This window comes from Schistocerca cancellata, chromosome 11 (genome assembly GCF_023864275.1).
Source record: "Schistocerca cancellata isolate TAMUIC-IGC-003103 chromosome 11, iqSchCanc2.1, whole genome shotgun sequence".
Classification (NCBI taxonomy): Eukaryota; Metazoa; Arthropoda; class Insecta; order Orthoptera; family Acrididae; genus Schistocerca; species Schistocerca cancellata.
Genome location: NC_064636.1, coordinates 16,907,262 through 17,029,157, shown reverse-complemented (window position 1 = coordinate 17,029,157; position 121,896 = coordinate 16,907,262). Strand labels below are relative to the sequence as shown.

Genomic DNA, 121,896 nt, shown 5'->3' with positions numbered 1-121,896 from the left:
AATTTTGCATCTCGTATTAACTTACTTGTTTTGGCCTCAGTTGCAAGTACAATTTGAAGTTCTGCTTTGAACGTCTCTGTTTAACCGGCACAAACCTCGTCAAATCTTTAACCACCGAACACCGTCTTTCTCCCACGGAAACAGCACCGCCGGCTCGACCCCGAACGGCCCGTCGAAGTCTGAGGTCGATGGCACCGACCGGGCTGCCGCAGACTCGTCCCCCCTAGGCGGCAGCCACTGCGAGTACGACACTGCGGCTTTGGACGTGATGAAGTCGATGGGCGACGCCGGTACTCTGACCTCCGCGTCCTGTGGCATTTCGGACAGTGGCAGCGGCAAAACTTACACTGACAGCGGGAGAACTGGCACGGGCAGAGCTGCCGGCGAGGGAGGCGAGAAGCGGCACCTCCGTGGCACTGACTCTAGCAGTCCTGCCACCACTAAGCCACAGCTCACCCACAAGGCACTCATTGCTGGTGCCATAGCACAGTCACCGTACAGGTTGGTATCACTGCTGCAAGATGATTCTTCTCTCGATTCGAATACTGTACACCGTCCTTAATATTTGCCACCGTAGTTCAGCACTACCAGTGGTATCTTAATTGTATAGTAGGAATAAATTACTGTTGTTTTGGTCAATGACTGTAAGTGTGGTTGATGTATTTCTCCATTTGTCTCACTTGCAACAAAATCGGTGTAACTACTCAGCCTAACATTATCTAGAATAATTAATATTGATTTTTTTCCCCATCGGATTTCCGACTACTCCTGCACAGATCTCTTCACTTAGACGAGCACCTTCGACAGATATCTTCAATTATTTATCTGAAGTATTCCAATCTTACTGTCCAGTTTTTATCCTCTGCAGCTCCGTGCTGAATTATGCAAGTTATTAACACTTAACATCCTGTCCCTTCTTTGTATCAGTGTTTATGTAATGTTTCTTTCTTCTTCAGTTGTGCAGAGAAATCCCGTTACTTATTGTATCACTCTATGTAATTTTCAAAATCCATCTGTAGCGTCATATCTTGAATGCATCCAGGTTTATCTTCCGTTACAGTTTCCCCACAGTTTGTGGTTCACTTCCGTGCTTGCTTTGGTCCAAATCTACTTCCCCACAGTCCACAGTTCAATTCCGTGCTTGATTTGGTCATAATCTACATTCTCAGAAATTACTACCCCAGATGAAAGTGTATTTTAGATAGTACCAGACTTCTTTTGGCCAGGAATGCCGTTTTTGCCTATGCTATTCTGTGTTTTAAGACCTCTTTGCTTTGTATTTCATGAGCTGTTTTGTTTCATCCACATTTACACCTACACAGATACTCCGCAAGCCACCGTGCGGTGTATTGCGGAGGGTACTCTGTGCCATTACTAGTCATTTCCTTTCCTGTTCGACTCTACATAATAATGGAAGAATGACTGTCTGTATGCCTATGTATGTGCCCTAATTTCTCAAATCTTATGTTTGTGGTCCTTACACGCAATGTATTTTGGCAGCAGTAGAATCTTTCAACAGTCAGCTTCAAATGCCAGTTCTCTAAATTTTCTCAGTAGTGTTTCTCAAAAAGAACGTCGCCTTCCCTCCAGGGATTCCCATTTGAGTTCCCGAAGCATCTCCGTAACACTTACGTTGTGTTCAGACCTTCCGGTAACAAATCTAGCAGCCCGCCCCTGAATTGCTTCAATGTCTTTCTTCAGCCCGACCTGGTACCGGTTCCAAACACGTGAGCAGTACTCGAGAACAGTTCACACCGGCATCCTATATGTGGCCTCCTTTACAGCAGGACCACTGTTTCCTAAAATTCTCCCAAAAAACTGAAGTCAACTGTTCAGCTTGGCCTACCGCAGTTCTCACGTGTTCTTTCCATTTCATTTCACTTTGCAACATTACACTATAGTAATACTGTAACTTAACATTACAGGCTTGTTCTTCCTACTCATCTGCATTAACTTACATTTTTCCACATGTAGAGCTAGCTGCTATTCGTCAAACCAACTGGAAATTTTGTCTATGTCATCTTGTATCTTCCTACTGTTACTCAACTTTGACATCTTAGTGTACACCACAGCATCATCAGCAAAGAATCGCAGATTGCTTCCCGTGCTTTTCACCAAATCATTCGTGTGTAAAGAGAACAACAGCAGTGCTATCCTACTTTCCTGGAGCACTCCTGATAATACTCTCAGCTCTGACGAACATTTGCTGTCCGGGGAAACGTACGGGGTTCTATTATTTAAGAAGTCTTCCGGCCACTCGCATATCTGTAAACTTATTCCATGTGCTTGTACCTTCATTAATAGCCTGCAGTGGGGCACCATGTCAAATGCTTTCCAGAAATCCATAAATATGGAATCTGCCTGTTGCCATTCATCCATAGTTCTCAGTACATCATGTTAGAAAAAGGCAAGCTGAGTTTTGCACGAGCGATGCTTTCTGAAACTGTGCTGATTCGTGGACATAAACTTCTCAGTCTCAAGAAAGTTTATTGTATTCGAACTGAGAATATGTTCAAGGATTCTGCAACATACAGAAGTTAGGGATATTGGTCTGTAACTCTGCAGGTCCATTCTGTAACATTATATGGGTATGTCCTATATAGTTGGATCTACTTTGCGTCACGTGAGTGTAGGGGAGTCAAAACCAGTAGTGACCCGTGACGTCGTATCAACTTGAGATTTTTTTTTATACATGTCATTCATTTCTAAATTTTATTGATTATTTACAGAGTAAAGAATTTAATTATGTACAACATTTAATAGGTAATGCATTTTAATGAGACAGATATAAATATGTTTTGACATAGCAAATAACCTTTGTGCATTATGCACGACATGCTTTCTATTTGTAAGAACAAAAACTTCTGTGTTGCTCGTGTGCGCGATCGAGTAGTCGTCGAGTGCGGATCTGCTGTAACTTTCACGAATGGGGATAGAATTGTTCATTTACAACCTGCAGTTGATTTAAAAATTATTCTAGGGAACCACGGCCCGACTTCGGTGCAAACAAATCGCGCGGGAATTCTCAAATATCGGCGCGGAGTTCGAGATACGCGGCTGCATATCGGGCGTTATTGTCGCGTGTGTGATTCAGTGACATTAACGGCAATTTACGGACATTACCTTGATAATAACTATCAAAGACTTATATAAGCGGCATAGTAATTGTCTTGATGCTTAAAGCAAGTGAGAAGCGATATACTGTCGGGATAGGACAAATATTAATCATTGCATAGTCAGCTTGTTGATACGTTGCTTAGCAACTGATAAACTGACAGTGATAGAATTATTGCAACGATCTTTTAAGTGTTATTGACCATTACACACACATCAAAAACTAACTACTCTAACTGTGAGTGACTTCTGGATTGGATGAGTGATTTTTTCCCATCCCCCCCTCCCGCTAACTGGTATTGATAAACTTCTTTCGAGGTTGAAACTTCATCAATGGTGTAGCACTCATTCAGTTTCGTAGAACAATAGATAGTATTAGCCATGCTACTATTTATAGTTTTAAAGGAAAAGGGAGCACATACCTGTTTTTCTTTCGAGAAATGTTCGTATTTCTCAAATCTCAGAGATTTTGCATTCTTATCCTGAGAGTTGCCTTATTTTCAGTTTTTTATTTGCACCATTTATAAAATGCTTTGATTCTCTTCTTTCGTGATTTTCTCACAGTCTGTGGCTCACAACCATACAGTGCTGTGCTCCAAACATACATTCTCAGAAATTTCTTTTTCCAGTTAAGTTCAGACGGTAGGAGCCTTCCCCTTGTTCGGAATGTCACTGCTGCCTGTGCTGTTCTGTGTTTTGTGTCTGTGTTGTGTCCGTCAAATGTTACTTAGCTTCCAAGTTAGCAGACTCTCATAACTTCACGGTCCCTAATGTTACAAATAAATAAAATCAGACGACACAATATCGAGATCAGTGTTTTTCGGCAACTTGACGGGAGGGAAATCTTTAAAATGAGGGTGTATTTCTCCAATTGCACAGTGTCAGGACGGGTACGGGGACTTGTCGGACACACATTAAAGGTGCTCGAACGTGCCCTCTTCCCCGAGTTCTGAACCGAGGTATCCTTTGGGCGATTCGGATCGTAACGTACGTTTTTGTTTGTCCGGCAGGAAACTGACGCTGTCGGAGATCTACGATGACATCGCGAGCCGCTTCCCCTACTTCAGACGCAACAGGAAGATCTGGCTGCACGCGATAAGCTGCTGCCTGTGGTATAACAAGTGCTTCGTCAAAGTGCCGCAGGAGGGCGGCGACGACAAAGCGAAATGCTGCAACTACTGGACACTCGGTGAGTTCCGTGGCCGGGCCTGTCGCCGCCCCACCTACTCCTTTCCTATTCTCGTCACAAAAGAATGCTTTCGGGGTCCCAGCTGCGTCGAGTTGTTGAAAACGGCACGCTCTTTTAACCGAGCACTTGTCGGCCGTTGTCGAGTGGAACGAGTGCCGGTGGAACGCCGTTATTACGTAGCCCGGCTGTCGTCAGTGGTGTCGCTTGTGGCCGCTGTAGTGCCGTACGTGGGTGTGAGTTGACTCCACATTCGATGTGCCTGAAATGCCTGGGCTTGCAGGACAGAGCGGATTAGATTGTTGGAAAGGGGCCAAAATAAGGTGCACTCAGTTGCACTCGACATACAAACTTTATTTATCAACACACAATATTACAACGAGGATGCAAAACACTCAAAACTTCAATCGATCTTCTTTGATTAACTTTAGATCGGCTGTAGGCCACACTCAAAATCCAAAAGCAAGAAATTGAAATACGCGGTTCTTCTGGTGGTTCCACCCAAAACTATTTTCTAAATCTTCAATCTGAACAGGCTGAAGGCCTTAGCAATTTAATTTTAATCGAACTTGGCTGGAGGCCGCATGTTAAACAGTAAGAAGAGTTTCGATCAAAGGCAGAAGGCCTTATCTTAAAACATTTCGTGCAAAATTTGGCTGAAGGCCCCATACAAAAGCTTTAAAAATCTTATGCCTTAAGGGCAAGACAAGAACATTAATTTAAGAGATATTAAAACTCGGCTGAAGGCCACACGTCAGCAAATAATTTAACGGTTTAAGCCCTAGAAAGAAGAGTTTCAATTTTAAAAGGCAGAAGGCCGTATCTTAAAACATTTCATATAAAATTCGGCTGAAGGCTTCTATAAAGAATAACAATCTCGTGCCTTAAGGGCAAGACTAGAACATTAATTTAAGAGATATTAAAACTCGACTGAAGGCCACACATCGACCAAATAACTAAAGCCCAGACAGGGATATATTACTGTGTAACACACAAGGAACGGTGCTCAGAAGTTTCCGAGGGTCGGCCTGGGATTGTAACACTAACACCCATTTAGGTGAGACAGGCAGCCTGTCCAGCGACTTCTTAATCTGAAGGCAACCCGACCCACAGACAGCTGACCCACCAATCGACCAAATCAGTTCCGCTCCACGCAACCGGCAAAACGACCGCAAGATTTCAGTATGACGACACAGAATATTGCCGCCCACAACGACCGACAACACCTCAGCTGCCGAATTACACGCCATGCTGGACGACATCGACATGACGAGAAAATACACTGCCAAAAATTACATCGACGACCGGGACAGGTAAACGGAACGTCGACGGCCACGAGGCAGAAGATACCACTGGTCAACTTCCATAACGAGGAATAAATTAAGTTTAACTCCACAGGAAGACGGCTGGAATCTTGGCCAACTTGAATACACACATGTCGTTTCTCGCGGGAATGTCCCAAAAGCGACAACCAGGATGAAACGAAGAAATGTTAATAGTTGAGGCTCGATAGTAGGTTACGTGAGGACTCAACTTTCATCTGCAAGATCGGTGGGCGCCGAACTTTGTAGCAGTCGCAAGCAGCTCCTCACGCTCTAACCACACGTGCACACCGCCAGCGGCTCCGGCCAGACGGAGACTTCCTCGCTGCTCCACGCCAACCGACCGACTGGTCACACTCCGCCCAGCCGGAAACTATATCCGCCACACCAAAGATAGTACAGCAGTACTAGTATCGATACACACTGTGGCTGCCACTCACGGGGAGGACAGCAACATTATCGCGATAACCGTAGGAGAAATAAAAGCACAGAACTGCAACCGATGTTCAACCCGAGACGAGCGTGACTCGGGCCAGCCACGGCTCAGTGCCGACTTCAGCTTGTTTAGCTGTTGTTCTATGGCCATAGTTTAAGCACAAACCTTCAATCGCCTTCAAACTATTCTCCAAATGGACTAACACACTTGTCTAATCTTTTATTCCATTTTCAAAAAAAAATGTTTAAATTCATCTTTTGTGATGCTTGACAGCAGTTCCATCGTTTTTTTCTTCACCTCAGCAACATCGGCAAAATGCTTTCTGTTGCTGTTTATTTTAATTCTAGGAAATACTAGCAGACTGGCCTTTCAGTATATGTTTATTAAGTGTGAATAAGGAAGAAATTTCATTTTCAGTGCAGCTACAAGCCATTGCTAGTAGTTAATGGCTGTTGGGACTGTAATGTTACTGGAACTCTCAGTTGGAGATGGCAACACATCGTGCCAACAGGACGTGTACACAGATCTTACGGGAATTTTTAGACTTTGAGGAAAGGCAACTAATTGGCATGCGGTACATGTGAGCATCGTACTGACAGATCACACGGACAGCTGGCAGTAGTCGAGTGACTGCGGAATAAGTGCCGACGAGATGTGCCGGGGACGACAGTGCGGCAGCAAGAGTAGGCACGGGCGGCTCCTTCAGCAGGACTGCACTGTCAGAAGTTATAGGATCGGTAAACTGCCACTGATGAATAAGCAGGTGACAACTCGTGAAATCTGGGCAGAGGTTGCAGGCAGTGTGTCACCATAAACCGTTAGCAGCTATTTACTTCAGATGGCTTTAAGCACTGTGGGACTTAAGATCTGAGGTCATCAGTCCCCTACACTTAGAACTACTTAAACCTTACTAACCTAAGTACATCACACACATCCGTGCCCGAGGCAGGATTCGAACCTGCGAGCGTAGCAGCGGCGCGGTTCTGGACCGAAGCGCCTTGAACCGCTGGCCACAGTGGCCAGCCAACTACTTACTGGAAGCTGCTGTGAAATCTCGAGTTGCCACCTTTATTTATTGCCGACTCCGTACTGCAGACGACAGGGACTCGCACAGTGTTGATCCAGATTCTTGCAGAGCAGAGATGTAGATTACATTAAACAGATACCTAGTGAGGTTGGTGCCGACCAGTTTACTAGCTTACGACTTTATTATTTCTGCGTCGTGTCAATCAATTCCATCGGTTTGACAATGAGATGAGCTCACTGTACAGAATATCAGACACTTATCTCGTGAAGGTGCACGGAGGCTTTCAGACAGTCGTTCTTCCCGCGAACCATACGCGACTGGAACAGAAAAGGGAGGTAATGACAGTGGCACGGAAAGTGCCCTCCGCCACACACCGTTGGGTGGCTTGCGGAGTATAAATGTAGATGGTTCTTCACTCACTTTGCAGTGCCGTAGTCAGTGTAGGACTGGTACTACGTGGTCACGTGGCTTTCCACTGTCGACTTAGTTCACGGCAGTGAAGTAGTGTACCTGTGACGGTCAGTCATACGGAATCGGCACAGTGAGGCGGATCGACGTGGAGACGTGACACGACGTGCAGTGACCGAGACCACACGTGAACGGAGGTGCCAGATTTGTCGGCGGACCGACAGACTCTTCACAGTATCTGCGACGAACTCGCCACCGTGTAATGTGGCGTAAGAACGGCAGTCGGCGAAAGGTGCTAACTGACAGAGACTGACGAGACGTGTCGCGTCTTATCGATGACAGTCAGTTGCAAAACTGACAGCGGCTGTCGTCAGTGAGTGCGACGCGACCCCTTTGGGATAGCCGTGTGCGATCAGGCGCCACTTCCGAGAGTTGGTTGTGCACCGCCCCCAGAGTGGGAGTGTGCCGGGCCTCGATGTAGTTTTTATACCGTTTCCCACCTCCCACTAGGTGAATATTGGGCTGGTACCCAGACCCCCCTCAGTTATGTTATTTGCAAACATATAGGAAAGCTTTTCCCAACTTTCACACGAATAACAATATACGCACATAGTTGGGGTACACGTATTCCATCCGGAGGGGGGGGGGGGGGGGGGGGGGGGGCGACGGGTAGGGCATCCTGCCATCCATTTGATAAACCGTGCCAAATCTGTTAATAACAAAACTGACCCTCCCCGGACAAGGGACAGTGGTATGAGAAACAGAAGATGGAGGAGGAGGAGCGAATGCAAAAAGAGACAGAAACACCACAGTGCCTGACTGCAGGCACTTAGTACGATCTGAGAAATCACAATTTTGCCTCTTTTTGAGACACGGGACGTGTCAAATAAACGGACGGTCCGATGAGACATTGGACGCACAGTGTGTGGAGGGGTGTAGTTCAGAACACAGGTGGTTCTGTAATGTTTTGTGATTTTAGATGTTTGGAGAGAACTACTGGTGAAAATTCAGTCACGCCTGGATGGTTTCTTAGTGACAAAGTGTTCTACATGTTGGTGACAAGTATGCTGCGGACACTACCACCAGTGGATATTACAAAAACTGTGTCCACAAGGCTACTCAAATACATTCTCGGTTTGACAGACATTGATGCACCTTTTTTTCCATCTAACACATGGTGCTCAAATTGAATGCATAAAAATTTGATCTTTTCACTTTTCAGGAACATTGGAATTATGTTTCTATCTTCTACAGTTTGGAAGCAATAAATGTATCAAATTTGTTCCTTCTTTTTGAATAGCCGTGGACATATAATTAAATTTGTAAGTTTTTGGAATATTTGAATGCAACAACATATTTTTTTGCTATTACACAATCTTAAGATAATATTAATGTTTATAGACATTCCCAGCAAAACCTTAAGAAATGGCTCTAATTGGACACTGCACCAAGGGAGGAGCGATATCTTAAAATTCTGGATGGTAAAGACACAACAGCTAACCTGTACTGCTGGGAAAGTTTAGCCGAAACTGTTTTCCTTCGGCAAAAGGAGAAACAAAATGAATCTTACGTAGCTCAGCGGCAGAGTAAGAATTAGACAGGGCACAGCAAAACAGTGTAACAAGGTAGGATCTACCAGCAGCTGCCTTCCGATATGAATTCACTACGCTGATTGGCACAATCAGACAACCGCTGTCGTGCCTCCTTGGCAGTGAAAACAAATGTCAATTGCCACTCACAGTGCTCAAATGCTAATCAGCTCTGAGTGTTCTTCTTGAACGGGTTTGTTCTACAGAAATAGTGTAAACGTAATAATACTACACACTAATTCACCTGTCAACATTAGTGAAAACCACGATCCAGAAAATCAGAATCACTCATTGTCACTTTGGCAGGAAATTGCACGAAGGATCACTGATTCGCAGTAATGTGAGAAATTAAAATGTGAAAATATACGGAGGGTTTAAGATCTCACCATGCTACTTTAAATAATTGAAGAAGATCTGGTGCTCAGGGTAACAAACACAGTCTTCAACAGTGTGCAGACCATTAATATATATCTCTTGTGTAGTGAACAACCTGAGAGTCCTGCACTTAAATCTTCATACATGATTTCATTGCAGCTTATGCGCAGTTACATTAAGGACTGGACATTGTACTAAATAAAAAAAAAGATATTTCTGTTCACTGAAAAAATGTCTTAAATTAGCTCATGGGATAACAGTTGTTCCAAACATGACATTTTGAAATACTTAGGAATGCATAGTGATGGATACATTTACATCTCGCATTTAAATCAAAGTTATGTTATAAATGAATAACCACGACTAGCAGTTCATTACTGTATTAAAAGAGTTTAATGCAAAGCAGTTCTATTTCCATCAAACTCCTCTGTAAATCAAACAACGGAAAATCCAGAATGGAATGTAACAATATTACATAGAATGAAAGTTGCGATTCACCGTGTGGCGGAGATGCCGAGTCGCAGATAGGCACGACAAAAAGACTCTCGCAATTAAAGATGTCGGCCGTCGGCCTTCGACAACAGTAAACAAACGACGCACACACGACACACTCGCGCAAACGCAACTCGCACCCACAACAGCAGTGTCAGATAACTGAAACCACACTGCCTCTGTATATCACTTCGTTAAAACTATACAAATAGTTATACGTACAGATAAATTAGTTATAATTGAGACAAATGAAATTAAAAAGGTTGAAATGGACCAAATTGTGCTTTGTACGGTTATATGCCAGCACAACATTTAGCATTGGTCCTGTAAGTGGGTATCTGTAAGAAATGATTACATAAGTGGTGAGCTCTTCAGACCATAATTATCACATAGATATTTGTTTATTATTCTCGTAACAGTGAACATTAATAAAACAGACAAACTGCAGGAATGGATTCCTGACTGAAAATGGAGAAAAAAAGGTTCAAGAATGTGTGTTTGGAGATGCACCATTGCCACAGAAAACGGCACTGACGAATGAAAATTCCTCTGACCACATGCTGTGTGTTCCTTGTGTGTGATTGATGCAGCATACTTCATTTAGGGAAGAAGCTGACGTGGTGTGTGTGTGTGTGTGTGTGTGTGTGACGAGTACTCTCACAGATACTGACTGCACGACATTTCGGACCCTTTTTGGGCTGCTGTGTGACCCCGGGTCCCTTCGGACAGGCGAAGGTGCAGGGAGGCAGCAGACTGGGTGTACGCGAGATCTGGGGGGCCGGGTCCTACGGGATTCCGAGACGAACCCTAGTGCGAACTCCAGGCGAGTGGTCCGCAAACACGGTGTAAGCCAAAGTACGATTACGTGTATCGTGCACGACAACTGCTACTATCCCTATTGCCTGCGACTAGTGTGAGGATTAACGGCAGTGGATTTCACTGCACGGGAAGGATTTTGTCGATAGCTTTTGCACCACACCGTCACAATTATGGAATTTCTGTCATCGGTCTTCTTTGCCGAGGAAACACCTTTACCGGAACTGGCATCGTCAGTCTGTTAGCTCACCATCTGTGGGCTACAGACACAGCGTGTGGTCAGAGGAACTTTCATTCGTCAGCACCGTCTATCGTGACAACGTTGCATTTCTGGACACGTGTTCGTAGGACCTTTTTCCTCTATTCCCAATCGTGAAACTGACCGTGCAGTTTGTCAGTTTTATTGATGTTCACTCTTTATCTGGTACTACGCAGTAATCATTATAGAATGGCCTCATTGAAACCGAGTAAAACACCAACAACCTGGAAAGTTTCTTCGTGTGTTCGTAGTACAAAACTAACAATGTGTCTACAATCTGAGGAAAATGACTAAAATGATTCTGCATAGGAACACTAGTTGCTATCGATCGAGTACAGTGGAATAACATTATCTTCAATACACGTACTTTGGTACAATTCTTAAGTTGCTTCATGTGTGTCACTGCAGACATTATAAACTACGTGAAGTGTAGCAACTACTGAAGTGATAGATAGTCACTAATGAAATACCTCCATTAGTTAATAACAAGCGTGTAAATGCTAGCCTTTCTTCATGTGATGTTGGTCATCAGTAATTAGTGTTTTGCTTTTAAATTTCCTCCTCTGTTGTAATATACAGCCCTCGAAAGGTGTCCACCGACGTGTGGAAAGTTTTGGATTAATGCTAAGGAAGCTGACATTGTGTTAATTGTACTATTTTCGTGCTTTTCACATCTACATACATATTAAGACACCTAAATTCTTCTTTTCCTAAATCATTTTGTCTTCTTCAGGAAAATCAATGGATTTGCCGTGCAAAATAATCCTCTGTGGATATCAAAACTGTCTCTAATTGTATAGTGCTGTATCCCGTGTGACAGTTACAAGCAGTGAAAAACCATTAACGCAGCTTTCGTAGGCCGTGTTGTTCGTCTTGTGTTCTCTTCTATTTCTTCTACTGTAAACACTCCGTCACAGATACAAACGAATGCTAGTGAACCCTGATGAATTGTCTGCTAATGGTTATTTGTATACGGTCACTTCCATTAAGCCATTGTAAACGAGGCTTAAGAGGAATATAGTGGCAGAATGTAGCATTAATGCAAGGTTTGCTTTTGAACAGATAGAGGTGCTGTGAAAGATTTATTGGTTTTGGGATGTGGCTACAAAAGAGGCAGTGGAAATGTGAGTATAGTCCGGTGTGGTGATTTGTAACTGAGGTGTGTGTAGGACGTGCTATTACCAAAAATATGTCAGAAACTCTGACTAGAAACTGGCAGAGGCAGCGGGCAGAATAGGCGGGAAACGACGGACTGACACCCCACCAGGGAGCTTCGCACCGTCAGCTGTGAAATTTCTTCCAGAGCTGTGCATCGGCCCGTCCGCCAGGCTGTCGACGGAGGAGTCTGTGGTCCAGCAGTTGCAAAGAAATGAACTGGACGTGAACCAGACACAGATGACGAATAGGTAATTCGTCGAAACGGTGCAATAATACGATGCCGTGGTTTGGGTGATAACCTGACATGATTTCGTGTTGTAACCTCCTAACAGGTAAATTACATAATAACCTCCCAACACTATAAAATATAGGTATAGTATTCACATTCACATTTAGTGTAACTACCCAACAGAAAAAATAAGTATATTGCATTCACTTTCTAGTGTAACTTCCCAACAGTAAAAAATATAATTATATAATTCACATTTAGTGTAACTGCCCAACAGATAAATTCTGTAACCTACCAATAATAAAAATGTGACTAACCTCTCAATAAAATTGTGGCTCACTTATAACCTTTCAATAATTGACTGTGAATTTAAACTGGTAAATTGGACTTCAGCAATGCTGTGTCATGGGCCCGAAAGATCATTCTGAATAAATTGAAATTCTTACCTCGATAAGGTCGCCAGATAACGCATATATATCTGCTCCTATAAGAATTTTTTCTGGTATGGCCCAGTGCAATGCTGTCCAATAGATTTGTCATGTATAAAAAGAAACAACTGCTTTTTCTTTACAATAATCGGGATGACCACGGATTGGAGAAATTAGTAAATTCTTTAAATTGAGATTAATGATTGTCAAACTTAATTTTTATGAGAAAGATTATTATTAAGAGATTTTTTAAAAAAACATCTACATGGGACTCGACATAACAATAGTACAGATGCGCGAGGCTGCTTGTACCTTATACTAGAACGCTCAGGCACCGCCATCGCTCCACACGACTGGCCCAGCCAACTCCGTACAACAGACCGCTAGCTACTACTACACTACTACTACAACTGCTACACAGTTGCTACTCCGTACGACACTGCTCTCTGGCCTGAGATTCTCTTACAGCTTACATATCGCAGGCAGTGCGTGAGCTATCAGTCGAAATTACACCTGCTCGAGTGCGCTAGCAACAAATTCCTCAATCGTGGACCTCGTACGGTGTAGATGTAGACCTACACGATTTTGTGTTCGATAAAGGTGAATTCCTCATTTGTGCTTACTACCGAACAATTGCCGCACCTGTCGGTTGCAGACCCACGGTACGAGGACGTGTCGGAGAACGACAGATCCCGCGACGGGCGCACGAAGCGGCCACGACGCGGGGGCTCGGCAGCGGCGGTGCCGGCGCGCCGAGCGTCCTCGCTCCACGGCCGACACCGACACGTCGACGACGACCCCCGTCGGCAGCGACACCGCTCCGGCCCGTCCGAACACCTCCGGCTGCCGGAGAACGCGGCCGGGTCACTGTCGGAGCCCTCGGCGCGCAGTGCCGACCCTGCCGGCGGTGGAGGTAGTGGCGTAGGAAGCGGCGCAGTCGGAGGCGTCACCGAGTCGGTCTCCGCCTACCCCCACTACTCCAGGTAAAGGACCAGCTCACTACTTTACAGTCGTATCGCTATCGATCTGAGATTCGTTAACATTCCTTATACCCTCTCGGTCCAAAAATTTGTAGTTAAGATTGTGATTTCAGTACTTCGGGAGTTCCAAATAGTCCCCACATTTTGAGTACAGTGCACAGATCGTTCATACGATCATTTGAAAATGACAGAAAAGTCCTTCTTTTGGGTGTCGTTCAACTCGTATGTCACATTGGCTCGAATGTCGTGTAGCGGGACTTTGAATTTCGCCCCGCTACACTCGTTCCCTCAGATATAAATTACACTGTTGCAGCGGTATGAGCGCTCGACGGCAGAGAAAATACTAAAATTGTAACTTTTTTTTTTTTTTATTTTCTATCTGTCTGTTGTCTCTCGAGAGCGGAAGCTGAATGCAGACGTAAAAAACTTATTAGCTAGTCTTGATCTGATTAAGACAAAAAAAACTTATTAATGTGTAGACATATTTTGGAAGTTGTTATGAAATTCGGAGGATGGAAGTAGCAACGTAAAATAAATTGCATTCGGGGTCAAGATGATTTTGATTTGTATCAATTAGTGATTCCTGGACGATTGCAAGATTTCGGAGCAGACTTTTCACGCAGAAATGAAGTAGGACATTTTTGAAGACCTGGACGCCGCACGAAAGAAGACATGTTAACACGATAAAATATGAACTCTTATCTATGCCATTTCCCCTTGTCAGTTACATTTTGTTATTCTGTGTCTTTTTTCAAATAATTTTTGTACTGGAAATTGGTTTGACTTTTGCTCAGAAACGCCACAAGGACCACCCCGACAATAGCTTTTCCGAATCATGAAGTCTGATAACTTTTCTGTAATACGAAGTCCAATTTGCATTTTATTCACCATTTCTTCCCACATTTTCAACCTTTTCTTTTCTTCTCTTCTCCTTTTTCTTTTTTATTAACCACTACAGTCAGTTATGTCATCAAAACATTGACGCTTCATGTGAATTTTTGCACTTTGTATAAGTTTGTACTGATATCACGATCGTGTCACGTGTGAGGATTTTTCAGAAAAGAATTAACCACCTTTTTGCATTTTAACCGAGTCACGGCAGGCTTTCGTATGTCACTGTTTTTGTTTAAGAGCCAAGGTGTGCGGGAAAAACTTCGAAACTTTCAGGAGAATATCGTCAATAATCAATTCATTATGTCGCTTCTTTGCAGTGTGTAACATGATTACAGTGACGTGCTACAACCACGCGTCCACTTCTCGACACTGCGTGCTCGCAACTGTCTGTGCGTCGAGGCAGTTTATTTGTGTAATAAAGTTGGTAAATACTCCCCTCATTGCCACATGGATATTACAAAACCAGAATGTAACAAAATACTTACCACCAATCTGTGCAGTTTCAGTTGGTTAGTAAAATGCTTGCCAACTGATAATTCTTCAGTTTTATTACTACAGACACTTTTCCTGTTTAAAATGCTTCATTGCACCTTAATGTAATTTGTCTGATGTAATGATGCTTCGACAGTGGTTATATTTCAGTTTTTTCGTAAACAATTTAAATTTCAAATAATCTTGTCTGTGGCTTAAATAGACGTGTGTATTGGATGATAGATGGCATTTCTAACTAGTGATGTAACTTTGTTGTGACACATTTTTGCTTTAAAAGTTTTCAATATATTCACAGAATAAGCTAATACAGATTGATCGTCACAAAAAGGTGCCAATAACTATGAATTAAACTCCTCTAGTGTGGTTTTTGCCACTTCACATTTATATATTTTACAGGGTAAGCTACTGCCTCTGTAGAAAACTTAAAACCTGGTGTCATTCGTATTTACATGTTAACAGTGACAAGTATAATTTATAATCAAGTTAATACATAAAAATTTTGGCTGTGTAATAGAAAAACTAGTTAAACGTGGAATGTGACGTGAATGAGAATGGAAATACTAATAAACGTGTGAAATAATGTCGTTGACGGTATTCGTAGTGAGCGAGTGGTGTTCGCCGTGTTGGTATCTGACGATTTGTTTGGTGTCGTCACATTTTGCCACGTAACATACACACCTGTCCACTGCGAAATTTATGCACAAGACTCGTGAGGGTAAGGTGGAGTAGAACAGGAAGTGCATTACAAAGCTGTAAATAACAATATGTTTTTTGTTATACAATACATACAAATATTTAGCAATGTAACATATTAATTTGTGAATGTTGTACTCTAAGTAATGTAATTTCATAGAGAATTTTTGTGACATAATAGCTTTGATGTAATAAATACAGCTTATGCTATGCTTCAGAGGTTAGTAATATTTGACAACATATTTTTTCCTTTTCATTTGAGACCTCATTGCCACAATCCCACAGTTGTGTCCATTGTGCGTATTCAGAGAGTGTCAGCACAGTGTGTCCCATATTTCATTATCGTGCTCTAGCAATTCAAGGTTCACACCATAAAGATACAGCTGAAATTACAAATGACCATAATTAAAAAATTATCCAGATTACATGTATATATAATCTGAAATAAATGTTTGCTATACAGTCAGTGCTCTGGTGCAAAATGTCAAATATCCACAGTCAAAGATAGGGTTAATCTAGCTTCCATAATTCTGATCGTGCATACGGCCTGTGTCATATAATAATGTTTAATTCAGATATGTTTTTCCTCGGCAATATTGGAAAAGGATAGCTTGCTACTCACTGTAAAGCTGACATGTTGAGTTGCAGGCAAGTACGACAAAAAGACTGTTTCACATTTAGATTTCAGCCAGTGCCTTCTTTAGAAAACAGAACACGCACGCGCGCGCACACACACACACACACACACACACACACACACACACACAAGGAAACACACTTCACACACACACTTGACTGCCATCTCCGGTAGCTCGGACAGCAGTGGTAGTAACAGTTCGGTCATAAACTCTCACACTCAAAAAATGCGAGCAAAGCCATGCTTCCGTTTCTTGTAAAACTTCACCCAATTTCTCTACTTTTTTGGCACTGTCCGATCGTCGCGTCTCCCGCACTCTGCGTCGTAAGTCGGGTCGACGACCACTGTACTCCAGTGATAGGAAGTTGTGCCGACTTTATCAAAAGCGATCAGCTGCCCTACCGTCCGGCCACACTCTGTTCTTTTATGAGCAGCAGACACCTCCCCTTTTTCCACGAAGAAGTCAGTCTGCTTCGCCAACGTGGCAGTCCGGTACGCAGTCGTCAGAGGAGTGGGGAAGCTACCCCGTGCCAGTGGTCGACTGCCAGAGATCGAGGAAATCTGTCCCCGGAGGCTTTCGCCCTCCAGCTGATAACAGGGTGCCCTCTGCTGTGGTCGCCCACTGAGACACTGCTAATTTACCGGCCTAGTACGACATGCAGACCCCATACACAGTTACCGGTAACTGGAATTTTTCTTAGAGGGGTGTGATGACTTTTGCAATCGTCCCTGTCCCTCTTGAAGTTAAAATCTTGTGTCACTTGTGCAAAGAAATAAAAAATTAATTGTTGCACGATTGAAGAATGAAAAATAGCAGTAATAATAAAATTACAGACTGGCTCCATCCTGACACCTTTCGACCTTCTGTGGGCACTGTAAGGCTTTATGGTCAGAATACACTTAAGTTATGCGAGTGAAAAGAAAAATCTAAATTTGGTGAAGTCCCACACAATGCTTAGTGCTTTAACATACAGTACTCCACATTTAACAGCTAATATATTCTTGTCACCTGTGGCAAACGTGAATGTCTAAAATAAATGAACAGTTTACAGTCAAATAGCAGAAATTTCTTTCAAACAATTGTTTATGGCTGTGATCTCCGATGAAGGGAAGATTATTAGAGACAACTCTTGTGGGACAAATGCAGTTGACATACGAAGTCTAGTCACGTTTTCCCTTTCATCTCTACATACTTGCCATGTGAACAGCACCCCTTACTAGTCTCGTGCAGTAGTAGGGAATGCCGTACACTGCTGTCACAATAATGGATGAAAACCTCTTCTCTGTTAGCCTACACCTGATTACTAGTGTCTAAAATATGTTGAACAGTAACATTACCCACGTTTACATTTATTTTGGAATACTTAATTTGAATTATTTCTTCACTTTCTTCAAGGAATATTTCGCAAGTGTCATTGAAACGTGCCTACAAAACACCCAGACCTCCATGTTTCTCTTCACTGTCGCTCTTGTGATGCACACTGTATTCCACTAGTCATTGACACGGATTTTCAATCTCTCGCACATTACACTCTTTATTGCAAGGATCAGCCAACTGAATTGCCACAATGCATTAGTGAGGTCCATTGTTCATGGGCAGTGCATTTTTGTTAAACTGATGTCGGTCATTGTAGTTGGCCTGTGGATTCCGCGAACTATGTTTACTGTTCTGATGTTTATTCCAATTTGTTGTGATTCAGCCACTAACTTCTCTGTCCGTGATTGTCCCTATTATGGCAGATCTGTATCCCATTTGTCTCTCAGGGTATTGGTTTCCCGTCTTCCTCTACTGATCCAGTTGTCATCATAAAATTTGAAAAGAGACATCATCTTGTATGCTGTGTCTGACTACAACAGCCTCCCTTCAGAACTGATTTGACAGTTTAGGCACACAAATTAGAAACAATCTTACGTATCTCAACATCCAAAACAGATTACGTAACAAATATCGTAGGTGCCCAGAAATCGTAGAACAAAGAATTTTGGAAGATTAACAAAATTCAAAAATAAAATATCTTGGAGAAATCAGTCGTAATAAAGGAGTGACCTAAGAAGCGGTATCTGAGAAGATGGGGTGGCATATCAACTCTTCAAGGACACAGTATCAAAAATATGAATTTCCGTGATTTTGGAAATTAGACACTGTGAAATAGCTTTAAACCTGCCAGTGCTCTATGCAGCATAGTGCATTACCGCACTTAAAGTAGGAGAAATAAAAAATTGAGAAGAAAATGGTGAGAACCCATCGAAAAATACTGGGATCACTGTGAATGAAAAGTACAAATAGGGAAGCAAAAAATAAGTCTATAAGAAAGTATCCTAAATATTTGACATAATCCACAAAAGATAGGTCAGTTTCTTTGGACACATGTCGTGAAAAGAATGGAGGATAGTAGGATAACTAAAAGAATCATCTAATATTTAAGTAACAATAAGTCAGTGGATAAAAAAAAAAAATTGGTGGGAAAAGAAGAATATATTATATGTATGGACATGTGAAGAGTACATTGAAAACAGCAAAAAATTCGTAACATATATAACATGGGTTTTCAAGAAACCCGCGCAGGGTAGCCGAGCGATCTGAGGCACCTTGTCATGGTCCGCGCGGCTCCCCCCCTTGGAGGTTCGAGTCCTCCCTCGGGCACGGGTGTGTGTGTTGTCTATAGCGTAAGTTAGATTAAGTAGTATGTAAGCTTAGGGACCGTTACCTAAGCAGTTTGGTCCCAGGTTGGTTTTTCAAGAAAAATGGAGAACATGTGGAAGAATCTTCACTCGTGAACAAAAACAGCAGCAGATTGGGAGAACGAAAAAGTGCTGGGAAAATAGGATGAAGAATCTCATTTGAAAGAACAATTCCCCTGGTAATTGTTTTACAAGTTCCACAGTTGGCTAGATTTGATGCAAGAAAGAAAATGAGAAATTGTGCAGCTGTGGACATTCCAAAACAAATATATCAATCAGATGTTACGTTAGAAAGTAATGGAGAAAATCACAAATCTTTAAGATTTGTTTGTTTATTTATTCATTCTTCACAGTTACATCCCATTATCTGGGCCGTCAACTCATATTTTCGCGTGTAATTAAATGTTTATACCTGGTACTTACAGACATTATGATAAAAGAAAAATCCAGATATTACAACAATATCATGAAGAATCTGTTATTATAAACAAAGGCACAAAAAAGGATAAAAGAAAGAAAAATCAAACAATGGACGATCCAGGATGGAATGTAACAATAGTACGAGAAGGGAGGTTGCCGCTCACCGTATAGCGGAGGTGCTGGTTCTTAGATAGGCCGTGTAGTGCTGGAATGGGAACAGGACAGTGACTGAGGAAGGTTGAGGCCAGGAGAATTATAGGATATATTGCAGGGAAAGTTCCCACCTGCGCAGTTCGGAAAATCTGATGACGGTGGGAAGAATCTGTACAACACAGGCTGTGAAGCAGTCATCGAAATGAAGGATGTCACGTTTGTCAGCGTTCTCAGCGACAGGGTGGTCCACGTATTTTTCGGCCGCAGTTTGTTGGTGGCCATTGGTGCGGACGTACAGCTTGTCGGTTGTCGTGCCCACACAGAATGTGGCACAGTGGTTGCAGTGAAGTTTTTAGATCACATGACCGGTTCCACAGGTAGCCCTGCCTTTAAAGGGGTAGGTGGTGTTAGTGACCGGACTGGAGTAGATGGTGGTAGGAGGACGTATGGGACAGGTACATTTAGTTTTAAACTGGTCAAGGTACAGGATGTTACTAATATACTGAGGAAAATGAAGAACAGTTTTAGTAATGACGTTTATGGTTTAAGTTCAGCCATGTTAAAGTGCGATTCAGTTCAACTGCTAGAATTGATAACACATGTAGTAAATACATGTATTTTGGAGGCTCAGTTCCCAAAGGCACTAAAGTTTGTTAAAGTCACTCCAATACACAAAAAAGGCAGCCTCTCAAGTTGTGATAATTTTAGGCCTGTTTCAATTGTACAAATCTTGTCTAAAGTGATAGAAGCTATATTAAATAATCAAATAGTAAAATACTTTGAAGAAAGCAAAATCTTAACTGATAGTCAATTTGGCTCCAGATCAGGGTTAGGAACTGTTAAATCTGCCTTATCACTTTTAACACAGTGTGTGAAGCAACTAGAAAGCAAGCTAGTGGTTCAGAATAAACTCTGATTTATCAAAAGCTTTCGACACTGTGTCTCGTGAAGTTTTACTGAACAAACTGCAATTCTATGGCTTTACAGGAAGTGCTCTGGAATTGATAAAATCTTACCTAAGTAATAGAGTGCAGAAGGTGGTTTTTAATGGTGCAGAATCAGATTACTTAGCTGTGGGCATGGGTGTCCCACAAGGTTCTGTACTTGGCCCAATTCTATTTATTATTTATATAAATGACTTACCATGTAACATAGCTGGGCCATCAACTAGGACTTATTTATTTGCAGATGATCTTGCAGTCTGTATAACTGCAGAAACAGCACAGAAGGTGAAATATGAAGCAGACCAGTGCACTGTCAAAGTTGAAAATTTGTGTAAAGCTAATTCCCTTTGTGTCAACCGAAAAAAAATACAAGACCTGTATGTATCGTGGAATAATAACACTGAACTTGAGCAGAGCTCAAATACTGTTAATTTCCTTGGAATCTCAATTGATTCAAAATTATCCTGGGGTAGCCATATAGAATGAAGTGGGAAGCAGCATTAGCAAAGGAATATTTGCTCTAAGGAAGCTGCGTCTTTTTCTAAACGTGACAGTACTTAAAGTGGTTTATTTTGCTTTAATTCACAGTCACATTTCCTATGGTACAATACTGTGGGGACATCAAAGCAAGGCAGCTCTAATGTCTTCAAACTACAAAAGAAGGCAATAAGACTGATATGTAGCTTGGCACCCAGTGCTCACTGTAGGCCAAGCTTTAAAAAGTTACAGATGATGACCCTGCCGTCAATATTTATACTACAGTGTGTAATGCATATTAAGGAAAACTATCCAAGTGAACAACAGGATGACATGCGACATAATTATAACACAAGAAACAAGCAGGACCTAGTTTCTTTCCGATGCAACTATAAAAAAAAACACAAAAGTGCTTCTTATACAAGTCCATAAAAATTTTTAATGCCATACCCCAACATATCAGGGATTTTCCAGTTCAACAATTCAAAAAAAAAGTAAAAGAATTTCTTCTTGAGCTCAGCATTTATGAAACTGATAAATTTTTAAGGGAGGCAAAGAATATGGTATGACTACACTTTGTGATCAGTTTTTATATGCTTCTATATATGAGTAAGTCTGTAATTGGCTAAATTTACTATGCAATATCAATTTGTACCAGAAGTTTCTCTGTTTTGTTTTTGTGTCAAGGTACCATAATTATTTGTGTAATATTTATATTGTGTAATATTTCTCTTGTTTTTGTAATTATTTGTGTAACATTTATACTATGTAATATTGACTTTTGTAATGCCTCAGATGATCTTTGAGGTCTCTACAACAATAAACAATCAATAAATCAATCATCTAGGTCTATTACAGGGGTGTGAGCTGTGAGGTAAGGGATTGGGAGCATCCCTACACAACCTCTGCTACATTCTATCCCCAATTTTCCACTGTTTAAACAATATAGAACTTCTCGAATGTTTAACGATAAAACACTGTCTCCGTCACCTCGAAACAGCACCGCCGTCCCGACCTCGGCCGGCCTCTCGGTCTCCGAGGACGACGACGCCGTCCGGCCCGCCTACGAGCCGCCCCTCCCTGGCGAAAGTGGCTACTGCGAGGACGGTATCCCGGGACCGATTGCGGTGACGTCGACGGGAGGTGCCGCTACTCTGACCTCCCCGTCCGGTGGCACCGGTAACGGGTGCACCGACGGCACCGGTGACGGCGGGCGGGGAACCGCTGCGGGCAGCCCTGGCGGTGCGGCGGGCGAGGAGCGGACCTCTGGTGCCACAGCGTCGGCCAGTACAGCCAGCGCGAAACCGCCATTCTCCTACGAGGAGCTAATTGCTATGGCCATTATGAAGTCGCCGCACAGGTTGGTGGCACTGCTGCAGAGTATTGAATTCCTTCGTGAAAATACATTACATTGTCCTTAAAACACTCCGTCGTAGTTTGGCGCTACTACTGGTATATTACGTATACGGTACACATACTAAATTGGCATTGTTTTGGTCATCGGCCATAAGTTTGGTTTGAGGTATTTCTCCTCTGTTTCACTCGTCAGTTATCCTTGTCATACCGGTATAATTGCTCCATCCGACACCGTCCACAGTTGCCGGGCTATCAAATATATGTCTTTCCCTACAGTTCTCACCTCCTACAAATCCCTTCAGTGCTGTACAAGTTATTACCTGACGTCTTAACACTTTTCTTATCATTCTCTCCTTCCTTTTCAACGATTACACCGTACTTCTCCCCTCACCAATTGTGTGGAGAAACTTCTCATTTCTCATCCTGTCAGTCTACCTAATTATCAAAATCCTTCTTTAGCTCCACATTTCAAATGCCTCCACTCTCTTCTTCTATTCCAGTTTCTCCACAGTCCAGGATCCACTTCCGTGCCTGCCCTGCTCCAGATGTACATTCTCAAAAATTTTGACCTCAAATCGAAGTGTACATTTGATACTACTAGACTACTTCTGTCGAGGAACGCCCTCTTTGCCTGAGGTAGATTGGTTTTTTACGTTCTCTTTCGTGTGTCTCTCCAGGTAGCAGAACTGCTTCATTTCGTCTACTTTGTGGTGCCCAACTTTGATGTTAAATTTATCGTTGTTTTCGTGTCTGCTGCTACCCATTACTTTCTGTCTGCCTTACATTCTCATATCTAAGTGTATCCGTGTTATTCTTTTCTTCTACCAGCCGTAGCTGCAGTTTTCACCTGTGACTCGTGCCGTGGTATGTGTCCGGTCATTCCACCTTTACATTTCTTTCTTTTTTTTTGTAGACACTCTTACTGAGCAATTTATTAATTTATTGCTGCTTTATGTCAGCACGTGTTTCCCGTTGTAGAACATCGCTTTTTGCAAATCGTGCTAGAAAGTGTTGCAGTTTCAAAATTTTTGTTTAAGTATTAAGAGAGAGCAGCATAACCCACCATTGTCCGAACTATAGTTTAGCTTTAGGGATCGACTTGAGGCACTAGTGGGGCTTTAACGGTAGGCTACGTAGAGCACCGATTCCGTACTTTAACTCGGCTCCTCTCAGTCGCCGGAAGTCTGCCGAATTCGTGCCGCTCCAGATTGTTTCTGCTCGTTTCTGACCTTAACTGTGCAACAGCATTGTGCACTGTAACAGTAAGCAGCCATTGTGAATATAATGTCGATACATGTGCGCACTGTTGTCTGTAGTGATTGTTAATATTATTTGCAAAAATGGGCAAAGATGGTGTAGCCGGTCCTCCTAGCGACTCGCCATAAACTTTGGTGTCACTTGTGCGGCACATTAATCTGTTAGACGTTTGTTTCTTTTATATATTATATATATTATAAGAATAATAATTTTATATATTATAAGAATAGGTATTAAAATTCATGGAGAAGAAGTAAAAACTTTGAGGTTCGCCGATGACATTGTAATTCTGTCAGAGACAGCAAAGGATTTGGAAGAGCAGTTGAACGGAATGGACAGTGTCTTGAAAGGAGGATATAAGATGAACATCAACAAAAGCAAAACGAGGATAATGGAATGTAGTCAAATTAAGTCGGGTGATGCTGAGGGAATTAGATTAGGAAATGAGACACTTAAAGTAGTAAAGGAGTTTTGCTATTTAGGGAGTAAAATAACCGATGATGGTCGAAGTAGAGAGGATATAAAATGTAGACTGGCAATGGCAAGGAAAGCGTTTCTCAAGAAGAGGACTTTGTTAACATCGAGTATAGATTTAAGTGTCAGGAAGTCGTTTCTGAAAGTATTTGTATGGAGTGTAGCCATGTATGGAAGTGAAACATGGACGATAACTAGTTTGGACAAGAAGAGAATAGACGCTTTCGAAATGTGGTGCTACAGAAGAATGCTGAAGATAAGGTGGGTAGATCACGTAACTAATGAGGAGGTATTGAATAGGATTGGGGAGAAGAGAAGTTTGTGGCACAACTTGACTAGAAGAAGGGATCGGTTGGTAGGACATGTTTTGAGGCATCAAGGGATCACAAATTTAGCTTTGGAGGGCAGTGTGGAGGGTAAAAATCGTAGAGGGAGACCAAGAGATGAATACACTAAGCAGATTCAGAAGCATGTAGGTTGCAGTAGATACTGGGAGATGAAGAAGCTTGCACAGGATAGAGTAGCATGGAGAGCTGCATCAAACCAGTCTCAGGACTGAAGACCACAACAACAACAACAACAAGTTGCCCTGGGAAAAGGAGCAGGGCTTTTCTCACTGGCCATTGAGGTAGGAGCCGATCACAGGCTTTTGCTCGCAGCATCGGCCGTTCAGGGGCCGAGTAAAAGTGTGCAATCGGTACAAGCCAGTGAGAACTGAGCCTCTGACAATCAAAGGGACCTTTTTTTTGGCAAAGATTTCGGGACTTCATGTATCACTGATCACGCTCTAATTTGTCTCTTGTTGTAGTAATGTGTTGAAATGAATTTGTGTATTCCGAATCCCACCAGCTGTGAGCTGAGAAGTGTAATCTGGTTTCTTTTTGCAAAGGTAAACCCACCGTTCCAGATATTTATTGAAATCAGAACAGTTTGTGGGGACGGTGTTCTGAACCATAGATATGTGTATAAGTGGTGTCGTGAGTTTAAAGCTGGCAGAATGACTGTTCATGACGAGGAAAGGATTGGATATTCTTCAGTCGTGACTGATGAAATGGTGGATGAGATTGAAGAAATGATTTGTGGTGATAATCGGTTTCAGTGAGATGAACTCTATGTTTCCAGACATCTCCACATCTCTTCTGCACGTAATGAATACTCGTAAACTTAGCTTTCAAAAATTATGTGAGAGATGGATACCAAAACAGTTCACAGACCAATAGAAAGTCAACAGTACCACATCTTCATTTGAATTTGTCTGGCTAACTGGAAAGTGAACAATTTCTTCACTCTGTAGCGACTGCCACTGAAACGAGGGTGTTGCACTACAGCACCGACACGAAAATACAGCCAGTGATGAGATGATATTCCTCATCAGCATCGGTGAAAAAAATTGGAAACTGTTATTTCGGCCCAAAAAAAGTTGCTTCTGACTTTTGGGACCATGTAGGGATTATCCTCATTGAACTTTTGCCCAAAGGCTAAATTGTGCTATGTGGTATTGGGAAACTCTAATTAAACTGCAGAGCAGAACAAAAGAAGATAATGTAATTGGATAGATTAAAAAATCTACTGACAAAGTTGTGACAGGACAGCACACATTAAAAATAAAAAAAAAGTTTTACTTATGCAAGCTATCAGAGTCAGTGGCTCCTTTCTTCTGGCAGAAGGGATGAAGGTATGAAAGGGAAGGAAAAGGAACTGGAGACATTTAGGAAAAAGGGTAGAGTTTGGAAAGCTACCCAGACCCCGGGTCAGGGGAGACTTAAGAGTTGGGATGAGAAGGAAAGACTGATTGTTAGGGACTGCACCAGATGAGATTTGAAAACCTGAGAGCTTAAAGGTGCAAGACAGGGTACCACGCAAGACAGAGATACCGTATTTACTCGAATCTAAGCCGCACTTTTTTTCCGGTTTTTGTAATCCAAAAAACCGCCTGCGGCTTAGAATCGAGTGCAAAGTAAGCGGAAGTTCTGAAAAATGTTGATAGGTGCCGCCACAACTAACTTCTGCCGTCGAATATATGTAGCGCTACACAGGCATCCTTTGTAGACACAAAGATAAATACTGGCGCCAAAACCTCTGCGTCAGTAAATAATATTAAAAAAAAATTGGAAGACGAGCATTTTTCTCCGCCCGAGTTTCGACCATTGCATTTTCATACATTATCCAACGAAGTAAATACAAATTCCGTATTGTTCATCTTCGAATTTCAATGTACTACGAAAATCCGACTGGTAATACTGGTATTTTTGTCAATATGGCCAACTCTACGTTCTGAATTTTTTCCTACCTGTGAGAAGAGATGGTTGCTAATAGGAACCTGATGAAATGTGAATCACATGCAGTATTCTCTTCACCACAAGAATAATACGAATATAAACATTTTGCCATGTATTCTTTCGTGTTTGCTTCTATCTCATTTAAATCCTGTCTGCCAAATAAACTAAGAAACTAGAGTGAGACAACAGCAAACGCGGAAGAATATACGTATCGTGTCATGTTTATATTCGTATTACTCTTATGCCTAATAGTGATACAGTCAGAAATGAAGCAGGGCAACTGACTAGATTTTTAAATCTAAGATGACTAATTTCTGTGCAGAATTTGATGTACTAAAGAAGCGGCCGCAAAGATTTTCAAACGGAGAAAAATTTTCGCCAAACTCTCATTCAGAACATGTTATATCATACGCAGTCTATTATTTGGTTCTTGTTGATCATTATCAAAGAAAGCAGCAGTGTAAGTAACAACAAATAGCAGTCTCTTGCCATCGTTTCGCTAATTTGATGATTCCTCTCTTTTTTTAATTGTAGGCGGCGGTAGCGCGCACAAAAGCAAGCCATGCCGCGAGTAGCGACAGGCCGGCCGTAAACACACACTATCAGAATGCGACAAACAATGCATGATACAGTATAGTAATGCATTTTCAGCTTAGAGTGACAGACATTGAAAACGGCACTTATCAGATCAAAGCAAAATAAGCAATTGATTCAAACCAGACGAGCACATGAAAAAGGAAGGGTATCCGTATAAATACGGACGGAGTGCCTGACGCATAGCAATGGCTACCTGGTAAAGCTTAACTGCTAAGCTTTCGACTCGAACCAAACTACTGTAGCTGTATCATCATTCATTCAACCTAAATTGTGTCTCATATTACAATGGACCAACTTTGTTTCGATTTGGCGGTGCGGCCTAAAACTTTTCTCTCCCCTTGAATTTCGAGTCTCAAATCTCAGGTGCGGCTTAGATTTGGGAATTTTTTTTTTCCGTTATTTCGAGTCTCATATTTCAGGTGCGGCTTAGATTCGAGTGCGGCTTAGATTTGAGTAAATACGGTAACTACTAAAACATCCTGCCTGAGTTAATAAGAGTGAAAAGCTAAATACATTCTATGTAACAGAGGTTGGAGGGGAATGGTGAAAAATAGGCATGTCAGAAAATAAAAACAAAAACACAGTGAAGAATAGAGTGGTTACAGTGAAAAAATGCCGAGGAGGAAGAAATTAATATAAATTAAGGCCAGACGGGTGACGAGAACCGAGGACATCTTGTAGAGCTAGTTCCCACCTGCAGAGTTCTGAGAAACTTGTATCTGGGGGAAGAATCCAGGCACCGAGGTCGCAGTAACTACTCCTTTCTTCACTCCATTTTACTTTTCATTTTCTGACCTGTCTGTTTTCCCCGTCCCCCACCCACCTCTGTTACGTAGAATGCACTTAGCTTTTCTCTCTTATTAACTCGTAAATGCTGTTTTAGCAGCAATCTCTGTCTTGCATTTTACCCTGCATTCCACCTTTTCACACTCTGTTCCTTTTCCTAAATCTCTCCAGTTTGTTTCCCTGCGTCCTTCTTCCTTCCCCTTCAACCTTTCTGCGAGAAGAAGGAGCCACTGCCTCAAAAAACTTGCATAAGGAAAATCTTTTAAAAATTTTTTTAAAAATGTTTTTTATCCTGCTGCTACTTGGTGAATAGATTTTTTATTCATCCAGTTACATTATACAGGGTGAAAAGTATTTAAACTGACAAACTCTGGGAGGTTGTAGGGGACATCAAAACAAATATTTTTCCCTAATGTCATTTTTTCCTTTGAGTAGTATTTAATCCGATAGAGGAAGATTTCTCTGGCGGCAAATTAATTAAATCGACAAACACTTTTCCATTTTTATGACCAAGAGACAACACATTAACACAACCCAATTTCAATTACAGTAGATTTTCAAAAATGCCTCCATTGACCTCCATCGACGCACACGATGACTGAAATGTACCGGCGCCCCGTCATGTTGGAACCACATGCGTTGTCTTGTAGGGAGCGGGACGTCTTCCAGGAATTCTGGCAATGCTCTGGTGAGGAATTGTAATATTGCCTGCCATTTAATGGCCTAGGTAGCAGATATGACCCAGTTAAACAGTCCCCAACAACACCGACCCACACGTTAATGAAGAACCGCATTTGATGAGCACTAGTAACTGTGGCGTGTGGGTTATCCTCACTCGGAACATGCAAATTGTGGATGTTGAAGACTCCATCACGCCAGAATGTTGCTTCATTGGTAAAAAACACGGAGGAGGGGAATGTAGGATGCATTTCACACTGTTCCAGGTACCACTGCGAAAACTGTGCTCCGGGTGGATAATCGACTGGTTCCAGGTTGTGGACACGCTGTAAGTGAAATGGACGTAAGAATTGGTCTCGAAGGAATGTTCTTACATTCGTCTGATTTGTCCCTATGTTACGTACATTGCACGAGTGCTGATTGAAGGATCCTGCTCCACGTGCTGCAAATCAGCTTCCTCGAATTGCAGCGTTCTTACTGTGCGACGGCGTCCCTGTCCAGGTAATCCGCTAAATGACCCGGACTCAAGCAGACGTCGGTACACAGCAGCAAAGGTCGTACGATGCAGGATATGGCGATTAGGATATTGTTGTTGATAAACCAGCTGTGCAGCTCGTCCGTTGTGGTGTGCTACGTAGTACGCACCAACCACATCAGTGTACTCACACCAGGTGTATCGCTTCATTAGTAAACAGAGACAATGCACTGCTACACTGGTGGACAGCAGTTGCCTACAACTGAAGAGCGTAGTACGGCCTCTAACAACTGAAGAGCGTAATACGGCGTCCACCAGTTTAAATAATCCTCATAGGAAAAAATGATGTTAGGGAAAAATATTTGTTTTGATGTCCCCTACAACCTCCCAGAGTTTGTTGGTTTAAATTCTTTACACCCTGTAGAACAAAAGCAGAGAGATATTATCAATGAGAGTTTGCATGTCACGTGACAGTGTGCTCAGAGATCACAAAGCAACTCTTTAATTCATTTCTATGGAACATCTCAAATATTCCACTCTCAGCTCTTATCCGGTGCCTTCAGATTTCCATCTTTTCATCTCTCTGAAGTTGTTCGTGTGTGGAAAAGGGGTTTTTACCGACAGTGAACCGCAGAGCTCCATCGAACAATGGGCCAAAGAGAGGGTGGGAGGGTTTCCTGATGAACGTATCGGCAGGCTTATCCCTCAGCTCACAAAGTGCATTGAGAATGGAGGTGACCAAGTCGAGAAACGACATTTGCGAAATTTTAAATCTTCATAAATGTATTGTCTTTTTGATTTTTAAAGAATTAAGCACTCCGAATTTCTGGACAGGCCCCACATTATTTCCTTGATTTAACAAAAGTATGATTGTGTAGCCCATGTAATACTTGACTAAAGGATTAGAGAGTGAAGCGCAGCAGTGGCTCACTTCATATACGGAGTGTACAAAGCAAAAAGTTCTCCCTCAGTCGACAAGTAGTGATGAGGTTAGAATCTGACTGGGGTCTTGTAAAGTGGGGGTGCCACATGGATGTGTTGTAGATGCGTTGCTTTTCTTGGTGTATATCTATGATCTGCCACTAAACGTGTGAAACGAATCAAAAACACATATTTCGGACAACACAACAACACATATAAGTCACTGAGTAAGTTGACCTGTGTACAAGTCGGCATTCGATTAAACACTGAGTCTCCGTCTAGCGGCCGCTGCTCGGCTGGCCGCTTAGGTGGCGCAGCTGCTGCATGGCTGGCAGACAGCGCCGCACGTAGAGGACGTGCGTACTTGCGCGGCGGCACTTTGAATAATCGGCGAGTCACAACAAGGTCCGGAGAGTACGGTGGATGGGGCACAGCGGGAATGTGGTGTTTTGCTATGCTAGATAGCTGCAGACGTGGAGCGATGCGAGCTGGCGCACTGTCGTGGTGAGACATCCGGCTCTGGTTTTCCCACAGTTCGGGCCCCTTCCTGCGCACGGCATCCCTCGTGCACACTGGGACACTTTTTTGTTTACCACCTGACTGTCTGGCACAAATTCGTGACAGATAATGCCTTTGTAGTTAAAAAAAACACGACCGTCACAACCTCGATCTTTGACTGATTCGTGCTGGTTTTTTTGGACGAGGTGAACCTTTGCCCACCCGCTGTGATGACTGCGTCTTTGTTTCAGCGTCATAGCCATACACCCACATCTCATCATCTGTTATGATGATCTTAAGAAAGTTTTCACTGCCATTAACAGTGGCAAGCAGTTACTCGCACACAGGGTTATTTCTGATCTTCAGTCAGCAGACACAGTACGAATTTTGCACTGACACGATGCATCTCAAGTTTTTCACTCAAAATTTGATGGCACGATCTTTCACTGGTGCCCACCTCCTCAGCAACTTCCCGAACAGTTAAATGACAATTTCCGTTGAGTCGTGCACAAACGCTATCCACGTGGCCATCATCTGTCGATGTGGAAGGATGTCCAGACTTCGAATCGTCTCTCTCTCTCTCTCTCTCTCTCTCTCTCTCTCACACACACACACATACACACACACACACACACACACACACACACACACACACACACACACATACATATTCTTCTTCAAGATCCCTCATTGCACTCATCCGACGAGCAGGCTGTACACATACTTACTTCTGCAGCTGTGGTCTGCTTGTTAATTGTCCGAGCGACGCGAGGCAAATGGCAGTTTGTCTTCGAAACCTGCCACTAGGTGCACTCAGTAGCAGTAACGCACTCTCTTTACTGGTTGGTGCACTATTTCGAAAGTTCAGTTTCTTTTTCAACTCACCTCGTATTCTCAACTCGGAAAAGGGTGGTCGCAGACATGCGCAGTGTCAGTTTACGAACTTTGTGTAGACTGTCGTTGAAATATCTCGGAATTTTAGCAGTACATAAAGGGTGATTCTGTGATAAGGTTACAAACTTACAGGCGTGATCGAGAAGGGTAAATCTATAAATTTGAGGTAAGCGATCCGGGTCCAGAAACAACTGAGTCGAAAGTTGTAGGTGAAACTAATTCCGGTACCACTGATACTTGAATACAGGATGTCGCAGAAGGAATGGTCATTCAGGTATATGACAAGAAAGATAATTCACAACAAAGAAGTCGAGTAAATGTGGGCTCTAAATTGCATACCTTAAGAGCTGTGAGCACTTTTCATCTTCAGTGTTTTGAAACAGATCTCTTCTACAACGAGCTCTTTGCTTTCCTTAATTTTGGAGGTGGTAGTATGGACCAAAACAAGAAAAAAATGTCCAGTAAACATTTGCCCCAAAGTGCATACCATAAGAGCTATGAGCAGAAGAAGAACACATCTTCAGTACTGTGAAACACATATCTTTTAAAGAAACAATTGCTCACAGCTCTTAAAGTATGCTTTTTAGAGTCCATGTGCCTTTTGTGGGCTGTTTGTGAAATATTCCTGAGTATTGACCACTCCTCATGTGACAACCTGTATGAGGGGGTGCAAAAATAAAAACTACTTACATGTTTGGGGTAAACCTTTTTTATTTTTCGACATAGTCTCCTGTTAAACTTTTACCTTCATCCGACACTGTTCTAATTTTTTGATCCCTTCCGAATAATAGGAATTGTCCAAGTCTGCAAAATAGCTATTAGTTGCTGCAATCACCTCCTTGTTTGAATAAAATCTTTGTCCCGCCAGCCATTTCTTCAAACTGGGGAACAAATAGTAGTCCGAGGGAGCCACGTCTGGAGAATAGGGGGATGTGAATCGAGTTGGAATCCTATTTGCAATAATTTTGCTACCGCAGCTGCTGAGGTGTGTTTTGGTGCATTGTCGTGATGGAAAAGCACTTTTTTGGGGCCCAATCGCCGGTGTTTTTCTTGCAGCTCGGTTTTCAAACTGTCCATTAACAATGAATAATATGCACCTGTAATAGTTTTACCCTTTTCCAGATAGTCGATGAGGATTATCCCTTGCAAATCCCTAAAGACATTCGCCATAACCTTTCCACCCGAAAGAATGATCTTCACCTTTTTTGGTGCAGATTCTCCCTTATGGGTTTGGTAACCCATTGTTCAGATTGTTCTTTGGTCTCAGGAGTATAGTAATGTATCAATGTTTCATCTATAGTCACGAAATGACGCTTAAAGCCCTGCGGATTCTTCCCGAACAGCTGCAAACTATCTTTGTAACACTTCATACGATTGTGTTTTTGGTCAAGCGTGAGCAATCTCGGAACCCATTTTGCGGATAGCTTTCTCGTGTCCAAATGTTTACGCAAAATATTATGTACCAATTCATTCGACATGGCCACAGCACTAGCAATCTCATGCACCTTAATCTTCTGTCATCCACCACCATATCATGGATTTTATCAATGATTTTTGGAGCCGTAACCTCCACAGGGCATCCAGAACAATCACCATCACTTGTGCCTATACGGCCACTCCAAAAATTTTGAAACCACTTATAAACTGTTCTAATCGGAGGTGCAGAGTCACCGTAATGTTTATCGAGCTTCTCTTCAGTCTCCTGAGGCGTTTTGCCTTTCATAAAGTAATGATTAATCACCAGACAAAATTATTATTCATCCATTTTTTGACACTCAATCGACTTCCTCGATTCACACGGATGCCAAACACAAAGCAATAGAACACTGTGGCTGAAACTCGGTGTGCGTTTTTTCCAAAGATGCTACTAACTAAACGTGACCTCGATATGCGCCGGTGGTGCCATCTCTCGGACTTTGCACAGACTTTTAAGACGCCCCTCGTATTCCAAAAAGATTTTCACTTATAACTTTAGATTCAGTTGTTTCTGGATCTGTGTCCCTTACCTCGAATCAATTGACTTACCCTTCTCCATCGTGCCTGGAAGTTTACGACAGCATCATGGGATCATATACTCTGTGCTCCATCACGGGGTTTGTTACTGACAATATTTACTCATTGAGAACAAACTGCAACATTCATTGAGTTGAAAGGTTTCATTTCTCATAGACATCCAGCAGATCTGAAAGTGTTGCGTGATAAGCCCAAAGTGCACTAATTGAGGTAACAAAGCTTCCTTGTGGCACACTCATATTCTGTACAGGAGTTCCTCACAGAAGCGGAGAACTTTCCTCTGTAATCCTCCTTTGTGAATCATTAGTTTCATGAAGGGCGTAAAGTAGCTACCCGGAGTCATCTCCTGTGCCAACTGCTTCATCTCAGACTAGAACTTACACCCAACATCCTGAATTGTTTGTCGGATGCATTCCAATATCAGTCTTGTTCTACAATTTTTACCCTCTACAGCTTCCTCTTGTACCCTGACGTCTTAACACGTACTCTATCATCCTGTCACTTCTCTTGTCAGTCCTCGCATACGTTCTGTTCTTCATCAGTTCTATGCAATACCACTTCTTCCTATCTTATCTTAAGAGTAGACTTAATTTTCAATATCCTTCTATTGCACCACATCTCAAATGCCTCGATTCTCTATTTTCGCACTGTCCGTGATCCTCCACCGTACAGTTGTGTGTTCTAAAGGACATTCTTAAAAAGTTCTTCTTCAGGTTACACTACTGTCTGATGCTAGCCGACTTCTTTTGTCTGGGAATGCCCCCCGTGCCTGTGCCAATCTGCTTTTCACGTCCTCCTTGCATTGTCAGTCGTGTCTTATTTTTTTCAAGGTAGCAAAATGCTATCATTTTGTGGTTCCTAATCTTATACATAAATAAAATAATATAATGATAATATTTACAACAGTGCTTTTCCTCACAAGGGAACCTCCCCATCGCATCCCCCTCAGATTTAGTTATAAGTTGGCACAGTGCATAGGCCTTGACAAACTGAACACAGATCAATCGAGAAAACAGGAAGAACTTGTCTGGAACTATGAAAAAATAAGCAAAATGTACAAACTGAGTAGTTCATGTGCAAGATAGGCAACATCAAGTATAATTTGAATGTGGGAGCGCGGTGGTCCTGTGGTTAGCTTGAGCAGCTGTGGAACGAGAGGTACTTGGTTCAAGTCTTCCCACGAGTGATAAATTTAATTTTTTATTTTCAGACTATTATTACCTGTCCGTCCGTCCGTCCGGTGCGATCACTTTTTTTTGAGTGATTATCACATCCACAAGAAAACCTAAATCAGGCAAGGTAGAAGAATCTTTTTACCCATTCGCCAAGTGTACAAGTTAGGTGGGTCGACAACATATTCCTGTGTCATGTGACACACGTGCCGTCAACAGTGTCGTATAGAATATATCAGACGTATTTTCCTGTGGAGCAATTGGTTGACCTGTGACCCTGCGATGAAATGTTTTCGGTTCCCATTGGAGAGGCACGTCCTTTCGTCTACTAATCACACGGTTTTGCAGTGCGGTCGCAAAACACAGACACTAAACTTATTACAGTGAACAGAGACGTCAATGAACCAACAGACAGATCATAACTTTGCGAAAATAATGAAAGAAAACTTTTCACTCGAGGGAAGACTTGAACCGAGGACCTCTTGTTCCGCAGCTGCTCATGCTAACCACGGGGCCGCGGCGCTCCTGAGGTCACTCTGTCCTTTATGTTGCCTATGTTCCTATGGACTATTCAGTTTGTATATTTTGCTTATTTTTTCATAGTTCCACACAAGTTCTTCCTGTTTTCTCGATTGATCTGCCTTCAGTTTTTCGAGGCCTATCCACTGTGCCACCTTATAACTAAATCTGATGGGGGGGGGGGGGGGGGGTGCGATGGGGGAGGTTCCCTTGTCAGTCTCAAGGCAGGGAAACGTATAAAATAACTATTTATTTCTCTGTTATACAAATTTAAGAGAGGACTTGTTGGACATGGGGTAAAGGTGCCAAAGTATGCTCTCTGCCTCTAGTTCCAACTCGTGATCAGCATGCGGATTCACCTGTTTTCTTTTGTTTTTCTGGCAGGAGGGCAAGGTTGACGGAGATCAATACCTACATCGCGAGCCGCTTCCCGTACTTCGAGCGTGACGAGAAGAGCTGGCAGCACTCGATACACTGCAAGCTGTACTTCAGCAAGTACTTCGTCAAAGTGCCTCTGAGGAGCAGCAAGTACAAGGGCAAATTCTACAACTACTGGATGCTCGGTGAGTGCGACGTCTAGTGGTGGGACGGCTGTTTGTAATGTCACCACCTTCCCTTCCCCTGTACTCGGTGCCAATAAAAGATAAATAAAACCTCATTAGGCTTAAAGCTATGCCGAGTGGTTAAAATTCCGTGAGCTTTTCACCTAACTCCTGTGGCCATTTTCGGTCGACCGACTGCCGGTATACCTTTACGTACTCTAGCTGCCGACTGTAGTGCCATTTGTGACTGCTCTAGTGTAATATGGGCATAAGCTAACTCCGCATTTGGTGCACCCGCCTCAACCTCACTCATTGGCTGTTGTTTTATGGCCAGAGTTCCACGATGGTGTGTTTCTTATCTACCGTTTCTAACCTCCCCGCGATAACTACTCTATTGACCGTTAAAATTGCTACACCGAGAAGAAATGGAGATGATCAACAGGTATTCATTGGACAAATATATTATACTAGAACTCACATGAAATTACATTTTCACGCAATTTGGGTGCATAGATCCTGAGATATCAGTACCCAGAACAACCACCTCTGGCTGTAATAACGGCCTCGATACGCCTGGGCATTGAGTCATACAGAGCTCGGATGGCGTGTACAGGTACAGCTGCCCGTGCAGCTTCAACACGATACCACAGTTCATCAAGAGTAGTGACTGGCGTATTCTGACGAGCCAGTTGCTCGGCCACCATTAACCAGACGTTTTCAGTTGGTGAGAGATCTGGAGAATGTGCTGGCCAAGGCAGCAGTCGAACATTTACTGTATCCAGAATGGCCCATACAGGACCTGCAACATGCGGTCATGCATTATCCTGCTAAAACGTAGGGTTTTGCAGGGATCGAATGAAGCATAGAGCCACGATCGTAACGCATCTGAAATGTAATGTACACTGTTGAAAGTGCCGTCAATGCGAACAAGAGGTGACCGAGACGTGTAACCGATGGCACCCCATACCATCACGCCGGGTGATACACCAGTATGGCGATGACGAATACACGCTTCCAGTGTGCGTTCACTGCGATGTTGCCAAACACGGATGCGACTATCATGTTGCTGTAAACAGAACCTGGATTCATCTGAAAAAATGACATTTTGCAATTCGTGCACCCGGGTTCGTCGTCGAGTACACCATCGCAGGCGCTCCTGTCTGTGATGCGGCGTCGAGCGTAACTGCAGCCACGGTCTCCAAGCCGATAGTCCGTGCTGCTGCAAACGTCGTCGAACTGTTCGTGCAGATGGTTGTCTTCTTGCAAACATCCCCATCTGCTGATTCTGGGATCGAGATGTGGCTGCACTATCCGTTACAGCCGTGCGCATAAGATGCCTGTCATCTCGACTGCTAGTGATATGAGGCCGTTGGGATCCAGCACGGCGTTCCGTATTACCCTCCTGAACCCACCAATTCCTTATTCTGCTAACAGTCATCAGATCTCGACCGACGTGAGCAGCAATGTTGCGATACAATAAACCACAATCGCGATAGGCTACAATCTGACCTTTATCAAAGTTGGAAACTTGATGGTATGCATTTCTCCTCCTTACACGAGGCATCACAACAACGTTTCACCAGGCAACACCGGTCAACTGCTGTTTGTGTATGAGCCATCGGTTGGAAACTTTCCTCATGTCAGCACATTGTAGGTGTCGCCACCGGCGCCAACCTTGTGTAAATGCTCTTAAAAGGTAATCATTTGCATATCACAGCATCTTCTTCCTGTTAGTTAAATTTCGCGTCTGTAGCACATCATCTTCGTGGTGTAGCAATTTTAATGGCCAGTAGTGTACAATTCATAAGAAATATTTGTTATTATCGTAGACATAGTAATTTGTATAGTTACTTGTATTTGCCCGATTATATGTCTCACTAACAGCTGGTTTCGAGGACATGTTGAATCTAAAATAAATTTTGCAATAAGAGTGATGAATTAGACCAGTGAGTTAACTTATAAATTTTGATGTCTTCTCTGTTGTTGCTCAGTATCCGTCAAGATTGATTCCACACGTACTGGAGGAATGGTTTCCATTTTTGAGATATGCAATATGAAATGACTGTTTGCAGGTGTTTGATCTTCAAAAAATATAAACTTTTATTCTTTCACTTTTTGTCTCAAATTAAATCATCTCAAATAAAGCTCATCACACCATTAATGACACTGTACTCTTTCTGTGTACCGACACCCTCCAACTACTACTGTTTGGCAAATCGAATACGAAGATAAAATAAGTCACAGTTCAGCAATGTTAATTATTTTTTTTTTTTTTTTTTTTTTTTTTTTTTTTTTATTTTCCGTCAAAAAACTTTCGTATTATTACATATTTTGTGTGAAATTTTTTTTCAAGATAAGTTATGCAATAAATTTAAATTATAATTTCAAATTAAACTGATAATAAATCTTATGTCAGTTTTATATTTTAGTAAAAAATATAAGAATGAATTATGTTACTAGATTTACAGTTTTGATTGCATCGGACGACGTTGCAATTTTAACGTGAATGTCACATTCTGAAAGATACGACAGAGGTAGGACCACTGCCTACTTCCGTCACAGGCTATCTGGTAATTTTTGCTCAAATCGATATTCCCAAATCTCCTCTAATCTCATTATGTACACTGATACAAAAAGAGACTGTTACACCATAAACACTATGAGACTGACTCTCCAGTATTTCTGTGCCTGTACTATATGTCGATTGAATGTTCATCCTTACGCACTCTTATTTTCACTACAGAAAAATGCTTTCCTGCACACGAAGAACGGTGTAAGTACCGGACGGCGTGTAACGTTGCCGAAATTCTGCAGGTCGAGAGAACGACAGAGCGTGCAAAAAGGATATGCGTGTAATGTTTATCACCGTCTTTCAGAGTTTGAGAAAAGGAGAATCATTTGACACGAGGGACGAGGGAGCCACTCGCAGACAGCTGGCTGTAGCGCAGTGACTGCAGAAGGGGTGCCGGTGAGATGCACTCCGGACAACGGTGTGGCAACGAGAGTAGCCACAGTCCCTTCCAGAACGACTACACCACCATAAGATTGTAGGATTGTTTGACTGGGTCTCACAAATAGACAGCCAAAATCAAAACAGAGCATACGGGCAGAGAGTCGGCACGAACGGTCGAGATCAGTCGACCGGAAGCCGAGCTCAGATCTCAAATTGCCATTAGGCGTCTATTGTCGACGCCGTACAGCAGACGACGGGGACTCGCACGGTATAGAAACTGGGGCACTGAGTGGCATTCTGCGGTGTCCGGCAAAGGGCCACACTTCTGCCTGTGGCAGTGGGACGGTCACCGACGTGTTTGTAGATGACCTGGCCATACGTCACTGGTAGGGCAATTCTTGAGACCTACACCTCTTCAACTCTTAGAATCACTGTGTGTGGACCTATTGTAAAAGTTAACAGGGCCGATTTGGTAATTGCCAAATGGAAGCTCACGATCGGCAGTACGTGGCTAGAATGGTAATAAACACTGTTGTTCTATCCTTTATGACCAGGGAACAAATGGTATTTTCTTGCAGGATAACCACACTTAAGTTCATACGAGGAACATCTTGAGGAATGTATGGCTTCTTGACTGACCCACTAACCCGCCAACCCCTGCCCCCTCCCTGCCTCAGGTCCTCTGATTTGTTGCACCTCACTTGTATTGAGGTTGATGATGACCTAGATTCAGTTTAATCATATGATTGCCTTTATTGATAAATGTCTCCAGAAAGTTTGATAAATACACTTTGTGATCAAAAGTATCCAGACACCTGGCTGAAAATGACTTACATGACAAGTTCATGGTGCCCCCCATAGGTAATGCTGGAATTCAGTATGGTGTTGGCCCACCCTTAGCCTCGATGACAGCTTCCACTCTCGCAGGCATACATTCAGTCAGGTGCTGGAAGGTTTCTCGGGGAATGGCAGCCCATTCTTCACGGAGTGCTGCACTGGGGAGAGGTATCGATGTCGGTCGGTGAGATCTGGCACGAAGTCGGCATTCCAAAACATCCCAAAGGTGTTCTGTAGGATTCAGGTCAGGACTCTGTGCAGGTCAGTCCGTTACAGGGATGTTGTTGTTGTGTAACCACTCCGCCACAGGCTGTGCGTTATGAACAAGTGCTCGATCGTGTTGAAAGATGCAGTCGCCATCCCTGAATTGTTCTTCAACAGTGGGAAGCGAGAAGGTGCTTAAAACATCAGTGTAGGCCTGTGCTGTGAATGTGCCATGCAAAACAACAAGGGGTGCAAGCCGCCTCCATGGAAAACAGGACCACACCGTAACACCACTGCCTCCAAATTTTACTGTCGGCACTACACACGCTGGCAGATGACGTTCACCGGGTATTCGCCACACCCACACCCTGCCATCAGATCGCCAAATTGTGTACCATAATTCGTCACTCCACACTACATTTTTCCTCTGTTCAGTCGCCCAGTGTTAATGCGGAGGCGTCGTTTGGCATTTACCGGCGTGAAGTGTGGCTTATGAGCAGCCGCTCGACCATGAAATCCGTGTTTTCTCATCTCCTGCCTAACTGTCATAGTACTTGCAGTGGATCCTGATGCAGTTTGGAATTCCTGTGTGACTGTCTGGATAGATGTCCTCCCATTAGACATTACGACCCTCTTCAACTGTCAGCGGTGTCAGTCAGTCAACAGAAAAGGTCGGCCTGTACACTTTTGTGCCGTACATTGTCGCTTCATGTTTCCACTTCACTAGCACATCAGAAACAGTGGACCTAGGGATGTTTAGGAGTGTGGAAATCTCGCGTACAGACGTATGACAGAAGTGACACCCAGTCACCTGACCACGTTCGAAGTCCATGAGTTTTGCGGAGCTCCCCATTCTGCTCTGTCATGATGTCTGATGACTACTGAGGTCGCTGACATGGGGTACCTGGCAGTAGGTGGCAGCACAATGCACCTAATATGAAAAATGTATGTTTTTGTGGGTGTCTGGGTACTTTTGATGACATAATGTATTCAGCTGGTGTATCATGGTATCACATATTGCGTTTGTATCTGTGTAATAGTTCCTATTAAATAGTATTTTGATTCAACTACTCTCTTATGCTTTTTGTCATTAGATTGAAGACTTCCAGCGAACAGAAAACAGCGTGTCATTCTTAATGGATGGAAATTTTCAGATATGAAGAACTTTTGCATACCGCAAGGTAGTATTAAAGCATCGTTGCTTTTCACAGTACGTATAAATGACCCAGTGCATTATGTTGGAAGCTGCACTGCTCTTGGCCAATCATTGGAAAGTGCATTTCCACAGCCCCCCCCCTCCCCCTCCCCCAAAAAAAGGGGGGGTAGCTTACAAAGTCTTCTTTTCACCTATACTTGGATGTTGCTCTTTGGACTGAGACCCTTACACAGTAGGATTGATATTGGAAATTTAGAAGATCGAAACAAGTGCATTGTATTTTATCACACATTTGTTCAGAAAGCACGGAAGCGTCACCGAGGTGCTCGGCTTCCTCCGGCAGCAGACGCAGTGAGAGAGGTGTTCTGCATTGTGAGGTGCTTTACTGCTCATTTCCTACAAGAAACAAACAACATATTGCTTCCTATTATGTACAGGAAGTTTCAGAAATACTTTTACCAACTTTGGATACAGGTTCCCTACTCCAAAACTAAGAAAAAAATTTCTTATAAATGTATGTCTGAATTCAAGTTAGTAATGGAAGTTGATGATTAGCACTTTTCCACATACAACCCAACAACTTCACTTATTTGTAAACCTGTTTGTCTCATTGTATCCTGGATGCCATTGTGGTGTCAGAGAGATTTGTTCACATTGGTCATTTGTCTGTCTTCAGTTTGCCCAATGTGTACAAATACTACAGATAGTGTATTAACTGAAAGTACTTCTTTCAGACAGAGCTGGGTATTCATACTGTGAGCAGACAAAGATTACGATTATGTACGGCTGTGTGAATGGTAATAAATGTGAGGCTGCACTGTTGTATCGGATGGCATTTCCAGACCAAAGCCATCCGAGACATCCTAACCGTCGGTGCTGCGTATTGTCACGGTGCCGTGTCGGGATTCGTAACACCGGAGACCGTCGATCGAGCTAGACCACGTGCTTTCTGTATGCTTTGTCGGGAAGAGCACATGTTATGGGCTGTCAAACGAGAACCAGGTATCAGTGCGAGACAAATGGCCCTGGTGTGTGTGATACGTGTATCTGAAAGTTCAGCGTGGAGGATACTCCACAAGCAACTCGTGAATCCCAGTGTACAGTGCCTTATGCCTGCCGATCACTTACCGTGAGGAACTTATGCTGGTGGTTTGTTACCCAACCTTCTAATCCATTGTTTGTCTTTTCAGTTTTGTTCACAGATGAGGAAACATTTGGAAGAGATGAAATAACAAATTTCCACAACCTGGTTGTAACGACTGATCACAATCCTCGTGCTACATTTCAGACTAGGCATCAGAATCAGTTAAAGATTAATGTGCAGGCTGCGATTGTAGGTGACTGTCTGGTAGGGCCGTACTTTCTCCCAGTATGTCTTACAGGTGCTGTCTGCAGGGACTCTTAGGACCTACTAGAAGATGTGCCCCTGCAGATAAGAAAAAACATACGGTTTATGCACGACAGAGCTCTAGCACATTTGAATCTCTGTTTGAGATGCAATGGCTGGCATCAACGTGACAGTGGGTTAGGCAGATAAAAAACAGTTCTGTGGCTCGCACGTTTGCTAAATCTCAGACCTTCGAATTATCATCTCTTGCGCCACCTTAAACAGTTGGTCTATGCAGCTGATCACCTGGATGCAGGAACTCTTCAACAACATACTGTGAAAGTGTGCAGTACTATTTGAAAACCATCACGCATCATTTGAAAGGGTGCAATAGTTCCTTATACAGTGAGTGCATCTCTGTTTCAAAGCTAGAAGAGGATTATATTTATATGAACCTTTTTTATTCTTTTGGTGTAAAGGACCCGTTCCCAATGTTTGAAAAGTATCTTTTAAGCAGCCCCTATATCACACGAAAAGTTCATCAAAATAAAATCAGAGATTCACTCTCACACGGAGGCTTACCAACAGTGAATCTTCCCGTGAACCACTCGCATTGGGATTTGGAAATGAGGTAGTTGCCAACAGCATATTAAGTACCCTCTGCCACACGTTATAAAGTGGCTTACAGAGTAATGGTGTAGATGCACACTGCGAAGTTGACACCGAGCAATTTATTAGCTGCTGATTTTTTTAAATTTTGTGTTATGTCAATCGATTCTGTTGGTTTGACAAAGAGAGAAACTCACTGGACAAGATATTAATCAGTCTCTTTAAAACAGTTCTCTGGCTGCTTTGTAGCACTGTAGATGGTGTAGGTCTGCTACCAAGCAGTCATGTGATCCTCTACCACTGATGTAATTAACAGCAGTGGTGTGTGTGTGTGTGTGTGTGTGTGTGTGTGTGTGTGTGTGTGTGTGTGTGTGTGTGTGTGTGTGTGTGTGTGCAGAGAGAGCCTGTTATTTGTTTGCAGGTTTGTTGATGTACCAATGTATTGCTTAAAATGCCTACCAGGAATGGTGTACTGCTCATAGTTGTGTTACTTGGCCTAGGAACAGTGCTCAAAAAAGCTTTGTAACTCACTGGGACTGGAGAGATGTCTTACACCTAGTTAATAACAATTAACTGCAGACCCGTTGGTAATTGTTGCCGACAGCTATTGCTGGTCCATCTCGACCAGTTTCCGAGAGAACATTACAAACGGGAAATTTATGCAGTGACATTCGGGGTCAGGTACTTCGCAGCAGACCTTTTCTCTCGGAGACGCGTAAAGCTGTACGTCTCCAGTGGACCGAGTGACACGGAAACCAGACTGTTTCTGACCGGAGGTGTGTGGTGTGGTCCGACAAGTTGTGATTTAATTGCGTGAGGTGTCGAGAACCCCAGTGGCCCGGTGAGGCATTTGAATCACAGTGTGATGAGGGATGTAGTGAAAAACACTAGTGGTTGTGTGATATTTTTGGGGTGGTCATCATAGCATTACTTCTGGCCACATATTTAGATTACTGTGGTCACGAACAACATATTGCATTGGTTATTGCTACACATATTGTGTCAATGATTTTCTCAGTCATTTTAGGGGTAGTGCGATTTTGGACAGTAAGACAGCAGTATTGTCAAAAATAATCTGAGCGTTGCTCTCGAGTCGTACCTAGTTAGCATCTCGGCGACAAAGTGCTCTACACATTCGCACGGTTACGTGGGTACATTCTCGGTTTGACAAACATCGATGCTCCTTATCACGAGCAAGTGGCATATCAAATTGACCTGCTGGAAATGCTGGATCTTTGTGTGCCACTGGCTGAAATATTGCATTCAGCATCCCTACAATTTAAATAGGTGGTTGCAGCTGGATCCAGTGTAAGTGAAGAAACTTTTGACGCTCTCCGTCATCGTACTGAGGCCATTACGAATACTGGAGGCAGTGTTACACAGTATTGGTGTCGTGTCTCGTAGGGGTGATTCACAGCTGTGAATATGTATCTATTGTGCTGATTAAAATTAAAAATATTCAGAAGAGATGATAGTTTCACACCAGAGTATCTGTATTACATTGTTGTGGTCAGTGTCACGTTAGTGAATTGTGATAAATACAATTATTTTGCCTGGCATCACACTCTCTGCCCTTTAACGAAATATACAGCAGTTTTATCAAGTAGCCTATGTAACAAGTTGTATGTACAGTTCAGATTTCAGTTATCAGATTTTATTGGCATTATCTTTCGTATATGTGCTTTAATAAAATTCTTAAAATGTTTTTCCATGTATCAGAAACTATATGATGTACAGTAGCTACTGAAATGGAAAAACAGTCACAAATGTAAATGTTGCCAGTTGTTGATAACGAGAGTGTAAATGCTAGCCTTTATTCAGATAATGCGGTTCATTGCTAATTAGTGTTTTGCATTTAAATTTCCTTCTCAGTTGTAGTGTGCAGCCTATGAAAAGTATCAGCGTAGAAGGTTTTGAAATAATGCTATGGAAAGCTGATACTGCAGTTAGTGTTACATGCTGTTCATACATGCATTTCATATTTACGTACAAATTTGAACAACTAAATTCTCCTTTGCCATTTTGCTTACTTGATCAAAAACAGTGCACTCACCATGCAAAATAATCCCCTCTGGATATCAGTGTTTTGTCCTGCATCTGTAATTGTACAGTGCTGTATCCTGAGTGCCACTTATTAGCAGAGGTGGGAATAATGCAGTGTTCATAGCCTATGCTGGTAATGTCATGTTGTCTTTTGTTTTTCCTGTAGTGTAAACACACGTTCACAGGTATAAACAAATGGTAGTGAACACTGACGAACTGTCTGCAAATGCTCATTTACTTGTGTTTGCCTCCATTCATTCCAGTGTAAACCAGGCTTAAGAAGAAACTGAAGAGGAATATAATGCCATGTAACAACTTCTTACTTGTCATTTTTAGGTGAAGTTCTGGGTTTATGTCCAGTTTGTTCCTTTATTGTCACTGGATGGCAGACTCCTGCGCTGAGGTCCCTGTGGGTGAACCATTCGTGTTCCTGTGGAGGAAATGTCACGGAGAGTATGGTGGGGGTTCGAGAACCGGTGCTGCCTATCTGTTCCACTGATTGTCTCTGCAGTTTTCACACCAGAGTCTTCCTGACACGTATTAGCTGATGCCACAACCCACGTAGAGATTACTTGGAAACGACTGTCCCGGTTGACACGATAGTCGTGTACGCGTGTTTCCGATGCCTATCTGATGAGTGAATCCCAAAACTCGTTGACACAGTGCCTCTGGCTGTTCAGAAACACCATATTAATGAAGGCCACAAGTTTGAAACTTCCTGGCAGATTAAAACTGTGTGCTGGACCGAGACACGAACTGGGGACCTTTGCCTTTCACAGGCAAGTGCTGTACCAGTAGCACGACTCGCGGCCTGTGAGGTCAGGTTGTGAGTCGTGCTCGGATCGCTCTGCCAGTAGAGCACTTGCCCTCGAAGGGCAAAGGTCTCGAGTTCGAGTCTCGGCCCAACATACAGTTTTGATTTGCCAGCAAGTTTCTCCACCGCAGAGTGAAAGTTTCATTTAAGGCACAAATTTGTTTTTGAACAGAAAAAGGTGCTGTGTACATGACTTCTGGGTAATGATGTTGTCAACTGGACAGTGGTTGCCAATTGAGGTCCACGCAGGATCTACATCTACATCTACATCCATACTCCATACTCCACAAGCCACCTGACGGTGTGTGGCGGAGGGTACCTTGAGTACCTCTATTGGTTCTCCCTTCTATTCCAGTCTCGTATTGTTCGTGGAAACAAGGATTGTCGGTATGCCTCTGTGTGGGCTCTAATCTCTTTGATTTTATCCTCAGGGTCTCTTCGCGAGATACACGTAGGAGGGAGCAATTTACTGCTCGACTCCTCGGTGAAGGTATGTTCTCGAAACTTCAACAAAAGCCCGTAGCGAGCTACTGAGTGTGTCTCCTGCAAAGTATTCCACTGGAGTTTATCTGTCATCTCCGTAACGCTTTCGCGATTACTAAATGATCCTGTAACGAAGCGCGCTGTTCTCTGTCGGATCTTCTCTCTCTCTCTTCTATCAACCCTATCTGGTACGGATCCCACACTGCTGAGCAGTATTCGAGCAGTGGGCGAACAAGTGTGCTGTAACCTACTTCCTTTGTTTTCGGATTGCATTTCCTTACGATTGTTCCAATGAATCTGTCTGGCATCTGCTTTACCAACGATCAACTTTATATGATCATTCCATTTTAAATCACTCCCAGATAATTTATGGAATTAACTGCTTCCAGTTGCTGACCTGCTATATTGTAGCTAAATGATAAAGGATCTTTCTTTCTGTGTATTCACAGCACATTACACTTGTCTGCATTGAGATTCAATTGCGATTCCCTGCACCATGCGTCGATTCGTTGCAGATCCTCCTGCATTTCAGTACAATTTTCCATTGTTACAACCTCTCGATATACCACAGCATCATCCGCAAAAAGCCTCAGTGAACTTCCAATGTTATCCACAAGGTCATTTATATAATTGTGAATAGCAACGGTCCTACAACACTCCCCTGCGACACACCTGAAATGACTCTTACTTCGGGAGACTTCTCTCCATTGAGAATGACATGTTGCTTTCTGTTGTCTAGGAACTCTTCAATCCAATCACGCAATTGGTCTGATAGTGCATGTGCTCTTACTTTGTCCATTAAACGACTGTGGGGAACTGTATCGAATGCTTTGCAGAAGTCGAGGATGTATCTGTAGCAAATATACATTAGTAACACTTTGGTGTGAAAGTGGTGAAAGAGGAGGCAGGTGGAACAGACATGCAACACCAGGATTTGATCGTTATACCCCTCTACCCTAATGGTTCCCTACCAACCACTGGTAGCAAAATCTCTGTGAGAGGTATGCAATTGGTTTGCAGCTATAAAGGAACAAATTGGATGCGAATGTAACATTTTGCCTTAAGATTATGAGTAAGAAACTTGGTTAAACACGGACTGAGCTGATAACCTGTGAAGATATCATTAACCCACAAGATTTTATGTTCCCCGATGGTGACGGTCCCGGTTTGTGCTTCGACGACCTGCCCACAAAACAATTACCGTGTTCATCATTTGCAGACCCACAATACGAGGACGTGTTCGAGAACGGCAACTTCCAGCGACAACAGCACACGAAGCGGCCCTTCTCCTGGAGCCGGGGTATCGGGAGCAGAGGCGGAGGTGGTGGAGTTCACGCTGTGCCGTCCTCCGCCACCCTGCACTCTACCAGATATGAGCGCAGGTCAGTATCCTCAGCTGTCACCTCATATCTTTATTAATCTAAGAATGATTGAAATTCATTATACACTGTCAGCGCAAAGATAATTGAGACTGGCTTAATAAAAAATATGGAGAAAAGTTAAGACGGTGGTTCTAATACTTCACATGTTCTAAATTGCACCCTGCTCTTGAGTACCATGTATATAACATTTATACAGCCGTGTAAAGCTGTTGGAAATGCCGTTTGCCATTTTGTTCAGCTCGTGTGCCACATTGGCCTGGATGCTGGTTTGGTCATTGTGTATGTGAATTTCTGCACTTGTCGTCTTGTGATAGGTTTGTATTGATGAAAAAAAGTCTCGGTGCACAGTATGATTTTTTTCCAGAAAAGAATTACCCATGTTATACAGGCATTGGTGTTGTTCACATGCCTATGTGTGTAAGACAAACTTTGTAAACACTTTTCTTTTCTTCAAAACGTTCTAGAGAATATCATGAACACTCGGTTTATGACATTGCTCCTTTACGATATGTTGTACAATGACTCTGTTTAAAACTGTCCCCTCACCACTGACTGTGCAACAGGGCAGCTTATATGTCTAATAAGGTTGATATAACAGTTCACTCATTGTCACATGGATGTTAGTAATGGACTTGTAAGAAAATACTTACCACCGATGTCTGCAGTTGCAATTGCTTGGTAGAATGCTTGACCATTGGTAATTCCTCAGTTTTATCAATACAGGAGCTTCTCCGATGTAAAGAGCTTCCTTGCATCCTACTTAACTTGTGTGATGTAATTCTGCATTGGCAGAGGGTATATATCTGCTTTTGTACAACAAATTTAAATTTCCAATAGTCTTACCTGCAGCTTAAACAAACACGTGAATCGGACGATAAGTGTCCTTTCTAACTACTGAAATAAATTTGTCGACTCATTTCTGGTTTAAAAGTTCCCAATTAATTAACAAAATGAGCCAATACACATTGTATGTCACAAAAAGTCAAGAACTGGCTAAGAACTATCTGTCATCTGAACTAAACTCGGCTGGTGTGAACATCAGGGCTCCACATATATAGTATCGTTGTAACGACTTACATAAGGTTTCATTGTTATAAATATGTTTTTGCTAATATTACAATTAAAATTTTATGAATTTCTTGTTGCATAATAAATTACAGGATTACATAAACAGTTTCTTCAGCTAGTAATCTCATAAACTGTACAAATGAATCACATGGAATTATTCCATACATTAATACTTTTAGGCAATTTTTGAATTCCTGCCCTGTCACGTCCGAACTCTCCACAAATACGAACCCTGTACGACTGACCTAGTGGAGGCTCACAATGAGGCCCCTTTGAAACTCTGTCAGTTGCCGATATCGCTGTCTCACACAAGTACACGCCGACTTCTTTTCCTTCGCAGTGATCACTCGATGTCTGACTCTGTGCCCTTGTTTTCCCTTCCAGACCTAGTAACAGTACTCAACTCGAATAATACCAGTTTTCTCTGGTGGTCCTCGTATCACAGAGAATTGAAACTAATATATATATATATATATATATATATATATATATATATATATATATGTCTGCTTGTGTCTGTATATGTGTGGATGGATATGTGTGTGTGTGCGCGAGTGTGTACCCGTCCTTTTTTCCCCCTAAGGTAAGTCTTTCCGCTCCCGGGACTGGAATGACTCCTTACCCTCTCCCTTAAAACCCACATCCTTTCGTCTTTCCCTCTCCTTCCCTCTTTCCTGATGAGGCAACAGTTTGTTGCGAAAGCTTGAATTTTGTGTGTATGTTTGTGTTCGTTTGTGTGTCTGTCGACCTGCCAGCACGTTCATTTGGTAAGTCACATAATCTTTGTTATATATATATATATATATATATATATATATATATATATATAGGTCTTTAAATATGTCTGCTTGTGTCTGTATATGTGTGGATGGATATGTGTGTGTGCGCGAGTGTATACCCGTCTTTTTTCCCCCTAAGGTAAGTCTTTCCGCTCCCGGGACTGGAATGACTCCTTACCCTCTCCCTTAAAACCCACATCCTTTCGTCTTTCCCTCTCCTTCCCTCTTTCCTGATGAGGCAACAGTTTGTTGCGAAAGCTTGAAATTTGTGTGTATGTTTGTGTTCGTTTGTGTGTCTGTCGACCTGCCAGCACTTTCATTTGGTAAGTCACATCATCTTTGTTTTTTTATATATATATATATATATATATATATATATATATATATATATATATATATATATATATATAAAAGAAAGATGATGAGACTTACCAAACAAAAGCGCTGGCAGGTCGATAGACACACAAACATACACACAAAATTCTAGCTTTCGCAACCAACGGTTGCCTCATCAGGAAAGAGGGAAGGAGAAGGAAAGACAAAAGGATATGGGTTTTAAGGGAGAGGGTAAGGAGTCATTCCAATCCCGGGAGCGGAAAGACTTACCTTAGGGGGAAAAAAGGACAGGTATACACTTGCACACACACACACATATCCATCCACACATACATGTGGATGGATATGTGTGTGTGTGCAAGTGTATACCTGTCCTTTTTTCCCCACATACATGTGGATGGATATGTGTGTGTGTGCAAGTGTATACCTGTCCTTTTTTCCCCCTAAGGTAAGTCTTTCCGCTCCCGGGATTGGAATGACTCCTTACCCTCTCCCTTAAAACCCATATCCTTTTGTCTTTCCTTCTCCTTCCCTCTTTCCTGACGAGGCAACCGTTGGTTGCGAAAGCTAGAATTTTGTGTGTATGTTTGTGTTTGTGTGTCTATCGACCTGCCAGCGCTTTTGTTTGGTAAGTCTCATCATCTTTCTTTTTAAATATATTTTTCCCACGTGGAATGTTCCCCTCTATTATATATATATATATATATATATATATATATATATATATATGTCTGCTTGTGTCTGTATATGTGTGGATGGATATGTGTGTGTGCGCGAGTGTATACCCGTCCTTTTTTCCCCCTAAGGTAAGTCTTTCCGCTCCCGGGACTGGAATGACTCCTTACCCTCTCCCTTAAAACCCACATCCTTTCGTCTTTCCCTCTCCTTCCCTCTTTCCTGATGAGGCAACAGTTTGTTGCGAAAGCTTGAATTTTGTGTGTATGTTTGTGTTCGTTTGTGTGTCTGTCGACCTGCCAGCACTTTCATTTGGTAAGTCACATCATCTTTGTTTTTAAGTCTGCTTGTGTCTGTATATGTGTGGATGGATATGTGTGTGTGTGCGAGTGTGTATATATATATATATATATATATATATATATATATATATATATATAAAAAGAAAGATGATGAGACTTACCCAACAAAAGTGCTGGCAGGTCGATAGACACACAAATAAACACAAACATACACACAAAACTCTAGCTTTCGCAACCAACGGTTGCCTCGTCAGGAAAGAGGGAAGGAGAAGGAAAGACAAAAGGATATGGGTTTTAAGGGAGAGGGTAAGGAGTCATTCCAATCCCGGGAGCGGAAAGACTTACCTTAGGGGGAAAAAAGGACAGGTTTACACTCGCGCACACACACACACATATCCATCCACACATACACAGACACAAGCAGACATTTGTAAAGGCAAAGAGTTTGGTCAGAGATGTCAGTCGGGACGGAAGTACAGAGGCAAAGATGATGTTGAAAGACAGGTGAGGTATGAGCGGCGGCAGATTGAAATTAGCGGAGATTGAGGCCTGGCGGATAGCGAGAAGAGAGGATATGCTGAAGGGCAAGTTCCCATCTCCGGAGTTCTGACAGGTTGGTGTTAGTGGGAAGTATCCAGATAACCCGGATGGTGTAACACTGTGCCAAGATGTGCTGGCCGTGCACCAAGGCATGTTTAGCCACAGGGTGATCCTCATTACCAACAAACACTGTCTGCCTGTGTTGCCAAGCATTCATGCGAATGGACAGTTTGTTGCTGGTCATTCCCACATATATTTTTCCCACGTGGAATGTTTCCCTCTATTATATATATATATATATATATATATATATATATATATATATATATATATATAGTTATAATGGAAGGAAACATTCCACGAAGGAAAAATATATTTAAAAACAAAGATGATGTGACTTACCAAATATATATATATATATATATATATAGTTATAATGGAAGGAAACATTCCACGAAGGAAAAATATATTTAAAAACAAAGATGATGTGACTTACCAAATGAAAGTGCTGGCAGGTCGACCTGCCAGCACTTTCATTTGGTAAGTCACATCATCTGTCGACCTGCCAGCAGACCTGTCGACCTGCCAGCACTTTCATTTGGTAAGTCACATCATCTTTGTTTTTAAATATATATATATCTGTCAATGGTTTGTTCGTATACAAATTTTCTCTGACATCTGACTGTTCCCTTCTTGGTGGTTAACTTGTACTAACACTAGTGGTGGTACTTCAGATTAACTTCTGTTTAAGTTAATGTATTAGGATAAATCTAAACAATAGAGAGTTTTCTCCACAATTGGACCTGTTTTGTCTAGCACAGGGATCTTAAGAGTGTCGATGTGTGGTTGAATTTCTTGTGAAGTCCTCGACTTTCTCGGATACTGTGGCTGCAGTACAGTCCAAAACATGTCAGTTTGACTCGTTCCTCTGCAGACCCAGCTTCTGCAGTGTCTGGAGGCCGTTACCCACTGCGTATCTGTGGAGAACACCGTACGGTGACAAGTGCTCTTGACTGCCCACACTACCCTGTGCATAACTGACATTCATCTGTCATCCGATTTTATACAGATACGGATTATATCGTCTGTGATCGGTCAGATAAATGTATCACACTGCTAGGTGGATGAAAAAGTTTCGTTTTCAGTCTCTCGATGATCATAGGCAGATCTTCTTATCTTCTCTTTCATCTACTGAAGTTTTCTGTTCATTTTGCCACGTTGTGTTAACATTTTTGGTTTGGCCTCAATTCCAAGTATCCTTTGGACTTCATTTTGAATGCTGTTCCTTAATCGATATAGAGTTCCACAAATCTTTGATCACTGAACTCTGTCTGTGTCACACTGAAACGACAATGTCGTCCCGACCTCAATACGCCTGTCGGTCTCTGACGTTTGCAGTACCGGCCGAGCTACCTGCGACCCGTCCCGACCCGGCACCGGCCGCCACGAGGACGATGTCCCGACATCGGACGCGACCATGTCCGCGGTCAGTGCCCCTACTCCGGCCGTAACATTCGAGGGTACCGCCGACACTGTCGGCAGCGGTACTGTTGCCGACAGCGGGACGGCCGTCGGGGATGGTGCCGCCGGTGCGGCAGGCGACACTGGCTCGCCCTCTACTGCCGACGTGAAGCCGCCGTTCAGCTACACGGAGCTGAATGCTATGGCCATAATGCATTCTCCACACAGGTTGGTAGCACTGCTGCAGAGTGAAAAACTGTTACATGAAAATGCACTGTGCCTTTCTCAATACATTCCCTCATAGTTTGGCACTTCCCATGTTATCTTACACACATGCTAGACATAAGTGGGTGTAGTTTCAGTCAGCAGCATTAAGATATTTTGATGTATTTCACCATCTGTTTCACTTATCAGTTATCATCATAACAGCTCCTTCTCTCATCGGTCTTCCAATTGATTTGATTTGGCCCCAGTGACTTCCTCTTCTGTACCAGTTTCTTCACTTCAGAAGGACACCTTCACACAACATTCTCAATTATTTGTCGGATGTATTCCAGTCTCTGTCTTCCGCTACAGATTTTACCACCTACAGTTCCCCCTAATACCGTGCACATCTATTCCCTGATGCCTTAACATGTGTCGTATCATCCTGTCCCTTCTTATTGATATTTTGCCCATATTTCTCTCCTCTCTGATTCTGCTAACCTCCTCATTCCTTATCTAATCGGTCCGTCTCCTTTTAAATGGCATTTTCTAGCACCACATCTAAAATGCTTCAGTTCTCTTCTTTTTAGATTTTTACCACATGCCACAATCACTTCCCTATTATGCTGTTTCGAAAAGTACATTCTCAGAAATATCTTCCTCAAATTAATGCCTGTGTTTGATACGAGTAGGCTTCTTTTGGCAAGGAATACCCTTTTTGTCTGTCAAGTGTTGTTTTGCTTCCACGGTACCAGAATTTCATAATTTCACAGTCCCCAGCCTTACGAATAAATAAAATAAGGCAGTACAATATTGACGACAGTGCTTCTTGTTAGTCTCAAAGCAGGGAAACCTATAAAAGAATTATTTATTTATCCAATTGTACAATGTCAAGAGGGGTACAGTGTAGCGGGACTTTGAATTTCGCCGTGTTGCACTCGTTTCCTCAGATATAAATTATACTGTCACAGCGGTATGAGCGCTCAACGGCAGAGAAAATATATAAGAAAATGAAGGTACGAAAATTATAACTCTATTTGTTTTCTATCCGGCTTTTGTCTCTTGAGAGCGGAAGCTTAACTTTTACTTATTAGCTAGTCTCGGTCGGATGAATCTGAAAAAACTTATTGATATGCCGGCGAATTGTGGAAGTTTATATGAAATTTGGAGGATGGAAGCAGCAATGTAAAATACATTGCATTTAATATCAAGACAGTTTTTGTATACATCAGTAATTCCTGGACAATGAAATTTATTGCAAAATTTTGGAGCAGCTACGACTTTTCACGCAGAAATGAAGCAGATTGTTGGAGAACAAGACCTGGATGCCGCACGCGAGAAGACATGTTAATACGGTAAAGGATGAACTCTTATCTACGCCATTTCCCCCTGTTAATCACATTTTGTTATTCTCTGTTCTCTTTCAATAATTTTTGTAGTGGAAATTGGTTTCACTTTTGCTCAGAAACGCCACAAGGACCACCCACACTGTAGCTTTTCCGAATCGCGAAGTCCGATAACTTTTCTGTAATACAAAGTCCGATTTGCATTTCATTCTTTCCTTTTCTCACAGTCATTAACGATTTTAAAACCCCCTTTTTATTCACCATTTCTTCCCACATTTTCAACCTTTTCTTTTCTTCTCTTTTTCTTGTTTTTATTAACCACTACAACAGTAAATTGTTGCCAAAATGTGCCCTCCACTCCTAGTTCCAACCCGGCATCTTTTCTGGACAATGTGGACCGAGCTGCGTATTTTTGTCTGTCCGGCAGGAGGGCGACGCTGTCTGAAATTTACACCTACGTCACGAGCCGCTTCCCCTACTGTAAGCGCAACAAGAAGTTCTGGCAGAGAGCGCTGAGCAACAACCTGTCTCGTAACGAGTGCTTCGTCTACGCCCCACAGGAGGGTGCCGAGCAGAAGGGCAGCGGCTGGAAGCTCGGTGAGTCCAGCGGCCGGCGGCAGGGCGGACATGTGCGGCATCACGTCGTCCTCTTTTCCTACACTCGTCGCTAATAAAAACGGTAACACGGGCTCGGGCCTTTTCGGTCACGTCCAGTGGTTAAAACGCCACGAGCTTCTGACCGGTCGCTCCCCGACCGTTGTCAGATGGAATATGTTTGTATGCCTGTACAGAATCCAGATGTTATCTGTGGCCATGACTTAGGCCTGCTCTAGCTCATTGTATGAACAAACATTAACACCACATTCAGTGTGCCCACTTTACCGTTGCCGATTCCCTGACATTCTAGGGCGACATTTTTCTGACTTACGGTTATTGGGAAATGTACACTCGAACTGACATTGCTCAAACTAGTATCCCTGACCCTGTTCTGATGTCATTACATTCACCGATACGAATGGAAATTGTTATCTCTCGAACAACTGTACCGAACAGTATCAGACTGATACTCGAGTACTGTATTTCTATGTCTGTGCTTTTCTGTTGATTAAATTTTCATCCTTACTCATGTTCATACTGCGTGAAGAGTTTGACAGAGCACAGAAAGACCTAAGTCGAAACGAGGCCCCGGGAGTAGACAACATTCCGTTAGAACTGCTGACACCTCGGGAGAGCTAGTCCTGACAAAACTCTACCATCTGGTTAGCAAGATGTACGACAGGCGAAATATCCTCAGACTGTCAACTGCGGCAACTCGGGCCGGAATACGACTGTCACCTGTGACGGCAGCAGCAGCCTGCAGGGGGCAGGGAAAGGGATAGCATTGTACGGGTGGGGGAAAAGAGGGACTCTGTCTGTCAGAGCGTGCAGGGACTAGAAGGCCGGTAAGCGTAGTGTCGGTGGTTGTGGGCGAGGAGGTGGGGAAAACAGGAGCAAAAAGGGGAGGACTGGGGAAAGGTATGTGGGTGCGTCGGCATAGCGTGGCAAACGGAGGGGTCGAGAGACGAGAATGGGCGAATACGGTAGGACGGAGGGAGTGGAAACTGTTCGGTGGAGGGTAGGTCGAGCCCAGGATAATTACAGAAGCGTAGAATGTGATGTGAGGATAACTCCTGTCTGTGCAGTTCGGAAATGCTGGTGGTGGAGGGAAGGATCCAGATAGCTCGGGTAGTGAAGCACCTGTCGAAATCGAGCACGTTACGTTCGGCCACACGTCGTGCCACGGGACGGTCTACTTTGCCCTTTTGGCTGTGGCCGTCCGTTCCGGTAGGCAGCCGACTGTAGTCGTACCGATATAAAAAGCTGTACAGTGGTTGCTGCAGAGCTGGTGAATCACACGACTGCTTTCCTAGATAGCCCAGCCCGTGGTGGGATAGGATAAACCTGCGACAGGACTGGAATAGCAAGTGCCGGGTGGGTTCGATTGGGCAGGTCCTGCACCTCGGGCTTCCACAGTGACACGATCCTTGTGGCGAGGGGTGTCACAGGGAGGATTAGGGTGTTGTGGAGGTTGCGTGGGTGACAGAACTCCATTTTAGGAGGGGTGCGAGGGACCTCGGGTAGGGTGTCCCTTGTTTCAGGGCACGACAGTAGGTAATCGATTCTGGCCCGAGCTGCTGGAGTCGGCAGTTGTGTGTGTGTGTGTGAGGTGTGTTTGTTTGTGTGTGTGAACGGTGTGTGTTTCTCTGTTTCTCTTTCGCTGACGGAGGCTGTGGCTGAAAGTTGTGTGCGAGCGTCTTTTAATTGTCTCTTTCTCCGACTTAACGGTAAGTAGCAGTCTGTCTTTTCTTACATTGTCGATGTTCCTACAGGGATTTTCCATTGTTTCAGCTTTGTATTTCATTTTACTGAAAGGGAAAGCACAATAAATTTCTTTGAAAGTAAGCAACTGTGAATATGTATCTATTATGCTGATTAAAATTAAAAATATTTTTAAATACCTAGCCCTTCTCATTGCTTAATCTTTTGAAAGACCTGACCATTCTCATTGCTTAATCCCACAATATCTGTAATTACGTATCTGACATGTCACTGTTATGTTAGAGATTTTTGAGGATAAATAAAAATGGTTTTTGCACAATCACTGTATGTGCCTTCATTAACAAGCTGTATGTCGGATTTTATCGACTGTTGTGGGTTGGCAGGAGAGCCAACACCGGGTACTAGTGGAAGCCGAAAGGCACGCGTTTTAGCTCACGCAGGCTGGCGTGAGGTGTGGAACGGGACAAGGAAATGAGACTTTAGAAAAACTGACGTAGCTTGTGGAATACTTAACTTTAATCCATTAATGATGAGCGTCGCTCTTGACGGTACATGATTACAGTATCAATAGTAACTGGTAATGGTGCCTTGCTAGGTCGTAGCAAATGATGTAGCTGAAGGCTATGCTAACTATCGTCTCGGCAAATGAGAGCGTATTTTGTCAGTGAACCATCGCTAGCAAAGTCGGCTGTACAACTGGGCAAGTGCTAGGAAGTCTCTCTAGACCTGCCGTGTGGCGGCGCTCGGTCTGCAATCACTGACAGTGGCGACACGCGGGTCCGACGTATACTAACGGACCGCGGCCGATTTAAAGGCTACCACCTAGCAAGTGTGGTGTCTGGCGGTGACACCACATCGACCATCCTATGTGACAGGTTGTGTACGTATTTCATATTTCATTAATCATATTTAATTGGCATTATTGTCCTTTTATTTGCTATGATAAAATTCTTTAAGTGCTTTCCACATGTCTCTGCATACATCAGAAACTTATATATAGCAGCTATTGAAGTGAAATGAGAGTCAGTCACCGACGTAAATGTCTCCACTTGCTAATAACCAGAGTGTAGACGCAGCCCTTATTCGGTCATTGGTAGTTAGTGTTCTGCTTCTAAATTTTCTCTTCAGTTGTAATGAGAATCCAACAAAAAGCCTCACACAACATATAAAAAAAGTTTTGAAGTAAAGCTTAGGAAAGCTGGCGCTGCAGTTTACTGTTAAGCACACTGCCTCGATACATTTCGTGCTCGATCCCTTTCACTTACTTTGTCGACAACTGTGCATTCGCAATGCAAAATAATCCTCTCTGGATATCACAGTTTTGGCTCGTATCTATAATTGTACAGTGCCGTATCATGCGTGACGATTATTAGCACTGAAAAACAATAATGCAGTTTGCGTACGCTGTGCCAGTTATCTTTTGTCATCTTCCTTTTCCTCTAGTGTAAACGGTTATCTCGGAGAGACAACAGCGACCACTAATGCACTGTCTGTGAACACTCATTGGCTCGTGGTCTCGCAGTCGCGTTCCCGCTTCCCGAGCACGGGGTCCCGGGTTCGATTCCCGGCAGGGTCAGGGATTTACACCTGCCTCGTGATGACTGGGTGTTTGTGTTGTCCTCATTGTTTCATCCTCATTCCTGAACGTGGCAAGATTGGACTGAGCAAAGGTTGAGAATTTGTACAGGCGCTGATAAGTGTGCAGCTGAGCACCCCACAAACCAATCATCATCATCATCATCATTTGCTTGTGTTCATTCAGTCCAATGTAAAATGTGCTTACAAAGAAACTAGAGAGCGTAATGTGGCCCAACAAGTTACAAGATGTGAATGCAGATGATCTCAGCGAATTTCATTGACGAAATCTTCTCCGGTCACCAGTCGAGTTCTGACGTCGTGCTGTCCCAAACTTTCTGCGAGTTTCCTACTAGTCATCTTTGATCGAAGTATTGACCTCCTGTCCAGTTTGCTATTTTGTAGTGGCTAGGCTGCAGGTCCTGTGTCTGAAGAGGCACTGTGGCCGTGGCGGGAGGGTGGGGAGGGGGGTGGTGGGGGTTCCAGGCTTCAAGTGCTGGTGTTACTTATGTATTACACCTCCTGACTCCACCACTTTCAAATCAAAGTGCACACGACTTATTTTTGCTGGAGCCACATACGATGCGGAACTCAGTCGGAGACAGTTGTCACGGTTTGTTCTCGTCATTTGTGCTCACCTTTCCACTGCCTCCTCGACGACCGAATCCCGGAACGACATTGACGTAACGCGTCACTTTTGACCGTGCGAGTCTGTAGTGGCTGGGCGTGTCGTCAACAGAGGCCACATTTTTGTTTTCAAACTGCCACAGGTGCCGTGACAGACCTACAGTTTCCGGGATTTGATCGTCAGAGAGGCAGTGGAAATAATAGTGTAGTACCGTCTCGTCAACTGGCACGGCAGTTTGTGACCGATGTCTGCACTGGGTGGGGCATTACCAAAAATGTGTCGCGAACACACTGACGAGAAAGTGGCAGAGGCAGCAGGTGCAGCAGAAAAGCAGGATCGGGACTCAGTTCCCGGAACCTCTCCTAGTGTGGGCTGTGAAACCTCTCGGATAGGCACGCGGTTGTCCCACCCGTAGGCTCTTCGGCAGAGGAGTCGACAGTTTAGTGGCGTAACGGAACGGACGGGACACGAACCCCACAGTTCACCCGAAGACGATAAGTGAGAAACTCGTCGAAACATCGTGACGACATGACCCGACGATTCGGCCGATAACCGGAGAAGATTTCGTCGACCTATAAGGTTTTACAGGGAATTTCCTGCTACGTGCTCGGATGACCTGATCACAAACAATTACTGCGTTTGCCCCTTTACAGTCCCGCAATACGAGGACGTGTTCGAGAACGGCAAGTTCCGCCACTGGCAGCAGCGGCACCGTGCCGGCCTGTCGGTACGGGGTGGAGGCGCCGGGAGCGGAGCAGTCGGCATCGGAAGCGGCGCCGTTCCGCACGCCGGCTACGCGCAGTGTGCCAGGTATGAGAGCAAAGATCAGTATCTTGTAAGGTGACCGTATCCTCGGAGACCTCACATATCCTCTACAAATTGTTAAATTTCCTTACACCATGTCAGTTCAAAAAGTTTGAGGCTGAATTTTAAAAATATGGATAAAAGTTAAGATTGTGGTTTTACTGCTTAACATTTTCTAAATACAGAAAATCTGTGCAACAGTGTGAAACTGTCAGAATTGTCTTTCTTTAGGATTCTCTTCGACCGACACGTCACTTTGGCTCGAATGTCGGTTTGCGATATAGCACGGTTGTTCTACCCCGTCTGTTATGTTTTTGACTTCTGCTAATAACTAATGTTTTTCCTTTCTCTATTTTACTGCTACAGGGCAGGATGATTCAAAAGTCACACAATATAGCACAAGTGCGTTATTTATGCAGATACCAAAAATGCAGCAAATGTTGCAAATATGTGGTTTTAAATTGTGAGCTTAATTGTTGTGACATGAGGTTCACCCCTCAGGTTGATTGTACAAAGCAACATGTAGTGGTTAATAAAAAAGAGAAGAGAAGAGAAGAAAAGGTTGAAAATGTGGGAAGAAATGGTGAATAAAAAGGGGGGTTTTAAAATCGTCAATGTCCGTGAAAAAGGGAAAGAATGAAATGCAAATCGGACTTCGTATTACAGAAAAGTTTTTGGACTTCGTGATTCGGAAAAGCTATTGGTGGGGTGGTCCTTGTGGCGTTACTGAGCAAAAGTCAAACCAATTTCCACTACAAAAATTATTTGAAAGAGAACAGAGAATAACAAAATGTGATTAACAGGGGGAAATGGCGTAGATAAGAGTTCATTCTTTATTGTGTTAACACGTCTTCTCTCATGCGGCGTCCAGCTCTTGTTCTCCAAAAATCTCCTGCTTTATTTCTGCGTGAAAGGCGTAGCTGCTCCGAAATTTTGCAGTAAATTTCATTATCCAGGAACTACTAATGTATACAAATCCAAACCATCTCGATACTGAATGCAATGTATTTTACATTGCTGCTTCCATCCACCGAATTTCATACAAACTTCCACAATACGTCTGCAGATCAGTAAGTTTTTTCGTCTTCATCTGACCGAGACTAGCTAATAAGTAAGTTAAGCTTCCGCTCTCAAGAGACAAAAGCGGGTAGAAAACAAAAAGAGTTACAATTTTTGTACCTTCATTTTCTTATATATTTTCTCTGCCGTCGAGCGCTCGTACAGCTGCAACGGTATAATTTATATCTGAGGGAACAAGTGTAGTGGGGCGAAATTCAAAGTCCCGCTACAAACATCATATTTTTACACCATTTACGACTTAATGACCACCACCCATCCAAATACGGTTCACATAATTCTTGCACACTTTATGTAAAACTGTTGTTTTTATTTCTGAACTGCCTCTTCTAATGTTTTCCTGCAGCTCCTGCAATGTTGGAGGCATATTTTTGTACCCTACAGGTGCGACTTCTCCCCAGAGCAAAAGTTTATGTGGTGTCAAATCTGGCGACCTAAGTGGCTATTGTTAAGAAGTACTGAATTGATGAGAACATCTCCACATTTAACCTCGGGTCAGTCTGATGACCGGCAACAGCAACATACAGGTGTTCGGTCGGTCATAAACAGCGTTACGTCTAGTCGCTGTTGCGTTCAGATAGAAACGGGCCTCATCGTCGAAAAGAATATCAGCTTCGAGGTGCGGCTAGTGTGTTCTCTTTCTGAATGACAGAGCTGCACCTGTGTATATTCGTCATCTCCGTGAAATTCCTGGACAAAATGGACACGGTACGGATGAATACGATTTCTGGATAATATGCTGGAGGTGGATGCTTGACAGATGCCACATTCTTGAGCTACTTGTCTTGTTGACTGTGTTGAGCTGACTGCCAGCTTAGCCTTTAGTGTGCTAGCTGAGGGTTGCACAGTCTGCGGCTGTATGTGGCCACCCAGACTTCCACTTGTCACGGACACTCCCTGTTGCCTCGAACTAATCCAGTAAACGACTGACGGTTGCTCGATGTGAGGGTGGTCGATCTCGATGCTGTCTGTGATATTCCTCCACAGCTTCCCGAAGAATCGTGCCTGCAGCATCGATGAGAACTGTTTCCACACTATCCTAGATTGTGTACTGGGCATTGTAGTTGATTATTGGAGAAAACAGAAAAATTGAACAGTAAGGTCATGATTTAAAATATAATTTCCAACAATTTTATTGTTTATTACTGACAAAAATTTTAAAAATACAAATTCAACATCAAGGTCATGATGTGAAATGCATGTCCAACAGTTTTGCCCTGTACGGTTTTTACGATATCTGCACAAATAATGAAGTTTCTTTATATATCTAAAAACAAAGATGATGTGACTTACCAAACGAAAGTGCTGGCAGGTCGATAGACGCACAAACAAACACAAACATACACGAAAAATTCAAGGTTTCGCAACCAACGGTTGCTTCGTCAGGAAAGAGGGAAGGAGAGGGAAAGACGAAAGGATGTGGGTTTTAAGGGAGAGAGTAAGGAGTCATTCCAATCCCGCGAGTGGAAAGACTTACCTTAGGGGGAAAAAAAGGACAGGTATACACTCAAGCGCGCGCACACACACACACACACACACACACACACACACACACACACACACACACACACACACACATATCCATCCGCACATACACTGACACAAGCAGACATTTGTAAAGGCAAAGAGTTTGAAATAAAATATGAAAATAAATGTAAAAATATATGGGGAGAGATAAAGGTGAACTAGAAAGCAAATGGAGATCTGGTGTGAAAAAGGCGAAAAAGGGTTGGTTAGAGCTGAGCTATGTTGATCCTGTGATGTACTTGTGTAGGTAGATAATGATGTGCGTAAAGGTTAGGTGGTTGTGTTGCCGCCAAAACACATTAAAGGGTGGAGAAATTCGAGAAAATTTCGAAAAAACTACGTGAGGTTTGCGGATGGCTATGAGGTTTGCGGAGGTATATGCGGATGGATATGTGTGTGTGTGCGAGTGTATACCTGTCCTTTTTTTCCCCCTAAGGTAAGTCTTTCCGCTCCCGGGATTGGAATGACTCCTTACCCTCTCCCTTAAAACCCACATCCTTCCGTCTTTCCCTCTCCTTCCCTCTTTCCTGATGAGGCAACCGTTGGTTGCGAAAGCTTGAATTTTGTGTGTATGTTTGTGTTTGTTTGTGTGTCTATCGACCTGCCAGTGCCTTTGTTTGGTAAGTCTCATCATCTTTCTTTTTAGATATATTTTTTCCACGTGTAATGTTTCCCTATACACATATATATATTAAAAAAAATTGTGTAACGGAAATTTTAACCCTGGATAGCTGATGCCGGTAGGAACCAAAATTACTAACGTTGTGTAGATCGACAATGCACAATTTTGAAACTATGCAAACTTGACGCCACACGCTCAGATTGGCTGCGGGATTGCCCTGCTGCCTAATGCTCTGGACAATGCGTGACTGCGTATGCTTTACCTGCCGGAAATTGCGTGTATCAGTGGCGGCCCGCACGCTCAGTGGTAGCCCGCCAGCCTCCCTATCTGGGGGTCCGGGGATGAATCCACCGTGGTCCCAACATATCCATTGTAGTTTCACGATAAGCCGTACCAGGAACAAACCCGTCAACAGCTGTTAGTTTGTGTACAGAAAATCTTTTGCAAATGTTGTCGGCCCTGAAAAGGGCCTTTTTTTGTAGCTAAGACATTGTTTACTTAAAGCAGGTGCTCAAACTGACGACCATCCGATGTGACAGAGCTCGATAACGTCGAACGGTGTTTTGCCAAATTCTTTCAAAGATTCCTGGCATAGCTCTGATGCGATTGGCAGCACGTCGAATGTGACCCATTAATTCTTCTTCGTTTCTAGGTGGGTTGCATGTGGGTGGGTGAACCAGAACGTTTAAGAATCTCCACAGGAAAAAGTCCGGTGGTGTGAGGTCTGCCTCTGATGTGAGGTGGAGACGAACAGCAAACCTATTCGACACATGTGCAGATCACGTCGGGGCAGTGACGGGACGAGGGATGTCTGTACGTGCGAACCGACAAACCGTCGACCGACGAACGGCAACGGGGCAATGCCACAGCCAATCGGAGCACTGCCAAGTTTCCTACTGGCACCAGCTATCCAGCGTTAAAATTTCGTGACACAATTTTCTCCACCCCATGTATTCACTACAACTCTCAAAAGTCTTTTGTTTCCCGTAGGGAACTCGTGCGTCCATCTGCGGAAGCCACGTTAGCGAAGCCTCCCTACTGCAGTTTGCATCCTTCGAGGGCAGATGTGGATAGAGAAATTTTGAGGTTTGGCTTTGTTGAGCTATATGTGGTGTATACACCTAGTGCAAATGATGTATTGTAGCTCTGCCCGTGATTGTCCTGCCGTCTCGTGCGTTGCCGGAAGAGATCCGTTAGAATTGCCGTTTCTATAATTCTGCCCACTCCCACTTCTGTGTTACCAGAGTAAAATCAGTTTCTCACAAACCGAAACATTTCCCACACCAAATTTGTGGACTGAAACCTCACACCTCTCGAGTGGGGGGAGCGCAGAACGCTTGCCACGGGAAGAAGTGGATGCGAGAGGAAGAAGTGGATGCGAGAGGGACCGCATTCCACCTCTACGTGCAGTAAGCGAGCAGTGGAAGAAACGCAAACTGGTGCTGTGAATTTCCACAAAAGCAGCTGTGTGCACGGTGGATGAAACTGTCAGTTAATCGTCAGGTGACGAAAAGGTCACGAATCTGATCCCCTGAAAATCCGAAGCCACCCAGAACCGCGATATACTTTTGTAGGTGCATTTAGTGGCGTATGTCGATTCTGTCTGCAGAGTGTATTGAAGATACAGTTAGTAGCACAGAAGTAATACATTTAAACATCCTGCACAATGTGGCAGTTTTTCATGAATCTCATTGTTTGTGACATCGTCTCTCCCGAACTATGTCAGACAGATGGTTCTTACCCCAACAGCAATTGTTGCCTGGCAGTAAGAGGTGTGTGCACCAAGTTCGGTTGAAATAGCTACAGTGGTCTAGGAGGAGATGTGGAACACACATGCGCGCGCGCACACACAGACACACACACACACACACACACACACACACACACACACACACACACACACATTTGTAATATCTATGGAGGTACGTTTGATGGAATGAAGCAGTGCCTCACGAGGTCCACCTCGTGGTGAGGCCGACAGTTGTGGCCCGTATGAACTCAGTTTTCTCGTGTGCGTCGTTCAGATAGAAGGAGAGAAAAGAAAGTAAACTTTTTATGTTAAGGCACTGTCCACAGTCATATATTACCCCGTCTCAGGTACCTCGTGGAACTTGACGCCTAGTGTACGTTAATGTCATCTTCACTGTCTAATATCGTACTGTTACGACAAAGAGTTTGTAACGTGCCGGGCTGTATCCTTGTATTAGTGCCACTTAAAGTTCACGTCACAGCCGGGTGTATTTAAACATTTCCTCACCCAGTAGATAGTGCGCAGTGTTCCCGAGCTACCTTGCTTTGCTTATTGAATATTGTCTTCCCGGTAGCTGCGTCCGTCTCACCTAAATCACACTGAAATTAAGAAGCCAGGATCCTAGATGTAAGTTTTCCAAAATCAAAAGTCAAGACCGTATTCATTGTTGAACATTTATGACAACCACAGTGTGATTTATTTGTTATCACTCACACAATATTCGTGTGACCAGGCCTCTTACACTTAATCTTCACATTAGGTCGGTCAAAAACTTCCTGTCTTTAACAATGTTCACAATTACCGACTGGAAAAATTAACCGACTTGTCGCACTTTTGCTCCGTGAGAATCTGACCGAGAACTAACTGAGAACTGCACCAGCTCGGACCTTATATAGACGAGTGCTTGAATATTTGACTATTTCTGTTAATATATTATAGTTTCTAATTTCCCAGGGTTAAAATGATCCTTTCTAATTGGTTTTGAAGTTAACTGTTGAGTTTTATTACTTAAATAACACGAGTGAGCTGTATCAATTTAAATACGTGGAACTAACTTGTGCATCTGCACTGGGAATTCCCAACTTATAACCGTGGCAGCGAACAATAATTTTTACTTATTCAAATTTACTTAATTCTTAACTAATGCACTTACAAAGTTGAGACTGGAGTCATTTTACGTAGAAAAATAAAGGTAACAGAAGTATCGAAACAGATCTCGGAATTATTTAGTAGTTTGGTCACAATTGGCACTGAAAGTCATACAGGCTACAGATTTCAAGTCTTAATATCTATTTAACTAATAGACTTAAGGTTCATTTAAACACTTTGTTGGAATCAGTAACATTTAGGCTTTCTTTTGGATGCAGTCTTACAGCTGAATTCGATCTATTAGCTCACTCGAATTTTACTTATATGTATTGCACAATATACGTCATTGTTTATAACTTTTAATAGGATGAATTTCCAATAAAACTAATTAGCTCATTACTTCCAGAATAGACATTAGAATGTACTGAAATAATAGATTTTACTAGGGGAATTTTATTTAAACTATTTCTGAATTCTGTACTATGAGGCTGAAGGCCACAGAATCTTTAGCTGAAATCTGAGTAGTGAAAATGAAAAAAAAAAAATAAAAGTTCATTGCTTAACTAAGTTACTGAAGGAGTGTAAAACCAAAACAGGGTAGCAGTGGGCAACCCTGCTTCGTTACAAGTTCTGATGCATTTTCTCGACCGTTTCAGCAGTCCGGCGGAGGACGGCTGTGGCACTGACGGACGTAGCGGCCATCCGGAGAGAGACTGCCCGGACGCACGAGACGACAATTCGGTGCGGCCAGCGCTCGACTGCGAGGAAGCTTTCGCGAGGGGGCAGAATCTGGAGCGGCGTGGGCGCGTCGGCTGCGGTCACGCGTCAGTTTCTCGCAGTGCGTGCCACAGAGTGTTCGAGAGGCGCGGCAGCTCGAATCGACACGTGCGGCTGCACGCGGGCGAACGCCCTTACGACTGCCACGTGTGTCACAAGACGTTCGTGAGGAGTAGCAACCTGAGGGAGCACTTGCTGCTGCACACGGGTCAGAGGCCCTACAGGTGTAGCTTCTGCCTGAAGGCGTTCACTGCGAGTTCCAAGCTGAGGAAGCACTTACGGGTGCACGCAAACTGTGCGACATCCGCCGTAAGAGGTTCGGGAGGAGACACGAGTGAAGTACGCGTGGAATGTCGGGACCGGGATGTGTCATCGCCCTAGGAATAGGGGGAGTCTATCATTTTGTGGTGTGTCTTTGCCGATACGATACACGGACTGATACACCCGCATTACCGGCATTACAATGGAGCTCACTTCGTGAGAAACTGTGGATTAATTGTGACATCGTAGGATAGGACTGGAGTGTATAATGTGATGGCTTCTGGCCTAAACAAATTTTACTGGGTAATAATCGACAAAGCTGCGCACTTTTTAGCTACACCAGTGGAGCTGCTAATGTAGTATTTGCAGAGTGGCATTCAGTACTGTGTTTGATAACGTATCTCAGTCGTGAAATCATTTTCAATCCTTCACGACTTAGTTAACCACCAAATATGCAAATAAAACATTTCTGTTTCATATTGGTGCAAACTTTCTTCACATTACATCAAAAAATTCACAAGCGCCCATCGTAACACTGACAATAAAGCTTCAGTACTGCTTTGTCTCACAAAAATTTGTAAATCCATTTTTTTAATGGTAATGTACTTATACGTCCATGTGCTATGTTTTAAGTTCCAACATTTTTGCAGGGATTATATGTTATTCTTTACAGATCTGCATGTTTGATTTTTCCCAGATGATTCTTTCTGCTCCTAAAATTTAATTAAAGCAACTATTAATAAAATGTTACATGAAATAACTGAAATTAACACAAAATGAATATAAAACTACGGAAAACTTTTAAATGCAGCTCAGCATAATAAAATGAAACATCTTCTGTGAGTAAAATTCCTTAGCTATGGCAAAAATATACCTGGTGTCACGTACTTCTTTAAATACTGATTGTGTAATATGTTATGAGCTGTCTGAAGTGTGAAGATAGGAATAACATGCCATTCTTAAAGATAATATTATAAAAGGGATATTTGCTACTCACCCTATTTTGTCTATTTCCGACGGAAGGCCTTTTTAGCCGAGGCTTACTTGCTGACAGTCTTTTTATTGTGCCTATCGGGAACTCGGCACCTCCACTACGTGGTGAGTAGCAACTGCCCCATTTGTAATATTGTCATTTTTCCATCCTAGATTTTCCGTTATTTAAGAAGGGTATCAAAGTAAGTTAAAATTTATCCTTTATTTCACGGTCTTTGTTTCGCACTATTTTTTGTGATCGGAAGTTTCGATTAGTATTTAATTGTACTCGAATGTAGACTTTCGAGCGTCTTGGGCTTCCGTCCGGACAGTTTTTTTAAAATTCGGTGACATTTTGCCACGTGTCGCTGTACTCATCTTCTGATGTAGTGACAAGATTACATATGTGTACCACATTAAACCCCATTACCGTGCAATATATCTAATTTAGCATTAAATTCTGTCCAGGCTTGCACAACAAAGTTAACATTGATTTATTATAATGAAGATCATGCCACATGCAAAATCTTAACAGTAGAAATTTTATAGTGTAAGGTATGAAACAGTAATTCATACAACATAGGTAACATCATTGCTGCCTTGCAATACAATTTATAATCCCAATTTTACTTTCAGTACAAACACACATTGACAAGTCTTTAAGTAATACATCTTCTGTTCCTGTCGACAACAGTGTTTTTTGCGGGTGGCTTGTGAATTCATTTATCGGGTGGTTATTTAGGCTTTGTAATCACCACCTGTCTCACATGTTTGTAGCACTGCTGCACATTTAGTTACAGATTTCCTTCTACCGTGACAGTTCTCACCTCGGTCTCTCTATATAAAAGTGAGTCTGTCATTACAGATATGGCATTAACAAGCAATTCTGTCCATTCGTCTTCTTCATTAGTAAGGTCTACCTTTTCAACATTAACCATTATCTCGTGTAACATATAATCATTATGCTCTTCTAAAAAATGTATAAGGTAACTCTCCACTTTCAAATCGTATGTTCTGTCATAACTAGTTTGACAACACTTTGCGACACTGGAACAAATCTCTTTAACTGTGTGTGTGTGTTTTTCACAGTGCTTTCTTTCTCAGAACCAAAAGTTTCAATATGCGTCATTCTCTGTCCACATTCCGTGTTCTCTCCTCTCTCTTTTCTATTACTATACTCTTACTCTCGTTGTAAAAGAACTGCACACTTCGTGTCATCACTACACACTACATTATCTGCTGTATCATCTGCTGTCCAGTGTTTGACCTCGACCAGATACATTGGTACTGTACATTACCATTTTCCCACAGCAAGCCATCCACCTGTTCATCTTACTTTTCCATTTTTCGAACTGTCAGTAATCGCTCATGCTGCGTGGCTGTATATTCATTGTTTACAACTCATTCCAGTTCAGCCAGTTCTTGGAACCGTGCCACCTTGTGCTCAACACCATAGTGACTGAAACTGCCTCTGCTTCTGTAATCATTATATCTTCCTCGGAATCTGTGACCGTGCGATCCTTTACGGTTACCACTCCTCTTTTGGTTATCATATTTTCTGTCATCATTTGATCTTTCCTCAGTGACACTTCCAGAATTTCTTGGATGCCTTCTGTTGTGTTCAGATTCCAGTTCGTGTCTATATTGTTTTAACATACCCAGCTCACCTAATGTTGATTTAATAGCTTCTACATTGTCATTGATATGGCCAGTAGTTTCTCCTGTATTGTCACTGGCAGGTTACATATTATCAGTGATGTCATTGTTCCTGTACTTATTTATTCATCTAAGTTCAAATTCTTTTCATACATTTATTGGAAAAAATCTTCATTTATTGGAAAAACTTTTTTAGGCATCCATCACATTCATAGCTGTAACTCCCGTTTTGATAAAGATTGTTTTGCACCTTATTTTTCATTCTCATTGACCAGTGTATTGCATTTCTGACCAGTCCTGATTCACCATGTGCCTGCTGCCTCTTCCATTTGTGATGTGACAAATCTTACCTATTTGCGGTCATTCGACAGCTCTGGTAATGCATCCTTAAAATTATCTAGGAAGTCATTTCACAATCAGAATAAACTTCTTAAAGTTCGCCACAGCGACAAACGCTTCCTCACTCTGTATTCTTATGAGAGAACTCCCAGCTACGTCATCATCAAACGACAACTTGACCTCGATTTATATCCGTCGCCCTACTGCTTGTTTCACCATTCCCACAGCATCACATACTTATCCACGTGCTCCATTTTGTGCGTAGTTTCTGTTTTGAATCAGTGTGCAAAATATCTTCACCTGGTTTCTTTATTTATTTTTGTGTTAAAGTCAATCTGTCGACTCACATCAACAGCATTTGTGTGTTTAGCATTACATGTGCACGTGGCCTTTATGTGTGCGATCTACTTATACCACCGGTTTGAATCTTCGCTATGTTGCTCATTACTTTTTAAAACAGCTTCTATCTCCTTTTTGCGTCCTTTGTCTACCTTATGGATCTCTTCCCTATGCTCATCTGTGACTTCATCGAGCTTTTCATTTTGTTCTGGAGCTTCTTACAAAAGTTTCGAAGTTCCGTAGTGAGACCTTCACGAACTTTCTGGGTCTGAATTTTGTTAGCTTTTTTTATATTGTTTGATGCTTTAGTCAAGTTTTTCCTCAGTTTTGTTACTACTTTGTTTAATATTTTCTTTGAGTTCTTTTGCAAGTTTTTAAGCCTTGCTACTTTTCTGATAATGCTCATCAGTTTCTATCTTTGCTCTAGTTGCCATTACTGGATTAATGACTTTTGTATGTTACTCTGACATATTAACAACAGTACAATTCAGCAGCAGTTGACACTGACAACACCGGAAGTCAATACCAGAATACTTTTTGACACTGATAAATGCAAAACAGTATGTGCCAGCGATGATTTTTTTAACACCCATTTGCTAACCAAAACTACTAAACGTGCATTTAACATTCAGGTCTACACGGAGTAACTATAGCTGTTAATGCGAGATGATACTATAAAATTATTGATTGCCTTCTCAACATTAAAGCTGTTATTGGGTGTGCAACTAGTATTAATTCTGTTACACAAGTTTTGCAATGCTTATGCGTGCTAATTCATTGTGCACCAACTGGATGTTGCTGTGATTTCGCTCTGCTGTTGCTCAGTTCAGTGGAGAAGGATGCAGCTTACACTGCCCCGTCATCTCGATGTCGGCTCTCCTGTCGTATCGTAGTGTCGACTGTAGCGGAAGTGCCGAGTGGGGAGACGATATGGCTCACGGTGTTCTGCTATCTCTGTTTAACTCGTCTGTGGTACTGTGGCGTAAATCATTGCCAACTACAGTGGTCGTCACTTGCTCGTATGCTACGGTGGGAAGTTTGAACAGTTCTCTTGCTGCCTCTTTGACCTCAAGTTTTGTGCACTCGAGCTCTTTGTGTTAGATACACAAAGCACTTGTGATGTCAAGCCACGTGAATATTAACTTTATAGTCACAGCGATTGGCACTCCTATCCAGAGATTTCAGATCCTAAAATGCAATCACCGTGAAAGCGAACAAATAAGCTAAGGATGGAGTGAGGGGAGGTACGTGTACTTAATGACAGTGTACCTGATCCCAGTCACCAGCACGTTGCCTTCTTCCCTCGTAGCATTGCACTGAAACAAACCTGAAATGTCAGTACAATAAACAGAGCGGGTAACTAAGTCTTTTTGCTAGGCACCAGCCATTACAAATCCCCCCCCCAGCCACACCCCACACACACACACACACACACACACACACACACACCAACCAAACAAAAGTGAAGCTAGTGTATCAGAATAGTGTACCACTGTGCCACATCATGACTAACTCGTTGCGTGGAGATATAGAGATCTCTGTGGGTCTTCTTTCTGTACACTACCTGCCCTAAGGTCCTGCTGCTCTCTGACTTGTTCCCCACAAAGATGATGTCATCTGTGGTGTTTAGGTTGGAGCAATGCAGTTTTCAGTGCCATCTCCTCAAGAGTGCTATTGAGATTGGCAATCCGTTAGTAACTGGTGAGCCCACGGCTACTCCATCAACTTGTTCCTAGATCTTACCATCACATTTATAATGACCGTGGTGTGGTGAGTACACGTTCAAAAAGCTTTACCTCTGATACTCAAAACACCTGCTAAGAGTACCGAGGTGTCTCGAAGTGGTGTTCGTGTGAGAAGAAATGTTACGTCAGTGCACACCCGCAGATTGTTCTTGTGCAGCTGCATCTCTTTCAGTACAGTTGCGAATTTGGCCGAGTTCTTCATACGGTGACTGCAGTGTCCTGCTACGGGCTTCAGAAGTGAGGCAAGGTATTTGGTCACACAAGTATGTTAAATGGTGTTCACTGTAGACTGCAGTGGTACATAACTTTTACGAATTTTGGGTGGTTTATGGAACCTTTGGACAGTCGCTTCACATTTTATTTTGTTAGAGTGCTTATTTTCTTGTGGTAGTCGTCAGCACACAATACAACTGTCACATTTCTTTTGTGAGCAGACAGGACTGTTGTGTTCTCACCTTCTCTTATCAATTTTAGTGCATTCCAGCCTACTGTTCTCATATTCGGTTTGAAAAGTTTGGATCTGTCGACGATATTCCACGTTTTCAGTCTAATTTCCTCCGCATTTTTTGCACTGAGCTAGTGTCTTTGGGAGAATCGTTAAAATCGAAAGGTGCGAGGACTACCACCTGAGCTCGGCACGGAACTGCACGTTAGGACCCGAGCACTGAGACTGCGCCCAGCAGTCGATGCTTCTCGAGTCTGGGGAAAACTTAGTGGCGGCGGTGCGCATCCGACCACAGGCCTCCGATCCCTGCGCCAGGGGGAAGGGGTGTAGAGTAGTGGACGCCACTCGGATGTGTATGTGTGTGATGCCCACGTAGTCGCACCACTTTGCCAGAACACAGTCTGTGCGACATTCGTCGAAATGTTGTGGAATTTCAGTGCGGCCGACAGGTTTAGAGCCTGAGATGATTTTGTGAATATTTAATTGAAGTTATAGATTTGTAGATGATCGAAGTACAAAAACCTAGGTATCTATGTGTAAAAGAGACAGTCTTATGATGAGGTTATAAGAGGAGAAAATTATGTAAAATAAGACTAACATCGAGTATTAAGTGTGTAAAACAATGGAAGCCAGAACTGTAAAAAATATGAAACAGTGAAATTATAGAAGTGGAACTATGTGAAGTAACTCAAATTACAGAAGCAAACATGTGACATTTGTAGTCATTTCAAGATGGTTCCACTTGACGGGATTGTACAGCACAGGTTTTGCAACGTTGCTGCCGACCTCCTGCCAGAATGGAGCACGAGCAGACGTGCCAGTGCCTTCTCTCAGGAAATGGAGATGTTGTCGACACGGGTGTCGTGTCGAAGCAGACAACTGATAAAAACCTTTAAAGCCGGAGAAAGCACTATCGTTCAGGTCATTCTGATAATGTAATATATTACCGAGCTCCTGTAAGCATTGTGTAAAAACCTCCTGTTTTCCTCCAACATTGTCAGCAGATGTTCCTCAAGTTCATTGTAGCATTTCCATTTGATAGGCTTGTTGAAGTTATGTATTTACACAAAATCCACAGTGCACTATCCCGATTGGTAGTTGCTTACGGATACAAGAAGCAGCTTATACAATTAAATGCCTAGTTATTTGTAATACTTTCATACCTGTTTTAATGTAATAAAAAGTAGATACCTATATACTAACAAAATTTCAATCCTTTCCGTGTCAAATGCTCCCTCCCGTACAGCCTTGGCATTCGAGGCAAACATATTTGTTCAGATGCAGACTCTTCATAGCAATACACCACCATTTTCACCCCTGCCTTCGTGGGCATAATTACCCCACCATCCTAGTTCAAAAGCATATTTCCCAAACCATCAAATCCAATCCTAGTACTGCTGATCCGTCCACAAAACATATTAGGAGTACACCTTTTGTCACTCTGTATTATCCTGGTCTCAAATTATTAATTAACTATTTTGACAAGGCTACGATATCCTAAAATCGTGCCCTGAAATGAGATCCATTCTGTTTCAAACTTTTTCCACTGTACCTAGAATAGCTTTGTTGTTGCCCTCCCAGTCTCTGCAACATCCTCGTCGGACCCTACGCTCCCTCTGCTCCCGCCCCTGTGGCCGTCCTCGCTGCAAGACTTGCCCTGTACACATTCCTACCGGCCCTGCAACTCGCAAAACATGTATGAGGGCTATCCACAAAGTACATTACGTTTTCGTTTGTGTCTGTTAGGGGCGGGCCTAGTGCCGCCATCTTGGTGTCGTGGCATTCCGCCGCTCAGTCGGCGTCCGTACTGCGTTGAGTTACTGTGACAGTTTGAGACAGTTTGAAATGTCAGCGTCAATTGAAAATGCCGCGAAGCGTGAAGTGCGTGCTGTAATAAGCTTTCTGATTGCAAAAAACTGTACACCGATAGAAATCTATCGGCAGCTTTGTGAAGTGTATGGGGACAACATAATCACTGAAGGTGGTGTGCGTCAATGGGTCATAAAATTTAAAAATGGCCGAACTAATGTTCACGACAAAGAGCGAAGTGGAAGACCCGACATAGTGACTGCCGAACTTGTCGAAAAAGTCGATGCCGCGGTCCGTGAAAACTGTAATTTCACAATAACGGAACACTCTATGAGTTTTCCACAAATTTCACGAAGTTTGTTGCACGAAATCATTACCAAAAAGCTTGGTTACCGCAAGTTTTGTGCAAGATGCATACCAAAAATCTTGACAGAGATTCACAAAAATCAGCGAATGGCTGCAGCGTTAACGTTTTTGGACGCTTACGAGAATGATGGCGACTCATTACTCGATCGCATCGTTACTGGCGACGAAACGTGGGTTAAGCGTGTGAACTGCGATACAAAATTGCAGTCGATGCAGTGGGGGCACACAAATTCCCCCCAAAAACCCAAGAAATGCGTGCAGACAAAGTCAGCAAGGAAGCTGATGGCGACTGTCTTTTGGGACAGAAAAGGTGTGATTTTTGTGGATTTCCTGGAAAGAGGCACTACAATAAACTCTCAAAGGTATTGCCAAACTCTGCACAACCTCAGAAGAGCAATACAAAACAAGCGCAGGGGAAAGTTGGGCTCAGAGATCTTGCCAATTCACGACAACGCCCGGACCCACATGGCAAATGCCACTCGTGAAGTTCTCGAATCTTTTAAATGGGAGTTGTTTCGTTATCCGCCGTACAGTCCCGACCTGGCACCGAGCGACTTCCACTTATTCCCAGCAACGAAGAAGAAGTGGTTGGCTACACAGCATTTTGGTGACAACCCACAGCTTCGAGAAGAGGTAATCACGTGGTTGAAGGCGCAGGCGGCCGAATTTTATGACGAAGGAATTTCTGAGCTCGTCCATCGCTACGATAAGGCCTTAATTTAAATGGCAACTATGTAGAAAAGTAGTATTTAAGTGTGGCTTTCATCTGTATATAATAAAAAAAATTTCCAATACTTTAAATTTTCCAATACTTTATTTATTTTTAATTCCAAAACGTAATGTACTTTGTGGATAGCCCTCGTACTACCGATGGGAGAGCCACACGTGAAAGTACACTTCATATACCAGCTATTTATTTATTTCTTACAGCTCGAAACATGTATTTAACATGCATGGGCAATGTTACAGTAATTACATTTAGATTATTAATACACAATCTATATAGATTACATGCTATTAAGTAAAAGATCATTTAAGTACATTTAATATATCATTCCTGAGGTCAAATCTTGTCAGCACCATACTGTATGGGCACTTCAACATAAGCCTTTTTTTTTAAACTCATTTTTAAAAATTCTACCAGAAATCTGTTTCAGGTTGTTTGTGAGAGAATTATAAAATATTGCTCCCTTAATGAATGGGGTATTTGTTGTTAGATTCAATCTTCTGCTCACCATATGAAAGTCTGATTTGTGTCTTGTTTCGTAAGGGAATGGACAGTGTCTTGGAAGGAGGATATAAGATGAACATCAAAAAAACCAAAACGAGGATAATGGAATGTAGTAGAATTAAGTCGGGTGATGCTGAGGGAATTAGATTAGCAAATAAGACACTTAGAGTAGTGAAGGAGTTTTGCTATTTGGGGAGCAAAATAACTGATGATGGTCGAAGTAGAGAGGATATAAAATGTAGACTGGCAATGGCAAGGAAAGCGTTTCTGAAGAAGAGAAATTTGTTAACATCCAGTATAGATTTAAGTGTCGCGAAGTAATTTCTGAAAGTATTTGTATGGAGTGTAGCCATGTATGGAAGTGAAACGTGGACGATAAATAGTTTGGACAAGAAGAGAATAGAAGCTTTTGAAATGTGGTGCTACAGAAGAATGCTGAAGATTAGATGGGTAGATCATGTAACTAATGAGGAGGTATTGAGTAGAATTGGGGAGAGGAGGAGTTTGTGGCACAGCTTGACAAGAAGAAGGGATCGGTTGGTAGGACATGTTCTGAGGCATCAAGGGATCACAAATTTAGCATTGGAGGGCAGTGTGGAGGGTAAAAATCATAGAGGGAGGCCAAGAGATGAATACACTAAGCAGATTCAGAAGGATGTAGGTTGCAGTGAGTACTGGGAGATGAAGGAGCTTGCACAGGATAGAGTAGCATGGAGAGCTGCATCAAACCAGTCTCAGGACTGAAGACAACAACAACAACAACAATTGTAATCATGGCTTTCCATATTCCTATTTGTCACTTTTTTGTCCTTTTTCAGTAATAATATTGATTGAAACATATATGCTCCGTAGATAGTCATAATACTAAAATTAATAAACAGGTTTTTGCATGAAGTTCTGGTACTTACTTTTGCCATAGTTCTTATTACTCTTTTCTGCAATACAAATACCCTTTTTATATTGTATTGGCTACACCCACCCCACAACACAATTCCAGAAGATAGATGGGGAAACACCAACCCAAAATACACTGTTTTTATTGCTTCAATATCTAGATATAGAACTAATCTCCTTAGTAAATACAGACTACATGTTATTTTACCACAGACACGATCTATTTGCCGATTCCACGAGAGTCTGTCATCTATATATATATCCCCAGAAATTTACATTCTGAAAAGGTATTTTCCTGAATGTTCTCATTTACAACAGTATTTTTATTTGAGCCACTTGTCTTAAAATAAATTAAATTAGTTTTGTTAATATTGACCCTCAGGTTTTCTTTTTCAAAATGTGTTTGGGCTTTTTCAACAAAATTCTGTACCACTGAATTTAGGCCATCATTACTACATGCCCAGCAAACCCCAGAGGTGTCATCAGCATACATAGTAATACGATGACTGGTGTCTAATACTTTTGGGAAGTCATTCACGTAGCAAATAAACAAGAAGGGGCCCAAGATAGATCCTTGTGGCACACCAAAATTTATATTTCTTATCTTTGATCTTCTTTTTTCGATTGCCTCTCCATTATCATACACAACTTCTGTGCATTGTTGTCTTTAAGGTAAGATTCTATTAAAAGCAACAGTTTCCCATTGACACCATTACAAGCAAGTTTTCTACATCTTTCATTTTCCGACCCGGCTATTTTTCCCCGCCTCCCAGCTCTATCGCACACGGGGCACTTAGCGTTTCGCTCCTATTAACTCGCGTATGATATTTTAGCAGTGATCTCTGTTTTGCGTATTATCCTACCTTCCACCTTTGAGCTCTCAGGTTTTCAAATCTTGTCCAGTGCAGTCCCCAACAATCAGTCTTTTGTTCTCATCCTGTCCAGTAAGTCTCCCCAGACATTGCCAGGCCTTTTCCTTCACCATTCTTCATTTTCCCCTTCAACCCTTCTGCCAGAATAGAGAGACGCTTACTCTCAAAAGTTTGCAAACTGTAATACCTTTTATACGTGTGTTCTCCTGCCACAACTTGGTGAGTAGATTTTTTATCTGTCCAATTACATTATATTTTCAAAAGTAAATACTTAGCTTTTCACTTTGTTTTACTGTCGGCTTGAAACAACTGGTGATAAAAATAAATGTAAAACTGAGAAGGTGAAATAAAGGATAAGTCTGAAATTTAATCTCAGTTGCACTTTCTCTCCTGATGAATACCTTAGCAATAGTTAAACTAAGTTACTTCAATAAACATGATTTTCCATTGTAAATCACAGCTGCATTCAGCCGAGTAAAAAAGAAATATGTGAGTATTCACACATTTCCCAAAGAACTATTAAAAACACTTAACTTAGAAAATGTCAGGGGTATTACTTTCCTCACATCAAAGATCACATTGTACACACAGTGGCTATATGTTTTATTATCCTTAAATAGTGGTCACGACGCGTCGGGTAAGCCGTGAAAACAATTCGACTTTTACAAACGATGGAAACTCCAGGTAGGAATATCGACAGTGTAGCAAAAGACAGATTGCTTCTTACCGTGAAGAAGACACGTCAAGTCGGAGACAGACGCAATTAAAAGACACTTACGTACGGCTTTCGAGCACAGCCTCCATTCCGGGCCGAGATGCTGGAGTCGGCAGTCGTGTTTGCGTGAGGTGTGCTTCCTTGTGTGTGTGTCTCTCTTTTTACTGATAAAGGATGTGGCCAAAAGCTATATGTAAGTGTCTTTCAATTGTGCCCGTCTGCAATTTGACGTATCTTTGTTACGGTAAGAAGCAATCTGTCTTTTCCTATGTTAATTAATTGAACTTTTTCTTCTCTCGGTTTAATCAAGTAATGAAGTTTTCATATCATTTATTCGTAACAGACTAGTAGTGGTCTGCAATCTGCTAGTCTTCACAAACACGATGTACACTGCTGCCAGTTGTTTACAATTTTCAGACCGTACACTCAGTATGTGTGCTGTTGTTGTCTCGGACATCCGTGGAAGTTTATTGCAATTGAGTATTACGAGGTCCCCCTCTCGGTACTCCGTAGGCTCTGGCAGCTTCGTACAGGACCTGTCGTGATGTCTTTATTTGATTTGCATAACTGTGTCCACCGTACCTCACCCAGGGAGTACCTCAAATGAGAAATTATCTACATTTAAATAATTTAGGAGGGAAGGTAAACTCGCCAAATGATTCATTGACAGGCACTCCGAAGCTAGAGAGAAAACACACACACACACACACACACACACACACACACACACACACACACACACACACACAGAGAGAGAGAGAGAGAGAGAGAGAGAGAGAGAGAGAGAGAGAGAGAGAGAGAGAGATTACGAAGACATATTGTAAGGCTAACTCCCGTCTTCTTAGTTTCACAAATTCTGGTCCTGGTTGGCAAGAACCCATATTACTCAGATTGCTCAGCAGTCACTGAAATTGAGCAAATTCTGCTCAGTACCGTGTTCTGCTGCCGGATGCTCCACTCCACTCTTGGCCGCAGTTTGTTAGTGGCTGTTCATTTGTGTGGACAGCTAGTCAGTGTTCGTGTGGTGAGTGCTAAAGTGTAGGTTTCGTGGACGTTTACCTCCGCCACTCTGACGGTTTGTCCGTATATCTGTCCGTACGAAACCCAGGAACTGAGAACAGTACTAGCATTTTGACAGCCATTATTCATTCCGACTAGAAAACTGTTCACGTAATGTCGGCACTGGCGGATGGCGTACGTGCAGTGACGAGAATCCCCTCACAGATGAGAACGCTCCCCTAAAAACCTGATCCACAAACGTATCTGCCGCACCCATAGCCTCGCACAGCCCTAATCCTCGCACTACCCTGAGAGCCGGCTGCCGACGAGCACTCCCTCCTCACTCGGTGCCTCCGTGGACTGGAGCGACGGAACCACTCCTTTCGCTAGGGCTTCGATTATCTATTTCGGTGCCGAGAATCGAATGGCACCCTACCTGTCGTCATCCTCACTCCTCCTAAAGTGGTACTGTGCTGCCCACCGACTGACACGGTGTCCTGGAGCACGTCTGTTATGTCTGTTCCCTTTGGCGACCCTCTGTCGACTGGTCCGTATCTCTGTGGAAGGTCCGGGGGCGAGACGCGCCCAGTTCACCCGACCGGCACACCCTACTCCGGTCCTGTCGTAGGCTTATCCTGTCCCACCGTCTGTGAAGGCAGCGGTGCCGTATACGAGCTCTGCTACAATTTCTGCACGGCATTTTGTGTGGTCACGATTACCGACCAGCATACAAACGGCCACCCCTAAACTACAGCTAAAAGCAGAGTGTACCGCCCGGCGGTAGAACACACTCCCGAGCAAAATGTGCTCACTTTCGACGGACACACACAATTCGTGCCGTCTGGATCCCTTTGTCCGAGCACTAGCTTTTCTGACGGCTGTTATTGTTGCATCCCATCCTCCATTCGTGTAATCTTTCTGGCATCAGCCTCTGCTTTTCCCCTGCACTGCACAATCTCTACCCGACAGTCTCCTCTTCCTACGTTCTGCCAACTCCTCCGAATCCACTCCCTCGTATCTTTAGCATTGTGCAATTCGTAAACTCACCACAGGAACGTGTGTGTCAGTCGGAGAGGGAGAGTATATTTGTGTGTACAGCTCCAGTTGAAAAATGATTAGTCCAAAATTTACCAAAGTTTTCATTATTTTCTGTGTGCCTGCTTCCACAAAACAGTGAGTTGTTACTTTCACTTCTAAATTGTATTTACATTCTACCAGAACTTTCCATAACACATTTAACCACAAATAAATTGCAGAGCTTACTACGTGACTAGCAAATATTTACCCCTCTGAGTTCTTATTAAATTAAACAGTTTTGATATTTGCCTGCTTTATATCCCTCAGTGTTGATGTGCTGCGCTGTTATACTGGCTGAAAAATGGGGGGAGGAAGTTTGTCACTGACTACTGTAAATGATGTAGCACACAGCTGCACAACTGCAATTCACAGTTTTTTACTTTCACTGTTCATAACCCCCCAATATTACACAGGTATTTGGCCGTTTCACTATTGGTAAATGTTGAAAAGCCTCATTAACAGTTTGCGGGCAACATCAGCATACTGCTACAATAGTTTGCTAATGAACATCTATGAGCAGTAAAAACCTAACAACACAGTTCTTGCAGAATAATACGGTACTTGTGACACTATTTTTCAAATAAATTAAACTGACATTGTCATTAATTGTTCTAAGACTCTAACCAATACGTGTTTCACATCTGAAAATTGACCGTGGAGTGACTCTCAGGACCAAAAATATATATCCTCACAATAACAGGCATTGAAACTATACGTTGTTCAATATTTTAAGTTACAGAAATTGCAATTAAAACACAACTCATTCAGTTAGCTGAATACATCAAAAAATTCCTTCTTTTTAACAGTTCCTTCTACCACAGATGTTTTGGAATAGAGCCAGATAAATACTTTAAGGATCCTCGTAGTTGTTCCTCCAAATAATTAGCACGGAATTTATATTTGTTTATAAGTCAATAATAGAACCTAAGTCACGAAACAATTACTGATTACACCCTATAACAAAAGATATCAACCAGGAATTGTCAAAATAAATTAGGAAATTAATTGCACATACAAAACTAAGCACAAAATTAGACCTGGTGCTATATTCCTTAAGACTGAGGGCCAACATTTCTTTTTATGGAAATGCAGATTATACTCTTGCATGTTAACAGTAATTAGGCAAAAATAAAATTAATTTATGGAGGCAAATGGCGAAACAAGAGAGGAATTAAAGAGATCCCAGCTTGCTTCGTCACACAGTATGGTAGCTTTAACGTACACATACTTATTTATAGATGACTAACACACAGATATTTTTTCACTCTCACTACATCTGGGAAGTTATCCAAAATTAAATTCTGTACCTTGCCACGTGCCTCATTAACATAAATGGGTATGTATGTTTCTGTGTCCTAACAATGAAATTCAATTATCATCATAAAAATTATTCATTTCACTAAGCAACAAATACCGAAGTAACAAAAATGTTTACTTTTCCTTATGAGTAAACAAATGTTTATCTACTCTGAAAATGAATGCCATTTGTGGTTCACATTTTAATTCCAGTGTTTCTTGAATTCTACCAAGTAAACTTTTTTTTAGGAGTGTCACTATTATGATCATCCTTATTTATTATTATAATATCATTATTCTTCCAGGGTCAAGAAATTATGTGACATTTAACACAATTTGGCCTCTTGCCTTCACAATACCTCAATTATTGTGGACCTCAATGCAAAGACTGATTTGATGCAACTTTCCACACTAATCTATCCTGCGCAACCCTCTTCATCCGTGCATAACTACTGCAGCATACGACCAGTTGTAACTGCCCATTGTATTCAAACCTTGGTCTCCGTCTACGGTGGTTACCCTTCACACATCCCTCCTGATGATTCTTTGATGACTTAGGATGTATCCGTCAATCGATCACATCTTTTTGACAAGTTGTATCATAAATTTCATTTCACTTTAATTTGCTACAGAATCTCCTCATTAATTATTTGATTTGCCCATCTAATTCTCAAGATTCTTCAGTGGAACCATATTTCAAAAGCTTCTACTCATTTTTTCATCTGAACTGCTTAGAGTCTTAATGTCACTTTCATACGAGGCTACATACAAGAGGCATGCTAATATGTTAAATTGTGTCTAATATTAACTAACTTCACATTTTCAGAAATGCTTCACTTGCTATTGCCAGCCTGAATTTTATATGCCAATTGTCAATTATTTATCTGCCCAAATAACAAAACTACTTTTATTGTATCCTTACTAATCTAATTCCCTTACGACTGACTGACGTAATTAGACTGCATTCCATTACGTGTGTTTTACTATTGTCGGTGATCGTCCTGTATCCTTGTGGAGCTGTGGTTTGTTGTTGAAAATCTGTAATAGATCTGCTTTGTTGGTGCTCCACAGTTTTCGTAATTTTGACTGAGATAAAGTGACGCTGCAGTGATAATCTTCTGCACTCCAGGGCAGAAGTTGTCACAGATTCAGCTACGTAAAAAAAATTTGGGTAGTTTGCACATTTGTGTACAACACAGAAAGCGGAGTCAAATTTTTGTGCCAGGTTTGTGTCCCAATTTGAAATTATAGATTCTTACACTTCACTGTTTGCATCATTTCTGTGATGTATTGTGACATTTCCAACATTTGTGAGTGCTGCGATAAATCTGTACTATTATTGATAACTGGAGGCCTAAACTTAAATTGTGCTCTTTTAGAAACTGTTGAAAACAGTTGGTGTATCCTTGTCCAGAAATAATCGTTCCCTAATTTTATTCTGTATTTATGTGAGAAATAATTTTTTTTTAGTATTTTTGGACTCTTACAAGAGTATACTTTTCGAAAATTTTTGTAGTATACAAGTGTTGTGATTAACTTATTACAAAGAAAATCAATGTTTTTGATTCACAGTTACTGCAAAGTATACATTACTCTGAATTCCTGTGTATATCAAGGTGAATACACAAACAATTTTTTGAAAATTGTGGAAGTTATTATTGTTGCATGCATAAGCAATTTCGTAGTAAATCGTTATTTGCGATCTAGTTACTGTTGTAAATAACATACCGTGTTGCATCTAGTTCCTCCTTTCTTTCAAGAGGAGTGTATATTATCTACATTTATCGTAAATTACCGGTAATGCTGTTTTCAGGTTTATTAGCTACTGTAACATTAAAAAGTTTTAAGAAATTAACCACTTTTACCACAGGATTGTCCTAATAAAAATCTCATTTTGTGTACTAATTGCTTCAGTTCTTAAAGGAAATCAGTAATTTTTTTTAGTTCAGTAGATAAAAAGAAAATCAACAGGCTAAGTTTAAAGTTATTTGTTTAGCATTCAGTTAAACATCGCACCAGCCACAGTGCACACACTGTAGAAACACTTTCAGAAACGTTTTCCTGACACTTAAATCTGTACTCGATGTTAACAAATTCCTCTTCTTCAGAAATGCTTTCCTTGCCATTGCCAGTCTACATTTTATATCTTCTCTACTTCGACCATCATCAGTTATTTTCCTCCCAAAATAGCAAAACTCCTTTACTACTTTAAGTGTCTCATTTCCTAATCTAGTTCCTTCAGCATCACCTGACTTGATTCGACTACATTCCATTATCCTCGTTTTCCTTTTGTTGATGTTCATCTTATATCCTCCTTTCAATTCATTTTATATCCTCCTTTCAAGACACTGTCCATTCCGTTCAACTGCTCTTCCAAGTCCTTCACTGTCTCTGACAGAATTACAATGTCATCGGCAAACCTCAAAGTTTTTATTTCTTCTCCATAGACTTTAATACCTACTCCGAATTTTTCTTTCGTTTCCTTAACTGCTTGCTCAATATATAGATTGAATAACATTGGGGAGAGGCTACAACCCTGTTTCAATCCCTTCCCAACCACTGCTTCCCTTTCATGCCCCTCGACTCTTATAACTGCCATCTGGTTTCTGTACAAATTGTGAATAACCTTTAGCTCCCTGTATTTTACCCCTGCCAACTTCAGAATTTGAGAAAGAGTATTCTCGTCAACATTGTCAAAAGCTTTCTCTAAGTCTACAAATGCTACAAACGTAGGTTTGCCTTTCCTTAATCTTTCTTCTAAGATAAGTCGTGAGGTCAGTATTGCCTCACGTGTTCCAACATTTCTACGGAATCCAAACTGATCTTCCCCGAGGTCGGCTTCTACCAGTTTTTCCATTTGTCTGTAAAGTATTCGTGTTAGTATTTTGCAGCTGTGACTTATTAAACTGATAGTTCGGTAATTTTCACATCTGTCAACACCTGCTTTCTTTGGGAGTGGAATTATTATATTCTTCTTGAAGTCTGAGGGTATTTCGCCTGTCTCATACGTCTTGCTCACCAGATGGTAGAGTTTTGTCAGGACTGGCTCTCCCAAGGCCGTCAGTAGTTCTAATGGAATGCTGTCTACTCCCGGGGCCTTTTTCGACTCAGGTCTTTCAGTGCTCTATCAAACTCTTCACGCAGTATCGTATCTCCCATTTCTTCTTCATCTACATCCTCTTCCATTTCCATAATATTGTCCTCAAGTACATCGCCCTTGTATAGACCCTCTATATACTCCTTCCACCTTTCTGCTTTCCCTTTTTTACTTAGAACTGGGTTTCCATCTGAGCTCTTGATATTCATACAAGTGGTTCTCTTTTCTCCAAAGGTCTCTTTAATTTTCCTGTAGGCAGTATCTATCTTACCCCTAGTGAGATAAGCCTCTACATCCTTACATTTGTCCTCTAGCCATCCCTGCTTAGCCATTTTGCACTTCCTGTCGATCTCATTTTTGAGACGTTTGTATTCCTTTTTGCCTGCTTCATTTACTGCATTTTTATATTTTCTCCTTTCATCAATTAAGTTCAGTATTTCTTCTGTTAGCCAAGGATTTCTATTAGCCCTCATCTTTTTACCTACTTGATCCTCTGCTGCCTTCACTACTTCATCCCTCAGAGATACCCATTCCTCTTCTACTGTACTTCTTTCACCCATTCCTGTCAGTTGTTCCCTTACGCTCTCCCTGAAACTCTGTACAACCTCTGGTTCTTTCAGTTTATCCAGCTCCCATCTCCTTAAATTCCCTCCTTTTTGCAGTTTCTTCAGTTTTAATCTACAGTTCATAACCAATAGATTGTGGTCAGAGTCCACATCTGCCCCTGGAAATGTCTTACAATTTAAAACAAAGAGATAGAGGGGCTGGCCAGTACTTACCTCAGCTCAGTACAGCCGATAGATACACACAAAACAAAACCGAAAATTTATGTTCCTAGCTTTCGGAACAAATGTTCCTTCATCAGGGAGGAGAGAGGGGAAAGAAAGGGAAGAAGGGAAAGGAGATTCAGTTACTCACAACCCAGGTTATGAAGCAACAGGGAAAGGAAAATAGGGAGGGTAGCAAGGATGGAGGCATGGTTGTCAGAGGGAAGCCAAAGATATTCTACTGTAAGTACTGTGCCAGCTTCAAACCAAAGAGGATGCATACAGAAGTAAAGAGGTATATAGTATAAAGATAAACACAACTATGCAGGATGAAAAGGTGCGTGAATGGCTAAGAGGAAAGGGAAAGAGGAGAAGACTGAAGAGTAAATGGGAGTGAGGTTGTTTAACGTAGGTTCAGTCCAGGGGGATGGCGGGATGAAAGGATGTGTTGGAGTGCAAGTTCCCATCTCCGCAGTTCAGAGGGACTGGTGTTGGGTGGGAGAAGCCAAATGGCACATACGGTGTAGCAGGTTCCTAGGTCCCTAGAATTATGCTGCAGGGCATGCTCCGCTACTGGGTATTGGGCATCTCCTAGGCGGACAGTTCGTCTGTGTCCGTTCATGCGCTCAGCCAGTTTAGTTGTTGTCATGCCGATGTAAAAGGCTGTGCAGTGCAGGCATGTCAGTTGATAAATGACATGTGTAGTTTCACATGTGGCCCTGCCTTGAATTGTGTACGTTTTACCAGTAGCGGGGCTGGAGTAAGTGGTTGTGGGGGGATGCATGGGGCAGGTTTTGCAGCGGGGTCGGTTACAGGGGTAGGAACCGCTGGGTAGAGAAGGTAGTCTGGGAATATTGTAGGGTTTAACAAGGATGTTACGGAGGTTAGGGGGCCGACGAAAGGAAACTCTGGGTGGTGTGGGGAGAATTTTGTCAAGGGATGATCTCATTTCAGGGGCTGACTTGAGAAAATCATATCCCTGGCAGAGTAATTTGTTGATGTTTTCGAGGCCAGGATAATATTGGGTGACAAGGGGGATGCTTTGTACAAAGCTGTTACCCAGGATCCCATTCCTTCCATCCAGACTGAGCTGCAAAAAATCCTAAGAATCCAAGGTCCCTCACAAGGCCTCACAACGGCTTCCATAGAATTACTCACTCCACCTGAGCCACGTACCCCTACCTTCTACCTATTACCCAAAATCCACAAAGAGAACCATCCTGGCCGTCCCATTGTAGCAGGCTTCAAAGCCCCAACCGAACGTATCTCAGCTCTGGTAGACCAGCACCTCCAACCTATCACCCGCAGACTCCCATCCTACATCAAAGACACAAACCATTTCCTAGAACGCCTCAAATCCATTCCCACTCCTCTCCCACCTGAAACCTTTCTTGTCACCATAGATGTTACATCCCTTTACACAAACATCCCACATACCCATGGTCTCTCTGCCCTTGAGCACTACCTCTCCCAACGCCCACCCGAAGATCTTCCAAAAACCTCGTTCCTCATCACACTTACCAACTTCATCCTCACCCATAATTACTTCACTTTTGAAGGCCAGACCTACAAACAAATCAGGGGAACGGCCATGGGAACCAGGATGGCTCCGTCCTATGCCAACCTCTTCATGGGCCGCATGGAGGAGGCTTTCCTGAAGACCCAACAGCTGCTTCCCCTGGCCTGGTATAGGTTTATAGATGACATCTTTGTGGTCTGGACTCATGGTGAAGAAACACTCCTTAATTTCCTCCATAACCTCAACTCCTTTTCGAATCTGAATTTCACCTGGTCCTTCTCCAAAACCCAAGCCACCTTCCTGGATGTTGACCTTCATCTTGTTGAAGCTCACATCCACACCTCTGTCCATATCAAACCCACAAACAAACAACAGTACCTTCACTTTGATAGCTGCCATCCATTCCACATCAAACGCTCCCTTCCCTACAGCCTAGGTATTCGTGGCAAACGTATCTGCTCCAGTGACGAATCCCTCAACAATTACACCAATAACCTGACCAGTGCTTTCCTCTCCCGCAACTATCCTGCAGACCTTGTCCACAAACAGATCTCTCGAGCAATACATTCCTCCCCGTCCAACAACAATGTTCCTACCCCCAGACCACACAGAAGCATCCCCCTTGTCACCCAATATTATCCTGGCCTCGAAAACATCAACAAATTACTCCGCCAGGGATATGATTTTCTCAAGTCAGCCCCTGAAATGAGATCATCCCTTGACAAAATTCTCCCCACACCACCCAGAGTTTCCTTTCGTCGGCCCCCTAACCTCCGTAACATCCTTGTTAAACCCTACAATATTCCCAGACTACCTTCTCTACCCAGCGGTTCCTACCCCTGTAACCGACCCCGCTGCAAAACCTGCCCCATGCATCCCCCCACAACCACTTACTCCAGCCCCGCTACTGGTAAAACGTACACAATTCAAGGCAGGGCCACATGTGAAACTACACATGTCATTTATCAACTGACATGCCTGCACTGCACAGCCTTTTACATCGGCATGACAACAACTAAACTGGCTGAGCGCATGAACGGACACAGACGAACTGTCCGCCTAGGAGATGCCCAATACCCAGTAGCGGAGCATGCCCTGCAGCATAATTCTAGGGACCTAGGAACCTGCTACACCGTATGTGCCATTTGGCTTCTCCCACCCAACACCAGTCCCTCTGAACTGCGGAGATGGGAACTTGCACTCCAACACATCCTTTCATCCCGCCATCCCCCTGGACTGAACCTACGTTAAACAACCTCACTCCCATTTACTCTTCAGTCTTCTCCTCTTTCCCTTTCCTCTTAGCCATTCACGCACCTTTTCATCCTGCATAGTTGTGTTTATCTTTATACTATATACCTCTTTACTTCTGTATGCATCCTCTTTGGTTTGAAGCTGGCACAGTACTTACAGTAGAATATCTTTGGCTTCCCTCTGACAACCATGCCTCCATCCTTGCTACCCTCCCTATTTTCCTTTCCCTGTTGCTTCATAACCTGGGTTGTGAGTAACTGAATCTCCTTTCCCTTCTTCCCTTTCTTTCCCCTCTCTCCTCCCTGATGAAGGAACATTTGTTCCGAAAGCTAGGAACATAAATTTTCGGTTTTGTTTTGTGTGTATCTATCGGCTGTACTGAGCTGAGGTAAGTACTGGCCAGCCCCTCTATCTCTTTGTTAATATTTGTTTCACATCTCTATATGAGATTTTCCATTAATCATTTACAATTTAAAACCTGGTTCCTAAATCTCTGTCTTACCATTATATAATCTATCTGATACCTTCTAGTATCTCCAGGATTCTTTCATGTATACAACCTTCTTTCATGATTCTTGAACCAAGTGTTAGCTATGATTAAGTTATGCTCTGTGCAAAACTCTACCAGGCGGCTTCCTCTTTCATTTCTTAGCCCCAATCCATATTCACCTACTACGTTTCCTTCTCTCCCTTTCCCTACTCTCGAATTCCAGTCTCCTATGACTATTAAATTTTCGTATCCCTTCACTACCTGAATAATTTCTTTTATCTCATCATACATTTGATCAATTTCTTCATCATCTGCAGAGCTAGTTGGCATATAAACTCGTACTACTGTATTAGGCGTGGGCTTCGTGTCTATCTTGGCCACAATAATGCGTTCACTATGCTGTTTGTAGTAGCTTACCCACACTCCTATTTTTTTATTCATTATTAAACCTACTCGTGCATTACACTTATTTGATTTTGTATTCATAACCCTGTATTCGCCTGACCAAAAGTCTTGTTCCTCCTGTCACCGAACTTCACTAATTCCCACTATATCTAACTTCAACCTATGCATTTCCCTTTTTAAATTTTCTAACCTACCTGCCCGATTAAGGGATCTGACATTCCATGCTCCGATCTGTAGAACGCCAGTTTTCTTTCTCCTGATAACGACGTCCTCTCGAGTAGTCCCCGCCCAGAGATCCAAATGGAGGACTATTTTACCTCCGGAATATTTTACCCAAAAGGATGCCATCATAATTTAAACATACACTGAAGCTGCATGCCCTCAGGAAAAATTATGGCCGTAGTTTTCCCTTGCTTTCAGCCGTTCGCAGTACCAGCACAGCAAGGCCGTTTCGTTTAGTGTTGCAAGGCCAGACCAGTCAATCATCCAGACTGTTGCCCCTGCAACTACTGAAAAGGCTGGTGCCCCTCTTCAGGAACCACACGTTTGTCTGGCCTCTCAACAGATCCCCCTCCGTTGTGGTTGCACCTACGGTACGGCCATCTGTATCACTGAGGCACGCAAGCCTCCCCCACCAACGGCAAGGTCCATGGCTCACTGGGGGAGGGGGGGGGGGGGGGGGGGGCGCTGGTACTAGATTATAGAATTTATTTTTTATTTTTCTTTACCACCAGTTATGCCCACATTAACAATTGCAACAGTGCAATATCTGAACTTCAACTGCTTTTTCATTTTGTATATTAAAAGAAGCTTCACAAGTTCTGTTGCGAATAATTCTAACTTTTCTGTCAGTGTCTGTTTACTCTTTCCACTTTTTGTAGGGCAAGACACATTTACTTAATAACCTGATATATCTGTTTACTCTTTCTAGTATTTACGAGATAAAACTGACGAGCAGTTTCACGATTTATTCATTAGTGCTCTCTCGTCGGAGATGACAGTTTTCTCAGTTAATGCAGCAAAACAATTTATTCTCCAAACTGTTGCATTTTTGCTTACATATTAGCATGTCATGCTTAACTTCGTGTAGGGGATAGTTTGCTTTCCAATCATACTCCCCCTGTTTATTATCTATTTCCTCATTAGAACTGAGCGAGGTGGCACTGTGGTTAGCACACTGGACTCGCATTTGAGAGGACAACGGTTCAATCCCGCATCCGGCCATCCCGACTTAGGTTTTCCGTGAATTCTCTAAATCGCTCCGTGCAAATGTCGGGACGGTTCCTTTGAAAGGGCACGGCCGACTTCCCTCCCCGTGCTTCCCTAATCCGACAAGACCGGTGGCCTCACTGTCTGGTCTGCTCCCTCACAACGACCCAACCCTCATTAAATATAAAGTCTGTCTGACATAATAATGTAATTATCTGGTTGTTGTCTGTGTGTTATCACTATCTCCACAAGCTGCTACCAGCTTATGTTAGGTAACCTCTCGTACAGAAAACGATACAAACCCAACTGTAATGCAATAAAGAATAGAAACAGTAGAAAATCCTCATTGTATGTGACACACATAATACGTACTTCATATCTGACAATGTCATACACTGTGACTATAATTTTGTCTTAAAAGAGTCTTGATCACAATAAAATGATTATTTGAATGGTAACTGGTTTCGATCAGAATGTGACCGTCATCAGACCATTTAAGCCGAGCCGTTCTGGCAGATGGTGGGGTGAACAGAGTAGCAGTTGAAGCATCACGAACATCGACAGCAGATAACGGTGACCGGTTTTGATCAGAATGTGACAATCTTCAGACCATTCGTACCGTGTATACCCTGACGATAGGTGGAGCGGCTGTTGTAGCTCCACGAACGTAAACAGCATTTGTGCCATCGTGGTATAAATGGTCAGAAGATGGTCGCATTCTGACCAAAACAGGGTACCATTCAAATAAATATTTTATTGCAGTAAAGATTCTTTTTAATCCATTTTAAAGTATTTTCACTAGACCACTGATTTTCCCCAAAAGAAATATCCTCAAAAATGACTATTTCTGTTTGCATTATCTTATGTGTTTCTTTTACATATGACAGAACTACAGTAAGGTTTTCTGTAATAAGACTTGGGCTATTTCAGTGTTGGTTTACTGCCAAAACTAGGACAGAATGGTGGAAGACATATTTAAGTTAAAGACCACTGGTTAGAAAGAGTAGAAGAACCTGCTCCAGGGAAAACAGAATGCAAAATAGTGAAACAGTTAATTAAAACACTCAACAGCCTTCCAGCCACCAAATCTGCAAAGATTGCAGACTCTCCTGGGGATATAAATTTCATTAACACTGCAGTAACGTATAATCCCTTTTCTCGACCAGTCTCAGAAGTATACTGCTTTTCTGTGACAGACTCAATACCGTCTTCTTTAAGTTGGAACTAGGATGGGAATCTGTAACTAGTACTGAGTCATTAACCTGGAATACAGGATTCATTGCTTTTCCATTGCATTTCCTTTATCTACTTTCTGCCTGTTTTTGTAAATTTTCCTTCACTGTATGCTGTGTAGTTCTTCAGCTTTAATTGCTATTGCAGGTGGCCACTTAATAACTTTAGTAGTGGCTCAAAGGGGTAGTTCATCCAGAATAGCCTGGAACTCGGGAATCAGCCGAGTCCACATGGTATGCTTCTCGGAACAATATGTGGTACACAGTCTCCTTCATTACCCATTCACAAGGGTAGGATTGCGGGTGATATTCTGAAATGGCTACACATTTTATGCCTCCCCACACCAAACATTCTGTAAAGTTATTGCTTATAAATTGTGATCCTTTTATCATTGTGGAGCCTGCAAGGTCTACCTACATCACAGGGTGATTCAGTATAGGTGCTCTCAGTAATGCTTATTTGATAGATGTCAGTAACCCTTCCTTGACTTGTAGGTAATGGTCCAAAAAATCAGCAGGTGTTAAATCAAGTAAACCTTTTGGTATTATTGGCTAAAACTTATATATGGCTGCTATCATCTTTCACCTTCTGGCACACTTCACAGGACTGTAGTAGCTTTACTATCTTCCAACTTAAGTTCTTAAAGTAATAAAACCTATTCATGTTTCTTAGGCACTTGCAAATACCAAAATGTCCATATCTTGTATGGATGAAACATATAAGATCATCTTCCACACTCTGCTATATACCTACCCAATTGGATACCATATTATTTAATTTTCAGAACAAGGTACCATTTGTTATTGCCGATAGAACAATCTCAGATAACAATAATGCCTGTTTGCATTGCCAAAATCTTAGGTTAAAATATTCGTCTGTTTTTATTTCCTGAGGCTAGGGTTCTAACCTTATTATTAATATAACTTACAGTTAAGAAATTAATCGCAAAAGTGACATTATGTTCCCCAGTATGTTTCCTGTCATTCAGACCTGTAGATAATCTTGACAACACATTAGGAACTTGGTTCTAACTACCTTTTATGTAATTTACTTCTTTGTGGAATTCTTGTAAATACAAGGCCCTTATCATTAGACAGTTGTGTTCTACTTTAAGGTGGGGGAGTGATTAGCACACCTTTATTTATTTGGTACGAGTATTCCACAGATCTGTACGTGCAAGTAACTCGCTCGGAAGTGGAACCTGTCTGTACAATTATACAAATGGAATTAATACTTCAGTATAATAACAACATAGTACAATGATATAAATAATGGTAAGTATCAATTTTTCTTATTTACTAGCTAACATTTACCTACTATTGTAATTCACTGTCTAACATTAACATAGTATTGTATCTTTCATCTAATAACTGAATAATAAGATATATCTTTGTATTCAAGAAGTGCACTAGAAGTGTATAAAGGAACTTTTAATTATTTCTGGAAAAGAATTCATCTAAGAAGTACAGTGGATGGTCAAGCAGGTATTTCTTTAATGTACATCTGAATATCATTTCATTTTCTCTCATACATTTTATATAATTAGACACTGCATTTAAAAGTCTTAATAGCAACATATTTTACTCCGTTCTGTACTAGTGACAAAATTTTTAGTTCAAAATGGGGATCATCATTACCTCTAGTGCTATAGTTGTCGTACAATCAATTCGTTTCATACTTGTTGTTGTCAGTATTCCTAACTGTGTGAAGAGTTTTTTCTACACGAGGTTCGTGGAGAAACGGCACAGAATTCTGACTGTTCTCTTCTGAACTGTTAGGATTTCTTCATTTTTTTGTGAATTCTTCCACAAGATTATGCCATAACTTATTAACGAGTGAGAGTACCCAAAATAAGCTGATTTTAAAATGGTGATTTTCCCAAGATGACCGATGATTGTTAAAGCAAAAGTTGCTGATGACAGCCTTTTTAGAGTGAGGGACCCACAATATTCCCAGCTGAGCCTACTGTCAATAGGAACTGGACTCACTTTTGGAAGGATGACAGTTCAAACCCGTGTCCATCCATCCTGAGACAGGTAAATCGCTTCAGACAAGTGCTGCAATGGCTCCTCTGAAAGGGCACGACCAAATTCCTCCTCTAATCTGATGGGGCCAATGACCTTGCTGTTTGGTCCCCTCACCCAGTTTGCCCAACCAATACTTCAAGAACCCAAATGCTTGGTGGTCAGTGTAAATAATTATTTTTGATCCTCAAATCAACTTCTCGAAATTCTGAATAGTCCAAACAGTAGCTAGTAAGTCCTTTTCTGTAGACATGTAGTTTAACTGGTGCTTGTGAAGGCTGTTACCTGCAAAAATGATAGTTTTATGCTCACCAATTTGAGGATTCCATTCCCTTTGAAATAATTTCGAAGCGAGTCCTAATTCTGATGCATCTGTTGCTAACTTAAGTGGCTCGTACATCACAAGGTGATACAGTATAGGAGAATTCACCAATGCTTGTTTAACATTCTTAAAAGCTTGTGATGCCCCTCCATGCCATATCCATTTAGAGATTTGTTTTAACAGTGATAACACTCAAGGATCATTTATTACTTGCCAACGCACACAGCTACAACAGAGTCCAGCCAGTTGTGTTTTGGGGCTCTGGACAATCTTTTATAGCCCTTATCCTTTCCGGATCTGATTTAATTCCGTGCATCCCTACATGTCTTAAGAATTTTAATTCTGCCCTGCCGAAATGAGATTTGGACAGTATTATACCCTTGTCATAAAACTTTTGCAGAGCTTTTGTTAATAAATTACAATGTTCTCCTCACGTTTTAAATACTATTAAAATATCGTCTATTTCGATAATCAGTTTAGTAATAATTCTTGCACTCAGGCTTCATCTAAAGAATGAAGAAACACTGAAACTGAAATATATAAGCCAAAATTCAACACTTTGAACTGATATGACTTTCATCAGACAAGAAAGCTGTAGAATACTTATCATGTCTCCTTACCTGCCAATATGCAACTTTCAGATCCATTGAACTGAAATATCTAGCTTGTCTGAATCTATAACATTGGATTGTAGTAAACATTTGCACAGTGTTCAATCATTTGATTTCAATCATCTGATTTATTTCCTCTTGTACTGTAGGTCTTAAAGATACTGGATAGTGTGTGAAAAAGGATGGATTTTCATGTTTTATTTATGATTGCAAATGTAATCTCCTATTATTCTTGGCTTATTCGTGAATACCGATTTATACTTCCACAGAAATCACATAATTCTGTTGTCTAATGATCCCCTAAGAGGATATATCTGCAAGCCTTGCTATATATCTGATCATTACAGTGCTGTGTATCACTTATAGATTCTCCTTTGTTGAGTAACTGTACACTAGCAACTAAGTGTACACTGTTTATTACTATACGTTGCTCATCGTTGCTGGATCCATTTTGAAAGGTTCTACTACCTGATAACAGTCTGTTTTCCTAGACAGTATTTCTGCCTCAGAATCTACCGTCACCAGTAACTGTCATCAGTAACCAGTCTTCATCAAATATAAATTACTTACACATGTATCTGTTTCTTGTTTGATTACTTACCTATACTTCCTTTAATCCCTACAATATATACAGCATTGACAGGTAATGTGGGACACAAATCTCGGATTTGTGGTGTTCAATTCCACCCATCGGCTTTGAAGGATGATGTAATGTGTGATGTTGTTATGTTTATGCTGCAGATTGTAGTTATGAATGTAAAACCATTTCTTTGGATTTCTTTGTTATGCGTGTATATTAAAAATCTGATGTACATTGATTTGTTTTCATATCATAATTTGTTTTTGGTATCTTTTGTTGATAAAAATAAGATTCTGATTTCTTACACAATTGCTTTTCTTTATGGGCGAGTCAGTTGTGTTTACAGCGAAAATGCTCCTTGAGGAATGACTGACTGTAAATCTAGTATAAGATTTTTACAGTCATGGGGCGTTATTGCAGAAGTACGTGAGTGCAGTGTTTCTGGTAATTATATGGTGCTGATCAATGTTCCATCTTCAAGAACTTCCAATCAATACATGTGGAGGTGCAGAAAAAATTATATATGGAGGCCTATATGCAGAGGAGCCTGCTTTGAAAAACTGAGGCTGAATTTAGAAGTAATAGTCATGTTAACCTACTATTTTTACTATGAATATTCTTCTAAATATGTCATGAATGAAACAGGGGTTGCATGTGGCACTGTAGCTGACTGGTTTTCATTTCGTAGAGAGGTCTGCAGGGATTTTATAAAGTACAGGGATCATTTGGGGGAGGGGGGGGGGGAAGAGGGGTTTACAGTTGAAAGTAGACAAATCACATTTTAGAAAGAGAAGGTATGAAAAGGGCGCAAGGTTGTTTGGGTAGTAATTTCTGGAGGGAATTGTGCTGATGTACTTAAAGTTGTTCCGAATCCTAAGAAAGAAGTGTTAACATCTTTAATTGAAGAACATGTGGAAGAATGCTCAATAGTAATAACCGATGGGTTTGCTTCCTACAAGAGGTTGGGTGACAGGGATTATCATTTGGTTGTAAATCGCAATATTGCATTTAAAGATTACAAGACGGGGGATGTACAAGTGCTAGCGAGGGGTGTTGAGGGGCTGTAAAATCTGTTGTCAGGCAGGGAAAGAGAGAGATTTCAGTGTTGCAAGGCCATTTGGATGAATACCTTTGGAGGAAAAGTGTTTCTAAAGGTTATTGTTTGCTTCTATCATTTATGAAAATAGTCAGCAAAATGTACAAGCCCCGTTTTGTTAGTGTGGGTGGGTTTCATACTTTTTTCTTCTTTTCTGTAGATGTTTTTTTTTCATGTCGTGTGGGTTCTATACTTTTTTGGTTTCTCTGGGGGGAGGTTTTCCTGTTTTTTTTTATTTTTTTATTTTTATTTATTTATTTTTTTTTTATTTTTGGGTACAGTGGTGGGATGAGGGGTCACTTGTGCCTTGTGCTTATGGGTTTATGTGATTGATTAGTGATATCATTTGCCTTTTTTATTTTAAAATTTTGAGTCTAGTTGGGGTCGGGTGGTGGGAAGAATTTATTTGGATGGTGCCTTTTTCTTGCCTGGCAATTAGTGTTTCTCATTAATTTTTTGATTAGTTATTCTGGTTTTTGCAAACTTCACTATACTTTGACCTCCTAATATTATTATTTCTTCTTATGTCCTTATTTTGTTCTTCTTGTAAGCCTTGACCTTTCACACTTTTGGAAGTTCAATTGTGGCAAGTTTCTTTTTATGTAGCCAAATTTGTGTGTTCCATTTCAGTGTTACATCTGTCAATTTAACTTTCATACCTGAGGTACAAATTCTTTCATTTGTCATTTTCGAGTTATTGTAGCTGGTGTGAGTTACATGTAGTATAGTTATTGGTTTCAAGGTTCCGTTATTCTACCATTTCATTTTTTGAGTGTGCAGTGATCTATTAAATATTTTCATTTTTGGAAATGTTTTCTTTACTACTTTGGACAATAATGTTCTTTGAAACGGATTAGTAGGTTTGTCCTATATAGGTGAATTTTTTTGTTGAGTCCAAGGTACACAAGTTCTGCCTTTTTTACAAACGTGTGTTTGTAGTGGTTTCTTTCAGTATTTCCATTGCTTCTTTCCTCTCTGTATTTCCGTGACAAACAAATAATTTATTTATTGCAGCAGTACAGAAAGCAACAGCAAAATAGAAATCCTGCAACATAATACTGCAGATAATTACTGCAAAGACATTGAAAAATGATTTGTGGAATCAGTAACTACAGTTGATGAATGTTGATATATTATTTACCATGGAAAGCATGGAACTGATAACTGGAATTTAGGTGTATAGGTCAATTGTAGTTACCTATTTCAAACATTCCACGATTTATTATGCACATCGTTTTTCCGTATATAGGTCAATTCTGATTCGCAACATTCCAAGGTTGAACAGTTGGAATCGGTAACTAGAACTGACCTACGTAGGTCAATTCTTGTCAGCGAAGCTAACCATTCTAACACTCATAATTTAGGATGTTTTTGCAGCAGATTTGTGCACTGAAATGTTATGGGATTTTCGTAGTACTACTTGCTCTACAAACTACCACAAAGAAGTTGTTGTTATTGGTATCTGTAACTGTAATTGAACACCTATATAGGTCAGTTCAAGTTACTGAATCTAACTATTCAATGGTTCATTAATTAGATCTCTTTTTCAGAACGTGTGTTAAATATAATTCTATTCCTGCACTCGCAATTGCTCTCTGAACTTCTGCAAAACAGTTAGTAATATTGGAATGGGTAACTACAATTTATTTCATATATAGGTCAGTTCTAGTCGTCAATTCCAATATTTGTTACTTTTCTTGTGCACCTGCTTTTGTTCCCTAGGATTTAGGGTGTTGGTTTTGCCGTATTTCATGTTAGTAATCGTGTTTGCTATCATTCGCTTTATTTTTCCGTTTTTCTATTGTAATTTAGTTTCTCTCCACCCAAAACCCAAAGCTTTCTGCAATTCTCCCATCTGAATGAATAATTTTATTACAGTTAGATTTCACCAGGTGCTATACTGCAATGCAGTTTAGTGGGTCTATCTGCCTCTCTGCGCGCATAAAATATGATGACACTAGTCTGCTTGGTATCAGGTGATTGAAATGTAATATGTGTTTTTAACTCTATTTCGTACCCCGATTCCAGAACTTGTGTTAGATTTTGTCTAACACACACAGTTTTTTCGCTATGAAAGCGGGTGCATTCTAGGGACTTGGATAAAAAAATTTCACTCTTGTGGACAGATACGTACAGCAACCAGTACTGTAATCAGGGTTGGAACAGCGTCTGCAAAATCACAAGGATTATTAAACATTTTTGCTGTCACTAATTACAAGCAATGTAACTGACAGAGTAGTATTGCTAATATTTCTTGTAATGTAAGCAACTCAATGGAGGAAGTTTCACATTTGTTAGAACAATCTCACTTAAATAATTAAGTTAATCGAAACACTTAGAAACTAACTTCTCGTCGGGCAAAGACAGTCTAAAGACACAGTGGCAATTTCTCCAGATCTGTTGACAATGATATTTTGAATTACCGCTTTACTGAGTGACTGAATTGTAGTTCGGGTACGTGTTAACATAACAATACGTTAGAATTCGTTTTCTAAACACAAACTATTATGGCTACTTACATATTAATTACACTAAGAATATTTTCACAATTGTTTCTTTAATACAAAATTAAAGCCAACAGAACAACAAATGTAAAACGTACTTACTAATGACAGTTTTGTTGAGATGCAATTTTCTGTGTGCACAAGTGTAACTTTATCATATGGTGTCTGGTGATGAATGGCAGTAGTCACTTGAAATAGCAGTGGTAGAGTGCGGAGCGATACAAGACCTGGATGTTAACTGCGATAAATCACTGTTAAGATTAACAGATACTGAAAAGTGGCATTCACAGCAATCACTGACATTGGAAAATCGCAGTTTAACCCATTACTGGTTATATGTATTTTGTGATAAGCTACTATGTGAGGAGACGTGCTTGCACATCTCCCTTAAAAAATTACACGAACTTTGACTCGGGTAGTAAAGGACAGCAGCACAGTGATAGATAACACTTTTATAGACCGAGATAGATTTGAAAACATAAATTCTTGTCCTGTTGAGAATGGCCTTTCTGATCATGATTCTCAGCTAGTTACAGTATATGACATAGCTCCATTCAGTAATTCAAAACTACCCTCCAAAGTTGTGTGTTCAATTAATGACTCAACAATTAGAAATTTCAGAGAAAGTCTTCAGCAGTCAGACTGGGATGAGGTGTACAATGAACCCGATGCTAATTTAAAATATAACTTATTTCATGATACACTTGTAAGAGAATTTGAAAACTGTTTCCCCAAGGAAGTTGTTGAATCTAAGAAACCATGCAAGAAACCTTGGCTTACTAAAGGAATAAAAGTATCTTGTAACCACAAAGGGGAACTGTACCTAACAACAAGAAAGAGTAATGACCCAGAAACAGCCAAATATTATAAAAACTACTGTGCTACGTTAAGAAAGGTTATTAGAAAGTCCAGAAGCATGTGCATAATGTCTGTGATTAATACCTCTGATAACAAAATCAAAACAATTTGGAATATTATTACAAGGGAGACAGGGCAACCAAGAGTACAGGATGCCGGCATCACCATCAAAGCGAATGGAAACTTGATAAACAACAAGCCGGAAGTCGAAAACATTTTGAATAATTAATTTTTAAATGTTGTAGAGAAAATAGGATCTAAATGTTCATTAGAGGAAGCAAGGCAGTTAATGGAAGACACCTTACCCACACCATTTGATACAACTGAAATTCCACCCACCTCTCCTTCTGAAATTAGGAAGATAACAAACTCTCTCAAGAATAAAAGCTCACATGGAATTGATGGCTTTTCCAGCAGGAGAATAAAAGCTTGTTCCCAAGAAATAAGTGGGATTCTTGGCCACATATGTAATAGCTCTCTGAAGCAGGGTATTTTCCCAGATAGACTGAAGTATGCCATTGTTAAACCACTGCATAAAAAAGGGGATACTTCTGATGTCAACAACTACCGCCCAATCTCTCTTCTGACTGCCTTATCCAAAATTCTTGAAAAAGTAATGCATTGTAGAGTAGCTTCACACCTTTGTAAAAATAAAGTTTTAACAAAATGTCAGTTTGGTTTCCAGAAGGGTTTTTCAATGGAAAATGCTATATATACTTTCACTAATGAAATATTAAATGCTCTGAGTAACCGGAAGTCACCCGTTTGGGTTTTTTCTGATCTATCAAAGGCTTTTGATTTTGTAAATCATGGAATACTTCCAGATAAGCTCAAGTACTGTGGTATGAATGGGACAGTACTCAAATTGTTTAAATCATACCTAACTGAAAGAGTGGAGAAAGCTGAAATAAGCAGTTCACATAATATGCAAAAAACTGGTGATTTCTCAAACTGGGGAACAATCAACAATGGGGTGCCGCAAGATTCGGTCTCGGGTCCTCTGCTCTTCTTAATATATATTAATGACTTGCCATTCTATATTCACAAAGATGCAAAGTTGGTACTTTTTGCTGATGATACAAGTGTAGCTATCACACCTGACAGACAAGAATTAACTGGTGAAATTGTAAACGATGTTTTTCAGAAAATCATTAAGTGGTTCTCTGCAAATGGGCTCTCATTAAACTTTGACAAAACACCATATATACAGTTCCACACAGTAAAGTGAATGATGTCATTAATTAATATAGACTTTGATCAGAAATCGGTAGCTAAGGTAGAATATTCAAAATTTCTAGGTGTATGCATTGATGAGGGGTTGAACTGGAAAAAATACACTGAAGATCTGCTGAAACGTTTGAGTTCAGCTACTTATGCTACTAGGGTCATTACAAATTTCGGGGATATACATCTCAGTAAATTAGCGTACCACGCCTATTTTCATTCTCTGCTTTCGTGTGGCATCATATTCTGGGGTAACCCATCATTGAGTAAAAGAGTGTTCATTGCACAAAAGCGTGTAATCAGAATAATTGCTGGAGCTCATCCAAGATCATCCTGCAGACACTTATTTAAACAGCTAGAGATCTTCACTGTAGCCTCACAATATATAAATTCACTTATGAAATTTGTTATTAACAATCCGAACGAATTCAAAAGTAATAGCAGTGTACATGGCTACAGCTCTAGGAGAAAGGATGATCTTCAAACTCAAGGTTAAATCTAACTTTGGCCAGAAGGGGGTAAATTACGCTGCCACAAAAGTCTTTGGTCACTTACCTAATAGGATCAAAAGTCTGACAGATAGCCATATAGCATTTAAAAGGAAATTAAAAGAATTTCTTAATGACAAATCCTTCTACTCATTGGATGAATTTTTGGATATAGTAAGTGGGTAATTTCCCCAACTTCCACAAAAAAGGAGAAAAACAAGAAAAAAAATTAAAAATATTAAGTGTCATGTAATACTTGGTGTAATGTAATATCTTGTATAAACACCTTTTATTAACCTGACACGTTCCACATCATTACGAAGTGTCGTATTCATGATCTATGGAACAAGTACTAATCTAATCTACTCGCCCAAACAAGTAGTTCGGGTTGGAGTGTGAAAAGTGAAAGTAAACATTGCTATTAAAAAGAATGTTATACTTAAAACGTTATTGATAGTATACATTGTGAGAACAGGTATATATCTTCTAAATTCTTTAACAAAATCATCTCTTTTCAACTGCTACAGGTTGTATGTCAAACAAAGTTTTAGTTTTGTTTGAATTGTGTAACAGTCTGTCATACCAGTGAGTTTGATTGACAATTATATAAGGAAGTAAAGTACGGTAACTCATTTGGACATCTGGCGGCATTTAAGCTAACCTCTAATCTATTTTTCCACGTCGCCAGCAGATGACAGCACGTACACTCCTTGCAGGAGGCTGGTGGCTTTCAATGTTTTCCATAGACTAACATATTTGTGTGTACTGAATGTGATAATTAATATATATTGACCAAGTCACTGTAAACTGCATTTTAGACCAGAAAGAGCATACTGTTTCGGAGAGAAACCCTGATGATAGGTGGGACTCCACTCTCGATTCTTTGTAGTTACACAGTGCATTACGGGTTCACATAGAAGTAGCGAAACAGATTCCCCTCCCCCAGCACACCCGACCCGAATCCAACACCACTCCCGATGTGGTCCTTGCCTCTCCCAACCTCCTCGGCCGCATCACTGCAGACGTCCTCGACCTCATCGGCAGTGACCGTGCTCCCGTTCTTCTCACTATCTCTAGTGGTCGCCATCCCCGAGACGCTCCTTGCCCCGACATCCCTCCAAAACTTGTCCACGATTACTCCCGTGCCAACTGGGATGCCTACCGGGACTCCATTCACACCCTGTTTGAAGGCCACGACCTTACCTTCCAATCTCCTGATGACATCTATCGCACTGCCGCCTTCCTGCACCAGATCTCGTCTGACGCCGTCGCCACCCGTATCCCCACCGAAGCCGTCCACCCTCACCGCCCAGCCCTGCCTTGACAGGCCGTCCTTCTCCTTCGAGAGTCCCGCCACCTCTTCCGCTCCTTTCTCTGCACTAGTGACCAGGATACACTTACCCGCCACCAGCAATTACGACGACACATTCGCAAGCTGCTTACTGTGAAGAAATGCAGTGCCTGGCGCCAGACGTGTACACAACTCAACACCATGATCCCCATAAACTCTTCCGAGTATCGGTCTGCTTTCCACTGCCTTACTGGGAACTGCCCCACCCCCCAGTACCCTCTCCTCCTTGATGACCTGCCCTTTCCTGACGACCCCAGTAAGGCCAACCACTTTGCCTCTCACCTCTCAGATGTTTTTTCCAATCCAGAATATCACCACTTTGATTATTCCCTCTTCCCTGACGTCATGGACCATACGGACATCTGTGTTCCTCCCCTTGCTCCTAGCTTCCAGTACTAGGGCCACACACCACCATCTGAACTTATCACTCCCATCACTACACAGGACATCAGCCTCACACTCCGCACTAAACGCAACACGGCTCCCGGCCACGACTGCGTTACCTACCGCCACCTCAAACACTGCCCTCCCTCCTTCCTTTCAGTCCTCGCCACCCTCTTCAATGTCATCCTTGCACCGGCTTCTATCCCGACCTGTGGAAAACCTCCCGTATCCCGATGTTCTCCAAACCCGACAAGCCTCCATTTGACGACTATTCCTATCGTCCTATCTGTTTCACGTCGGTGTTCAGCAAGCTCTCGGAATCAATCCTTACCCGGCGCATCCGTCACCACCTCCACCGAAACCACCTCCTCCCCGACACCCAGTGTGGCTTTTGACCTTCCTTCTCTGCCGATGACTGACTCCTCCACCTCACTCGCCACCTCTTCCTCCAGCGTAACTCCCGTCGCTCCGCCATTTTTGTCTCCCTCGACCTCGAATAGGCCTACGACCGTGTCTGGCATCCCGGTCTCCTGTTTAAACTCCAAACCTACGCCCTTCCTGTCAACTACTGTATATCTTTCTGACGGCCTCCTTCCTCTCCCACCACCCCTCCTATGTTACCGTCCATAATGCCGATTCCCACACCTTCTACCCCTCTGCAGGTGTGCCCCAGGGCTCTGTCCTCTCCCCTGTCCTCTACCTCCTTTACACGGCAGATATGCCCCAACCGCCCCCCCCCCCCTCTCCAGTACACCTCTTGCAGTATGCCGATGACACCGCATTCCTACCCTCCGACGATCCCGACGCCTTCTCCAGAATCAGCTTGACGTTTTTTTCCGCACGGTGTAACCGGTGGCTCCTGCAAACCAATCCTTCCAACACACAGGCAATCGTCCTAGGTCGTACCACTCGATCTTTCTGGCTCCTGGATTTCTCCCTTACCGTCTGTGCCCGTCCTGTCTGCCTCTCCCCCACCCTCACCTACCTTGGCCCCACCATTGAGCGTCACCTCACCCGGATCCCTCATCTCCGCTCCATCCGATCCAAAGCCCACAACCGCCACCGACTCCTCAAACTCCCTTCTGTATATGCCTCCCATCCCCCATGCAGATTCTCTGTGACATTCCATTCCCCCATCTGCTCCTATTCCTTGAACATCTCCGCATACTCTGCACCTCCCGCCACCTCGATCCCCCTCAACCCCTGGTTGCTCCTCTCCTCTCCCGTCCCTGCCCCCTGCCACGTCATCACTGTTGTCCCCCCTACCCTCCATCTCTACACCCTTCATCTCCTTTCCCGAGGTGACTCCCATCAACTCCCCCTCCCGGATGATGCCTTTTCTCCCTCCATTTATCCCTCCTATCAACTCTGCCTGACCCCCCTCCTTTCCTCTGTCCTATCCCTGAGCGCCCTCTTCCATCCTGTTTCCTCCCTGCCTACCCTCTCTCTGCCTCCGTCTCCCCCCCCCCCCCCGGAGTCATTTTGTATTCCCCTCCTCTGCCTTCTGCCTTCCTCACTCCCTGTCGCGTCTGCCCAGCACCCCCCCCTCCTCTTATGGGTCCTCATCTTCCATCGTCTCCTTCCCCCCCCCCTCTCCTCCTCCTCCTCTTCGTTTTTCCTCTCCTTCCCCCCCTTTTTTTCCCATCATCAGTCCAGGTTCCCCCCACCTGCTCTCGGCTATGGTATGTCATATTTGCCAACTTTTTAGTGCAGTGTTCAAGTGAATGTTCAGTGTTGTTCGTCTTTCCAAAGTGTTGCGAACAGAAATCGTGCTGTCGCTGGGTGTGAATTTTATGTCTCTTTCGAACAGAAGCCAGACTGTCGCCGTGTTTTTTAATTGCCTGTCTATTATTTTACCTGTCTGCTTCATATGTATTTTATTAGCAACATCATCCCTTTGTTTCTATGTTTTAAGTTCCACAATTTTTTCCGCCACGTTACCTTTTAAGTCTCCGATTTTATCGCTTGTTATTATTATTTATTATCTTCATATTTATAAAACAAATTCTGTAGGCTGAAGAGCGGCACACTAAGCTGCTGCCAGCCCGCCCCCTTCGGGGGGGGGGGGGGGGGCGGGGGGGGGGCGAGGGGGGGGGGGGAATTGAAACTCAATAACGGAAAAAAAAAAATAGCGAACCAGACAATGCTTTGCTATTGAATAATGTCCAAATCTTCTTCCTTGCCTCCCCCCCCCCCCCCCCCCCCCCCACCACCACACCGGTCGTTCGTAAAAGTATGTTAAACGCTTAGCTTGACTTCAAGGGTGGGCGTATCAATGCTGTTTAGCAGTCATTGAGAGAGATGAACCAAGGTGCTGAGTTCCAGTTCCTACAAAACTTATTAAATCATTGCACCTTCCCCTTTAACTAAAACAAAACATGTAACATTAAATACCGAAGTATGTACAAACTACAACTGTGGTCCATGTAAGGAAATTAACTGAACAGTAAACATTGCTGACAATTCCAAGGTGTGGCTGAACAAAATAAACTTGTTTTTATGCAGTACTAAATTACAAACGGATAAGATATACTAGTGAGATTAAGTAGGTAAGTGAAGCAACTGTGATTATACGAAGTAATACTTTGTGTGTTTTTTCAATCATAACGCATGAAATATTGTACCAAAAACTAATGGAATAGTCAATCAATCCAATCTCGAACAAATGGATTGTACTATTGGCATATTTTGAGCCAGTGGTGTCGTGAAGTTATGTCTGGTGTCCTTGGTTATATTTCATCTACTTTCTCTCTCGACCGTGTGTATAACATTAGCTTCTTCCGATGCAGCCCGCTTGTCGACCTGACATTGAGATGATGCGCGGTAGGAAAGAAAACTTTTCGTTGTTTTGCAAAAAAAACGAATTTTCAGACTTAGTATTTTCATACGATTATTATTCAGACAACACACTGATTCACAAGAAAATCGTCTTCACGCCACGGGAACTGAAGACAGAGTCTGTCTATTAATTGACAAAAAATTGAATGAGGTTTCCCTCATTTTTTACTGCCTTCCGCCATAGTAAAATACATCCTTCGCTGACGCTCACAGCGGTCGCGCTACTGTTTTTTGTCAGTGCTCTCCTTACTTACAAATACAATTGCCTCACACTGTGCGGTGACATGCAATGAAAGCGCACAGTGTTTCGTATATTGTAGTACAGCTTAAATTTAAATTTGTGCCGAATCGGGTACAATGACCTTTATTTGTCGGAGTATTTCTCTTTGTATTTTTGGGTTGGATATGTCAGCTTGATTTGATTATACTTTATATTATAGGAAAACACACAACTTACATATGGAATGATGATTTACCAAGTATTTACATGAGGGCGCTCTCTGTGCGCATGCGCCCCAAGTATGTTTGTTGACTGCACAACAACCGTTAAATGTTCCACATATTATTGGGTACGGTCGTGCGCGCTTCCATCGCACTTTTAGTGTCATTTTCACACTGAATGCCGTACTGTCCGTCGAATAGCTTGTTGTGGCGTGGTTTTCCAACGTGAGTGCGGTGCGTGTGCGTTTACTCTTCAAGAACCGGTGCTGTGGCGGATAATTCACCTTTCATACGGATCTTCTCCGTCGTATCCACATTTTCAGTGGGGTGAGTACTGCACATCAACACCCGACGTCAAGGTAAGCGATGCTTGCACAATTGCAGTTTGCTGATCAATACATCCGACGTTGCGTACCATGACATTACTACAATTGATTCGTTGCAATATGAAGCACACGCATTTGGGTACCACTATATGTTTCGTCGTTCAGTTTGTCGTAAGAATTGCTTTTAGTCCTTGAGGTTTTTTCCTTATAGGTAGTTCATCATTCACATATGACTTGATATGTACAAAAAATTTACATAAACATTTTGACATAACAATGCACATTACAATGGCTTACATATGACGTTCCACCCATTATTTGTATCAAACGTAGAAAATTCTTATATTCTAAAGCGTTACAAAATTCCTTTTTTCAATTACAGTTGCTGGTTAGTATAGCTACTTTGTTAGCTTAAAAAAAATTCTCTTGTACATAAATACAAGTAACTTACATTCCTTTACATCGTGTTACTATATGTGCATTTAATGCATCCGCATTTAATTTTCCAGTCATGCGTACATCAGTTATGAGAGTTTAATATTTTTCTGGGGAGAAAGAGAGAGAAACATTTACAATTTACATCAAGATTCTACATTTCACGTTGCTGGCTTAATCACGCTTTGTCGCCGCCTCCAGTGTTGGGGAGGGAATAAGGAATACTATTCGACTGGTTTATGGATTACTAAGCAAATGCTATTCGTCCTTTCTTAAATCACTCATCAGGGAACTCCCTTTTCATGAAACCGAAACGTATTAACGACTCGTGTACTATATACCGTCTGCCGGAGTGCCCAAGCGGTTCTAGGCGCTACAGTCCGGAACCGTGCGACCGCTACGGTCGCAGGTTCGAATCCTGCCTCGGGCAGGGATGTGTGTGATGTCCTTAGGTTAGTTAGGTTTAAGTAGTTCTAAGTTCTAGGGGACTGATGACCACAGCAGTTAAGTCCCATAGTGCTCAGAACCATTTGAACCATTACTATATATCATTGTGTTGCTTACAATTGTTTACGTGTAGCTTTGTGCTCGTAACACAACAGTTTTTGCATTACGTGGAATGCTTACCTCTTTAAGATTGTGTGGAAATGTCGTCGTTTATATTCGCATGCGACGCGATATGAATTAATTAGCTTTGAGGTCTCATTCCTCCGTGTTTATGTGCACTTTGTAGTCAGCAGGTGCGGGTAAATGTTTCTTAGTTGTACTGAGACGATGTATATTCTTATTCTTCATTTGGTTGAGGTGCGGCCCGTTTTTTCATTTGGTACTTATAACCGCCCTCGTAAATCTCTTTTGCGCCGTGTCGATGCACTGGTCGCTGCAATTTAAAAAACTTACTACTAACTAAAATACTAATTGTTACGTAGCTCATAGCTCACGCATATACTCGGTCATCACCTACGTTCGCAGACGTTTTTCATATTTCATTCTTACTTGTTTATATATTTACATGCATTTGTATTCCATTTATTCATTTACCCTGCAAAGAAAGTTACTGTTAAATCTCTTACGGTATCTTATCCTTTTGTTAGCTAACACGTCCTGTACCCTATGTTTCGTTGTAATTTCTTTTAATTCTAGTTACAATGTATATATGTTAGTATTGGCGCAACTTCGCATGTTGATATAAATGTAATATTATATTCCTTCGTTCCTTGATAGTAAATATAGTTGTTACGTGTTATTTATTTTGAAATTGGGCTTAATACTTGGGCAGCTTCGCGGTTCTATTTGGTTGCGCCGCGAGTTAGCCTGTTGCGATTGCGCAAGGTGAATGTCATGTGTTGTTGAGCGCGCGCAGCCGAGTCGTAAGCTGCTCCAGTTTGCATTTCGCTTCGCGTGAATCTGTGTTTTATCACTTCCTCCCAAACAGTGTTTGTCTTTTCTTACAAAACAAGGAAATTACATGAGTTTATACACATTTCATTTGAAATACACATAATAAAATTTTACTTAAAAAACAATGACATTACTTATAAATGCATTTTATGACAAGAAAACAGTTGTGACATTGTGTCACTACTCGTGAAAAGCTTTTAAGTCTTTGTCAGGGTGGAGACCTGTGTGTCTCCCAGGGTGCGATTTGTGCTTTTACCAGGGGGGGGGGGGGGGGGGGATGTCTTAGGGGGTTAGTAGAATTATATATGTTACTAGCTTGGACCGTGGTGTTACGCATGGTTAAACAGCTATTTATAAATAGATGTTAATGCTGAAACTCACTATTGACACGTATGCACATCAGAAAAGCCACCCCTTGTTATATCTTTAAAAGTACACTATAAGTAAAGCTTATTTACAAAATCATCTACAGATGGGTACAGATATATGAGGGGAATTCAAAAAGTAGAGGCACATTTGTGAAAAGTTGTACTTATTCTGATGATAGAAAACTGAAACATATTAATAGTAAGGCTTATTAAAAACTTTGTGTTCGGCTCCACAAATTTAAGTTATATGTGAAGTTTTACTCCAGTGCATGGGAAATAAACATCCCAGGTAGGGATGCATGAACTAAAACCAGAGGAGGTGATGGTCTGATGCAGAGGGGGGGCAAATCCCCCCCCCCCCCCCCCATCCCCGCCTGCAAATTGCACACTGATGTCTCCATGTTCTTTCATATACCAACCTATAAGTTCCAGGATAAGGTATTTTTACAATAATATAGAACCCCGAGTGTAGTAATAGCCATTTTTTGTTCAACTTGTTCTGTCTTTGTCGATTTGGGATGTATTCTCAAGAGGACTCGTTGCCCTTCGAAAAAATGTGTACCTCGTTTTAACTTTTCATTGTATATTCTGTTTCTGTATTCTGCTCTATTCGCTAGTGTAATTACTGATTGTTTGAATTTATCCTGTAAAGTTATCTCGTTAGTAGGTAATTTTGTTGTGGGAGATTCCCATTCGTCAGTTTGCTCTGTGTTAAACAGAAGTTCATTAGGAGTGAAACCTGTGGAAGAGTGGGGGAGATTGTTTACTATTTGCATAAATGGATTCACGTATTCAATCCATCGTGAATGCTTATTTTGAGTGTAAGTCCTTGTAAATCTACTGAATTCTTTAAACACCCTCTCCACGGGACGTGCTTCTGGGTTGTAAAAATTTACCAACATGTGTTTAATGACCAGTGTATTCATGAATTGTTTCCATCTTCTTCCTACGAAATAGGCTGCATTGTCTGTTAATATTACTTTGGGTTTCCCTACTCTTTGTAAATAATCCTCTTCAATTCTCCTTATGATGCTACTGGCTGTAGTGGTTTTGATAGCATAAAGTTTGATGTATTTTGTGAAAAAATCATAAAGAGCTATTATGTATTTGACACCACCTTTTGCTCTAGGATATGGCCCTGAAATACCAGAGAAACCATTTCCAATGGAGCTTTGGTTAGTATGGGGTGTAGTTCTTTAAACTTGGACATATTGGATGGTTTTGTTCTTTGGCAAATAGCACACTTTTTTAATATTTGTGAAACACGTTGTCCTAAATTATGAAAGTAACAAAGTTTGGAAATCTTGTCTGTACATTTTATTACTCTGTAGTCTCCCCATACTTTGTGTGTGTGTGAGTGTGTGTGTCTGTGTGTGCGTGTGCGCGCGCCTTTGTATAATTGGTACCATTTACTTACCTTGTGGTTTGCATTTCGTTGAATATTTTGCATTACCTTTTTCCAACTATCTGCTGTTGTATTATTCCCATTTGTTTACAAAATTTTTTGTAGTCTGATTTTTTTGCACTACTTCGCATCAATAATGTACAGATTTCTGAATTGTGTTCAGGCAGTTCACTGAACTTGTCTAGTTGCTGTGGTAATCTGGATAATGCATCTGCAATAACATTCTGACTGCCCTTTATGTATATTATTTCAAAACTGAATTCCTGCAAGTACAAACACCACCTCGCTAGTCTTCGGTGTAACAGTTTACATGTTAAGAGAAAAGATAATGATTGCTGATCTCAATAGACCTTAGTGTTTTTACCCCCAAAGAAAATACTCAGATTTCTTAAACGCCCAAATTACTGCTAAACTTTCCAGTTCTGATACTGAATATTATCTTTCCGCCTCTGATAAAATTCTGCTGGCAAAGCTGATGACTTTGGGTTCGGTTTTTCCTTCTTCTTGTATCTGGAACAAATGTGCTCCCAGCCCCTAAGACGAGGCGTCCGTGTGTAAACAAAAGTCCTTAGACATGTCCGGATGACTCAAAATGTTTGCTGATATTAATGCATTTTTAATTTTGATAAAGTCCTCGTGGCATCTCTCATCCCATAACCAAGGCTTATTCTTTCTCAACAGGTTAAGTAGGGCATCGCTTTTCATAAGCTGCTGTGGTATAAATTTTCAGAAAAAGGAAGTTTGTCCTAGATATGCTTTCAGTTGTTTTCTGTTCCTTGGGGGTGAACAATTCTGTATGGCATCTAGTTTCTTTGGGTCTGTTAATAATCCTTGTTCTGATATGATGTGTCATAAAAATTTTACTTGTTCTTTGCCAAAGTTAGATTTCTTTAGATTTGCTGATACCCCATACTTTGTAAATCTCTGAAATACCTTTTCTGTTATACTGATGTGTTCACCCAAGTTGATGTGGCTATTAACATATCGTCAGCATAAATGGTAACCTTACTGAGCAAATCTGGTCCTAAGACCCTGTCCAAAGCTGATACAAATACACCTGCGCTAATGTTTAAGCCAAAGGGTAGAACTTGGAACTCATAACTCCTGCCATTGCACCCCCCCTGCGGGTTCGGGGGTTAGAATAGGCCCGCGGTATTCCTGCCTGTCGTAAGAGGCGACTAAAAGGAGTCTCACATGTTTTGGCCTAATGTGATGGTCCCCTCTCGGGTTTGACCTCCATCTTTCTAAATTATTCCGAAGAGCGAGCCAATTGGGGAAGGGCGCCTTACATGGTGCACTGTATCCGTCGTGCAATAACACCTTTAGCCGTCTTTCTCGTCGTTGCAATGGTGTCCCGCTCGTTTTCGATCTCTTGGGCGATTACCACACTGCACTCTGCAGTGTTTCTTTTAACTGCGACGACGACCTTGGCCATTTTTGCACCTAAGATCCAGCACGGTAGCCAGTCCGTTGTGGTGGGGCCGCCATGTACCCTCTTGGTTGTAGCCCCCTGACAACACAGGGATCGCTCTACTGATGCCTGCGCCGTTAACTCCCCACGTATGCCAAGGAGTAGATGCCCGTCTCCCTGGGGCATCAGGACTCCCGGCAATGGACATCCTGCCAGGTGGCTATTGCTGCGGCTGGGTGGCGCCCGTGGGGAGGGCCCTTGGTCGGAGTAGGTGGCATCAGGGCGGATGACCCGCAATGAAGCGTGGTACATCATCTCTCGCTGGCGGCCAGCCGCCAGCAGTCTCTAAGCGTTCTCGGGCTCAATTTAATGCTGAAAAGTACAATCCGAAAACGTTCCCCTCTCTGGCCACGCCGTGGGAGGAGCGTAAGTCTCAGGATGGATGTAATAGTTATTCGCCCCGATTCTTGGTTTGTACGAGAGCTGATGGGGAGTCTTTTCTCTCCACAAAGCCTCAGTTCTTCGTCGATCATTTAGAGGACAAGTTTGGGGAGGTGGAGGGCTTGTCTAAACTGCGCTCTGGCTCAGTACTGATACAAACGGCATCCTCCGCCCAGTCACGCAGGTTACTTGCTTGTGACAAGTTGGGGGATGTTAACGTTACTATTACTCCACATAAGAGCTTAAATATGGTCCAGGGTGTTATTTTCCATAGGGACCTCCTTTTGCAGTCTGATGACGAGCTGCGCGCCAACTTAGAACGTAGAGGTGTTCATTTCGTCCGGCGCGTTCATCGGGGTCCGAGGGACAATCAGGTTGCTACCGGTGCCTTCATCTTGGCCTTCGAGGGTGATACGTTACCGGAAAAGGTCAAGGTGATGGTCTACCGATGTGACGTCGGGCCCTATATTCCTCCCCCGATGCGGTGCTTCAAGTGCTGGAAGTTCGGCCATATGTCTTCCCGCTGCACTTCCAGCCTCACATGTCGAGATTGCGGACGCCCATCTCATCCCGATACTCCATGTGCCCCGCCTCCCATCTGTGTCAACTGCGGGGAGCACCATTCACCTTGCTCGCCTGACTGCAAAGTCTTTCAGAAAGAGCGCAAAATTATGGAATATAAGACCCTGGACCGGCTGAGCTATACTGAGGCCAAAAGGAAATATGACAGACTCCATCCTGTGAGAATGACATCTTCTTATGCAGCTGCTACGACAACTGTGCTAGCCCCATCAGTTTCGAGACTTCCAGCCAGCTCGATAAGCAGTACGACTCCTCCTGCCCCCTTGCCTGTGGGGGGCTCTACCCAACCGGTTGCTCCTGCACCACCTACCTCAGGAGCAACCTCCTCCCACCCGTCGGGGACGTCCGTCCCCGCTTCTCAGCCGGAGAAGCGTCTAACTTCTTCGGCTACTCTCGCCCGTAAGAGTTCCCTTGGGACCCTCCCTTCCCAGGGTTCCACCAGCGGGAAGGATGACGGCCGCCAGTGGCATAAGTCCTCACCAGCGGCCGGGCGTAGGGCTTCACGATCCTCCTCTGTCCCGGAGGCTGAATCGGTGAAGCCTTCCCAGCCGGTGCAACCCAAGGTTCAGCGAGAGAAGTCCAAGAGAAAGACCTCTAAGGCCACAGAACTTGCGGTGGCGCCAACCCCACCGCACCTTTCGCGCTCTGCGTCTGAGGATGCAGTCGAGATTCTAGCGTCCGCTGAGGACCTTGATCTCGCTGGTCCCTCAGACGCCATGGATGCCTCTCGTACGAGTACTGACTCGGTGGCAGTGAGTGAACAAGCGGCGTAAATTGCCTTCCCAGTCCTTTCACGCCTTTCTCAGCCATGGACAATATCATCCTCCAGTGGAACTGCGGCGGTTTTTTCCACCATCTAGCTGAGCTCCAACAACTTATCAGCCGTCACCCTTTCTTCTGCATAGCTCTTCAGGAAACTTGGTTTCCAGCAATGCGAACCCCCGCCCTCCGTGGCTATCGGGGTTATTATAAGAACAGGGCAGCGTATGAAAGGGTGTCGGGTGGCGTCTGCCTCTATGTCCTTCACACTCTGCACAGCGAGTCTGTCCCTCTCCACACACCTTTAGAGGCTGTCGCTGTTCGGGTGTGGACGCCACAGGCTGTTACCGTCTGCAGTCTTTACCTTCCACCGGATGGTGATGTCTCGCAGCATGTCCTGGCTGCGCTGATAGCCCAATTGCCGCCACCTTTCTTGCTATTGGGCGACTTCAACGCCCATAACCCTCTGTGGGGTGGGTCAGTGGCAACAGGTCGAGGCGCCATCGTTGAACATTTATTGTCGCAGCTCGATCTCTCGATTTTAAATGATGGTGCCTTCACACACTTCAGTGTGGCGCATGGCACATACTCCGCCATTGACCTTTCAATATGTAGCCCTAGCCTCTTACCGTCTCTCCAATGGAGTGTGCATGACGACCTGTGTGGTAGTGACCACTTTCCGATCTTTCTGTCACTACCACAGCGTCACTCTTCTGGGCGCCCTAGCAGATGGGCTATGAATAAGGCTGACTGGGACTTGTTCTCCTCCACTGCCGCTATTGAGCCTCTCTCTAGTGATGACATTGATGCGGTGGTTCAATCGGTCACCACCGGCATCGTTACTGCCGCCGAATCTGCCATTCCCCGTTCTTCTGGGTCCCCTCGGCGGAAGGCTGTGCCTTGGTGGTCGCCTGAGATCGCTGAAGCGATTAAAGATCGCCGGCGGGCGCTCCAGCGTCACAAGCGACATCCCTCCTTAGACCACCTTATCGCCTTCAAACGGCTGCGTGCGCGGGCCCGCCTCCTTATCCGCCAAGGCAAGAAGGAGTGCTGGGAGCGGTATGTGTCCACCATTGGCCTCCATGTCACTCCTTCGCAGGTCTGGGCCAAGATTCGACGCGTCTACGGCTATCGGACCCCTGCCAGCGTCCCTGCGCTCTCACTGAATGGAGCAGTTTGTACTGACTCCGACGTCATTGCAAACCGCTTAGCAGAGCATTTTGCTATGAGTTCCGCTTCTGCGAATTACCCCCAGGCCTTCCGCTCCATTAAAGAGCGGATGGAACGTCGGAGCCTTTCTTTTCGCACCGACGCTTCTGAACCCTACAACGCTCCATTCAGTGAGTGGGAATTTCAGAGTGCCCTTGCCGCTTGCCCTGATACCGCTCCCGGGCCAGATCGCATCCACTGTCAGATGCTGAAACACCTTTCAGTGGACTGCAAGCGACGCCTCCTCGACCTTTACAACCGTCTCTGGGTCGAGGGCGAGTTTCCGTCGCAATGGCGGGAAAGTATTGTCATCCCCATTTTGAAACCTGGAAAGAACCCTCTGGAGGTGGACAGCTACCGTCCCATTAGTCTCACCAACGTTCTTTGCAAGTTGCTTGAACGGATGGTGAGCCGGCGCTTAAATTGGGTACTGGAGTCTCGGGGCCTTCTGGCTCCGTCTCAGGGTGGGTTCCGGAAAGGCCGCTCCGCCGCCGACAATCTGGTGAGCCTGGAGTCGGCCATCCGTACTGCCTTTGCCCGCCGTCAGCACATGGTCGCTGTCTTTTTCGACATGCGGAAGGCGTACGATACGACATGGCGTCATCACATCCTTTCTACGCTTCATGGATGGGGTCTTCGGGGCCCTCTGCCGATCTTTATCCGCAATTTCCTGTCGTATCGTACCTTCCGCGTGCAAGTCGCAGCCTCCTATAGTTCCACCCACGTCCAGGAGAACGGTGTGCCACAGGGTTCTGTTTTAAGTGTCTGCCTGTTTTTAATAGCCATTAACGGGCTCGCTGCGGCCGTGGGAAATTCTGTCTCTGCTTCCCTGTATGCTGACGACTTCTGCCTTTATTACAGCTCTACTGGCATTGCAGCTGTTGAACGTCAGCTACAGGGCGCTATCCGTAAGGCGCAGTCTTGGGCTGTAGAGCGTGGGTTTCAGTTTTCGGCAGCCAAGACCCGCGTTATGCATTTCTGCCGGCGCCGAACAGTCCATCCTGAGCCGCGGCTTTATCTTGGCGACGAACTCCTTGCTGTGGTGGAAACCCACAGGTTTTTGGGGGTGGTTTTCGATGCCCGGTTGACTTGGCTGCCTCATATCCGGCAGCTTAAACAGACGTGTTGGCGGCATCTAAACGCTCTGAGATGCTTGAGCCACACCCACTGGGGCGCCGACCGCTCTACCCTGTTGCGGCTCTACCAGGCGTTAATCCAGTCTCGCCTGGATTATGGGTGCCTAGCTTATGGCTCAGCATCCCCATCTGCGTTGCGGGTGCTGGACCCAATTCTCCACAGCGGGATACGCCTTGCCACTGGTGCTTTCCGCACCAGCCCTGTGGACAGTGTACTAGTGGAGGCAGGTGTACCTCCACTGCGGTTCCGGCGCCAACGTTTGCTGGCCGCTTATGCGGCCCATGTTCTAAGCTTGCCCGGGCATCCAAATTATCGTGTCCTGTTCCCGCAGTCAGTCGTCCATCTGCCAGACCGTCGGCCCCGGTCGGGTTGTCCGATCGCCGTACGCGTCAAGGAGCTTCTCTGTGGGCTTGGGTTTTTCCCTGTTCCACCTCCTTTCCGGGCGCCTCTGCGTACACCCCCGTGGTGTGTTCCTCGCCCTTGCCTTCGGCTCGACTTGACACAGGGCTCGAAGGACTCGGTCCCTCCAGAGGCCTTCCGCTGCCGCTTTTATTCCATCCTGGCCACGTATCAGGGCTCTGGAATTGTTTACACCGACGGTTCGATGGTTGCTGGTCGTGTCGGGTATGCGCTAACTCTAGGGGACCATTCCGAACAACGGTCCTTGGCGGCTGGCTGCAGCGTTTACACTGCTGAGCTAGTCGCCATCTTTAGAGCCCTAGAGTATATCCGCTCCTGCTCAGGTGAGTCCTTCGTTATCTGTAGCGATTCCCTGAGCGGTTTACGAGCTCTCGACCAGTGTTTTCCTCGTTCTCGTCTGGTGATGGCTATCCATGAGTCCCTGCATACTCTTGCGCGTTGCGGCCGCTCTGTGGTCTTTGTGTGGACCCCCGGTCATGTCGGTATCCCGGGCAATGAACATGTTGACCGCCTGGCGAAAGAGGCCACGAGTAAACCATCTCTGGATGTTGGCCTCCCAGAGGCTGATTTGCGGGCGGTCCTCCGCCGAAAAGTTTTTGCGCTTTGGGACGCTGAATGGCGCGATCAGATTACACCCAATAAACTCCGTGCCATTAAGGAGACGACGACTGTGTGGCGGTCCTCCATGCGAGCCAACCGCAGGGACTCAGTCGTCCTTTGTCGGCTCCGTATTGGCCACTCCCGGCTAACACACAGTTATTTACTGCGCCGGGAGGACCCTCCTGTATGTCGCTGCGGGGCGGCTTTGACGGTGGCCCACATTCTGTTGGCCTGCCCCCTTTTAGCTGTGGTCAGGCAGACATTTGCGCTGCCTGATACGCTCCCTGCCGTTTTATCCGATGACCCTGTTATGGCTGCCTTAGTTTTACGTTTTATTAGGGCAGGGAGTTTTTATTCTTTCATCTGAGTGTTTCTGTTTTATTTTTTGTTTTGATTCTGGCCTTTGGCCTATGATTTTAAACTGATCTTTTAATGTGTTTCTAAGTGGTTGGCTTTTCCTTTTTTATTTCTATGGTCGGCCAACCACTGTCACACTCTGTGTGGTTTTAGTTCGTTTTGTCTTGTCCTTGTCTCCGTTTCTCTTGTTCTGTATCGTCTGTGATCTATTCTGTTCCTCGTTTTTATTCTCTGTGGATGTTCTTTGTCTTTGGAAAAAGGGACCGATGACCGTAGCAGTCTGGTCCCTTTCATCCCCCAAACCAACCAACCATCCTGCCATTGCAGACAAACACACTGTATTTTCTGCTCTTCTCATGTAATTTTATTTGCCAGTAGGATTTTTTCAAGGGGGAGGGTGCTGAAATATTTGGTGTTATGAAAATTTAACAATTGTTCATCTAAATTATATGGTTTTGTTCCTACTGGTACCAGTTGTTTATGTCTCTAACGTCTAAAACTAGTCGTACCGATCGATCAGGTTTGCTAACTGGTAATATTGGGCTGCAATATGGAGAAAATGATGGCTGTGTGATTCACCATTCGCACATTCTATTGATTTCTTGCTTAACTGCTTCACGCTTTGCCCACGGTATGGGGTAAGATATGACACCAAATGTTTCGTGAGTATAAACATTAAGTTTATGTTCATGATCTTTGATTACTCCTGGATTCTTATTAAAAACATTTGCGTATCTAAAAAGTAAGTCAGAAAGCTCTTGTCGTTGTGTAGCATCTAAGAGGGTATTTCAGAAAGTAAAGATACACCGTACGCCAGAGGAACAGAAGAGTTTTAGCAAGCAAGTTGGCAACACTGGTGTTAACCTTGAACCATTAGCTTCCTCCTCGCGGTCATTCGGCAGTTGAACATTGCTTCTGGTTGCAGTAGGTCATGTCTAAAATGGCTGTGCCGATTCAGAATCCTGCCAAACGTGAAGCGCGCTCGGTCATACATTTTCTTCATGGAAAAGGTCAGTGACCAGTGGATAGTCACAAAGAAATTGTTTCTGTTTATGGGAACATTATGAATCGACAAAACGTATCAAAATTGTGTCGCCATTTCTCTGAAGGTAGGACCGATGTTCGTGACGAACAAAGAACAGGTCGGCCGTCTGTGATCTCACATGCCCTTCTTCGGAGAACGGGTGAAGCAATTCGTGCGAATAGACGTCTCACATTGAAAGAATTGCCTCAGATCATACCGGACGTGTCAATGACAACTCTTTATGGTGAAGTGACTGTCAAGTTAGGCTACAGGAATTGTGTGCACACTGGGTTCCAAAACTGTTAACGGAAGAACACAAAACGGAAAGGCTGGGCTTTGCTCTCGACTTCCTCACACGCTATGCTGAAGCAGGTGATGAGTTCCTTGATCACATTGTGACAGGTGACGAGACATGGGTTTATCACCATACACCTGAATCCAAGCAACAATCGATGCAATGGCACCATTCGAATCCACCAAAAGCCGAGAAATGCAAAACGCCGATTTCAGCGAAGAAAATCGTCACTTCTGTTTTTTGGGACAGACAAGGTATTCTTGTGTTGGAATTTATGCCTCCTGGAATGACAATTAATGCTGCTGCATATTGTCAGACTTTGAAACGTCTTCGAAGGGCAATTCAAAACAAAGGCAGGGGGGTCGTATTGGACCATCTGCCATACAGCCCGGACCTTGGGCTCACTGACTTCCATGTCTTCAGTTACCTGAAGTCACATCTTGGTGGAAAATCATTCCGCGACGATGAAGAGATCGAAGATGAAATTGAAATGCAGTTCTGACAACAGGCGGCGACCTAGTATGACTGTGAGATACAAAAGCTTGTGCACTGACTTAACAAATGTTTGGATAACGGGGGTGATTATGCCGAAAAATAACAAATTATCCAGTTAATAAGATATAACTGACATTTGCTAAATAAATGGTGTATTTAAGGACTGCGAGCCATTGTATCTTTACTTTTCGAAGTGCCCTTGTAGAATATTTGATTTGTTCAATTTTTGTTCTACTAATTCCTGGTTAACTTCACTGTCGGTCTCGTCTTCGTTACCACATTTGTTCACAAAATACACGGTGGGATGTGAATACCGTACTGTGACCTGGGGTTCTGGGTTTACTTTGTTATACCTCTACAGTGTGGTAATCAGGCTGATAGAAAATTTTTGGTCCTTCACAAAGAAATGGCACTTACCATTACCTATTGCGACGGATTTTTTCGTGCATGCGTGCGATGCACCAATTGCGACGAATTATATGTTGCTGCTGCAATGCAATTTCTTTTATAATTTTTGTTCACCTACCTTTTTACAGTGGTAGATCTTCGCACATAAACTCCTGACTGCAGCTACTTACGAGATCACAGAAAAGCGGTGTTGAGGAAACTGTAACCTCATAGCTACATGCCGGAGGCCGGTCTAAGTAAAATTTGCTGAAAATTTTCTATGTATTTTTAAAAAATGATTCGGAAAGGGCATGTCACTCGTACTTTAAACATGAAGTTCAAATTTAAACCTTCAATAGATCTTTATTGCCGTTAAGCAAGATCATCAGCCCACATTTACGAAAATTACTAAAGTTTCTGCTCACAGTTATCACCATACCTAAAACAGCCACAACTTTTACCTTCCCAAATTCCGAAACCAATTACTTGTAACACGGTCAATGATCGGCCAATTACTTCTGCACACGATATTCAGTGGTTGTCTTTAGTAAAAGTTTATGCTCACCGTAAAATACTCAGTAAGAATATATTCAGTACTGCCACGCTATATAATTGAAAGTTCACTCGCGATTTACGTCGGAATGAATTATCACAACACTCTAAAGCTTTCATAAACAGTTTATGGTCACTATCAGATACCATTAACTCTGGACCATAATGCGGAAGTCATCCCAAGACTTCATCTTACACATAATGCAAAAAGTCACATCCAGCCTAACCGCCTCCAATCGAGGCCAGCTGGCGACTGTTCTCACTCTCCCACACCCAAAACTATATCTCCTCGCTGGGCAGCCAACCGTCTCGCCTCTCATTGGCTGTCAGCACTTACAACCAATGAGAACTCACTTCTAGGGCGCGGCTCGCGCCAAAATCTAGCAAGCACCAACCACTTCTCTAGGCTCATTGATATCGTCAAGTTAAGTAACACAAAACTCTCTAATTAAATAAACAAAACAAAATGAACTATAAGTTTTACATCTGGAAATTTGTTATGTAGTCGCGGATGTTCTGGCTGTCTTATACATAAGCATACATACTCGGACATCTGACATTCACTAGTAGAGGAACCACTAGTGGATTTGTTCCCACGTTAGAGTTGGAATACTTGCCAGCTTCTGTAGAGAATTACATAAATGATTTTTAATAATGCCGAATGTCCCACATACTCTCACGCACACATTCTCATTCACATCCACCCTAACACACAACACACATATTTACTTCAAATTCTTGAAATTATTATTATAGAAAAGTCACAAAGGTTTTATGAAACTAAAAACTTTCCAAATTTACATATGAACACTGAAAGTGTGATCAGATCATTGTACATAGTCACTGAAGGTGCACTATTACATCATTGTATTTATCTAAATTCTTGACTGTTGGCAGTGGGATAGAAGGTACAATAGTTGGAATTGTGGATAGTGACATAGGAGGGACGATGGGAGATGAAGGAAGCAACAAGGTGAAACTGATGGAGAGAACATAGGTTTGCAGTTTGAAGAGGTGCCTGGGATGCCAGACACGGTCATACGCATTCTGGACGTCGAGGGAAATAAAAATAGTAGAGCAATAGGAGTTACCTTGGAGGGACAGGAGACGGGTAAGGTTAAGGAGCTGGTCATCAGCTTTGAAGGAGGGCGAGAAGCCACACTGTGCAAGGGGAAGGTGGTGGTGCTGGTTAAGGTGGTGACAAATACTGCGGGAGGGAATAGACTCGAAGACCTTACTGAATACGGTCAGGCAGATGGGACGATAGGAAGAGGTGTCAGAGGGGGGTTCGTTGTATTTAGGGAACATCAGGCCATGGGAAGTCCTCCACAGGTCAGAGTAAAACGTGGTGGAGAGGACGACATTGAACAGGGTAGCAAGGGCAGCCATGAAGGACATAGGGGATTCCCTGATGTGGTGGTATGTGACACTGTCGTGACCAGGAGAGGTGTTGTTTTGGAACAGAGGAAGAGTTCGATGCCATGTAGCTAATGAGAGTGTTTCTGTTGGAAGGGAGTGACTGATCCAAGCGCCAGAAAATGGGGGTGAGTTGAGGGACAGAGGTATCAGTGCTTTCAAGGATGGTGGGGATGAGGGAGTAATATAATTTTGGATTGTCAGGAATGGAAGAGACCTCGGATTGGCCCGAATGTTGTCAGCACTTGCCGTGATGCACGATATGAAGAAAAGCAGGTGTGTCACTGTTTGTATTACGCAGCAAATGGTAGAGCAGGAGGCAAACGATGTGAAGCCGCTGATAGAATAGCTATGACGAGGACACGGTAAGTTGGCTGCCTACCCACAAAACACTAATTGTTAAAGAGATGGCACTATTCAGATTACTTTGTGTCTGCTGTTCTGTTTCGGACTGTTGCCACCATCAGCAACCCCAAAATTGTGACCCTTTAACTGCCTGACTATTGTTGTCTGTGTGAGCAGATCATTAATTGATTAACAATAATTGTACTTGGATTGAAATGCAATATGAGATACAATCATGAATGTTTTGAATGTCGTTGTTCTTCCATTCATTGTGTTGTATTACAACAGGTGTAATTTAATTTCATATTTCTTGCTGGAGATAATTGCCACTACAATGGGCATTCACATATCTGTATTACTTCTGCATCAAAACTTATCCCATAGCAACTGACTGGAATTAGCTGCACACGCCCGTGAGCTGTCTGAAAACAAACAATAAAAAGCTCTCCCCTCAGATGTCC

The 121,896-nt window shown here is 42.7% G+C and overlaps 1 protein-coding gene across 1 annotated transcript; it reads left to right on the top strand.

Moving 5' to 3' along the window:
• The first annotated feature begins 268 nt into the window (after positions 1–268).
• LOC126108829 (uncharacterized) lies at positions 269–67,194 on the top strand. The gene is made up of 10 exons (XM_049914193.1): positions 269–501; positions 4,125–4,303; positions 13,495–13,822; positions 22,212–22,571; positions 35,515–35,693; positions 47,318–47,480; positions 52,579–52,869; positions 54,619–54,788; positions 59,367–59,523; positions 66,239–67,194. Exons 1-10 carry the CDS (start codon positions 269–271, stop codon positions 66,738–66,740), a joined length of 2,562 nt encoding a protein of 853 aa, XP_049770150.1. The 3' UTR covers positions 66,741–67,194.
• The last annotated feature ends 54,702 nt before the right edge of the window (positions 67,195–121,896 follow it).

Excerpts from the sequence above, each read along its gene's own strand:
- LOC126108829 (XM_049914193.1), top strand. The coding sequence starts at position 269 with ATGAAGTCGATGGGCGACGCCGGTACTCTGACCTCCGCGTCCTGTGGC. Across the intron at positions 52,870-54,618 it reads ATAATGCATTCTCCACACAG|GAGGGCGACGCTGTCTGAAA; the intron begins GTTGGTAGCACT and ends TCTGTCCGGCAG. Across the intron at positions 54,789-59,366 it reads GGGCAGCGGCTGGAAGCTCG|TCCCGCAATACGAGGACGTG; the intron begins GTGAGTCCAGCG and ends GCCCCTTTACAG.